General features: G+C 41.2%; 1 protein-coding gene across 2 annotated transcripts; it reads left to right on the plus strand.

The window, feature by feature from the left end:
- The first annotated feature begins 51418 nt into the window (after positions 1-51418).
- On the plus strand, positions 51419-114882 carry LOC147634677 (T-complex protein 1 subunit alpha-like). 2 transcript variants are annotated; one of them, XM_086803816.1, is made up of 17 exons: positions 51419-52496; positions 52584-52648; positions 75475-75564; positions 75647-75733; positions 75848-75907; positions 101385-101435; positions 101520-101615; positions 101704-101769; positions 101931-102148; positions 102404-102500; positions 102593-102679; positions 112563-112697; positions 113662-113766; positions 113841-113969; positions 114069-114172; positions 114305-114395; positions 114499-114882. In XM_086803816.1, exons 1-17 carry the CDS (start codon positions 52430-52432, stop codon positions 114583-114585), a joined length of 1635 nt encoding a protein of 544 aa, XP_086659942.1. In that variant the 5' UTR covers positions 51419-52429; the 3' UTR covers positions 114586-114882. The 2 variants fall into 2 exon arrangements, with proteins under 2 accessions (XP_086659942.1, XP_086659943.1); XM_086803817.1 differs by lacking the exons at positions 75475-75564; positions 75647-75733; positions 75848-75907 and having other exon boundaries at positions 51600-52496.
- Positions 114883-144179: the final 29297 nt, after the last annotated feature.

Below are 144179 nucleotides of genomic sequence, written 5' to 3' on the forward strand. Positions count from 1 at the left end.
CTTTTATAGTTCCAGGCCTTTTCCCACTAGGCCACTAGGAGTAAGTGACCCGGGGCGCCCAAAACATAGTTACAAGGCTTTTCTCTATGGTTTGGCCAACTGACCAAGATCCTCTTGTCTCTCCTTTGAAGCTCAATACTTGTTGGGAGCGTCTTTACGGAATTTCCCTCATCAAATGATGGGATTTACAATATAGCACAGGTGCCCATTACATAAGTGTGCGGACATAGTTGTCATAGGAATGTGTTAACCAATATGTGGTTAACACCAAAAAAGTGTGTATTGTAAGCAAGATCAATCCTTATAGGATGGTTATTGTGCTTTGTCTTATCATTCTAGGGTTCTTCTTCTTCCGATATCACATTTTAAACCCTTGCTAATGCCTATGGGATGTGGTTAATGTCCATTGTATGCAAGATTTGGTTTGATTTCTTGTGGATACTTAACCAGCTTCCTAAGTGATTTCTTATCAATCAGGACACTTACCTGGATGGTCTCTCCTTGCGATATGAGAGGGAAGGAGAGCCTTCACAACTGGCTGCAGTAGATGTCTTTATGAGTACAGTTCCCATGGTCATTTTGCCAACATTGTCCTTTCCATCCTTGTTGTAGACTATCCAGTGGACAAGGTTTCCTGTTATGTTTCAGATGACGGAGTGCCCACGGGCATTTGAAAGGATACAGGCAAGTCCATAAGTAATTATTCATGTGTGCGGAGCTACACATGAAGGGGGCATTGATAGGGTCATCGACATATGTGTCATGAGTGTATAGCCACCTGCAGCACCATTACTTCCATAGATGTCATGTGTGTGTGTGGCTATGCACTGCATAGGCATCGAGTTATCTTTGGAATCATGGGTGTGTAGCCACACACGATAGCAGTGGTATCATAGCAATCAACGCAACTCGTTTACTACAAAAGTTGCCATTATTTTTTGGGGATTGGAAAGTTTGATAGTTGTAATGTACACATGAACATTAGATTCCGTTACAAGTTTGGTCTCGTTCAACACTAGTTTTGATTTGTTGGGCTAAGGAAATGTGCTCCTTAGGTCTAATTTACGGTTCTTTTTAACCATACTTGTTTGGAGACAATTCTTTGACAAGTTTATCCATTTTGACTAGTTGGTTAAGATAGTGGTTGACACAACTAAAACCTGCTTTATATCTGTTTACAAAATTCATCGTAGTGTGATTGAGACCAAAGTTGGCCATGGTTCTTATCCCCAGTTAATAAGACAAACATCTTTGGGTACATTAAAAATAGTGTCATTGTGTAATTTAGTAGCTATAGTGTTGTGCTAATTGATAACCAGAGTGTTCTTTACTTGGTCAATAGAGATGCAAGCCCTCGTGCATGATGCCCTTGTGCATGGGTTCTCTTGGCAAGAATGCCATTTCTCCATTTGTACATGCTTTGGAGGTTCTTGATAGAACTCCATATATACCCAGCATGGTTGTGTGTATGCAGGGGTACATGCATTTAATTCTCATGTGAATATGCACAATGTGATGCAATTTGCAATTGCCGAGTATATATGGATGCTTGCAAATACATGTTTGCACATCACTTTGTGGGTATTCGTAGTGCTACTAAACACATGTGTACACTCTCAGATTGGATTCATGGCTATAAATGCCATAAACTTGGTGCCCGTAGTGGAATTGTGCTTGCTAGATATCTTATCTCTAGACAACAAATAAGCATCTTGGGAGTACGGCAACTACAATGTTTTATTGTTTAACAACCATAGTGTTGTGTTATTTAAGAACTAGAGTGTTGTGAACTTGGTCCTAGAGATGTAAGCGCTCGTGCGTGTGGTCCATAGAGACTCATGCCCTCCTGCATGGCTTCTCACATGCCAAACAATTTATGTTTCGTAAGAAACGTGAAATATGTTCAAAATTTGAATGGACCCAATGTCGAACAAATTTTTTGTTGTGCAAAGATGTCTGGGGGTCAAGTAGATTTAAAGATTCATGGTGGTGATCTTAAATTCAGGGGTTTATAGTACTCTTCCCAGGCTCAGAATTAGGGGATTTCAAGCATGTAAAACCCAAGTATAAGGACATTTACTATTTGGGGTTCACAGTGCTTAAGTTGAGTAGTAGTTTCTCTAGTTTAGGTGAAACAGGGTTAGATTCCATCTGTAAATTTGGGAAGTACATGACATCTGTAATGTCATCGTGGGAAATATCAGTGGTGGGGGGTGAATTTCCTCGTGTTCGTTTTGTAACTCCATAAAATTTGGAATCCAAGTGGTTGGAGTTACATGTAACCCAAGATTTATTGGATTAATCTATAAGTATACTCCTAATTAAGTATTGTAAATTTTGAGATTAGAATTTTAATCTCCTAAATGGTGAACACATGGTTTAAATTTTTGCCTTATACAAATGGTGATATTTTGCATCATTCTTGGGTTTTGGGGATGTAGAATCATCCCACCAAAAGAAAGAAGGCTCTTTTGGTGGGATGTAGAATCATCCCACCAAAAGAAAGAAGGTTCTTTTTTTTGTCACAATAGTTTTGATCATTTGGTGGTATGGGACATCAACTACTCTATGAAAAATTTTGTGACCTTGGTGGTATGGGACACCAAGACAAACACTAGAAATGGACTTTCCTAGATTTTCATTTTGTGGTACGTAGTCTCACTACATAGATTATGTCTGCACAATCTAAGTTATTTGATTGACCATTGGTGGTTGTCTACTATGTCAAGTAGGATGCTGATGTGGAGTGATCAGATGGGTCTCTTGACATGGATATTAAGTTTCAAGGTTGAACATGATGGTTCAAAGAAAACTCCAAGTTTGGAGCTTATCTGAAGAGATTAGAGGCAAACTACATTAGATTTGGTGATAATCCAAAGTGATTACACTGTGTAGATCTTGATCTTGATGCTAGCATATGGAGTGCTCAGCAGCTATCTTGATCATTTATTATACTTAGGCATGATATTGTTGTATGTGCGCACACTTTCCAATAATAATTACCTCCCTCGTTAGAAAAGTGTGCTGATCCGGAGAGATTAGAGGAGGTTTCTATGAGAAGAAGAGTGAGTGTTGATCTGGAGCGATCAGACAAGTCTCTTGGATTATGTATTGAGACAAAGTGCTCAAGGGTGGACCCTTCATGCCCACTTGACCTTGTGTCAAATGGGGGTGATAAAACTTATCGGGGGAAAAAGTGATAGTGTATTTTAACCGATATTAGGTGTTGACTTCCAATGAGCTTAAATTTTGTGGAAATTCACCTACCTTAGGTGCTTGATATTCTAGATAAAGCCCTAAACTTGTCAATTTGGTGTGGCCAAATTGACAATAGTGTTCAATGTGTAGTTGGGTAGGTGTGAAAGTGTTTTCACACTATGGTCAAGAATGGCAAAAGTAGCCATGGGGCGGATCAACAAAATATTTGGGGCAAGTTCTTGAAAGACTTTGCTATTTTATTCACACTAAAAGTTGAGTATATGGCTATTATCACTGCCTAGGAGGACTTATAGCTAGATATTAAATCGTAGAGTTCAGAGATTGACATAGCTATTGATTAGATATCATTGGATCAACAAGGATTGGGTGCTGGAATGCCCCTGATATTGTGCCATAACACCAAAGTTTTTACTTCAATTGAGGTGAGTACTTTACAGTAAGTAGCTCAGCCATCTTGTAAGAGGTAACTCTTTTGGATATTTTATCACAAAAGAATATATCCATGAGTACAAAGTTAATAGAAATGTATGGAGTTACTTGACCAAATCGAGAGATACATTTGGTGTTTTGATAGATAGGGTAAAGTGGATGTTGTTGAAACAAGAAGACCGAGACCTCGAGAAGCGTGCGCACAGAAAATACAGAAACGAGAAAGAAAACCAGATTGGGTCCCAACTACCCCCCAAGCGTTTGCTCAAAGCATCCCTGCTTGAGTATTTTTATAGTATTTTATTCCATCAAAAATAGATTACATGGCTATTTTTAGCCCAAGATTTCTCTACAAGCTTTCTTTTTACAAAAATTTGATAATAAAATATTTCAAGAATCTCACTCCCATGATAGTCCTCCCAGTTTAGGAGACAACCGTCCTCGGTTGACTATCAGCACACACGAGTGATAATCATACTCACATTGGATTCACTCACAATGTTATTACATATTTAAGTGGATTCACTCCCAAGTCCTCACACGTGTCGCACGTGTCGCAAGTATCTTAGATTTGATCGAATCCACTCATAATCAAACTCACAAAACCTTTTTATATGTTACGCGTGTCTTAGAGTTGATCGGATTCACTCACAATCAAACTCCTACTACATTGGATTCACTCACAATGTTTTCATATATCATACGTATTCACAGAGTATATGTTATATGCACATTATGTGTGCATATACTAGGAGGCTAACCCACATTAGGCTTGTGAGCATGAGAGCATGGGAACAAACTCTAGTGGAGCATGGGTTAGGACTAACCTTAAGGGTTAAGGTTAGGGTCAGGCATCCAAGGGTCACACATGGGAAATGGAAAGTCAAGAGTCACTTGAGAGCCATCCTAATAATAGGGGCATGGGGCACACTCAAGGGAGGCTTGGGGGCTTGGAGGCTTATGCTATAGTCTCTTGTGTAGAGGATTCATGTGTGCATCCCTTGGGCTCGGGGGGTGGTTGCGTTTATGCCTGATTTATGCATGTATTTTATTAATTTATGTTGATGAATTCCACGTGGATCATCGATATGGTGATTGGAATGCGTGTTACTACAATTCAATGGACGAATCGACGTTGCGGGGGAATTTCGTGAGTTTAATGCTATTTTTTATGGTTTAAAATAAGCATTAATGGAAATTTTTACAAAAATACCACATATTTTATTATAAAATATTTTTGCTAGAATGGATTTCGTAAATTCTTGGAAATTTTAGGAAATTTTTCCTAATTTTTTAGGAATTTTTTGAGCATTTTTATGATAAAAATATATTTTTTATACATTTTTGCGAGTTTTTCCGCAGGTTTGCGATCAAATTTCTGTCAATTTTCTACTAAAATGCAGTAGGGGACAGCATGAAATGCTCTCCCGTGTGCGTGGGGGTCTCTCCGCCTCTCAATTCTGATTTTTCCTTCTTTTTTTTGTGAGAAATTCTCTTAAAAAGGATTTTTTAAACATTAATCATAATTAATGTTAATTATGATTAAGAAATATTTAATTAAAAAATTTAATCAAATAATTAAAGTTAACCCCTTTGTTAGCAGAGAGGGGAGGAGAGAGAGAAATGGAAGGGAGAAGATGGGGAGGAAAGAAGGGAGGAGAGAGGGAATTTCTTACTCTCTCCCTCTCTCAGTCATCTGCGCGTAGAAGACCCGGGAGGGGGCGCTGTGCCAGCCTGCGAAAAATCGCCCCCCTTAAAAAAATCAAAGCCAATAAGCTTAATTAAGATTTTTTTAATTTAAAAAAATAAGTTTTTTATTATTTAAAAAAGGGCTTTTGATAATATCTCAAAAAAAAGCTTGATAAAAGCCTGAAAAATATGGGATTTGAGAAAAAAATCTCTGAAAAATTTCTAAAAATTTATTCTTGAAACTTTTTGGCTTTTCATCTTCCGGAAAACTTTTGGCTTTCCGTTTTCCCAAAACCTTTTGGCTTTCCGAATTCCGAAAAATCTTTTGACCTTCCGTATTCCGGAAACTTTTGACCTTCCGTATTCCGTATTCCGGAAACTTTTGACCTTTTACATTCCGATTTTTTTTGTCTTTTCATTTTCCCATGAAACTTTTGGCTTTCTGTATTCCGAGAAAACCATTGGAATTCCGAAATTTTTTGACCGTTCGTATTCTAATGCGTTCGGGGTTGATTAAAAATTTCAAAAAAAAATTGAAATTAGTGAAAAATTAGACAAAGGTTATTTTAAATTTCGAAAAAATGTGGGGTTGGTGTTTGGCATGTGGTGTGTCCATTCGAGCGCCCGTGACCATTCAAATTTCTTTAAAAATGTATTTTTTAACTCAAAAAATTAGAAAAATCCATTAAAATTGTAAATTTTCATTGGATTTGAGAATTGTCGGGCGGAATTGGAAATTTCGTGAACGATGAGATTCTCAGGAAAAATTAGGAATATTCTAGATATTATTTTTAGAAATCCTAAAATTGATATTTTTAAAATATCAATGGTATTTTGGTAAATTTAATTGCTAAATTTTTTTTGAAAAAAATATAGGTTTGGAATGCCATAAGATAGGTTTGGTGAAATTCAAAATTATCATATTTTGAGGCCCTATAAAATTAGGGAAAATTAGAAAAAAATCGTGATAATTCTTTTTCTTGAGAATTTAATATTTTCGAGGGTTATTTAATATTAAAGTATGTTTTCTCGTGCTGACATTAGATAGATGCGGGTTATTCGTATATTATTAATACAATTATATCTCGTATTAATTGATATTTATGTTTGGATTAATTCTAAACGATGTATTCATGATTTTTTACCATTGTTTAGCCATTCTTTTTGGACATGTTCCGTAATTTCTTTTGATGGCTATAATTTGCGTTCAAAGTGTGTTTCACCTTTGACACTTTTTCATGATAATTTATTTTGCACTTATTTAAGTGTGGATTGTGCTTAATTTCTTAAGCCTCTAAGACAAATTCTATCATGGGTTAGTTGATCGGTTTGTTTTGGTGGATTTTTTTTTTATGTTTTCCAAGTTTTATATGGACTCATCAGGTTCTGCCTAGATCACTTGTGTCTAGGGGTTTTTTATTGAGTGCTACACACATGTGTTTCACTTGATTACTTTGGAGTTTTGCTTGAACGACACAATGTTCATATACTCCGGATTGATGAGTTGGCCACCAATTTTAATGCTTCTTTTGGCATGATTAATGTCCATTAGATGGTATGCATTGATTTTTATGATCAACTATGGTCTCTATGGATTGGAGGAGCTTCTATGCTTTTATCCATGGTTTTATAAGGATCTTTTGATCTTTTAAATAATTACATGTGCTTTGAAGGTAGCATTTGCCTTCGTTTTTTGCACGTAATTTTGGAGTATATTTCTTGTACTCTTGTACATATTCCAACTCGGATACCTAGTTGCTTATATATCTAGGTATGTTATTCTTCTACCCTAACTTTATTGTGTTTTGGGTAGTTATCATTAGGAAAATGCCAATAATTCAATTTCTTTTTTAATGATGTACTCAGAAGGAGTTATTCCTTAATGTAGTCTCAAGTATATAGAGACAGGTTCAGTATGTGAAAGTCTGGATAAGGCCATCTTATTCCTTTTATACAAGATTTTATTCATATTTCCTAAACGGCATACTAGGGAGTTTCAAATTGTTAAGGTATGTATGGGTGGTATCATGGTGGTATGGGACGCTAGTGATCCCTCACATATATTATCTTATGGGATAATTTGGGCTCAAGATTGTTGCTTTGCTTACATCACTTAGCATGTTGTCTTCAACATTCAAAGACAATCTCATTTTCTAAATTCATTAGAAGTTATATTGTGGGTATTCTCTAGATAAATTTCTTTTATCTATAGCTTGATGTTTTGATGAGGGTAATCTCATCGACATTTTTACTTGTTGAAATCTCTTTCTTTAGAGTTCAAACAAGTTTATCTTGTTGTGTTCGGATATAAGGAAATTTTGATTGTTCCTTTGTTGGCATTTCTTTCTCTAGTTCCGTACTTTAGGTGATTTATATAGTCAACCTGATTGTTTACGAATGGACATATGTGACTCATCAAAGACGCTGATGACTCTGTATATTGATATGGGTAACTTGGGACGTCGATTATTCCATACATAGATGTGGATATGTCAAGGCACCGATGAATCCCTGGTTTTTGCGGTTATAATGCCATGTTTTTCTACTTTATTTCGAATGGTTTACAACAAGGAAGTTACTTTGAATGTGAATTGCTCTGATCATCCGCAGTAGTCTGATGGGCAAATAGAGTGTATGAATCAGATTGTAGAGTATATGCTTTGTGCATATGTCTCTAGGAAATCATCATATTGGAAAAAATATCTTCCAAAATGATGGAATTTGCCTATAGCAGTTTTAAATATACGGCTATTGGTTTTAGTCCGTGCATACTTATGTATGGGTATCAACCCAGTGCACCTATTGATGTCGGTCTTAAGGACATCGAGCATGATGCATCGAGGGATTTCTTGCATGATATGTAGGAAATGCTGACCAAAGCTTGGGATTCTATCAGGAGTGCTCATGATAGGGCACGGTTTTATGCTGATAGGGGATGCTCATCTCGGTCTTTTGAACCAGGAGCGTTGGTTTATTTTAATATTCCTAAAGATTCTCAGACTTTGTCAATGGGAAAATGCTCGAATTTATCTCCTAGATATTGTGGTCCATTTCGAGTTATACATCGGATTGGCACGGTTACATATGAACTAAAACTACCTCCAATTGTTAGAGTTCATCTAGTCTTTCATATCGATAGATTGAAAGGGAAACTGGGAGGTGAGGATAACATAGTTACTCCTCAAGAACTCATTGAAGTCAAAGAATTATCCTATGTTCCACATGAAAATGATAAGGTACTTGAATTCAAGGACTTGAATTAGGAGAGAGGAGAGATGAAATATCTCGATTTTTGGGAATTTAAAACTCCACCACACATGTGAAATAGGCACCTCCTTCATGAGGGGGAATCCCCTCTGAGGTGTCAAAATTTTATTTTTTTAGTATTTCCTTTGGTCCTTAGTCCACTCTTCATCTTATGTGAGTATTTACTCATTTTTGGAGGGATTTTATTTATTTCTTCTATTTATTTCCTCCACACATTTGGATGAATCTGATTGGCCCCTCAAAACCTTAATTTAAAATTTTCAAAAAATCTAGACCCCTATGATAAGGCCTTGTGAACAGATTATAATTGATTTCTAATGCACCTTCTGAAAATCTTTTTGAACTTTTGCTTCGGGGGAATTTATTTTAATAAGAAGAGATATTTTTCCATCTAAAAATATCTAAAATCTGAATAACCTCTCTCTAGAATATTTTCTCTCTCTAAGCCAAAATAGGTAAAAACAAGATCTTTTATATAACTGAAGAGGGATTTGATTACAGGGGAAGATACTGGACATCTTGAGAGGCTAGGGAGGAATCTTACATTCTCTCCCACTTGAAAAATGTGAGATGTCCTCATCTCGCAAACTGGGGGTAATCTCGTAACAGTTCGGCTTCTTTCTCCCAGCAGGTGGCATCTTCAAAAGGATAGAACTTCCATTTGACCAATAATTCTCTCAAAATTCTATTCTTGAGAACCTTTTCTCGAACATTAAGGATTTCTTCAGGTTGGAGTTCCATCTGCCCTTGGGTTGAAGAAGTTAAGATTTCATCATCAAGCACATGATTTGGGCTTGGTATATACTTTTTAAGAAGGTTGACATGAAATACATTATGTACTTTGAGATGAGGAGGCAGAAGAAGCTCGTAGGCTAAGTCACCTACTTTCTTTGTAGTCAGATATGGTCCACAATATCTGGGGGATAACTTCTTATACTTCCCAAGAGATAGAGAACTTCTTTTGGGGCGTACTCGAATGAAGACCATATTTGCTTCTTCGAATTTTCTGTCTGACCTCTTCTTATCTGCATACTGCTTTTGTCTATCCTGGGCAGCTTTTATATCTTTGCGAATTGACTGCATCTGCTGCTTCATGTCATCAAGCATCTGTCTGGACATCTCGACCCTAATCAATGGGTCAGACCAAGTTAATAGAGTTAAGCAATCTTGTCCATACAAAGCTTTGAAAGGGCTCATCCCAATACTTCTGTGATAAGAAGCATTGTAGGCGAACTCGACTAGGTGCAGATAGCTTAGCCACTTCTTGGGTTCCCTGCCATAGCATGACTGAAGTATATCTTTGATTACTTGGTTCACCCTTTCAGGTTTGACCATCGATCTCAGGGTGGTAAGCTGTGCTGAGATCCAAGAAAGTTCCTACTGCTCCAAAAAATGCAGTCCAGAATCTTGACGTGAATTTGGGATCTCGATCACTTACTATTCTCCTGGGTAGGCCATGCAATCTAAAGATTTCTTTGAGGAACACTCTGGCCACATCCATTGTAGTGTAGGTTTCTTTTACTGGAATCAGATGGGCAACTTTGGCTAGTCTATTAACTACCACGAAGGTGGAGTTGTAACCTGAATGCTTTGAAGGTAATCCAGTAATAAAATCCATACTGATACATTCCCACTTCATCTGGGGGATGTTTAATGGATGTAACTTCCCAGGCATTTTTACTCTCTCGGCCTTGACTTTCTGACAGGTCAGACATTGATGTACATGATTAAGCACATCCTTTTTTAGACCAGGCCAAAAGAAGCTTTTCTTCACAGACATGTAGGTTTTGATGAAACCTAGATGTCCTGCAATAAGGTTGTCATGGGCTTCATTCAGAATTTTACCCTTAGTTCCCTCATCATTGGGGAATGCATAACCTGCGATTATAATACGTAATTCCATCATCCAGTTGTACCCTTGAACTCGATTCAACTCCTATGGAGTTTTGCTTTCCTACATAAGTAGGGTAGCAATAGGGCCAAAGAATCTATCTTGCATGATCTTCTCTCTTGCTTCAATAACCAAAGTATTGGACACTACAGTAATTGCAAGCAAGGGGGCTTTTCTGCTAAGGGCATCTGCTACCACATTTTCTTTGCCTGGGCTGTACTTGATTTCAAAATCAAATTCCTGCAGGGTCTGCATCCACATTCTTTGGTGCATGTTGAGATCCTTTTGAGTGAAGATCCACTTTAAGCTCTGATGATCTGTCATCAAAGTGAATCTTTGACCCAGTAGGTAATGTCTCCACAACTTCAGGGCATACACTACTGAAAGTAGTTCCAGGTCGTGGTTGGATAGCATAATTTCTCTCATGCGTTCTGAGTTTTCGGGATTCATAGACCACTGCATGACCTTCCTACATGAGTGCACCTCCTAGGGCAAAACCATTACTACCTCAAAGGGTAGAGAGAAATCTGGCAGCTTTAGAACGGGATTGGTTACCAAGGCGGTCTTCAGCTTATCAAAAGCACTATGGCACCTAGCAAACCATTGAAACAAGATATTCTTCTTGAGAAGATTAGTCAGGGGGAAGCTATGAGAGCATATTGGTATAAAAATTCTATATACCAACCAGTCAATCCCAAGAATCCTCTGGCTTCTTTCACTGTCTTTGGTTCAGGCCAATCTATGGCTGCTTGGACTTTAGCGATATCTGGAGAAATTCCATCTTTGGATACCAGAAAGCCCAAGTATTCAACATGGTCAGTGCATTTGCTCTTTTTTTACAAAGAGTTGGTGTTCCTTAGAATCTCAAGAACTCTTCTGACATGAGCTTCATGGGTCAGCTACATTCTTTGAGTAAATCAGAATATCTTCCATCTTTCTTTTTCTGAAAGAGAACTGGTGCACCCCAAGGTGAAACACTGGGTCTTACAAACCCTTGCTCTAATAGCTGTTTAAGTTTTTGAGTTCAATGGCTTCAGGAACTGGCATTTTGTATGTGCACAGGGCTACTGGCTGAGCTTCGGGGGTCAATTCTATCACATGATCTACTTCCCGAAGTGGAGGCATCACTGTTAATTCTGCTGGGAATAAATCATCATATTCACTTAACCATTCAGGTTCTTTAGCTTTTAACTTTGAGTCTACTGGATTCATCTTGACAACATAAATGCGCTGCTTCTTTCTAAGTCCTTTTAGTAACTTAGAAGCCTTTACTAATTGCATACTTGGGGATCCTGAAATTCTGGTTCCTTGAACTTTATTTCCGTGAAGATACGGAAGGAAATGGTTCCATTATGACAGTGAATGTCAGCTTTATTTTTGTGGAGCCAATCCATTCCAAGGATCCCGTCGAAAACTCCCAAAGGTATAACTCTAAACTGACAGTCAGTTAAATTCCCATCTAGATTGAACTGAATACGATCTGTCTCAAGGTGAGTGAAAAGAATCTTCCCACTTGCCAATTCAACTTGCATAGGTTTCCCTGATTTTTGATCTGACTAGCTTACGCAAGCATCCAGGGGAAATGAAAGAATGAGTACTGCCTAAATCAATCAAAAGCTTAAAAGGCTTACCCTGATACTCAGCTGGAGTATGAATGACGAAGAATTGACGGTTTGGCCCTTGGTTTTTAATTGCTGCATAAATTTGTCCTCTTTCTTCTTCCACTACTTCTGCTATTGTGACTGCTCTGGCTGCTACTGCAGTCTGAGGCAGAACTCTTTCTCTTTGGTTGCCCTAGTTCTGGAAAGGAGTTTTGAGGCTACTCTGGATGATAGAGGCAGATGGCTGAGCTGGAGTTCTCCTGGGATTGCCCTGATTTTGATGAGATGTTTTGATAGGAAGGGGCTGGTCTCTGCACTCTCGATCCTTGACTTCCCTGTCCCCTTGACATGGAAGGAGTTGGGCAGTCTTTCAGCTCTGGTGACCAAAACCCTGGCATCCAAAACACCGGTTCTTACTTCTGAGCTCATCCCTCTAAATCCTTGAAATAGGTGGGGCTCCTGAGAAATTATTCTAGGGGAAGGGTCTTCCTTCACTTCTGAATCTTCCCGCATCCTGATTCTGAATTGGGCCTTGCTGCCTCTTTGGGGGAGGAAAGTTTGAAGTACTTCCCGGGGTTTGGAATCTTTTAAAGTTAGAGGGTGTAGAGCTTTGGCGAGACCTTAACAACAAAGGCTTTGGCAAAGTCCTTTGCCATTCTTACTGCTTCGGCCATTGAGACGATAGGTTTGGCATTCTTTACTAAGGTGTCCAATGGCTCGTTCATTCCTCGAATGAATCTGGCCACCATCAACTGCTCTTCATCCAATTGCGGGGAATATTTGAGGAGAAGGGCAAAAGCTTGATGGTACTCTTCAATTGTCCGGCTATCCTGCTTTAGTTCCAAGAACTCATTCATTTTAGTTTCAAGGAAGCCCAGAGGACAAAACCTCTTTTTGAGGTAAGCTTTAAGATCGGTCCAGGTCTAGGTATTCTGGTCGAGACGGTTAGTCTCGCAGTGATTCCTCCAAGCAACCCTGGCCGTTTCCACAATCTTTAACCTGGCGAGAGCCATCTTGCTTCTCTCATTGTAGCTAGTTACATCAAAGTATTCCTCCATTGCCTCAATCCACTTTTCCACTACTTCACCTAACTACTCCCCTTCACCCTTGAAGGGACCAAGTTGGATCTGTGTAGGGCTTTTCAAACATCCGGATCTAACTCTTCGTCATCGGTTAGAGGATTTGGTTGCCTAGCACGGGCCGCGTGCCTCATGACTCTGACAAAACGAGATTTTTATCAACTTAACTTTGACAACAGATTTATGATTATTTAATTTTTACGATTTATTCTTTAAATAGATAATTATTTCATCATACATCATGAAACGAGATTTACTTTGATAATTTTACTAACCATATTCACAATCATGAAAACAATTTAGATTTTTTTTATTTTATTTGCAAAACATCGTTTATTATCAAAAGTTTTTGATATATGCATAGAGCATCATGGCTCCCAAAATCACTGCCTCAATTGTATTCGCATAAAGAAGCGAAACTGCGAAGGAGACATGCCATGGTACACACGTAAAGAGGTGCTGTAATTCTACTTCTAGGGATAAAGCAGCTAAGAAGCCTAAAAACTCAGCATGAAATTCTTAAGTTCCTGGGTGAATGATCAAAGATTTGTACATGCTGAACAAGCCCTAGCCTTATCAGAATCATGGCTAAGGAAATATTTTGCCTAAGCCTCTGATGCTGACTCGTACTGACATTAATACATCATCCTCCACAAAACTACATATACCAACGTCGCTCAAGAGGATCAGGAAAGTAAAGACTCTCAAAATGATGTGCGAGTCTCACTCTGCTTACTCGGGTCGTAGCAGAGTTGATGAGGTGCTCGAATGCAAAGGCTATCATATCCTGACTCTGGGAGAGTTTAGGAATGCCAGATAGATTCGGGGTATCCATCTATAAGTTTCCAACTCAATTTATGAGTTTCAATTTTTGAAGTTCATTCAACATAAATTTAACAAGCAAAACATTATTTCCCAGATTTACTTTAAAATTTTAGGCAATTTCTAATGCTGTTACATAAATTTACAATAGCGCTCTGATACCAACTGTGGGATCCCACTGCCCCCTCTACGCACCGGATTCCCGGATGGTAGCAGCAACGAAAGTAGCTTCCTCATGCACGGGGCAAAATTTCCCACTCGTCGGGGCCTCGCCCTCGAATGTCCAGGCGCACGAGACTAAGCTGGTGGTCATTCTGAAAATCGAAACTGGGAGAATTTCCCATGCCCGAAAAACGGGGATGATTCCACCATTTTGAATTTCTTAACGAATTTTTCTAACGAAGTCAAGACTGATCCTAACCTTCATCTGAATAAACTAGATAGAAGGGAAACTATAACAGACTTAACTTGAAGGAATCAACGCTTTTTTCCTAATTGAATTAAGCACAGCCATTGATCTATTCATTTGAGAAGTCTTCAAGTTATTATTTAACTATTTGAGTTCTAAGCGTATTCATATTAATCAATTTTATTATTGAAACTCTACTGATTCCAGCCCATCCGGCCCATGGGTTAGCCACCGCCCAACCACTGGAATTGGTAGAACCAAACAAGTACTCACCCACCCATAATTGAATGCCTTTCTTAAATTTTGCTTTAGAATACAGATACGCACACACTCCTCTTTAAACTTTAACTTTTAAAACAATCCATTGAAAAACAATTATTGGTTACAGATGTCATAACTCAAAATTTCCATTCAATCCTTGTTTCTCACAAAACAGTATCACTCTGAACTCTCCGTTGAGACCAGCTGGTCAACAACGAGATCCAGTAATATATTACAATAATTTTCTCGCCCCATCAAACACATATATATCTTCCACGACATACGCATGGGTGTCCTAAGCACTGCGAGCCCGTGCATCCCCTGGTCAAACCCTCCAGGATCCTCCTTAGGTGTCCTGGCACTTCACTCAGGGACCGCTTCATCAGCCCTCGCCCATCGTACCGAAAGTACACCATTTTACACCATACCCAAGCTGGTCAAGACCTGGGCAGGTTTTTGCCACGTGAGCCATCCTTTGAACACTCCCCGCCAACTGTTGCAACCGAACTTCCCTTAGAAAAACACATATACCAAATGCTCCCTCCACCAGCATTCTGGCGTAAGACATTCCTTTAAGAAAACACGGTTTCTATGCAAGTTTTCAGTTTTGAGTTTCTTTTGAATACACTGAGTATATCTTAATTCCGTATCCCAAGACTTCTAGATCACAAGTCTAGATTTCCAAGCAGAATTCCTCGAATTCTGATTCTTGATCCTTAGATCAAAATCAAAGGTCTCAACTTAGTTTCAGATTCGGTGGGTGATTTGAGTGTAGATTATTGAACTGATCACATCGTCTTTTCTTGAAAAACTAACGAAGGAGTTATGTCTTGGTCATAGTCTGATTCTGGGTTTGAGTCTAATTCTGGGTTTGAGTCTGGAAAGGTTCTCCCTGAACTATCTTTCTCGAAGGGTAATATTTCAATTACTTCTTTACTGAATTTTATTCATTGAGTATTTTGCTTAACTAAATTCATTGAGTATTTTGCTTAACTAAATTCAAAACTAGTCACGAATTCCTATGAGGAATAAATTAATCATTTATCTAAAATTCCAACTTCGATAGTTTTTTTGAATTTTCTCATTACCATCATAGAGAATATGAAACGGTATAATCCTTCACTGAGTATTTACTTATTCATTTTCTAATATTCATGGGATTTAAACATAGGATTAAAGAGAACTCTTATTTTGATATAAAAATTCTGTATGCATCTATTTATGCATAAAATCCAACTTCTATGGAAATAACACTTTTATATAAAAGAAAAATCCTTTTATGCATCTATTTATGCATTAAAAAATCAATTTTGATGAAAGTAACACTTTTATAATTTAAAAAAAATCTTTTATGCATCTATTTATGCATAAAAATCAATATTGATGAAAGTAACACTTTTATAATTAAAAAATTTCTTTTATGCATAAAAATCAATATTGATGAAAGTAACACTTTTATAATTAAAAAAATTCTTTTATGCATTATTTTATGCATTAAAATCAATATTGATGAAACTAACACTTTTATGATAAAAAAATTTCTTTTATGCATAAAAATCAATATTGATGAAAGTAATACTTTTATAATTAAAAATTTTTCTTTTATGCATAAAAATCAATATTGATGAAAGTAATACTTTTATAATTAAAAAATTTCTTTTATGCTTCATTTTATGCATAAAAATCAATATTGATGAAAGTAATACTTTTATAATTAAAAAATTTCTTTTATGCTTCATTTTATGCATAAAAATCAATATTGATGAAAGTAACACTTTTATATTAATTTAAAAAATTCTTTTATGCATCTATTTATGTATAAAAATCAATATTGATGAAAGTAACACTTTTATAATTAAAAAAATCTTTTATGCATTTATTTATGCATAAAAATCAATATTGATGAAAGTAACACTTTTATAATTAAAAAATATCCAATATGCATCTTTCTATGCATAGAATTTAAATCTAATGAAAATCACACTTTTATTTAAAAAAAATCCAGATGCATCTTTCTATGCATAGAGTTTAAATCTAATGAAAATCACTCTTTTATAATAATAAAGAGTAACCAATATGCATCCTTCTATGTATAGAATTTAAATCTAATGAAAATCACTCTTTTATAATTTAAAAAAAATAACCAATATGCATCCTTCTATAGGCATAGAATTTAAATCTAATAGAAATCACTCTTTTATAATAAAAATATTTCTACTATACATTTTTCTATGCCTAAAATGGAAATAACACTTTTAGAATACACAAACGATGGGGATTACTCTTTTTGAAAAATAAAAGGTAATACTTATTTCACAAAATTTAAGAAAATTTTGCCATAACCTCCTTTGTATGGCTGACCATTTTTTAATTTTTCCTATACTTAATTTACTTAAGAAATTTTTCCAATTTGTTTAAAGCATTCTAAACTAATCAAATTCCACTTTTAAAAGAGAAACAATATGAAAAGTTTAATTCAAACAATTTGATTACTTAACTAGGATAAAGAAGGGCTGAATTTAAGAATGAGAGAGGGGGAAAGCCTTTCCAGCAAGGCATAGCATCAGATTATCATTTTAAAGATAACAAAAAAAAAATTTAAAAAAAACATTAAAAGAATAAGAAAAAGTAGGATTTCTAACTTACATGAAATTCTGGTAGCTTCCTTTGGCTTGATGTTTTGAGGGATCTACTCTTGTTTGCAACAAGAGTGGCCACCAATTCTTTAGAAGAGGGAATGGCCAAAAACTAATGAATTATTAATAAATTCATGGTTTTTGGCTCTAGGAAGGAGTAGAGTAACAGTGCATAAAACACTATTAAGCTTCAACAAAGGGGGAGGCTTCTATTTATAGGAAAAAGTGAGCTTCTAACCAAGCCAACTGATTCTAGAATTTTCCAGATCAGTTTGGTCAATTTTTAGGGTCAATTTAGCTTACTTTTTGGAACTAGACTTGAATTAGGAGAGAGGAGAGATGAAATATCTCGATTTTTGGGAATTTAAAAATCTACCACACATATGAAATAGGCACCTCCTTCATGAGGGGGAATCCCCACTCTGAGGTGTCAAAATTTTATTTTTTTAGTATTTCCTTTGGTCCTTAGTCCACTCTTCATCTTATGTGAGTATTTACTCATTTTTTGGGAGGATTTTCTTTATTTCTTCTATTTATCTCCTCCACACATTTGGATGAATCTGATTGGCCCCTCAAAACCTTAATTTAAAATTTTCAAAAAATCTGGACCCCTAGGATAAGGCCTTTTGAACAGATTACAATTGATTTCTAATGCACCTTCTGAAAATCTTTTTGAACTTCTGTTTTGGGGAAATTTATTTTAATAAGAAGAGATATTTTTCTATCTAAAAATATCTAAAATCTGAATAATCTCTCTCTAGAATATTTTCTCTCTCTAAGCCAAAATAGGTAGAAACAAGATCTTTTATATAACTGAAGAGGGATTTGATTACAGGGAAAGATATTGGACATCTTGAGAGGCTGGGGAGGAAGCTTATAGCTAGCTAGTCATAGTGTGGATAGGGGTGAGGGTACCTTGGTCGTCAGAGTGCTAGGAGTCTCACCACAGTGCGGATAGGGGTGAGGATACCTCGATCAGAGTGCTAGCTAGTCATAGAGCTAGTTGGTCGGGTGACCAGATGGCCAGACTAATGTGGATGGTAGGTCACATATTAGTGGGAGGTGTGTGTAACCACACCAATCTTATCCTCTACTAGAGCTGAAAGCCCTTCTCAGCTATGGTGACATAACATCAAGACCACATGCCTCTCACACATGGAGAGTGCTCAAGAGTGAGCAAGCCATGCCCAAAACAACACAACCTAGTTCTTTCATGATAAGTAATAAGAACACCTCACTCAATCCTAAGCAAACCCTTAAAAAAAAGAGATACCTCAACCTCTAAGATGAGAGAGGGGAGCACAAGAATTAATCCTAATCAAAGGGAAAGAACACAAGAACATAGACTCCACAAAGGGGAAGTGAGTTCTCCCTCACCCATGCTCTCTATATATAGTAGAATATAGGGCTATCCCGTATGTACAAGTGCCACATGACAAACATGGGTGAGTCCACAAAAGATATACAATGAGTGAAGGTCAATGTTACCCAAATATCCTATGGCAAAATATAGGATATATGCACCAAAGTGATATGCATATACATGTGCATGTGCACCATCATGTGGATAAGTATGTAGTGCTACCCTATGACGCACAAAAAGAGGTTAAGAATGACTACTATCAACATGGAAGCAATATTCTAAGGGATGTAGAAATATCACTTTATGTGTATAGAAGTGTAAACACATTTAGAAAAGTTCTTATCGAGAGAAAATTTACAACTCTTGGATTAAAAAATGATACATTTATCCTACTTTTATGATGCTAAACTAACCCTACTCTTAGTTTAAAATGCTACATAATGAATTAAAAATGTAAAACTTTTAATAAATAACAAATATTGATCGCTCGTGATTTTTATTATTTTTTCGAACATACATATAAAACACACAAATTGTAAAAATTTGACAAGCATCAAAATTTCCACATGGAATTGAGCATTTTTATCAGCTATATACCTTGCGTGACATCCTCCTTCATGTGGTTTTACAACACCAGAAACAAAAAAGTAAATATAAAGAATAATCTAGTAGCACCACCACTTATCACACAACACTACTTGCCTCATATATTCTCATGATGATAAAGAAGAGAAAGAGAAGCCCTCTACTACGTATGCATGCAACGAATCCCCCTCTCAACATGCACACATTCATGTAAGCGTGTAAGAAATCCCTCTCTCAATATTCACACATAGTACACACAAGACAGTCACACAACACAAGAAGAGAGCAAGAGAATATACTCTAGTTTGGGTAATGGGATTGTGTTCTTTCTCATTAACAAAAGTGTACTACATGACCGCCTTTTTACATGTGGCTACCCAAGACTACATATCTAAAGTGCTCGTGGTCCACAACTAGTATATATAAGGTGCTTTGTTTTGGCTCATATATTATGCATTAGAGCCCAAATATCTACCATTCTCTTCTTATCATTAAGCAGGGAAGCACACAAATGTACCATTGCACTTGTTACCTTTAAAGGTTACTATAAAGGTAACACAAAGCTATTTGGATTCCTAAGAAATCATCAGTAAAAGGTTATTATAAAGGTAACACAAAGCTATTTGGATTCCTAAGAAATCATTAGTAAAAGTTCAAAAGAGGAAGAAAATCAAGCATGAAATCCACCAAGCTGTAACTTTAGAGATGGATGGTATCCAAGGATATCTTAGAAGCATAAAGATATTATGAAGGTAATAGATGGATGTAGATGCCAAAAGTTCAAGGATGGTCTCCCAATTTAGGTACAAAGCACAACAAGGAAAAGTTGCTACAAGGAACTGCAACTACTCAAGCAAAAGATCAGCTTTAAAATAAACGAGCAATAATCAAAGCAAGGCAAGCTAATCAATTGACACCTTACTTAAACAATATATAAATTCTCCTCAAATGCTCAAACAAGAGAACCACGATGAAAAAATGCACCCATCAAGATTTTCCTTGAGAGTGATCCATTAATGATCGTAATCTTCCAAACAAGTTTGCTTCCACCACTTGTATAAAGACCAAATTAGATCAAGAACGATAAAAAATAGAGCCTAGAGTAAATTTTTTCTAACATCTCATAACATATAATGTATACCAATGGTTCGAGTGTCTTTCATCTGTATGTGTACACATAGTAACATGAGGACCAAGTGTATAATACAACCTAAGGACTAGTGTGTATAGTACCATAAAGACTAGTTTACAATACAACTTAGTATGTACATAGTGACCTAAGGACCATTGTACATGATGACATAATGACTAGTGTATAATAATAACATAATGATGACTAGTGTATAATAGTAACATAGTAAGTAGTGTATAAGAATAACATAGTAACTAGTATATAATAATAGCATAAGGAGTAGTATACAATACAACTTGGTATGCATATAATTTAGTATCATACGACGTGTATGATTCTGGATGTACAGCATATGTAATCACATGGTCCAGTTGGAAAATAAATTGCTCAATGTACATAGATGCATTAAATCATACATATATCATCCTATACGCAAATGCCCATGATTGATTCCAATCATTCATGTAGATAATAAAGTGTCTATTTGTGTTTGTTTATAGAAGAAAGAGCAAAACTCTTGCAATTTTTAAAATTTTCTACGAGTTTCTCATGAAAGCAAATCCACTTCCCTCATCACTAACAAATATCAAACCTTAATTTGCACATTCTCAAACAAACCCCTAACTTACCTTATTCTATTTATCTTGATTATTCCTTAATCACCATTGTAGAGGACTAATTTACACCAATGTAGAGGACTGAATTACACCAATGCTTTCTTGAGTTGTCCTCAACACCAACACTAATTTCAGCCCACAACCTACATCTACACACTAAATTGTAATTTTTATCCAACATTGATTTCAGCTTATAGCTTACATTTACACACCATAGGGTGCATTTTAGCCTCAGATTGTAGTTTTTACAATCTACAGAGTCGAGACGTCAGAGTAATACACTGACTTTGATGTTGAAAGAGAGTTGGAAAGTAATAATAAGAAAGGTGCTCTCCTAACTCTATCCAAAAAATAAGGACCCCAAAAAGGAATGTATGAATTGTTTCATGGTGGGTAATGAGCTCATGAAGGAACTAAAAGAAATGCATATCAAGACCCTTTTCTCTATAGGGGAAGGGAGAACATTTTTCATTGCCCACCGCACTCCTTAGTGCTTCCTAATTGTCAAGAAGATGGAGGTGGAAGCTACCTTAATAAGGATAGGTCTTGGCAACATGATCCAATCGATGCCATGGAGCATGGACTTGCAAAAGTATGTAGACACCTATAACCCATCTACCATGACTAGCTAGATCACAATTGAAGATGAGATATAAGTCAATATCTGCCTCAATGTAAAAATCATTTGCAATGTCTTGCTTCTAGTCATAGAGTGCCCAAAAAGTTCTAGAGAGACAAATTGTCAAAGAAGGACAAGTAAGCTTTGTGTAAGTCCCAGTGGCTGAAACAAAAGGATTTGAATATGAGGATCTATTGTCACCCCCATCAAAGAGCTCTATAGCTTATTATCATGGTAAAGCTAGTGGACCCCCCACTATAACATATGCAACACTAACATGGCACATTATTTGGCCTACAAGGGGTAATTAGCTAGACAAACTAGTACCTAAATGAAATCCACACTTGTAAAAAATACCCAAAATTTTCCAAAACTTGTAAGTGCTCACTAAGATTCTCTACCATTCCTTGGGTTGTCCTCCTCTGACAGAACCATTAATGCTATTAACTGAAGAAGAAGCTTTAAAGATAGTTGGATAATAAAAATAAGGTCCAAAGGAGACTTCCGACAAGTTGCCTATGAAGAGGTTGCTCATAACATGTTTTAATATTGAAAATGAACCACATCTAAGAGCAAGACCTTAGGGTACTCTCTACAAAAGCAACTCAATAATAGGAGACAAGGCCAACCAATGCTCCTAGCTACTCTTTAGGAGCAAGAGCTTAGGGGACTCTCTACAAGCAAATAAATAGTAGGAGAGCCAACTTTAATCAATTCTCCTACCTACACAACAACTAAGCACATCCACAATAGATAGCCCAGAGTATTACTTAGAATCTACATGAGATTATTTCAAGGGTATTATTACCAAAAATAGATTCCAGATCACTTACCCATAAGCTAAAAATGTACAAGAGACTCTCAAGAAGTATAATAGATGCTCAATGATTAGATGGACAAAGAAAGGGTTGAATGGAAAGCTAGAAGGTGATTTATTGAAGAGCAAAAGAAAGACAAGGCATCAACTAAGCAAGAAGTTGTTATAGGTATATATTTTATCAAATCTTTGATGAATTAATAATTGTACAAAAATATGTTTAATTTAATTTGTGCAGGATTCAACTTAATGGAATGTGCAAGTAAGCACAACATTATCATATGTGTAAATGTGCACAAAGATATCTTATGTAACAAGGCCCATTAGCAATTACATTTGGGCAAAGGTTTTCATATGTACAAACCTTAGGGATTTTGATATGATTAAAAATATGTAAAGCAATACCCCAAAAGTGGGAAGAGCAAGCCCAATTTATACGCTCATCTATTCTTAGCTCCTTGGCCTATTTTTATGAATAAAAATTCTCTAAATACTCATGTCATGGAAGTGGAGCTACATGACATGGGAGGGGAGGTTGCATACAATCTTGTCTTAATGGTGATGTTATTCTATTTCCCTTGCCTTATGTTATACTATGTTTAATTTCACTAATCCTCTTCATAATCTGTCTATATGGATAGAATCAACAAATTGAGGAGGTCGAATCCCTGATCTCAGAATTGCTAAGCAGGCATCATGTTCAAAATCCATAATGGAGGGTTCAAGATTTTTCTCTTCTCAATAAACAAGGCGGCAATTCTTCAATCAATTAATTGAAGATTAATCTATTGATTATTATATAACCTTAAAATAATTAGCAATCGTGGCATCAACGGGGCGACTGTTAACGAGTTCATCAAAGACAAGCGAGAAAAGGGTTCAAAATCAAAACTTATATATATATATATATATATATCCATCTCTCCTATTACTGCCTCTCTTCTCCAACAGACTCGGCAAACAAATTTTTTTAATCCATCTCTCTCTTCTCCACCACGGCAAACAGCGGGTTCCAGAGAAAAGGGTGTTTTTTGTCTACTCTTGGTGTTTTCATTTTGACCAAAGTATGAAGCAAAAACTTCTATTATGTGACCTTAGGACAAAAAGGTTATATTTTTGTAACTCCAAAAATTTTCATTAGTCCAAGGAAAAAATAAAAGAAAGATTTGTTGAAAACCTCAAAAAGCTTTAACTTTTGGGAGTAAGGCTTTCCTTCAAGGCTTAGGATATCTACAACAATGTGTGAAACTTCAAGAGTTTACATATTTTTATTGTTGTGATAATCGAACTCCACTTTTATTGTATTATCATCAACTCATCATACCTTGAGGTAATTTTTCTTATCTGGTGAATATTAGCTGCATTAGTCATATGTACATTTGTTTATCTACTAACACTTTGCCATGTAGATGTGTTTCCCCGACATCATATGAGTACGTATTCAACCCATTCATTACTTGCATTATGTGTTTAAAATTGACACTAATTAATTCAAATATGTGAATCCTAGAACTTAATTTAAATTGTTTGGTACCTTATAACATGAGCAATAATATTTCTTTTTCAGAATGATTCCAACACTCCCAAGTAAGTTCCTCTATTTTCCATAATTGAAACATCACATATACTTGCGATATTTGTGACCTTTTAATGATGTATTTTGTAGCAAAGTTGTTCGACACTTGGAAGTAAGTTGTTATCCTTTATAACTTAGTAAATAATTTTTTCAATGTTTTTATGAAAGTTTTATCTTCAAAACAATGATTCGAACACCTTCCAAGTAAGTTTCTCATTTCCATCTAAATTACAATAATGATCATGCTAAAGTAATTATGCATAGAATTTCAATTCATACTACTCTAAGTTCTATTTCTTATAAAGTTGTAATTAGTTAGGTTTGGAAGAATAATTATATTTCAACCCATTCGCACTGTTTCTCATTTTTCTCAATGTAGAACATCATTGCAATCGGATATATATATATATATATATATATATATATATATATATATATATATATATATATAAGGTACGACTCTCTTGCACGCTTCAGTTTCATGTTTATTATTTAAGTCTATTTCTACTACAAATGTAAGCGGGTCTTTCAACATCTAGACTTATTCACTTAATCAAGATGGTTAGAATCATTATTAGTTATTCATGTTTTATCAAATTTATCCATTTTTCATTTATAATCTCACATCCCCTCAAACAACCTTTTCAACTCAAGGTTAGCATTTTCCTATCCTTATATCCATGACCAATTTAACTTTTATTTTTATGATGATAAGTTTCTCAGAAGATTTTTATTAATAACTTTATATATACCCTATCCATAGAAGTAATAAGTGTTAATATTATTTTTGACATATTATTTCTATGACACTAACGATGGAGGTATATTTATGTATATACTCACTTTTATTTACAAGACTTTTTCATATGAGCCTTTTCAACTCAAGGTTAGTATTTTCCTATCCTTATATCCATGACCAATTTAACTTTTATTTTTATGATGATAAGTTTCTCATAAGATTTTTTTTTATAACTTTATATATACCCTATCCATAGAAGTAATAAGTGTTAATATTATTTTTGACATATTATTTCTATGACACCAATGATGGAGGTATATTTATGTATATACTCACTTACAAGACTTTTTCATATGAGTTTTTATAACATTTTTAAAACCTAAGAACCTAATTAATAAACCTTAGATTCAACATTAAGACTAGTTCAAGTCCAATAACTTAAATAAAATTTCTAGATAGAGAAAATTTATTTCGAAATTTAAGTTTTAGAGGGAACTAGCCACTCTACCTCAAACTTCTATTCTAAAGGAAGTGATGTATGGAATTAATCTGGTGCTATGGGACATCAGATTGGTTTCATATACTTACTCTGTCTTCTATCTTCTACCGTCCTATGCATGTATGTATAACGCGCCTAAGTGGTATGGGACACTTAGACTCGCCTTACATACATTCATTTGATTAGTTCGTTGTATATTTATTATGTGTAGAACCAATCATGGAGCCATCCTTTCATGCATTTATGCAACTGTATATCAGGGACACCCGTATATGGCATGCTTGTGGACCTCCACTGTTTGTTTCAATTGGTTTGTATGGAGGGGTGATTCCCGAGGTACTTACGCCTGCTGGCAAACATGTGGGTGGTTGTTATTTGAATATTATGGGTTGTCTATATCTCAAGAAGACATTGGGATTAATTAATGTGTTCAATTAATTGTTTAACTAACGTGGATAGCATCTGAGTATAGTAACGAGAAGTGTGAGGGTACCGATTGAGATGTCGCACTATATGACGATACTGATTGAGGTATCGTATGGCTAGTGGATTGAGAGGTGGTGTGAAGATGATGATCATTTTCTTTTGTGAATCATGAATTTTTGTACATGTTATTTTTTATTTGATAATCAGTGTGACGATGGTATTCCATGTCCATAAGAACCTCTGAGCTAACCTTTGTGCCTTTGAGCCATGTTCGGACCTTTGAGTTTGCCTTGCAGATTATGACATCAATAATCTTGTTCTCTCAACATTTTTCTTACACAACTGAGGACAATTGCTTCCTCAAATGAGAGGACTATTACAGGTATATATTTTATCATATTTTTTATGAATTAATAATTGTATAAAATATATTTAATTTAATTTGTGCAGGTTCAACTTAATGGAATGTGCAAGTGAGCACAACATTATCATATGTGCAAATGTGCACAAAGATATTTTATGTAACAAGGCCCATTAGCAATTACATTTGGATAAAGGTTTTTATATGTACAAACCTTAGGGATTTTGATATGATTAAAAATATGTAAAGCAATACCCCAAAAGTGGGAAGAGCAAGCCCAATTTTTACGCCAATCTATTCTTAGATCCTTGGGATATTTTTATGAATAAAAATTCTCTAAATACTCATGTCGTGGAAGTGGAGCTACACGACATGGGGGGGGAGATCGAACGCAATCTTGTCTTGATGTGATGTTATTCTATTTCCCTTGCCTTATGTTATACTACGTTATTTGATTTCAATTTAATATTTAAGTCTATTTTAATTTTTGATGTATTTGAAGAGTTTTAAATTATTTCTTCAAGAAGTACAAAAAGGGTCCCGTGATAAAAGTGGAGCTGACTAGAAGGTTTAAAGATGACATAAAAGCCAAGGAGAAAGAGCACGAAACAACTAAGCACCACCAACACCATGAGGTAGAAGATATGAGAAAATAACTTTCATAAATAAACAAGGAGCTTGAACAACAATGAGAGAAAGAAGTTAGGTACTTGTATGAATGTGCTTCAAGAGAGAAAGCAACTCAATGACAATCAAAGATAAATAGATAGCTCAATTAATGAAAGGAGTAGCTAGCTACTATCACACAACAACAATCTTAATATTGTGTGCACTAATGCACTCTTGTTTTTACTTGAACACATTTTAATAGCCCTCTTTCCCTCATGACACCACTACACAAAAACACCTACAAGGACTTGGATAAAGAAATTTGGAAAATAGTCTCAAACGATTAGCATTAAACCCTTAACTATGTGCCATTTATAACTGATCCATAATGTCATTTGACCTTGCTTGTCATTCAACATTGAATTGTATACAATTATTTTCAGCTCTAAACATGTCATTCATGCACGCACCATTCCAAACACGTAATTTGTGTATCATAATCAAACTACACACCATTTCACAATGATCACCGCACCATTCCATAGTAATCATCATGCCATTCCTTATCGAATCCTCCTCTCCAAGTGCATGCTCCTTGTGTAGTCATATCACATGCTCAAAGCACACATTACACTTCACAAAATTATACACCATTCCTATCAAATTGTTCTTAACCCATTTTAGGATTAACAGCTTTCACCACTAATATTATATATCAAAGAGATACACACAAAAAGGATGTATGATCAAGCTATGAAGCACTAAGATATGAAGCAAACGATGTCTAAATCTTTATCTTGGATGAGCACCTATAATGTTCCTATGGAATACTTATGTGGTGATTGCCACTCCAAGAGCAAGTAGTAAGCAAGGATAAATCCCTTATAATTGTACTTCATCCATATATTGTTAGATTCAACATTTTATAAGTAATAGGCTAGAGCCTTGGGTACCTAGCTAGCTATAGTTTAAGTGTGTGTGAACACTTACGGTCTTGTATATAAGTCAATTTCTTGCAGCATAAAACAACACTCTCTCCCATTGTATAAATTTTTGTTTACTTGTTGTTGTTTTTCCTACAATAGAGTAGATAAGCAATTTAGCAAGGCATAAGGAAAAACCAATCAATTAAAAAATCACAAGAAACTCTTGATTTTTACTACTTAGTTCTTAGGCTCGTCCTCTCAAGGATACAGATGATGAAAATAGAATATAGTGGGGTCAAGGGACCTTAGTCTAGTAGAGGTCATTAAAGTTTTTTATTCAAAGCCACATCTCCTCTTGGTGAGAGTTGTAGAGACAAAAATGTATGGGAAGTCATAGGCCTGCCCTTTTCCTTCCATGCACAAGAACTTGTGCCAAGAGCACCTCCTTTTGATTAGCATACTTGGGTCAAGCAAACTTTTGTGAGTACTGACATGTATTCTTGCACCACATTTGGTGAGGAGATAGGGCATACGCTAATCAAGTTGGACCCTTATGTGACTTATAGCTGGGTAATCTCTAGGATCGACAAAACACCAACCTCTTCTAGTGTGTCGTAGCTGGACGATCTTCCACTGCAAATAGTTGATACATGTGCAAAGAAGTCATACGGTTCAAACATATCACTTATGGAGAAGAGAGGAGTTTCCTCTCAAGTGGACTGGGGAATGGGGATGGTGGTTTTTCTACTGTGGGAGGTTGGGGTTATGGTTGCCAAGGCATGTGGATGGTTGAAGATCCTTCCATGGGGCTAGCCTTGGTGAAGAGACACATGGGTAATGGGATGTCTCATGTTTGTGTTTCTTTGGGGGAGGTTGGGGCTTAGGGTTGTCAGTGAGACATTGCTCCATAAGCTGGGAATGGGCTACATGTGGGTTGAAGCTCTATACCAATGACATGAAAAAGTATCTTTGTGAGCATATAGATGCAATGTACCTTTCTCGCCAAGTTCTTGCAAAAGCTTTGGAGTTTAGTGGTGGTAAAGGCTTCAACCCAATTTAATGGTTGGGTGGCCGAAAAGCAACTTTACGAGAATGGTAAGTGATGGTTCTGAGCCTTTTGGTGAGTGAGGAAGATGAGCATACTGACTAGTGGCACCCATTTGAGGACAATGATGTCATCAATATTTAACCTCATTAGAATTGAGATAGTCATTGGTGATCAAGTGTCGAATCTCAACCATGGCACCCTTTTGAGGACAATGATGTCATCAATATTTAACCTCATTAGAATTGAGATAGTCATTGGTGATCAAGTGTCGAATCTCAACCATGGCACCCTTGCCACTATGGAATTTGGATGTTGTGGGATTGGGAGTACGCGGCTCTTCATATAGGAGATCCTTGGTGAGAGAGATCCAACAAATTGATCCGTCTAGTTTGTCGACCTTCGCGTATTATGATAGGTCTCAATGTAGGGTGAGAGGGAGATTTGGGCTCCATGGTGATAGGTCTCAATGTAGTGTAGGGTGAGAGGGAGATCTGGCCCCCATGGCAATTAGTTGCAAAAGGCCATAAAGTTGACCTTATCGATGCAAGGGGCTATTCGGGTAAATGAAATACGACATGACATTTTGGCGATGGTGGGTAGGTAACCCTAAAGATGTTTCCAAGGGGGATTTTCAATTTGGGCATGAACGAGGCATCCTTGAAAGGTGTGGAGCATGTTGGGATCTAGGAATCCTCCCTAATGGTATGAGTGCCATTTTGGCAAATGGATCTAGGAGATCTAGAGGCTACTTTTGAGGCTCCCTATGATGTGAATGTGGTTCTATTAGCCATGGTGTGTGCATGGATGTTCCTTGTGCATGGATGTTCCTTGTGCAACGGGTTAAATCCTTACTTCTAAGTACCTGCACTATGAGCCATGGTGTGTGCATGGATGTTCCTTGTACAAGGGGTTAAATTCTTAGTTCTAAGTACCTGCACAATCATTGTTTGAGCAGGGCAGGGTTAGTACTAGGTTCATGTGAAGTGGTGTGGTGAGTTGGCTAGGTTCCGAATGGGGTTTGGACTTGCTAGGTGGAAGCTCTTGGACTTTCAAGGTATTCTTTTTGGACTTTTGGATACCTTCAAACAAACCCAACTATATCAGCTTTACCCTCCATTAGGGAGTGCTCTATCCATCAGGGGAGCCATAATAAGCACTGATGAGTGGGGCCATAATAAGCAATAAAAGGAGGCCTCAAAAATGTTTTACCTTTACCATAATGCTGAGAAATGTTTTACCTTTACCGAAATGCTGGTGGTTGTCCGGCTCAGTGGCAGTACGAATGCGAGGTATGGCCCGAGTTGTGGCAAAATAGAGAGGAGCTTAAGGCTGAAAGGTGGTAAGCATGCAAGTGTTGTGTGCTCGCGGTGGGTGGCAATAGACCCTGGGGCTTCAAACTCTCCGTGGCCTGCATGGCTGGGACCACAAGGCCATGTGGCCCTTGTAAGTCTGCGTGGTCACTTAGTATTTTAAAAATATTTTTTATGTAATTTTATTTTCTTAAAATTTTAAAAATATAGATTTTTAAAAAAATAAAAATGGGGGGAGGGAGAAATTAAAAAAGGGGGAAGGAGGGGGGGATTGATTTTTTTAGAGGAAAGGGGGTTTCTGTATGTGCATATGTGGGTGGACACGTGTGCATGTACACATGGAGATGTAGGGGTGTACATGATGTGCAACTATATGCACATGCATTGCACTCATGAGATATAGGTGTGGGTGCACCTACAATGCACATGTGTTGTGCAAGTGTGTGTACGTGCGTGGGGTGCATGCTATGCAGTGTGTGCTTGTGTGTGTTTTGAGTTTTTTTTTACGTTTCTAGTCTTGTTTGTTATTTTGTTATGTTTTTATTCATTCCCTATAAAGGTGAATGTGCATTTAAAGTGGGGCATTATGTTACATATAAACAACGAGGTTTTAGGGTTTATGGCTACATGCTCAAGATGAGGACAGAGAATCACTTACCCATCTACGATGAAAGCTTAGATGCCACCGCTATTGGCTTTATTGGTGTTCTTGTCTAAACTTTGGCCTTTCGAGTGGTGAGTTGATGTTATGGCATGGAAGAAAAGGATGTCATGGACAGTCTGGAAGGGCCATCTTGTAAGATTTCTTTGCAATTGGTTGGTGGGCTCCACAAATCAATTCTATCTCATGATCAACCTCATGCGTCACAGGCATTTAAGTTAAATCTTTAGGGAATACATCATCATACTCACTTAATCATTATGGTTCCCTTGTATCTAACTCTTTGCTTGCAGGATTGAGCTTCATAACATAAATTTATTGCTTCTTCTTGAGTCCGTATAATAACTTCAATGCCTTAACAAGTTGTAGGGTAGGAATTCTAGTTACTCCAATCCCTTGCACCTTGTTTTTGTGGAGATTTAAGAAGGAAATGGTTCCTTTGTATGACAATGAATATCCACTTAGTTTTACATGAGCCAATGTATTTCAAGAATTCCATCATACACACCTAAGGGTAAGACTCTAAACTTACCCTCATACACACCTAAGGATAAGACTAAACTTACATTTGGTTGCGTTTCTAATGAATGGTGCATGAAAAAAACTTTTCCACTTGCATTGGTTCACACTGCTTTTGGTTGATTACTAACTTATGCATACATCCTGGCAAAATAAAAGAATGAGTGCTGCTTGAATCAACCAAAAGCTTAATATCTTTACGTGGGAAATTGGCGGGAGCTTGAATCACTGAGTCTGCTAGTTTTTAACTTGGTGATGCTCAACTACCACGCATGAGTTTTGCCACTCTCTTCTGCTTCCTGTCAAAGCAACTACCACGACATTGAATCGGCTGACTGAGCTAGAACAAGCCTCCTCTGAGTTCTCCAGTTATAAGGAGGAGGTCTTTTATTACTTTGAATTGATACCACGGGCTTTTAGAATCAAGATCCTGGATCATAGGAACTATATAGGTGATAACAACTAGAGTATTAGGACAAGCATTCTTAAAATGTCATGGTTACTGGCACCTAAAGCATGTGCGCTCTTTCCTCACAGCTGGAACTGCAAATTTGTCTATCTTTAGGGGGGAATTTTTGTCTACATTTGGGGGGAAGATTCTAACCTCTAGGTCCACCAGCTTCAGACACTAGGCTTCAATCCCAACCTTAAGTCCTCTTTGACTTAGGCATATCAAAATTCAAAGGGGCTCTCCTCGAGGGAGAGGGAAATAAAGGCTTCTATTGGACTGTGTCTCTTTAGAAAAGGCTTGGGCAATAAAGGCTTCTATTGCACTATCTCTTTAGAGAAGGCTTGGGCAAAGTCTTCTACCATCCTGACTGCTTCATCTATACATGAAGGCTTGCATTCTTCCCCAATCTATCCAAAGGAGAGCCCAATCTTCTAACACATTGACGGAGAAGAGACTTGTCACCCAATCATGGGAGCGTATCTGACAAGGCTCACATAAGACTAGTGATTTGCTTCGATTGGATTGCAATTCTGGGAAAGCTCTAAGAATTCATTCATCTTTTCTTCTTGAAACCCAAGAGGGCGAAATCTTTGATGAAGGTAATTCTTCATGTCCTCCCATCTTTGTTGCTCCTGATTAAAATGGTTGGATTCAAGATAATTTCTCCAACTGCTTCTGGCCACACCACTAATCTTTAGCCTTCTAAGAGCCCTCTTACATGTGATATCAAAATACTTGTACATAGCGTCTGTCTAGCTTAACACTACCTCTCCAAGATTGTTGCCTTTGCCTCAAAAGTGACATGCTTGAGAACGCTTCTTTAATGTCATTATCCAAACACTTCAAGTATAATATTATGAGCTTACGCTTGTGCCTCATGATTTTTCTAAAATAAAAGACTTTTTTAATTTAATAATTTGGCAAATTTCATATAATAAGAAAAGATGTCCTTTATTTCCTTAAAAATATTATAACGAAGTTAAAAGGGGACTTAAGTCAATTTAGGCTCAAGACTAAGGGATCAAGGGTTTGTGAAAGGGGCCAAGGGTTAGGACTAGGGTTGGGCATGCCCATGGACACTCTTAAGTGTAGTGTGAAAGGGGTAGCCATGTATATAAATGAAAATAAGCCTAATTGGGCACTAATCACTTTACTAATGGAAAATTACTATTTCTCTCTCTAAACCTCAACTAATCTCTCTAAGCTTAAATTGAGATAAAAATTTATAGCCATCATTATGTCATTGGATAAATCCTCGAAAGAAACTCAGAGTGCTTGTTCTTTCAAGGAAGAAGGCAAGTTTTGGGCCATATTGCATTTTTTATTTTACACAACATTACTTAAAATTAAAGACAAGATTCAAACATAAAACAAGATTCAAACAAACATGCCATAATACACCCCATCAAAGGCTCAGCTAGCTTTCGAGATCCTATGTCAAGGAATATAGTGCCGCCTAACAGTTCTATACATAATTCTATGAACTCTGAGATCTCTCCAAAGATGTCCATAAAGAACTATGCCTCTTACGATATCTTGGTGAATAAGGTTCTATCTCATAATCCTGGTTATAGGTAGCCATGATTCATAATCTTGAGTATCACTTGTACCTCTAGTCACACTAGCTGAGAAATAAAGTCTCTTAAAAATTCAAGCCAAGGCAATTCGATCATAATGCAATAATGAGCCAAGGAGAAGAGATGCTCGAATGCAAAATCTATCATGTCGACCTCTTGAGATAGCTCAAGTACTACAAATAGAAAGAGAAACCTAGTAAAATACTATAAGTTTCAATTTTAGTCCATGCATGATACTACAACAATACATCTAAAAGTCGTAATTTCACATCTAAACCTCCATCTCAGCTTTGATACCAGTTGTGGGACCCCTACCCCTCTATCTAGTAATGGAATCACACTATGGGTAGAGTGACTCAATCCGGGCGGCCTCATATCATAATGTCCTAATGCTTGGCCATCTTGTCAGATCCTCCCAGTCTGACTACAATAATCCTAACATGTAGGAAAGGTGAACGATTCCTCTAGGTGTTTTCTCTTCATAATTCTCACAGGCAAGTCACATCAAGCAACGCTCAACAAGATAGATTGACTTCTCGATTATGAAGGCAATGCGTCTATCCTCATTCATGATTTGCCAACTAAACTACTTGTCCTAGACTTTTGCTCACTCTAAAAGATAAAAAAATATTTCTTTTGGAAAGTACCCACTTTTCTCGGGTCCACTTAGCCGTGTGCCGAAATAGGATGGGAAGACCCAAGAAACTGCAAGGGAGAGACCAGCTACCCCTAAGGGAATTAGAGAATATCTAAATGCTAAAGAAGAAATAAGGAAGCTGGATGAAGCTAAAGCCCTGGTTGAGGAATCTCAATGAAATCACGAAGCCAAGTTAAGGACTAACCGGACTAGGGATATAGTGTATCCAAGAGCCATGCCTACTCCAATACCAGAAGAGTCCGAGGAGGGGACTCACATTGACCTCATGACAAGAATGTTTGAGGAAGCAGATCGAGTTGTCAATCCATTCATTCCCTAGGATTGAATATGCAACAAACACGTGTAAGGAGCCCTCACTTGCCAGGGAACCTAGAGACATAGGCAGTCTCGTAGCCATACTGTCCACAATTATCAAAATGCCGCTTGAACCATTGCTATGCAACACATCGGCATTATGGGCAGATGTCAAGGATTGGATAGAAGGAAGATTGAACCCAATACCCACTACATAGGGTAGCCAGTCACCTCTGTTGGTAGAGAAAAACTTAGCGCACGAGGAAGAAGGAACACCAAGATTCATCAAAATACATGTCAACTAATTGGGCTAGTATTATGAGAGTGATGATACAAATGCCACAGTTACAATCCACCACAACAGGTACCAATGGCTATCCTGGATGGAGGAGTAGGTGTAAGCATTATTACCAAAAGATGTTAGGAGAACTAGGGAAACCAAAATTGGAAAGAGCAGATCTAATTGTCAAAATGGCATATGGACTTTCTCAAGATCAGTGGGGCTGTTGAAAAATGTTAGGCTTAAGGTCTTTTCATTTCATACCATCATACATTTGTTGAAATGTCTTTCTGCGTGCAAGCCAGATTCATATGACATCATCTTGGGCAGACCATTCATGAGGGAAGCTAAATTGGTGCATGATTGGGCATTAGATCATGTGTATGTTCGAAAGGATTCGTAGATTCTGAAAATTGATCTACATACATGGAAGGCACACCCCATGGAAGGGAAATTGTTTGGAAATTATTTGGTCACCATAGAACAAACTACATCCTTATAAGTCTACCAACTAGTTAAGGAGAATTCACAAGAAGAGGAAGAGGCTGCAATGTATGCGTCGCTTCTACCTCTGAATTTTAGTATGTTGAATTGGGAAACATTCCTACCACCTCAGTGTGCATGGTAGATGTGCAACCAAGAGAAGAGGAAACAGAGAATAAAGCCTCCACCACCAAAGGGTATGGCTTGTAAGGCTGCAAAAGCACCCAACACCTCAGGAGATAGTGAAAACAAAAGAGGTATATCGCTCGACCAAATGCCCTATTATAAAGTAAACCCACAGACGCCTAGTGGCTAAGATATCTCAAGGTCACTAAGGTGCACAAGGAGTTTTCTAAGAACTGGGGTGAGGAGTTGAGTAAGATAACCCTGGAAGGAGAACGAGGGGAAAAGGCTATGTCACAAGAGCCGAAAATGCCTAAACTCATTAAGGCTAGGCGTAGAAAACAAAATAAGGCTCTAGCTGAAGTCAAGTGCAAGGCAAAAAAGGCAATGGCTCAGACGAACGATGAGGAGGAGGACAAGCTAGACCTACTCTCAATGCCAAAACATTTCAAAACATACACCATTGGAAGAATAAAAGGTGGTCCAATTATGGAAGAATAAAAGGTGGTCCAATTAACAGCTAAGAGAGTAAAGGAAGATGGCCAATCCACATCTTACAACGGCCCAGCTGAAATTAAGGAGGTTGATATTGTAGAGCCACGGGAGGACACCAAACCTATCTATATTAATAAAGACTTAACTATTGCTAAAGAAGAAGAGCTCATAGCTCTCTTAAAAGAATTCAAGGACTGTTTTGCTTGGAAATACATGAAAATGAAGGGTGTACCGCCCCAAGAGGTTCAACACACCATTCCAATCATGGAAGAATCGAAACCATCCAGGTAAAAATAGTATTAGATGAATCCGAAATATGCAACGATTGTAAAGGAGGAAATCGCCATTGCTTGGATTTCATCTATGAAATCAAGCACACAGATTGGCTTTCACAAATCGTGATTGTGACAAAGAAAACTAGGAAATTGAGGGTCTGCATTGATCTCAAAAAGGTCAATGCAGCCACCAGGAAGGACCACTACCCACCACTGCCATATACAGAACATGTATTAGAATGGATAGTAGGTGAAGAATCCTACAGCTTCTTAGAGGGTTTTCGGGCTATAATCAGGTGTCCATAGCATAAGACGGCCTTCAATATGATGTGGGAAACATATGCTTATAAGGTTATGTCTTTTGGCCTCACCAATTCCCCAACAACTTTCCAACTACTCATGTGCATTACCTTCAAGGATTACTTACAAAAGTGGTTGGAGGTATTCATTGATGATCTATGTGCACACTCACGCTAAACTGAGCACTTGGCTTGCTTAAGGAAGGTATTTGAGAGATGTCAATTATATCGTATATTCCTAAACCCTTTAAAGTGTCAATTCTGGCTTAACCACAGTGTAATCTTAGGGCACATTGTGTTTAAAAATGGCATTTCCACTCATGAGAGCAAGGTAAAATTGATCTTGGAATTACCCCCGCCAACCAACTACAAAGGTATACAATAGTTTATGGACCATGTTGGGTATTAACGATGCTTCATCATATTCTATGCTAAAATTGCCAGGCCACTGTATAAACTACTCATTGTCTTTGAATGGACTAAGGAATGCCAAGAGGCCTATGACAAATTGAAGAATGGACTACGGAATGCCAAGAGGCCTATGACAAATTGAAGAATGCACTAGCTCATGCACCAATCCTAAGGCCACCCAACTGGAATCTTGTATTCCACGTGCACATTGATGCATCAAACTTCACTATAGGATGCGTATTGGCGGAACCTGGGCAATTCAAATTAGATTACATAGTTTGCTTTGCCAGTCGTTCACAACTGAATGATGCAGAGATCAACTACACCACCACAGAGCATGAAGGGTTGGCCATAGTGTATGTTGTAAAGAAATACAGACATCACCTCATGGCCAGCAAATTTGTATTCTTTGTGGACCATGAGGCCCTATTATATCTGGTGAACAAGCCTTGCACCATAGGAAGAATCACGTGATAGTTGCTTCTACTCCTGGAATTCGACTTTACAATCACGGTTAGAAAAGGAACACAACATGTGTTGGCAGACCATATGTCTAGAATTCCTAATGGAGAACTGGCAATAGGCATCGATCATGACCTTCTAGATGCTTATCTGTTCAAACTTGACATGGTACCTAAGTGGAGTGAGGAAATATCCGACTATCTAGCTCATGGTTTTCCACCAAGATCAACCTTTGAACAAGGATAAAATGCGTCGTTATTTCAGTAAAGTGAGCAAAGGCAAGAGCCTCTAAATGAGTTGATGTGCAAACTATGGCCAAGTTCCTAACATATCATTTCCAAATTTGGCTACCCACTTGAATTAGTCATTTCTAAATTTGGCTACCCACTTGAATTAGCCAGTACCAGGGTTCACATTTCATCAATGCGGTGATTTAACACTTACTTACAGGATTCCTTGTAGTACACCACAAATCATCACCTTATTACCCATAGGCAAATGATTAAGCAGAGAGCACAAAGAAGATCTTGTGTGCTATCTTGACTAAAACTTTAGAAGCCAGTCGCCGCACAAATTGGGAACACAAGCTGACTTTAGTACTATGGGCCTATCGTACATCATATAAGGTAGAGATGGGATACACTCCCTTTTACCTGGCTTATGGCATTGATGTAGTAATGTGTAAGATTCCTCCTCAGCCTAAATATCAAATAAGCCTCTACTTCAATCCCTTGTAATCATTCTATGTTTTTTAATACAAGAAAATATCATTTTTCCTTGTTTTGCCTAGTGAGATAAAAATTTCTAGAGAGGAGTGGTAAATCAAAACTGGGATATTTTTGGATAAATAAATTCTACAAATATCAAAAAAAAATCCCTAAAATAGAAAATCAAAATAGATTTTTCAAGGTGCAATTGGAATTAATTAAAATTGATTCAGAAGATCTTAGCCTAAGGGTCTAGATTTTGAAATTTTTTTTTATTATGGTCCAATTAAGTTTCCTATGGACTAATAAGATTAATCCACGTGTTGGGACAAGATAAATCCAAAGAATAAAAGAAAATACCCAAAAATGAGTAAATGCACACATAAGATGAAGAGTTGACCAAGTACTAGGTTTATTAGTTAAAAATTACGAAGTATTAATAAAAAAATAAGATATTTTAGAGTAATCATTCATTTTTGACACATGTGTAAGGAAAAGGGAGACCTTCAAGGAGGCGCCTACTTCACATGCTTGGATGAGTTTACACTTGACCTTATGTCAAATAGGGGTGATAAATTTATCAAAAGAAAGTGATAGATTCATTTAACCAATATAGGTGTTGACTTCCAACGATCTCAAATTTTCTTGAAAGTCACAAACCTTACGTGCTTGTTATTCTAGATAAAGTCCTAACATTGTCAATTTGGTGCTAAACCAAATTGGTAAGAGTGTTCGATGTGTAGTTAAGTATGTGTGAAATTGTTTTCATGCTATGCTCAGGCATGGAAAATGGCCATGAGGGGGTACCATAAAGTTTTGAGCAACTTCTTTAGGAACTTTGCTATTTATATTCACACTGAAAGTTGAAGTCTAAGGCTACTATCACGGCCTAATGGGACTCATAGCTAAATATTGAACCATAGACTTCAGAGATTGGCATAGTTGTTGATTATATGTTGGATTAACAATAATTTGGTGTTGGAATGCCCTAAACTTTGTGCCGTAGTGCCAAAGGTTTTAAGTCAATGTAGATGAGTACTTTGTAGTAAGTGGCTCGAGCATTATTCTAACTCAAGAAGAGTATATCCTTGAGTACGTAGTTACTAATAAAAATGTATAGAATTTCTTGTCCAAATCGAGAGAGAGAGAGAGAGAGATTTAGTGTTTTGATATACACAGTAAAGTGGATGTTGGTTCTCTTTACTTCGCTAGAAAAAAGAATAATTATACACATTTGTGTTTTGCAATATGTTTATAAAGTGAGTACAAGGACCCGTATATTTTTGCTGTCATCGGTTACAGTTGGATAGTATATTGCCACCTATAGGGATAGGTAGTTCATGGCCACTGTCATGGGGAGGCAATAAAGATCTGTTATATGCCAGACTTCATATCGGTATTGAACACAAATTGGATGTTGTGTTATTCATGTCAAAGTAGTCTCAAAGTATAGAGAATGATTTTGTTTGTCTATCATCAATGTAAGGTGTGTTGGAGGCATACCTAATCCACATATCGTAGCATATGTATATACAAATGAGGTAAGCGATAAAGAATCTCATTTATTGCTTTATGGAAAATCATTTTCCATAATTGAAATGTTTACAATATTATTTCACATAGAAGAGGTGTCTAGTGAGACCGCACTTGTAGAGGTGTGTTTGGATAGTGCTATTAGCTTTTGAATATGACCACAGATAGCCCATAAACATGTTTGTAGAGACATGGTTGGCAGTAGAGACACATATATATATTGCCAAGAGACCAAAGTGGTTGTAGGAGTAGACATGTGGATAGGCATGTATCTACTTGTGGGCTGAGAGTGGCACTCTCATTGGTGCATGTCTCTTGATTTTATAGTGGTGCGTAGACACTATACATCACATAGACATCTGTGTGGAAATCATCTTCGTTGCAAGATGTGTAACTATTCTTGGAAGAATGCAATAACTGTTAGAGACAGGAAAGTGTAGCTTTCCCTAGACTATGTGTAAGGTCAATTGAACTTTACCACATTATAGAACAATTTGCTAAAGACTTGTAACAGTTGTGCAAATTTGTTGAATTAAAATCCATGTGGTTTCTAACCACAAGAGAAAACCAACTTCAATGTCGTAGAACATGCAAAGGAATTCCTTGAATATCAGAGCACATTTATTATGAAGTTCTTGAGGATTTGAGAACTTATGGCCTATACTAAAGACATGATGCTATTCGATGCCTTAGTAGCAATTTGTGTTTTATTGACATCTTTGATAGTCATAAGTGGCAACTATGGTTTGGTGTTCCAGATGAAACACGAGTGTTGCATGTTTCCTTGGTCATAGTACTTAAGGAAAATATGTGTTGTGTGTCATGCTTTCCTTGTCATAGTACTTAGGGAAGTTATAGACGTAGATGACCATATGGTCTACACACAAACACTTGTTTACAATTTTCTGAACCATTTTTGTGCGAACGAAAACTCTTCTTAAAGGGAAAAGTAAAAAGATCAACATTTGACCAACTAATAAGATGTGAAAACATCCAAGTTTGAAAGGCTCTTTATCAAACATCTCTGCAAACCATATGGCCTACCCATAGATATAGTGTTGGGTAGAGATAGAAAGTTTGATAGTCGTCTTTGAAGGAAAATCTTCAAAGGTTAAATATCACTCTAAGTAAGAGTGAAATCAACCATCCGTAGATTGATGGTGGTCAAACTAGAAACCCAACGAGGTTCTAGAGCATATGCTTGTGCAATAAATAATCTAGTGGAGAGAAGTATCTCTCACCTTCGGAATCTATTTTTTATTGTTCATGATTAGATTTGCTCCATTTACGTTGTTTTATGGACTCTAGTCTAGATCTCTTATGGCCGTAGAGCTATGCAAGGAGACGAGTCAACAAGTTGGTAGCATAGTCTACAAATATTTAGTAGCGTAGTCTACAAATGGTTGGCAGCATAGTCTACAAACTTGAGTTGCTGGAAACTCTCGATTACACCTAGTTTTTCATGTCAATGGCACGTGGAAACAATGTATTACCAAGGCAACGTAGTTTTTCTTAAAGTTGTAGTTGAGTCCTTAGAGTTACCGCACTTCCACATGAACCAAGGAGAATTCTTAGGTTCAAAGATTGAAACACAAGGTGTAGTGTACCGATGAGAAATTGTTAAGTGGAAAGATAGGTCAGAAAAGGTCTTAAGTGAGAACAACTATACATGCTTATCAACAACTTTCCCCAATTTGTTTGTGGCAAATAAAACCTCTTTAGAAGAGGGGGGTATGTCACGTAGCCTGTAAATAGCATGCGTGAGTCGTTTGTAAGCAATGGAGCTTGACGAGACATGGAGTTCACACGTCGGAGTGCATGTGGTGAGTGTGTCCAGGGTTGAGGGGTGAGGCACCTAGGTCGGAGGACTGTGGGTGGCCGGGCTAGTGTGGGTAGGCATGCTACTACATAAGCTGGCAATGTGGACACTTATCCACATTCCTCTATGGTTGGGTGGTGACTAGGGCTCTTGGCCCTCTTTGGCTATGGCGACGACTACCGCGCCGTAACACCCTCATAATTCTAGAGCAAACTTTTCTCTATTTATTGAGATTTTACCCTTGACTAGGTTTTTAGTCTAAGGTCTAAGTAAATAATTAATCATAAGGTCACTTCTAAAGTCATTAGGTTTTTAGTCTAAGATCTAAGGTCTAAGGGTCTAATAAAAATCCCAAAGAATATTCCCTCTCTCAAATGACTAATTAATCCCTTATTCAAGGTCTATTCTAGGCTTTAAAATTTGTAAGATACTCATTTAATTAAATTTATCAAAACTAAGCATATAGACATGTGAAAAAACTTAGACTTTGATAAAATACTATGATTCTTATATATTTATTTATGCATAAACATATAATTTAACTTAATTCCAATTAGACCAATCAAAAGCAAGAAAGTGCTAGAAAAGGTAAATTTTGGATGAACTGTACCTCTTTAGGCTTGAATGTGCTTAAAGTAGATGCAAAATTTGAATACTCCAAATGATAAGATTTTTGGAACTTTGGAAGAGGTTTAATGGCTAGAAAGGGGGTTGTACTAATCAAGATGATGTACTTGGCACAGAAAGCCAAAAAAAAAAAGTACTCTAATGCGTCAAATAAAAACTCGTGGATTTCTCTTAAGAGAAGGGGGCTATTTATACAAGATTTTGATGCCGGGAGCCTCCACGTGCTATCACTTCACTAGAGTATTTTTGGTCTTGCCAAAACCTAGTGTTACCCCCTCTTTTTGGGGGGTTAAAGGCATTTTGGTCAACATTGCTATCTTTTGTTTTGATAGGTGTATGCAATATGGATCCTTCTAAAGTTTATAAACAAAATCAGTGAGATCTTGAACTAAAATACATGACTAACATGCTTGATTTAGATTATTATTTAAACATGGACCATTCTCTTCATTAGCCAAAGGAATCATCTCCTTTAACTCCTCCTTTAATTATGTATAACCTTTTCTACCCATGTTTCTCTACCATGGTTGTCTAGGACCACATGCACATGCCCATGGCATGTCAACTTATTTAATATAGTAAATGGAGCTAGCTAAGCCATGAAGTGTCAATACTCATTATTGTGAGTCATTGTAGACAACATGCCAACTGTTGGAATTAGGGTTGCAGGAAAGCACACAAAGCTTGGAGAAGAAGAAGCAAGAATGCACACAACACAAAGTGTATTAGATTGTGTCAATGTACAAAAGATAAGTTAGCCCTAGAATGATCGGCGTATATACAAGCTGGGGAAAAAACCTCCTAAAGAGGGAAAAAGTATCCCGGCGGTCCTAAGTGTGAACGAGAGCTGGCACTCATGTATAGGGGAGTGCCATGCCCGAAGTAGATCAATCCACAAAGGGGAGCAAGCCCAAAGCTTTGCGGAAAGCTTCAAACTTCTCACGAGGAAGCGCCTTTGTGAAAAGATCGGCGAGGTTGTCCTGTGTTGGCACATAGGCCAAGCTGATCTCTCCTGCTGAGAGTCTCTCCCTGACATAGTGATAATGCACCTTAATGTGCTTTGTGCGAGCATGAAAAACTGGGTTTCTCGCAACTGCCAATGCGCTCTGACTGTCAGTGTAGATAGAGGTGGCAGACTCCTGTCCAACACCCAAATCAGCCATAAGCCGTCTGAGCCACATACACTCAACCGTAGCTGTGAAAGCTGCCCTGTACTCAGCTTCACAACTAGAAGTGGCCACAGTAGGTTGCTTCTTGCTCAACCAAGATATGCATGAGCTACCGAGCATGAAACAAAAACCACTTGTGGACACTCTTGTGTCATAGCAACCAGCCCAATCTGAGTTTGAAAAAGCATGCAAATCTGGCGGCAACGATCCCCCCTTGGGATAAAACAACCCAAGATGTATGGTGCCACTCAAGTAGCGAAAGATGCGTTTAACTGCCTTCCAATGCTGAGACCCTGGGCTATGCATAAATCTGCTCACCTGTGAGACTGCAAACTGAATGTCCGGCCTCGTAATGCATACATAAATGAGGCAGCCAACAGCTGTCTGATAGAGTGTGACATCAAAGTGATCTCCAGCATCATGAAGACTCAACTTCAAACCTGTCTCCATTGGAGTAGCAATAGGCTTGCAGTCTTCAAGGCCAAATCTCCGCAACAATGTCTCAATATACTTTGTTTGATACAAAACAATACCTCCATCACACTGCTTAAATTGTATCCCCAAATAATGATGCAAATGCCCCAAATCTGACATCTCAAAAGAGGCATTCAAATCAGCCTTAAAATCAGCAATATGACTCTCATTTGGTCTTGTGAGCAGCATGTCATCGACATAGAGAGCAATGATTAGATGTACACCATCCACACGTTTAACATACAAAGTGCTTTCTGTTGGACTATTCTGAAAACCATATGCAGTCAAATATGCATGTATCTTTTCATACCAAGCGCGTGGAGCTTTCTTTAAACCATATAAAGCCTTTTTCAGCCTGCACACTTTGTTTTCCTGCCCTCTTTGAACAAAACCACGAGGCTGCGATACATACACCTCCTCATGCAAATCTCCATTCAAGAATGCAGTCTTTATGTCCAGCTGATGTACATTCCAACCATTATGAGCTGCCAATGCACAAATGCTACGAATGGTAATCATACAACAAGTGGGAGCAAAGGTCTCATCAAAATCAATGCCCTTTTCTTGAGCATAACCCTTTGCAACAAGTCTAGCCTTATAGCGATCAACACTGCCATCTGGCTTTCGTTTCAACTTAAAAACCCACTTACATCCAATGGCCTTTTTACCAATAGGCAAATCACACAAAGACCATGTACCATTCTTCATTATAGCATCATATTCACTTTGCATTGCAGCCAACCAATTTTCTGAATTTTGTGCCTCATCAAATGAAAGAGGTTCTTCCTCTTCACACATACTAGACACAGCCAAAGCATAACAATCTGATGTATAAGAGGCATGCTGAAAACCTAAACGAGTACGACTAGTCATAGGTGCATCAATCTTACTATCACGCAAGGTTTGCACCAGCCATTTTGGCAGCCTGCTCATTTTCAGCCCTATCCTCATGAATTACATCCTGTAAATCTGCATCAGAAATAGGCTGATCTATGATGTCGTTTGAAATCTGCATAGGCTGAATATTTGCCTCATTAGGACTTACATTTGAATTCCCACCTGTAAATAGAGGCAACAATGTATCAAATACATCCCGTGAGCTCACACCTGTCTCTTTGGTACATGATAACAAAGGCTGCACAGCATCTTCCACAAAAACAACATCTCGATCAAGATACGCTTTGACTGTGGATGATACAATCTGTAACCCTTGCTCTCAGCACTGTAACCAACAAAAATGCATTTGACAGCCTTATCATCCAATTTTCTGCGTTGTTGCACAGGCACTAAAGCATAGGCCAAGCAACCAAAGACACGTAAGTGACTAATAGAAGGCTTCCTGCCATGCCAAGCTTCGTATGGAGTAATAGACTGCAAGGCCTTAGTGGGACACCTGTTGAGTACATATGCAGCACACATGACAGCCTCAAGCCAAAACGCATGTGGCAAAGCTTGGCTCTTGACCATACATCGTGCCATCTCCATAAGTGACCTGTTCTTCCTCTTAGCAACACCATTTTGCTGAGGGGTATACGGCACTGTACATTGGTGTTTTATCCCACGACTAGCCAGAAATGCATCAAACTCTTTAGACATGTACTCCCCCCCTCGATCAGAACGGAGGGTGCCCACATTACAATTGGATACATTTTCAACCATAAGCAAAAACTGTTTGAAGCACAAAAACACTTCGGACTTTGCCTTCATCAGTGGATATACCCATGCATGCCTTGAGTAATCATCAATGAAAGTCACGAAGTACAAGTGTTTACCAAATGACGGAGTTTGCATAGGCCCACATACATCACTATGTACAAGTTGCAATTTGCGATTGGCCCGCACAAAACCATCCTTTGGAAACGCAGAACGGTGCATTTTGCCCAAAATACAACCTTCACAAACATGTTTCAATGGTGCCTCAAGAGGGGGCAATGAAGCAACCATATCAAATTTCTGCAAACGCAGTAAACTAGCAAAGTTCAGATGACCAAAACGAGCATGCCATAGTTTTGCATCTGAAACTGCCTTTTCATCAGAAACTGCATTTGCTGAATCTTCCACACACTTGTCATAAGAATTGAGCCTATACAGCCCACGAAACAAGGTGCCAGATGTAATAATCGTATCACCAGAAGTCAAATCATGAACAGTACATCTGTCATCCACAAATTTGACTACAAATCCAAGTCTAGCAAGCGCAGAGACAGACAATAGATTCTTCTTTATCCCTGGCACATACAAAGCATCTGAAAGTGTGAAAGCGCTGCCATTTGCAGCAGTAAGCATAATTTTACCAATGCCCTTCACTGGGTAAGAAGCATTATTGGCACACGTGACAGTATTCCCATTAGAGACAGCCTTAAGACAAGTGAACATATCACGATGTGAGGTAATGTGCTTTGTAGCACCACTGTCAAAATACCAAACATGAGAGTCAACAGAAACTGCCAAACATGCATCATGTACAGATGGGTCATACTGGCAATACACGCTAAATGCCCATTCTGTATCCTGCACAACATTTGCAGAATCTGCATTTGTAGAAGCATCCGCTATTGTGGCTGCATTTGACTCTTTCTTCTTTGCCTCTTTAGCCTTTAGCTTAGGGCAATTCTTAATGACATGATCATTTGCCTTACAATAGTTGCACCTGGTCTTTTTCTTGCCTTTATCAAGAGCCTTCTCGGACTTATTGTTGCTACCTGTGGAAGGAGAAGAAGTTGCAGACCTACTAATAGGAGAAGAAACAGTGGAAGGGGCTGTCTTACCACTTCTTCTCTGCTGCTCTGTTGGGCAGCAATAAATGCTTGATCAACTGCACGCTGCCTGGCCCTGTTTTTCCTGGACTGCTCTTCTTGCAAGAGCTTGTTGACTAAAGTATCATACTTGACAGCATCAGGTCTGTCCTCATTAAGAAGTCTCCACGTGGAAGCAAAAGTCTGATATGTCTCAGGTAAAGCATCAAGAACAGTCTGCACAAGAGAATGATCAGGAATAATCTCACCTGCAGAAATCAATTGTTCTTTGAGATCTTTAATCTCAGCAAGAAAAACATTCATGTCATCATCTTCCTGCATAATCTTCAATTCTAGCTCTTTACGCAGGTAAGCGATTTTTGCCTCGTTACAACCTGCATACAAACCAGCTAGAATATCCCAAGCCTGTTTTGCTGTTTTAGCTGAACGAATATGTGGGGTGATGTTACGTTTGATAGAAAGTGCAATCAAGGCATAAGCCTGCGCATCTTTACCATCCCAACGAGCTTGTTCAGCAGTGGGTAAAACAGCAGCAACAGTAGAGCTGCTAGAACCTGCAACATCCTCAACAGATCCTACATCCACAGAACCTGGACGTACATCCATACCCTGCACAATGTTCCACACTCCTTTTGCAACCAAAACATGCTGCATCATGTATGCCCAAAGTGGGTAGTTGCTGTCTCCATCCAGTTTGTCTTCAGCAGACAACATGCGAAATACATCATTGCTGTTATCAGCCATGGCCACTGACTGAAACTGATGCAAAAGCTACCTGTAATGAAGCAAAGACTGAACAGAAAACAACTTGTGCTATGTAGCACGGTCCACAATAGAATACGTATGCCTGTTTTGCAGAAAACTACACTGTCGAAATTTTTGCAGAAAATGATGAAAACACCTGTGCAGAACTTGAAATGCAAAAACAGCGCCCGAAACGACCTCAGATGCAAATTCTGAGAACGCAAAGCCCTGCGGGTCTATTTGCAGAATATAGGGATCTGCAAGCGCTCGTGAAAACTCACCTCAATCGGAGAACGTGAGTCGGAGGGTGCTGGCGGCGTAGCCCTGGGAGCCGATGCCTGCTTTGATACCAATTGTTGGAATTAGGGTTGCAGGAAAGCACACAAAGCTTGGAGAAGAAGAAGCAAGAATGCACACAACACAAAGTGTATTAGATTCTGTCAATGTACAAAAGATAAGTTAGCCCTAGAATGATGGGCGTATATACAAGCCGGGGAAAAAAACCTCCTAAAGAGGGAAAAAGTGCCCCGGCGGTCCTAAGTGTGTTCACACACATCACTGCCTATGTATATGGCAACAAATGCCAACATGAAGATTTTTTAGGACCCATTGTTGAAATATACACCAAAATATACATTAGTGACATTGGGGCTAAGGGCATCATGATTACAAGGTCTAATAGCCATCATCTATATGGTGTAGTGTGGTCAAAGTGGGATCTAGTGGTGCTAGTGAAAGCACATGAAAAACTAGGCAAAGAGAGCTCAAATCTAGGGAGGTTTAGGGTTATGCTTAGCACTTAACCTTGCTCATTTGTACTCTAACCTCTTTAAAGGCAACCATCTAATGCAAGAGTACATGTTTATTCTCCATATTGTCATTATGATGTCCATGTGATTAAGTCATGTGATTAGTGTTAATCTCATTATAGCTTAGCTTGTCTTCAAGCTACAATCATGGAGATAAGGGCTTTTCTTACATACAAAACTAGCTTAGCTTGGAAAAGCCCTTGTGGATTAGCAAAGATGAAAAAGCATTGGCAATCATTACTTTGGAATTTAGTGATATATACATCCATTACATAAATGGAAAGGATTTATCTCATGAGGCATGGAATATGCTTGACACTTTATTTGGGGCACAATCTAAGAATTCTAAAATCAACCTTTTAATCAAGTTTTTTGAGATTAAATTGAACCTCAGAGAGTCACTTTCGACTCATCTCATGAAAAGTATTCTCACCCAGCTTGCAAGGATAAAAAAAACCCAATAAAGAAGATGTGATCATAGCAGTGCTCTTGAAGAGCTTACCCTAGGAGGAGTTTAGTAACATTGTTACACTCACAAACTTGCTGGCACCAAAATTAATGAATGTGGAAGCATCCCTTCTTTATAAAGACAACAAGGTCAAGCAAAGCAAGGCAATATGAAAGGGGCTCTCTTCAACAAAGAAGGCTTCAAGAATTTCGGTTCAAAAGCACTCTTGAAGGGTTCAAATAAAAAAAAAGATTTTCTTAAGAAATTGTTAAAATCCCATAGATCTCTCTAACTAATCATTATGTATAAACGCGCATAATCTAGGCATATACTTATCCACTCGACCACCCCCGAGCCCAAGGGTGCACACTCCTAGATATTGTGGCCCATTCCGAGTTATACGTCGGATTCGCACAGTTGCGTATGAGCTAAAACTACCTCCACATGTTAGAGTTCATCCAGTCTTTCATGTCAGCAGACTGAAAGAGAAGCTGGGAGGTGAGGATAACACAATTACTCCTCAAGCACTCGTTGAAGTCAAGGATTTATCCTATGTTCTACATCAACCTGAAAAGGTACTTGAATTCAGGGAAACGAAACTTTGTAATCGCTTAATCCCTAAAGTTAAAATTGGGTGAAAATATAGGGAAATCAAGGATTCGACTTGGGAGTCAGTTGAGAACGTTCAATGTAGGTTTCCTTCTTTTCATTGCAAGAGTGCAATGTTTTGAGAGAGGATAAGTATGTTATGTGCACATCATGTGCATATACTAGGAGGCTAACCCACAATAGGCATGTGAGCATGGAAACATGCTCTAGTGGGACTAGGGTTAAGCCTAACCTTGGGTTGAGGTTAGGGTCAGGAAACCAAGGGTTACACATGGAAATGGAAGGTTAAGAGTCACTCTAAAAATGGAAGGTCAAGAGTCACTCTAGAAATAGAAGGCCAAGAGTCACTCTGAAGCTCTCCTATAAATAGGAGCATGAGGTAATGTGTAAATACATCTCTACACATATAAGACATATAGTGGACACCTAATCACCATTGCCTGGTAGAATGACAAAAGCGAGAAACACCTCAAACTATCCACCAAAGATAAAGGTGGCCTCTTTTGGTGAAATATAAGCAAAGTAAAATGGATTTTTTAAAACCTTAGGCCTCTCGACGAGGGTTTGACCATGAGGGTTGCTGGGAGGCCTCTCGACAACAAAAGCCTAGCCGATGCCTTGGCTGGTCCCTACATAGAGTTGAAGGGGGGTAAGCATAAGCTCTGGCTTCAACCCATCGTCAACATGAAATACAAGCATGATGCCAGTCAACACGCATGCGAGATTTCTGTAAGAAACTCCTAAAAAAGCCTAATTTACCATTTCTATGGCCAAAAAATGTCTTCAAATTTAAGGAATTTTTTTCTAAAATTTCACGAGATGTAAGGGGAACCTTTCTACCAGAATTATTTGCAATATCATGTGCGAAAATTCGATTAAAAAAATTCACGAAATGCTTATTTTACCCATGAAAAGAGAGAAAAAAAACATTTACACTCACGAAATTCCCCGCATCGTCGATACGTCTGTCCAAGTCGAGAAGCACATTCCCAACGTGTCAAACACCAAAATAAACCAACAAAATAACATTGTTTTGCTTAGTAAATGTTATAATTTACTTTAAAAATGCTAAAATTTTGATATAATGAGAAAATGTAAAGGAGAAAAATTAACTAAAGATTGCTCTGATACCACTTTTAAAATCCCATAGATCTCTCTAGCTAATCATTATACATAAACACGCATAATCCAGGCATATACTCATCCACCCGACCACCCTCGAGCCCAAGGGTGCACACATGGAAATAATGAAGAACCACATACCTAACCATGATATCCCATACCACCAAGAGGTATCTCTTCAGTTGAGCAGCACATAGCTGTAGTATGAAATGGCAAAAGAGTAGACACTATGCTCTACACAAGAGAATATCCTTGTTGAGAGTGCCTCATGGTCCTATTTATAGGAGAGCTCCAGAGTGACTCTTGGCCTTCCATTTCCAGAGTGACTCTTGGCCTTTCATTCTAGAGTGACTCTTTTGGTTGCCTGACCTTAACCTCAACCTAAGGTTAGGCCTAACCTTAGTCCCACTAGAGCATGTTCCCATGCTCCCATGCCTAAGGTGGGTTAGCCTCCTAGTATATGCACATGATGTGCACATAACAGAAGTCTTGCACCATTCTTAAGAAAAAGATTTTTCTTAAGAAGTCTTGTACCCTCCTTAAGAAAAAGGATTTTCTTAAGAAGTCTTGCAGCTTCTATGGAAAACTAGGTCATAAAGAGAGATATCGTTTCTTTAGAAATAAAGCACAAAAGGCACTTCTTATTTTGCACGTGAGGACGAATTAAGTGAAGAGAAAGTAGAAGATAAAGAACAATGGGCCTCAGCCGAGGCCATCGATCATTGGCCTTTTTAGATAAGCTAGAACATGCCCGACATGTTAGTCATTCCTCTATCCTAAGCAAGTTGTCATCATAACTAGAGTCTAGCATCTGTCTCATCATAACTAGAGTCTAGCATTTGTCATCATAATTAGCATTGTAAAAACCACCTTGAGTAAGACCTACATGCACTAAGATGGGCATGGATATTTTGTTGAGGGAGGGTGTTGAAATAATACACCAAAATATACATTAGTGACATCATCATAGCCATGGATATTTTATTAAGGGACGGTGTTTAAATAATACACCAAAATATACATTAGTGATATTGGGGCTAAGGGCAACATGATTCAAAAATTTGTTTGCTCATGCAAAAGTAGTGATTGAACTAGAATTTATAGATCATGCATTGCCTCCATTGAATGGTGGATGCGAAGATTAGAACAAGAATACATATGAGCAAGAACAATAAGAGTGGCAAGAACACCAGAACACAAAAATAGATGAGACTAGTATTGCTAGAATGATCCCCATCACACAATCTCATATCCCTTTCTACAATGCTGCTTGGCCTTTGGACTGTCCAAGGGTGACCATCAAGTGGCCCTGCCGAGGAGCGTGGTGTTCATTAAGTGAGCACAAGAGACAAGTGGTGCATCATTATAGTGTCAGTGGTGCAAGTAGTGCGGTGGCCCAGGTGTCAATGCAATGGCCTGGACTGGTCCAAGCAGTTGGCACTTTTGTCTGGTCCAAAAGTGAAGGACCAAGGTGGACGCAAGAGTGAGCAACCAGGGTGGCTACAAATCGCCCACCACTAATCGATTCACGGTCTTCGGTGAATGGCAGAGAAAAGCCGATGTATAGGATGGAGAGGCGACCAAGACATTGGGTGATATTTATGAGTTCAAAATAGAGATTACAATAGAGATAATTTGATCAACATGTTCAGTGATATATACAATGAAATGAAATAAAATCCTACATACTAAACTTTGAATGTAGCAATGACTAAAAGTGAACTAGAGGTTTTAGGTGTGAAGAGGAGTGGTAGAGCCATTCTGCCCTATAATATGAGGGTCCACTAGTAGCTCCACTCTGACTCTAGGTGGGACCGGCAACATCAGGTGTGGCCATGAGGCCTAAAAGCAAACTGCAGAGTTTGCCGCACAGCCTGAAACTGGGTGGCCTACTCCCCAAGAGAGGCAAGCTATGTAAGATCCATATCAACCGTAAAAAGGTGTGACCTAGCAGACTGAAGCTCTACCTCCAGTGTGGCGGCATGGATGCTGGGATGCTGTAAGAGAAGATCTAAGAGTAGCAACTTCTGCACGAAGTTACGTAATAGTAGTAGTAGCATGTTGCAGCTCCTTCTGAAAAATGGGTTATTTCTTGAGAGAGTAGTTACTGGACGGTGTTGTTGGCGCGGCCTAGCTCTCCATGAAACAATGACTGTTCCTCTGATAGTAGGATGAAATAATCTATCAGGTACTCAAAGTAGATGCATGCCTCAAGGGACACACTGTCAATATCACACACCAGACGTTGAGCACGGTGGCACGCGAAGGATCCAAGGTGTGCAGAAGCTTGGTGAAGGGAAGCTCATCCCATAAAGAATTAGGAGTGGCATCTGTGAAAGGAGATTCTTGAGCACGGTGGCACGCGAAGGATCCAAGGAATGCAGAAGCTTGGTGAAGGGAAGCTCATCCCATAAAGGATTAGGAGTGGCATCTGTGAAAGGAGATTCTTGGGGATCCCGAGCTGAACAAGGTTGCATGTTACCATGACATGTCCTCTCATGATCTGTTCTAACTTCGAAGTTCTAACCGCATGTCCAGTTCACAAACGGGCTCCAACTTCTTACTTTTTATAACCCAGTGTGTATTACTTTGGCGCCCGAAAGAGCTTCAACTAAAACCTCTCGATTTTCTTGCTCTCTAGAATCTCTCTCTCTCTCTCTCTCTCTCTCTCTCTCTCACCACACACACACACTCATGGCAATCCAAGCTCTGGATATCGGCGGCGAGCGCCAAACTGGACAGGATGTGCGAACTCAGAACGGTTAGTGCTGTTCCCTTTTTTTTTTGGAGTTTGCTTTTTCCATTTTTTTGGTCTGCTGCATGCTCAAAGCCATTTCCTGCTTTGCAGTTATGGCTTGCCAAGCTCTGTCTAACATCGTCAAAACTTCGCTGGGCCCCGTAGGCCTCGATAAGGTACGCGCGATCGCACTTCATAGTAGCAGATATAGGAACAAACTGCATGTTTTCTTCATTTTTTGAGAGCATTTATGTCAAACATTAATTGATATCATTCAGGGAATCTAGCATTCAGAGCCTGTGTTTACGTTCTTTATTCCCACTATCAGTGTACAATGTACACACACGGGACACATTGTTTTGATCTTAGACTTTGTAGAGGGATTGCAGAGACATTTGGATGCATTGCAGAGGTTTTTTGACAAGAGAGACCGCATGGTCAATCTCGTATTGGTCCTGGCTTGGAAAAGCAGGTGGATTGTTCCTGAAATAAATTCCTGAAGAGCGGGTGGGGCTTGTTCCCCAGTCAGTGCGGTGTACTGTGTGAAACTCTTATTTCTCATCTCTCTCCCCTCTCTTTCTCTCTCTATCTTTTGTACACGTGGTTTAATTTGTCACTGCACGCTCCGTTGGGCTTACTCAATTTCCAAGAAATATGTGCGTTGCGAGGACATACCCATAGGCATATCATGACAAATCTAGTGATATATCCTCCCGTGGTGAGATGTACTAGCCCTGAATCTCAAGTAGCCAACACTAAGGCCAAAGATTCTCCACCTATTGCAGACTACAAGTGTGAAGACTCTCCCTTAGAGACCTAGTTGAAAATTTCCTATGTTCGGGCTTGTGGCATGCTGCAATCAAGCCTCTTGAGTGTGTGCTCAACCCAAGAAATGAAAAAAGTTTAGACACACACACATGCATCTTCTTCATGCCCATCCTTTGGTTGATGAAGTCTTCTCCATGCACTGTTGATCCTCTGTTGAAAAAGCTTCTCTTCAGATCGCTCTTCCAAGGTCCTTGGACAATCCTTCGCGACGTGCTTGGTGGAGTCACACTTGAAACATGAATAGCTAGTTGCTTGGCTTGGAACTCCTCTTGAGAGAGTTGTGTTAGTGACACTTTTCCACTCGAATGTTGTCATCCTTCATGCCCTTAACAACTCCTTCTATAGGAATCTTCTTGCCTTTTATTTTTGTTGAATCCCAAGCTTGGGACTCTTGCGTGTCTTGAGGGTGGTAGCAAGACGAATTGCACCCGAAACATCATGAAGTCGATGTGCATGAACATTTGCCTACAAGGACGGTTTCAAACCATCCAAGAAACATTTAACCTGCTTTGTTCGTCGAATGGTCCTCGAGCGCATGAGCAGACGCTTCCAAAAAAGTGAGGTAGTTGTTGCTTTTGAGCAAAGTGTTCCCATTGTCGCTAAAGCTCACGGTAATAGTCCACGGGAACAAGCTACTTTAGAAATGCCTTGCAGCAATCATTCTAGTAAGAAATGGAGTGTTGCCTAAGGTGGTCCAAGAGGGTAGCACCTATTGAAGCTAGATGCATCAAATGGAGTTTAAAAATATTATGCCAACATGGTCGCCATCTCATGGGTCTAATTGGTGATGGCTTCTCCGTCCATCTTTCAGTTGGACTTAGGAGGCTTCAAACGCTTCAATAACTTGGTTCTTTCAGTTGGACTTAGGAGGCTTCAAACGCTTCAATAACTTGGTTTTTTTCTCACAAGCCATGGAGAGAGAACTAGGCAAACCGGTAGGAGACTGTTTGTAACTTGAACGACGTCTCTCTTACTGGCTACTCGCAAGCTTAGAATGACAATTGTTGGACTGGGGCAAGCTCGTCTTTGGTGCATCCTTTCCTGCATCCAAAGGAGAAAAACACTCTTTGGAAAGTTTGGCCACTTTGTCCTTCAAATACTCGTGGCCTTATTGAGAAGCATGAGCTTGGGCAGACTCCAAATTTGCAGCTAGATGGTCAAGATGTGAGTTCCACTCTATCCAAACAAGAGGACACACTTGCCAAAAGAGCCTTCCTTCATGGAAGTCTTCATGCTAAGAAGCAAATCAATGATCTTTGAATCCATGATGAGCAGCCTGAATCTACTAATAAAGAATGATGGAGAGGGTTGCATCCCTTCACATTGAGAAAGGGTGGGTGTCGTAAGGAGGTGTCAGAATATGCAGTGGAGATGATGACCAAATCTGGGAACACAAGAGCAAAAAACGTAGGCAGAAAAACAGCACAAGAGAGAGACAGATGTAGGCGTGTAACTCTGCTCTATATACACAAGAAGATCCCGAGGAATGATACAAATGAGGTATGGGGGCTGAGGACCTATATATACCCCCCTAGAGGGCAGTCGGCCAGCATAAGGAAAAGCCCACGACTGATAAAAAGGTCCACGACTGCATAAATGCAGTCGGCCAGCAATCTGGTGCCCAAAACTGATCAAAAACAGTCGGCCAGCAGCAAGAGTGCCCACGACTGATAAACATCCAGTCGGCCAGCACTGTACTGCTCTTGGCACCCTCTGGCAGTCTTCCCAAGCCTCAAAAAAAATGGAAAAAAATAGGGGAAAAATACGGAGAGTGGGGAAAAATGGGAAAACACCTCATAAGGGCGGGCACACCCACAACAAAGGCCCTGGTGTGTAAATCTAGACAGGAGATGACTTCTAACACCCCCTCTCAGCTCCTGGCTGTGTAACCAACCACTGGGAGCTGGGGTGCCGCCTGAGCAAATCCTGAGAGAGCGACTTCGTGAAGAGGTCCACCGTACTGTCCTTCGTCGAACAGAACTCCAGCAAGATGTCATCAGCAACGATCTGTTCACGAACAAAGTGCCTCTGGATGACCATGGGTTCCTCCAATGGAAGCCCAAACCTGCAATGTAACCTCTTCCTGCTCCGTAAAACTGCTCCTGGGCCATAAGTAGATCTCCTCGTGTCCGGATCTCCTCCCCAAACCGAGTCACTCCAACCGCGGAGTCGGACTCCATCCAGCAATCCCCCTCCTGTGTACAAGAGTCCATGATCCTTCGCATGCTGCAGAAACCACAGGAAACGCAATCCTGCCTCGCAAAGAGACATCTGCAACCAAGAGCTCAACTGCTTCATCAGGAAGCTACCGTCCAATCCGGTGTCCATCAACCAGATCAATGAACCATACAGCTTTTGAGTCACAGAGACATCACACTGCTCACAAGGATCAACACCTGTTACGGTGCACAAGCAAGTCCTGGAAACCTGATGAAACCTGTCAACCACCCCCTCTGAATCCGGAACCACAAAGCCTGGAGAAACCACCTCCTTCTGCAAGTAAGCACCTGCCACCTGCCTGGCTTTCCGAAAGGTCCCCGTGGAAAGAACATCCTTAACTACTGGAAGTTCTATGTCCCGAACACGACGAGACATCAGAGCATAAGTGACCTGTTCAGTTTCCTCTGACTCACGAACACAAGAACTACCAACCTCAGTACTGGAAAGTTCCTGCCAACTGCTGCCATCTACTGGTAAGCTATCCACCACCTGGTCTCGGAAAGCCCGCACCTGCAGCGTATCCACACTTGAGTAGCCATTACCAGACTGCCACTCATCACAATCCTGAGGACCTGGGAGAGAGAGTGCTGAAAGCTTGTAAACTCCATTCTCCACTCCATCTTCCCAAACCACTTGGCCTGTTGCTTTGTCCCGGAGAGCAACAAAATGCTCATCAAACTCCACCCGTACGCCAGTCTTGCAAACCTGATGCACTGACAACAGATGAAAACCAAGTGCCGGAACATACAACACCTGGGAGGAATGCTTCCCCCCTCTGCCATCGGGAACTATCTCCATCCTGCCCTCACTGTGAACTGGGATAGTGGACGTATCCCCAGTAAGAATATGACCAGAACACCTGCAGAGATCCTGTAAACTGGAACGGGAAGGAGTCATGTGCCTGGAAGCACCACTATCTAGAATCCACTCCCGAGTATCCGTTGCGGAGAGTCCTCCAATCTCCTCCCTGCCTGAAGAAAATGAAACATCGGTGTCCATCACCTCCAGGTGCACAAAAGCCGGAGTCTTCATGATTGCTGAGGAGTCTTCACCCTTCTCGGTCTTCCGCTCGGGACACGGCCTCCAGTAGTGGCCTTTCTCGCCACAATCATTACAGGTCCTCTCTGCCTTCAGTTTCTCGCGGTCAGCGTCGGACTTCTTCTCAGAAGACTTCTCCGATGAAGCCTTCCCTTTGCCCGAGTTACGGCCTTTCGACCGTTGGCCAGTAAAGGCCTCCGAACCTCCACCCTGAGGAGGGTTCGTGAATCGTTCCTCCTGGTCCAAGACCATGGGCACAAGCTCCTTCCACGTGATGGTGCTGAGCCTGCCACCACTGGTAATCAAAGTCGAGTAAAATGCTGAGTACAAAGAGGGCAAGTGTGACAGCAACGTTATGGCCATGTCCTCCGACGATATCTCCTTCCCAGCCTGAAGAACCTCCTGCTGAAGAGCCTGCAGCTTGTTAATATGCTCCCGCATCGTCGACGACTTTGCAGGGCTCATAACCCGCATCTGTACTTCCAAGGAAATCCTCTTCATGGGCGATGCCCTGTTGTAAAGTGAGGCCAAATGCTGCCATATACCTCTGGCCAGCGTCATGTGCTTGACATGATTGATTACCTGCGGTGTGCAGTTGAGGAAAATAAACGAACGGACCCTGGCGTTGACGTGATTCCACATCTGCGTCTGGGCCTCCCGGTCCTTTCGGGTTGACGGTAACTCCCGTTCCTCTACTTCCGGCCGTGGAACACCAACAACGACGAAATCGGCGAGGTCGTAAGACTCCAAAACGGATTCCATCATCACCTTCCATATGCCGTAGTTGCTCCCGTCCAACTGACGGTCCACCGGGAACGTGGGGAGTGTGGGGATCTTCACATGTCTCTCGGCCATCTCATACAAATCTGCCATCGCGGGGATGTACTCTGAAAAGGGTGGGTGGGTGGGAACAAAGAAGAACTGATACCTGCAAGTGGCTGTCCAGCAAATCAGCCCGCCTTCCTCTTGCTTCTCCCCTTCCCGAACAGTCCAGAACAGTCCACCAATCAGCCACAAAACAGCCCCCTCTTGCTCACACAAATCCCAAGACCTATCTAGAGCCTAGGCTCTGATACCATGTCAGAATATGCAGCGGAGATGATGACCAAATCTGGGAACACAAGAGCAAAAAACGCAGGTAGAAAAACAGCACAAGAGAGAGACAGATGTAGGCGTGTAACTCTGCTCTATATACACAAGAAGATCCCGAGGAATGATACAAATGAGGTATGGGGGCTGAGGACCTATATATACCCCCCTAGAGGGCAGTCGGCCAGCATAAGGAAAAGCCCACGACTGATAAAAAGGTCCACGACTGCATAAATGCAGTCGGCCAGCAATCTGGTGCCCAAAACTGATCAAAAACAGTCGGCCAGCAGCAAGAGTGCCCACGACTGATAAACATCCAGTCGGCCAGCACTGTACTGCTCTTGGCACCCTCTGGCAGCCTTCCCAAGCCTCAAAAAAAATGGGAAAAAATAGGGGAAAAATACGGAGAGTGGGGAAAAATGGGAAAACACCTGAAGACTCAACGTTGACGTGAATGCAAATGGTTTTGACGAAAATCACCATGCATGTGTATATATGATACACTTATGTTGGTCGGCCATCTTATATTGTTGTTAGCCTATTATTATGACCCACGACATCTTGTCCAATTTGTGTTTTCCACACACACCCTTGCTCATCTTTGCTAGACATGTAACATCTTGGCCAACTTTGTTATTGCTTGCGCACACCTTGCTTGTCTTTGCCAGACATGTACCATGTAAGCCCTAAGGTAAGAGGTAAGGTGTGCCTCTGTCAGAGGGCAACAGAAAGAGATGCACAAAAGAAGTGAAATGTTGGAACTGAGAGAGCGAGAAAACGCTGATGAATAACTTTAGAAGTTGAATACCAACTGCCTGAGGCAGGGAGCGGGCTCTGTGTGCAGAAGGCAGGGGTGGAAAACACTCAAAACTGATCTATCAGAATGATGGGGACAACCCCTATAAATAGGCTAGGTGGAAGCTCAAGAGTCAGAAGCCAAAGAGTTGGGAAGCCGAAGAGTCGGCCATCTTCCTACTCTCACAACATAGGAGATGAAAATGATGAAAGTCATGCTAACACCCCCTCTTAGATCTTGGGTGGGAAACAAGGGCTAAGGAGTGGGAGTGTGAGGCAATAGAAGAGTGAGGAAGAGGCTTGGTGAACAAGTCCGCAGCATTTTCTGTTGCCGAATAGTAGGTTAGGTCGATCTTCTCCGGTGCAATCTTCTCTCGTACAAAATGGTACTAGATCTCAATGTGCTTGGTCCTTGCATGAAAAACGGGATTTCGTGCAATCGCCAAACAGCTTTGGTTGTCGTTTTTGATGATGGTAGGATTCTTTAGAAGAAACCCTATTTCCCCAAGTAAATGCCGCAACCCACTGGTAGCCGAACAAGCTGCTCTATACTCCACCTCTGTAGAAGACAGCGCAACAGTAGGCTGCTTCTTACTACTCCATTAAATAGCTCCGGATCCAAGAGTGGAACACCATCTTGTTGTAGACCTCCTGGTGTCTTGATCACTTGCCCAATCAGAATCACTAAATCCCTGTAAACTGATTTGATTTTGTTCTCTATCATCAACCTAGCCAAAGAAGATTCCGCGATCCGGAGTACCTTGAAGATATCTCAAGATGCGAAGGGCACCATACCACAATGGGATTTCATAGGTGCCTGCATGAAGGAATGTAATAAACCAACTGGAAAGTTGAGATCTAGGCAGGTATTCAACAACTAGATTAAGGAACCCACAAGCTACCTGTACAAAGAAGCATCAACCAGGTCTGTACCATCATTGAGAGTAAGTCGAGATCTTGCATCCATGGGTGTTGACACAGGCTTGCAAGTGCTCATGTGAAAAGACTCTGAAAGTTCTTGGACATACCTTTGCTGAGAGATAAAGATACCTGTCTCGGTCTGAAAAGTCCAAGGAAGAAATGGAGTAGCCCATGCCAGCCATCTCGAAAGTGGATGAGAGAGCATCCTTGGCCTTTGGGATGTGCTCAACGTGACTCCCTGTGATGATGTAATCATCCACAGACGATTACCAACGTAACCAATCCCTTCTCCTTGAAGATGTACAAGTTAGGATTAGAAGCTAACTGTGTGAACCCCCTTCTGTTTGAAGAAAGAGTCAATCTTTTGGTTCCATGCACGAGGAGCTTGCGTGAGACCATACAAAGCCTTCCGCAGTCTGAAAACCTTTCTAGCAGTGCCATGATGTTGGAAACTGGGTGGTTGTTCAACATAGACTTCTTCTTGAAGATCTCTGTTGAGGAAGGCTGATTTTACATCCATTTGAAAAATCTTCCACTGTTTCTGAGCAGCCATTGAGAGAATGGTGCGGATGGTAGACACCCGAGCTATTGGAGCAAGAGTGTCATCATAATCCAAGCTAGCTTTCTGAGAATAACCCTTGGCCACAAGTCTGGCCTTGTGCTTATCTAGAGGTATTTGGTTTTGTAAACCCACTTCGTCCCAATGACCTTCCAATGGGTAGGCCGTGGCACCAATTCCCATGTATTGTTGGGCTCAATAGCGTCCAACTTTGCCTCTATGGTGTGCTTCCAGGGTTCTTGTGAGAGAGCCTCTTTGATGGTGGTAGGCTCCCGATCTTTGACAATCCCTGACAAGAGCATAGTTCACACATAGATTGTCCTCGTCGCCAGTTTGCTCCTGCAGTTGGAAAGACCGGCCAGGGCCCCCCTTTGAAGGGGGAGGCAACTCTTTCAATCCCTGAAGAGTGGACAGTGTCAATGTACCATCTAGGAATCCATCTGGTAGAGGTCGGAGTCTGTGCGGTAGGAGGCTGTTGTTCTAAATCCTCGCCATCGTCTACCTAAACCACCTCGGGAAGCTCATGAGAGGGCAGAGGAGAGGATGTGTCAGAAGGAGGAAGAAACCCCTCTAAAGATGATCCCTTAAAAAATACATCATCACGGTTGAGAAGGATCTTTTCAGCAATAGGATCATAAAGGCGGTAGCTTCTGGAAGTGGTGTTGTACCCCACAAAGATGAGAGTATGGGATTCGGAATCCAGCTTACCCCTATGGTCTTTTGGAACCTGCATGTGAGTCGGACAACCAAATACTTGAAAATGAGACATTTGGCTTCCGTCCAAAGTAAGCCTCGTATGGAGTCATAGAAGGAACAACAACAGTAGGGGACTGGGTGAGGATATGAACTGTCGTGGCACAAGCCTCGACTCATAACAGATGAGGGAGAGACTAGTGTTCCATCATTGTCCGTGCCATCTCAATAATAATCTTGTTCTTTTGCTCTACTACCCCATTCTCTGAAGGGGTGTCGGTGTTGGAGAACTCCCGCTTGATGCCGTGCTCTAGACAATAGTGATCAAACTCATGAGAAGTAAATTGGCCACCTTTGTCAGCTCTCAAAGTGTGAACAGAAAGACGGCTTTCCTTCTCCACCATAGTACGCCATTGCCGAAATTTGGAGAAGGCCTCGCTCTTGTACTGCAGATAAGCCCAAGTGAAGTTGCTAAAATCATCTATAAGAAGCATGACAAAGTGAGAACCTCCAAGAGATGTAGTCTGCATGGGTCTGCATAAATCTGTGTATCAACTCAAGGGGAATGGTGGCCCTCCTGGCCCCCTTCTTTGGAAAAGGTGCTCGATGTTGCCCCCCCCCCCCCCCCCCCCCCCCCCCCCCCCCCCCCGAGACAAGAGACACGTTGCCCCTCTATAGGCTCGATATCAGGCAAGCCCTCGATCGGCTCGCTGCGGAAGGCTCGCTGCAAGGCCTTATCTGCCACGTGCACGCCCATGCCATGGCTTAATCTTCAGCATGAATTGTCTAATTCCTGATTAGTGTAGCAGTGGCAGAAGCAGTAGCATCAGCATCAGCATCAGCATCAGCATCAGCATCAGCATCAGAAGCATTTTCATCAACATTGACATCATCATCAGCATGGTCATCAACTTGATCATCATCAGTAGTGTCACATCAGCATTAGCATCATCATGATAACCAGCATGGAGGGTTTAGGAACCTTGTCAGCAGCCATCCAGAGCTTTACAGCATCAGTGGCAGTCCATGGGGGGATCAGACTTGCAGTCGGCTAGGCCCAGAAGGTCGGGTAGCAGCCTAGACAAGGCATCGAGGTAGTACAATATTTAAAGACTTGAAAAGGCATTAATTGCTTGTCCTTTGTTGGCCGACAGCAACACAACTGGCCGATCGGCACTCTACCCACATATATAAGCATTGCATCATTTTCAGCAAGTCTCAAGTCATTATTCAGTCATCATTTAGTCTAGCATTCAATAGAATATCATGTAGAAGGGCTAGGGTCAACCCCTATGAGGTTGACCACAAGCCGCAACCATGTACAAGGATAAGCCACCTTTTGGACCATATGAATAAAGAAAACCCGACACTGAATCTCTCTCTTCTTTCTCCTCTCTGTCTTAATCTCTTGTTAACTAGCATCAATGTTCTTAAGTATGCTTAGGGCTGTGGATCAGTATAGCAAGGCTTCCGCGCATGCCACATTGGTATCAGAGCATCAATGTTCTTAAGTATGCTTAGGGCTGTGGATCAGTATAGCAAGGCTTCCGCGCATGCAACATTGGTATCAGAGCATTTAGGCTCAGCCCACTAAGCTATGTCTGAAGGAAGGTGCACAATTCCATCATGAAGGATGCAGCAGGGTAGTAGATGGAGTGGTCTGCAAGAGGCGAAGCTAGAGGATGCAGTCCTTGAGGGTAGGTTCGCAGACCCAGTACCTCAGCAAGCTCTCAGATCAATTCCAAAGGCCTGGCAACAGGCATGATCAGTTCTGGCAAGTGACCCACCGTTGTGTCAAGGTTAAGGGAAAGCAAGCATGGGGAGACAGTGAACAGATTCTCAGTTCTTTATCAAAGACTTGGAATTGGAGATCAGGAGTGAAGGTGTTCAGTCCAAAAATATAAGTCAGTAAGCAATAGAAGTCAAAGTCAGAAAGTAGTAGTAGTTCAAGGTCAAGTCTAGGGAGGAAGGATGACAGAGCTCCATCCCGTCATCAAGTTTAGTAGAAGGGAATGTCACGTGCACGCCTGTGCCATGGCTTAATCTTCAGCATGAACTGTCTAATCCCTGATTAGTGTAGCAATGGTAGTAGCAAAAGCATCAGCATGAGAAGCATCTTCATCAACATTGACATCATCATTAGCATGGTCATCAACTTGATCATCATGAGCAATGTCAACATCAGCATTAGCATCATCATGATAACCAGCATGGAGGTTTTGGGAACCCTGTCGGCAGCCATCCAGAGCTTTACAGCATCAGTGGGGGATAAGACTTGCAATCGGCTAGGCCCAGAAGGTCGGGTAGCAGCCTAGACAAGGCATCAAGGTAGTACAATATTTAAGAGTAGATAAGGCATTTAATGCTTGTCCTTTGCTGGTCGACAGCAGTACAGCTGGCCGACCAGAGTCTACCCACATATATAAGCATTGTATCATTTCAGCAAGTCTCCAAGTCATTATTCAGTCATCATTCAGTCTAGCATTCAGTAGAATATCATGTAGAAGGGCTAGGGTCAACCCCTATGGGGCTGACCACAAGCCTCAGCCATGTACAAGCATAAGCCGCCTTTTGTACCATATGAATAAAGAAAACCTGACACTGAATCTCTCTGTTCTCTCCCCTATCTTAATCTCATGTTAATTAGCATCAATGTTCTTAAGTATGCTTAGGGTTGTGGATTAGTATAGCAAGGCTTCTGCGCATGCAACATCACGATCAAGATGTCCAAATCTAGCATGCCAGAGATCACTTGTGGGAGTGGAGGGAAGAGAAGAGAGAGCACGAAGCATGTAGAGACCGTGGTCTGCATATTTTTCCCAAAGAACAATGCCCATCTTTTGATGAAGGATAGTAAATGAATCTGTGGTGAACTCGACTTTTGTGCCAAGACTGCACAATTCCTGCATAGAAAGAAGGTGAAATCCAAGATTTGGAACATAAAGAATAGAAGAAGTAAACTTTCCTCCATGCTTGTCAGGAACCAAGGACATGGTGCCTTCACCACAAATAGGGATGATGGATTTGTCACCGATGGTGACATTCTTGAGTCGTTTCTTTAGATCATTGAGCAAGTCCTATCGAGAAGTCATGTGCTTTGTAGCACCAGTGACCACTATCCACAATCCACTCCATAGTTGTAGAAGGTGAGAGAGAAATCTTTGGAGCAGTAGTAGAAGGAAGCTCCTCAAGATGTACCCAAGCAGCTTTGTTGGTGGGGGAGGTTGAGGTGCTAGAACTTTGGCCTTTCTTCTTGTTGTTTGCTGCCCTCTTTCTGCACTCTTGATAGAGATGTCCATCCTTTTGACAGTAGTTGCACTTCTTAGGCGACGAAGAGGTGGACTTGCTTTGTCCTTGGACTCAGGCTGAGAGTGATTAACTTTACTTTTAGCCTTCTTGTTTTTGTTATTATGGCCTGTGAAAGCTTAATTGCTTTGCCGGACTGGGTGGAGGTATTCCGGCTCTCCTGGTCAAGTACCATAGAGACGACCTCTTGCCACTTGAGTTCTGTCATCCGTCTGGAAGTGATCAAAGAGGAGTAGAAGTTGTCGAAGGATGCAGGAAGCTGATTGAGAAGTAGCAGTGCCATATCCTCTGAGTCGATTTCTTTTCCACAAGAGTGAATCTCGTCCCAAAGAGCTTGCATTTTGTTGATGTGCTCCCTCATGGTCTTGGATTTTGAAGAGTCAATTTGTTGAGTTGTACGGCAATAGAAGCTCGCTTCATGGGAGTCAGATGGTCATAGAGATCTGTGAGACGTGTCCGAATGGAAGAGGCTGACGTCTCGTGTTTGATGTGAGAGAGGATTGCATTTTTGCGGTTGAGAAAGAGGAAAGAACGAGCCCGAGCATTGACCTTGTTGATAAAGTTGCATGATGCGGAAGCAAAACAAGGAGAGAGGGAGAGCAAAGGAGAGAGAGAGACATTAGATAATGAACATCACATTATGTAGCAAGAGGCTTTTACAATGGCAATATCAGCCAGCAAATGGTGTAGAACATCTGCCTGTCACATAGGCTAGATGATGAACAAGTGAATATGGGAGGGCCCCTTTTATAGTGATGCTAGGAAGTTGGCCGACTACCCCTAGGAGTTGGTTGACAGCCCACGACCTTCTAAAAAAGGAGAAAAATAGGATAAAACCCATAAATAGGCATTCCCCAAAATACACTGAGATGCACAATTTCTAACACCCCCTCTGTAGCTAATAGTGTGCAAGAGTTTGAAGAAGATAAGTTGATGAAGATGCAACCATGGGCACTTACTCTAGTATTGCGCAGTACTGGATACACCTCGGAAAGAGCACATGATAACTTGTTTCCTCCAAACAAAATGACACCACGAATAGCAAGGAACTTTGCTTAGCTCCGAATTCCCACACAAGTATGGGGAGAAAGAGCTGCTGCCACCACAAAAACACAGCCACCAAAACTGAAGCAGAGCACCCTAGAAGAAAATGCAGCCACCAATGTGAAAAACGCAGCCTTCAGGTTGAAAATGCAGCAGCTAGAGGAAATCGCAGCCACTAAGTGGTGTGGAAAACGCAGCCGCTTGGAAATTTGCACAAAACGTAGCACTTTGTTGCATATGTAGCAAAAACGCAAGCCTTCTTCTGCTCCCAAAAACGCTGAACTTCTTGCAGAAAGGAAACTCACCGCCGCGGCCTTGAAGTGCCGGTCACCTTAGCGATTGATACCATTATAAAGTTGTACAATGCGGAAGCAAAACATAGGAGAGAGGGAGAGCAAAGGAGAGAGAGACATCAGATAATGAACATCATGTTATGTAGCAAGAGGCTTTTACAATGGCAATATCAGCCAGAAAATGGTGTAGAACATGTGCCTGTCACATAGGTTAGATGATGAACAATTGAATATAGTGATGCTGGGAAGTTGGCCGACTGCCCCTATGAGCTGGCCGACAGCCCACGACCTACTAAAAAAGGAGAAAAATAGGATAAACCCATAAATAGGCATTCCCCAAAATACACTGAGATGCATAATTTCTAACACTTGTCCCATGTGAGGGCTTCCTCTTTCATTCTTCCTCCTCGTCGTCGTTGAGATCTGCTTCAGCCAGATTCGGTTGAGGAGTTGTGAGAATCTCTGCCAAATCATAAGTCTTGAGAATAGACTCAATCTTCACCTTCAAAACATCGAAGTTTGTTCTATCCAGATGATGTCATTCAGGGAAAATGGGTAAAGATGGCAGCTTAAACTCTAGAGAAGACATTGTCCCCCATATGAAGTGATTGTTTGCTGAAAATTCAGAGGTTTTTGACCCAAAGATGGCTGAAAAACAGCAGTATAGGGCTGAAAATCAGCAATGCAACTGTGAAAATCAGCGATCAAATATCTGCAAATCGGGAAGGACCTCCCGAGCAATTGCAAGTCAGAAAAATGCCAATGTTGAAGGCTCCTCGCTGAAAACAGGCCCTGAACAGCAGCAAAACAGGCTGAAAATTGAAGGTGTGAAGCTTCTCTAGGATCTAATGCATCAGCTCTGATACCATGTTAGAGGGCAGCAGAAACAGATGCACAAAAAAGTGAAACGCTGGATCTGAGAGAGAGAGAGAGAGAGAGAGAGAGAGAGAGAGAGAGAGAGAAAATGCTGATGAATAACTTCAGAAGCTGAATACAACTGCTTGATGCAGGGAGTGGGCTCTGTGTGCAGAAGGCAAGGGTGGAAAACTCTCAAAACTGATCTATTAGAATGATGGGGGGCAGTGCCTAAAAATAGGCTAGGTGGAAGCTCAAGAGTTGGAAGCCGAAGAGTCGGCCATCTTCCTACTCTCACAACATAGGAGATGAAAATGATGAAAGTCAAGTTAACAGTCACAACATATGTGTTGCCAAAAATGTGTAGCAAAAGATGCCACTTAGGGATTGGAGTTATACAGTTTTTTTCATGACTGTTGGAGTAGCTGCCATGTGTCATTGCGTGATTTAATCTTGGGCTAGTTATGATAAGTCCTAACTTTGATGTAACTAGATGCTTCTTTGCAATAGAACATATTGTGGAGTTGTCTCTCCTGCTTGTCTGTTTCTGCACATTCTGTATTTGCGCTTGTTCTTGTAGGTCACTCCACATCAACATTTAGTATCAGAGAAAGTCAAGGATCATGTCGTTTTGCCCTATTTTAGGGTGTATGTGCTCTAGGGTTTTTGCTTTGTTAGCACAATTGCTACAGCCCTAAAACAACCCATACAACTCTACACATACTACAATAATAGTCCTAAATCATCCTGAATATCAGCTCGTATGGTTGCCATGAGCTTGTACATCAGCAATACAATTTGTATAGCATCGATCGTACAATGGCTTGTTTTCATTGGTGAATCTACTCGACTAGTTTTGCTGCTTATTTGGTTCTTGCTTTTGAACGTTTTAACTTTTAACCACCTGCAGTTATGGATAAGTATCTTCTGGTGACTTTCATCCTAATATCCTATACAATTGTTCCATATATTTATGTTGGAATCTTGGTTCTCATGGCAAGAGAAGCAGTTGAAAGTTTGGGTACTTTGTTCTAAGAGGACAAATTGGATGGTATCAAATATTCATTATGGAGTTCTATGTTGCGTGATATGTTGGTTGCCAAAGGCCTTTGGGAAAATAGTCTCAGGAGATGATGTGAGGCTTGTGGCTATACAACCAGCTACTCCTTGGAGAGTTGTAGTTGCTACAACACTTGTGCTTTAGCCTACCGTAGAGAGCAAAGACGGTGGGATACCAAGTATACTTAGGCAATGTTTGTTATTGCTTTGTTTGTCAAGTGGGCAATCATACCATAGAGCAGGTCTTGCAGGACAACAAAGAATGCCTAGGATATCTTGGAAAAGGATTTATCAAGTCAGAAATGAAGCTAGGGTTATGTATTTGAAAAGGCAACTATTTATTTTGTCAATGGATGGAGGTGATTCTATGACAAATCATCTAACTAAAGTTGAGGATTTGAGAGAACAATTTCTTGGGATTGATGAGGTTATAGATGACCGACAATTGGTGACTACCACCTCGATTGCTTGGTTACCATCTCAATTTTGTTACCTCTCTCAATCTCTCTTTGAGAGGAGGTGCACCCATCACTTTTGATGAGCTTGTGGGATTATTGCTTCAGGAGGAGCAAACAAGGACCAATTTTGCAATCTCTCGTGGTTCATAATAGGCGTTTGTGACAAAGGACAAAGGCAAAGGAAAAGGTAGAAATTCAGCTTCCGCTTCTAGTGGCAAGAAGACCGCTCAAGTCGATTCTAAGGAAAAGGGTGATGGATCAAAAGCATCCAAGAAGAAAGGCAAGTGTAACTTTTGTCACAAACTTGGACGCTACATTTGAATATTGTTATGTTGCATGCACGGAAGCCTTGATGTACTGATCCACAGCCCTAAGCTTGATTAAGAACAAGAAGTTGAATGAACATGATTAAGACAGAGGAGAGGAGAGAGAGAGAGAGTTGGTGTGAGGATTTTATTGTATTATGGTACAAAAAGGTGACTCAAAAAAGGCCCTTGGTCTACCCCAAAGGGTGACCTTTGGCCTTCTATAGGCTTCTACTGACTTCTAACTTCTTCAAAAGGTCATTGATGCAATGCAAAATGATGACTTGTGCTTATATAGGACTGAAGATGCAAGTTGGTTCATATTGCTGCTGTCGGTCTACTGCGAACAAAAATATTACATAAAATGCTATTATAAATGTTGTGTTGAATCCCTTACTGATCCACACTGTTGGTCGATTGGCCGCCTGCTTACCTGGGCCTCATGTGGTTGCCGACTACAGTATGAGAGCCTTTGTGGTTGCCGATTGTTGGGTACCCATGCATCTCGAGGATGCTTATGATGCTGTCCTAAACATGGATTATGTTGTTTGTGCTGAGGTTTATGCCATGGCACGGACGTGCATGTGACATCCCCTCTTGCTAAACTTGATGATGGGGTGGATACTTTGTCATCCTTCCTTCCTCCTTGGACTTCTTACTTTGATCTTCTACTTTGACTTTGACACTTTGCGTGAACACCTTCCACTTCAGATCTCCACTTCTAAGTCTTGCTGAAGAATTGAGAATCTGTTTCACTGTTGTTTCGACTCCCCATGCTTGCTATCCCTTTCCTTAACAAAGCACGCCGGGTCACTTGTCGGAACTGATCATGCTTGTTGCTAGGCCTTTGGAATTGATTTGAGAGCTAATGATGTACTGGCTATAAGTACATATCCCGGAGAATGTTTTCCTCTAGCTTCGCTTGTTTGCAGATCACTCCATATGCTACCTTGGTTGCATTCTTTTGATGGATTTGTGCACCTCCTTGGGACTATGCGTAGTGGTTGAGCGTGAATGCTCTCATACCAATGTTGCATGTGCGGAAGCCTTGTTGTACTGATCCCCAGTCCTAAGCATGATTAAGAACAAGATGTTGAATGAACATGATTAAGATAGAGGAGAGAAGAGAGAGAGAGTTTTAGTGTTAGTGTGTTCTTGTATTATGGTACAAAAAGGTGACTCAAAAGTCTGTTCATCTTCTAGGCCCTTGGTCTACCCGCAAGGGTCATTCTGGCCGTCTACATGCTTCTATTGACTTCTAACTTCTTCAAAAGGTGATTGATGCAATGCAAAATGATGACTTGTGCTTATATAGGATTGAAGATGCAAGTTGGTTCATATTGTTGTTGTTGGCTTATTGTGGACAAAAATATTACAAAAAATGCTATTATAAATGCCACATTGAATCCCTTATTGATCCACATTGTTGGCCGACTGCCCAATGATTGCTTTTGGGCCTCATGTGGTTGTTGACTATTGTATATGAGAGCCTTTGTGGGTATCCATGCTCTCCAGGATGATTATGATGCTGTCTTAAACAAGGATTATGCTCTTCAAGCTGGGGTTTATGCCATGCATGTTATTGTACAATCTTGCTCTTCCTTAGTCATAACATGTCAAGAAGATGGCTCTGCAAAATTCATCATCCACCTCCATCATAATAAAGAATGTACAATCTTGCTCTTCCTTAGTCATAACATGTCAAGTGCCACGTTCCTAAAAGGTGAATTTGGGCATGTTCCTAGATTCATCTAGGCATATTCTTGATTATGGAGGAGGTGGATGATGAACTTTGCAGTGCCATCTTAGCTTCTAATCATGTTGCTACATGCCATGAATGTTTGTCAGTGCTTTCGATACAAAGCACATGGTTTGGTATATTGATAGTGGTGCCACCGGTACATTACTTCCAAGAGATGTATTCAAGAATTTTGAGCTCATTGCAAGTGGCAAGTTGGTTACTTGCGCACCTTGCCTTTGGGTAAAGCGCTCCCATTGCTATTGGTAATTTACGGGTGCAAGTCACCTTGTGGCAATCATTTGAGCAATTGAGGGAGTGTTGTTGTAGGTGGTCTTCCCACCACAAGAGGGCAATATTGAGTGAAGGTTGTGCTAACCAAATGAAGGTGAAACACGTAGAAATCATTGGCCGCCAAAGTGGCAATCATCTTGAGGGTACAATCGGTGATGATTTCATATCTTTTTGTTGAATGGCTTTAGAAGTTCATTCCTCATAGGGCATGGAGGAGAAACTCAACAATCCAATAATTCTGGGGGGAACTATCCAGCGAGTTCGGTAGAGGAGGGCTTTGTGAAGGAGACCGTTAGCAACGCGAATGACGTTTCTCTTGGCAATTGGGAGAATGCTCGGAGTGACGGTTGTCACTGTGAGAGATGTCTTTCCTAGTGCTCAATGAGCGGTACAACAGGAAGTGATTGCTCTACCCCAAGTGCACAGTCCTCGCGCTATTGCGAATGATGAGGCTGAAGATCTGTGGTGGCAGATTATTGGGGTGCCATGTCCATCCGGTTGAGGTGGTTGGATATGGCTGTAAGTTGCTTTGCCATGCGGGCCATCATAGTTACAAGTTTTGCACTATGATGATTGTTGGGATCAAGGTATTGCTTGTGTGTTGAACCACCTCCTAGAGAGTGGTAGTGTTTGTGTGTGACCCACCTCTTAGAGGTATCAAATAATATCTAGATATTTGTGTGCGCTTAACATAAGTAGTGATTTCATTGGGGCAACCTTTGTAATATATAAAGGTGCATGCACTTCATTGAAAAAATCAATCAATAGTCACATCATTGAGTTGTGTACTTCTCTCTCTCTCTCTCTCTCTCTCTCTCTCTCTCTCTCCAATAGCTTTGTTCTCTCTCTTACCTTCTCTCCTTCAGTGTGTTGCTTTCACTCCATAGTCATGTATTTCTTCGACTCTTTATAGCTACAACTCTATCATGAAATTCAACATGGTATTAGAGCCCTAGGTTGATACTATCTCCTATCTGTACAACCACCAGCAATCCGTATCTGTCCATACTGTAGTACAATTGTACTATTGTGCAGGAGCTCCTGCACTTCAGTCCAACCAAGTGCCACGTTGTCGCCTCACTGTCTGTTGAAGTTTTTCTGGCCGTCGTGAGCTGCCACAAGTCGCCGCCATTCTCTTCGTTGACTAGCAGCTTCTCTGTTTGTTGTCGCCTTTGAGCTGCCACAAGTCGCCGCCATTGTCTTCATTGACCAACAGCTTCTCTGTTCGCTGTCGCCTCTAAGCTGCCCGCCACAATTGCCCAACTTGTTGCACATGCCACATACACTTTAGTACCTGAATGAACAAGGGGAGAATCTATGCCTCTACAAAATATCGTCTCAATTCAATTTGAGGCTTTTTAAATTTTTTAAAAATCTTGCTTAATTAGAGCATTAATTTAAAAATCTTGCTTAATTAGAGCATTAATTAGAGCATTAATTTAAAATTCCCCATCATTCTCAAAATTAAGGACATATATCAAGCATTAAAGGTTGCTATAACGTGCTACATCATCAAATCTGAAAACCCCTATGTTTGGAACCCCTAATTTTAGAAAATCGTAAATTCCGAGAAAAATGAGTCTTTTACCTCTTGAGCAACTATGAGCTCTCACATGTTCATAGACAAGTTTAATGGCCAAGGTTTCCACACTTGGCAAATGAAAATAAAGTTTCCAGTTGATATTGTGCTTATTCTTTCTATCTTTAGTGGTGCATTTGCCCTATCAACTACTTATTTGCTGAACTAATTCTTTCTATTTGCTACTTCCCTTAGTGCTAGGCTTCATTATGGCTGAGTTTGCCCTGTATCTCCGAAGGTTTGATAGAAACTTAGTACGAAGAGCTTTGTGTGAATATATGCTCTTATGTGTGTGTGTGTGTGTGGAGTGCGTGTGTGAGAGCATATCTTGATACAGTGTTCTACACCCACTATTGGGCACTGATGACATTAGTGGGGATGTCGTAGTATCTAGTCCATACTATGCATAATGGAGTTGATAGTTATATAGTCTTGTGGGTTGACTACCATGAGTATATAACATGCACGTTTCTAAAAGGTGAATTTGGGCATGTTCCTGGATTCATCTAGGTATATATATATATTTCATTTAATGAAAGAGAACCTGTGGAGTTCGGTGAAGAGCACTACCAGTGCAACCTTCTCCTCTGATGTTGATGCAACCAATGAAGAAGATCCATTAACACAACAGGATCTATTTAGAGCAAAGAGGGCATATGCCATCATTGCTCTTGGCTTGGGTGATGATTATTTGCATCACATTTCTGATCTAGAAGCATCGGTTGAAGCTTGGGTAAAACTTGATTTGTACTTCGGTGCTAGTGCTAGAAACTCAAAGCTATCTTTGAAAATCACTTTCTTTGAGTTGTAACTGAAGATAGGAGAATCTCTTGTTGCACATGTCAACAAAATGAGGAGTCTCATGACTCAGTTGGTTGCAGTTTAGTCTCTAGTAACTGAAGATAATGCCATGGTAGTGCTTCTCAAAAGCATGCCTGAGGAGTATGACAACTTGGTGACCACTCGAAGAACATTCGAATTTCGTAATTCTACCTTGGAGGGAATCATTATTTCTTTACAGGAAGAAGAAAGAAAGAAGAAGCAAAGGTCAACAGAAGCGTCACATAACAAGGTTTTGCTGTAAAGTCCAAGGGCTCATACAGAGGACAAGCCAAATGTAAAGCTTACAAATTATGTGGGAAAAGCAATCACTTGGAAAAGGATTGTTTTAGCCTAAATCCTTGTGATATATGTGGGAAAAGTAATCAACTTAAAAAAGATTGCTATTCAAAGAAAAACACTGCTAATATTGTTGAAGAGTCTTTCATAAAAGAGACCAATTACTGTAATGATAATTGGGCTTTTTAAGTCCATTGTGTTTGTTGTTTCTTTTGTGTGATATGATCTTTTGTATGTTCATGTGAAACTAGAGTCATGTGATTTATCCTTGATTAGGAAAACTGGCATGAGAAACCATTAGCCTAGATTTATCCTTGACACCGTATGAGGCAATCCCTTGAGGGGGGTTTGTTGGGATCAAGGTATTGATTGTGTGTGAACCACCTCGTAGAGAGTGGCAATGTGTAAGTGACTTCTCTGTGTGTGAACTACCTCTCAGAGGGGTATCAAATAAAATCTAGATAGTTGTGTGCTTGACATAAGCATTTCCATTCCATGATGAGATATGCCATGGACATTATTGTATCACTTTGGCCTCATAGGCCCATTGGGTCTTTAGTAGACGCTTAATATATCTTTCTTTCTTTCTTTTTTTCTTTTCTCTCTCTCTTCTCCAAGAGCTTTGTTCTCTTTCTAACCTTCTCTCCTTCACTGTATAGCCATTTATTTCTTCGACCCTCCATAGCTAGAGCTCTACCATGAAATTCAACAATGATATCTAGGGACCACAAATCAGATCAATGAGAGAATCCAAATAAAAACTTTCCCAAACCTGTCCCTATGCACTCTTGGAATCTAGGGGCTCTACCCTATCCAAGTAGTCAATGCACATGGGTGCTAGAGAAGAAAAAAATTGTATGTTTCCTAGGCTAGCCATGCAGAATGCCTTAGATAGGGTAGCTTACTTCATCCACCAGAGATACCAGAGACCAAGTGGTTGAGTATCTCAATGGATTTTATCGTTGGGTTGCCTCACACATATCATGGGCATGATGCGATTTGGGTGGTAGGAACCAAGATAGCTAGATTTCTCCCAATACGATCTTTCTATGATTAATAGTCATGAGTTGGCTTCTTTATTCAAAGCTTTGAAGGTGAATTGAGAGTGGTGCCCAACTGTTGAACAAGCTCACGTAGGAGTTGCTAGAGGACATTTTGGAAGTGAAATCACCGTTTCATAATACCACAATAGAGAGATAGAATGCCCTTACAACCAATCATGTCTATTATGAGAAGAATGTGGGGGAGAGGGTGAGCTTGAGCTCCTTGCAAGCACACACACTCACACACACAAGGGTAGACAAGCACGCAAGAGAGATGGATGGTTGAATTTTCTTCTATTCTCTTCTTTTCTTTACAACTATAACATAAAGGTAAGAGTGCATACTATAAAGGGAAAGTACTCTCCTACTAAAGAATACAAAGGTTGGTCCATAGTGTAAATCCGATTGCATGCATTGGCACTAAAACTATGCCAGAACTCTAGTAAACCAAAATGGTTGTGACAGTCTATAAACCACTAGCAGCATCACCCATAATCTCACCAACCATGCTAGTGGCATAAGTGCGGAGCTATCATCTTGGCACGCCATCCATATCCGCAACAATTTCTTGCTTGTTTAGTTTTCACTCAATTTTAGAGTCCAGGGAATAATAAGCTTTGGTGTTAAAAGTGAAGGAAATTAGTGTGAGTAGCTACATGAAAGGTTGTAAGAAGAGATCAAAGGAGATGATATGTACGGATTTAGAAATCTGTACTTGTGACACCCCCCACTTTGGGCTACTTGGGATAGTAGGTGTGTGGACAGGCCCACACGGGAGTGGACAGCAGGCTGATGGGCAGACAGCATCACCTGTGGGCGGTGGGCAGGGCATGTTGTCCATTGGGAGGCAAGATGGGCAGCATATGTGTGAGAAAGATGGGCAAAGCTTCAATTCTCAACCTTAGTATGTGTAGACAATTCAACATGAGTAAAAGCAAGTCGCAAAGCGTTTGACCTGCAGCCCGATCATTATTGAAGCATGGCTTGCATGCTTGGGGCTTATAAGAGCTGTCCCCAGTCCAAATCTTTTTCATTCTTGCCATTGAAGCCTTAGCACTAACATCTCCTCTCCTTCAGATTGTGGGCAGCCAAAGTGCGTGCGTGCAACTAATTATCAGCAGCAAGTTTCCTGCCCTGCTTAGCCAACATTTTCCTGCAGATGGAGGTTCTGGTGCAGTTTGGCTTGACTCTGGAGACTTTGTTTAGTAGAGATCTGAGTTTCTCTGAGTTTTGGCCTTGAGCCATTTGCCAGGCCTTGTAAATAAAGATTCTACTTAGCAATGTAGTAGAGCACAGTAGTTTAGATATCTGTCTTGCTTGTGTTTCTTGTCCAAATCTTCCGATGTTCTTTAATCTCTCGTAAGTTTCATTTGAGATAGATAGCCCTGACAGTAGTGGAATCAGGACTAAACTAAAAGTCAAAGTATAACCAACAAAAGAAAAGAAGGAAAAATTATTTGTAAAAAGGCATCACAAGAAGCATGTCCTTTAACGAAGTAAAAACACTTTCATTAGTTTGAGATCCAATGAGAATCTGAGGCTTGTATATACATGAGCTCTTATATAGTTAGTAAAATCTTTCGAGCATGCATTCCCCTCAGAGAAGACTCAAGAGAGAAGCTTATGTTATTTTTTTTCCCAAAAGGGTGTTGAGGTTTGAACTCACCGCCTTTTTACTAGGATGGCTCTTAAGCTATCCACAAGCCTGCTGACAAGGTATAGGTTTTAAACCTTTGGTGACTAAGAATCAAAATTTCTTGTTCCAGATGCTTGTGGATGATATAGGTGATGTGACTGTTACAAATGATGGAGCTACAATTCTTAGGTTGCTGGAAGTGGAACACCCGGCTGCAAAGGTGGTATACCTTTCAAATGTTCTTCTACAGGGTAATGAAAATTTGCCTTCGTTGTAATATGTTAACATGTTTTCATGTGTAGGTTCTTGTGGAACTAGCAGAACTTCAAGATCGGGAGGTTGGAGATGGAACAACCTCTGTGGTCATAATAGCGGCAGAGCTATTAAAGGTTTATTATTGAGTTCTCTGCCTAACATGAGTGCCTAGGTTGCTTTGTCCTATTAATCTTATCAATGTAAAACTGCTCAATGGTCTCTTATATAAGATTTTTCTTTTCTTCCAGAGAGCAAATGTCCTAGTTCAAAACAAGATACATCCAACATCTATTATTAGTGGATATAGAGTAAGCATTACCACCCTTCGCCAAAACATGTGATTTCCAGAGTAAATGAGAGAGAAAAAGAGAGTTCACATGCTTGCTTATGCAGTCAAGTCAGGTGGGAGGGTATGGGGACTATCTAGTGCATTTTTTGTAGAGTTTGACAGAATAGTGGTTGATGGTTAGATAGAAGAGTGGTGTATGTGTTGACAATGTTCTTCCATGTTACATGGCTTGTAATGACGGGATTTGCCTATGGCCTAAGGTAGTTATGTAAGGTGAGACCTAGAGGGCTTGCCGATGTGTGAGCAATTGGCCAGGTTTTGGGTGCTAGGCCCAATTAAATGTGAAATTGCCTAGGGGTTAGGCCAAGGCATTTATTAAGAGGTTCCTTGGAGTGGTGGAAAGACTAAGCGAGTGCCATGCTCCTCCCTATGTAGGCCACCATGGTATTCTACCCACCATGGAGATGATTGAGAGATACTTCTTTTGGCCTTCCATGAGGCGAGATATTAGACAGTGTCACACCTGTCAGAAGGTGAAGTTTGATCGGCAAAAGGCTTCTGGCTTACTTCAGCCTTTGCCTATTCCTAGTGAGCCATGGGAAAGCATTACAATGGACTTTACCATGGATTTGCCTAGGACATCCTATGGGAATGATGCTTTATGGACGATTGTCGACTGGTTTAGTAAGCAAGCTCACTTTATTCTAGTGAGGAAGACCATTAAAGCTGAACATATGGTTTGTGCCTTTCTTGCACATGTCTTTAAGCATCATGGAATGCCGAAGTCTATTGTTGGGGATAGAGATCCTAGGACGACGAGCTTATTTTGGGGAGCTCTTTTCGACAATATGAGAACTAAGCTGAATTTCTCTTTGGCCTATCATCCTAAAATTGATGGGCAAAGCGAAGTAGTGCATGCAGGCTTGCAACTGTGTTTGATTTGCTTAAAAGTTACGTAGCATATCAAGAGACTTTATGGGAAAAGTATTTGTCCCTGGTAGAGTTTGCATACGATAACACGGTGCATTCCTCCTACTGGCAAAGCCCCTTTTGACATCATTTACGGTAAGGTGGTTGTACCACCCATTCTCAGGTTGTAAAGATGAGATCTTTGTTGCGGATGAGTATGTTTGAGATTTGGAAGATGCTTACATGAAGGTGCGGACATCCATTGCTAAGTCTTAGAAAAACATAAGAAGGCTACTAGCAAACATAGAAAACATCTAGATCTTTAGGAAGGTGATTGGGTTTTGCTTTGTTTTGAAAAAGCGAGACATAGGAAGAGACCTCGCAAAGAGAGAGCTTGCCCAAAGCTTTCTAGCAGGTATTATGGACCATTCACAATCACTGAGAAGATCAATGAGGTCTCTTTTCGTTTGGCATTACTGGATCATTGGAGGATCCATAATGCGTTTCATGGTAGTCTCTTGAAGAAACATGTGGGATTGGAGCCAAGGGAACCGGATATGGAAGATCCGCCTGAGGTGGATAAGCTCCAAGAGATTTACAACCTAAGCATATAGTATTTCACAAAGAGAAGCAGCTTCTAGGAGGACGTATGCAGAGACGATCTCTTGTGAAGTTTCAAAATTATCCCGCTATCGATGCAAAATGGTTGGATGAGGTTTACTTCAAGGATTATCTAGAGATTCTTGAAGCATGCTTGGAGGATTTTCAGTTGAGGACAATTGTTTAGTGTCAGAATGCACAACGGAAATGAAGACAACTGCTGTAGAGAGCAAAACCTAGATGAGAGAGGGAGAGAGAAGCTGTGTAACTTTGCTCTATATACAAAAGAAAATCCCAAATATGATACAAGACAGTGTGGGAGGGCCAGGGCCATTTTATTGTTAGAAGTCATCTCCTGTCTATTTTTATACACCAGGGCCTTTGTTGTGGGTGTGCCTGCCCTTATGAGGTGTTTTCTCATTTTTCCCCACTCTCCGTATTTTTTCCCCTTTTTTCCATGGTGCGGATGGATGCCACATGTTGGCAGGAGCCCCTGGTGCTGGCCGACTGCACCTCATGTGCTCCTGGTGGCTGGCCGACTGCCTATGATGTAGTCATGGAGGTTTTGATCCTGGCCGACCTGTTTTGTACAGTTGTGGAGATATTTTCTGCCAGCCAACTTACTTTATGCAATTGTGGAGAGCCCTCAAGCGCTGGCCGACTGCATCCATGGGGCATATAAATAGGCCCCATGTTCCTCACCATTTTCTCATTCAGTTTTGTACGGGATCTTGTGTATAGAGAAGAGTTTACACGCCTATCACTCAGTGTTTCTTGTGCTGTCTATTTTCTGCACTCTACTTGCTCTTGTGGACCCAAGTTTGGTTATCATTTCCGTTGTGTATTTTGACATGGTATCAGAGCCCTAGGCTCTTGATAGATCTTGGGAGTTTTCTGAGCAAGAGGGGGATAGTTAAGTTGTTGATTGGTGGACTGTTTTGGACTGTTCGGGAAGAGAAATTGCAAGAGTAAGGCAGGCTAAGGTGCTAGACAGCCACTTGCAGGTTTAGAGTTTTTTTTCCCACCCACCCATCCTTTTTGAGTTTAATCCCCGCGACGGCAGATTTGTTAGAGATGGCTGAGAAGCACGTGAAGATCCCGACTCTCCCCACGTTCCCTGTGGACCTTCAGTTGGACGGGAACACTTACGGCATCTGGACGGTTATGATGGAGTCTGTACTGGAGTCATATGACCTTGCTGATTTCATCGTCATCGGGGTTCCACAGCCTGAAGCAGAGGAAGGGAAGGTACTGTCGATCCGAAAGGACCGGGAGGCTCAGACACAGATGTGGGATCATGTCAACGCCAGGGTCCGTTCGTTTATCTTTCTCAACTGCACACTGCAGGTAATCAATCATGTAAAGCATATGATGCTGGCCAGAGGTATATGGCAGCATTTGGCCTCTCTTTACAACAGGGTATCGCCCATGAAGAGGATTTCCTTGGAAGTACATGTAGAAAATATGAAAGCAAGAGCAAAACTAGAAATGAAACAAGAACAAATGAAAGACAAAGAGTTACCTTGAGATGAGTGTAGACAAGACACAAGATTGATACATTCATTGATGTGACACCTACAATTTATAGGTGAGAAGTACAAGATTGAGTAGACTCACTTATGGGATAAATGTAGAGGTGCCACATGGCACTAGACTCAAGACACAAAGACTGAACTGAAACTAGACTAGAGAAATAGTACACCTAGTGTGCACTTATTTCCAACACCCTCCTTAAGTGGACACTAGGAGGAAGACAAAAAGACAAGACTATAACATGACAAAAGATAAGACCAAGACAGAGAGACTAGACAAGGATTGAGAGACAAGCTAGAAGACAAGATGGACAAGACTAGAAGACAGACATAAAGACTGATAGACTGAGAGACAAGGCATGAGAGACAAAAGATCCTGAGACACCCCTCCTCAAGTGATATCCTCATATGGGTCCACAAGGATAGGGACAAGATGGATCTAAAACAAGACACAGTCAGATTGATAGACAGATAGACAGACAACAGATAAACAGACAGACAAGACTAGATAGACAGAAGACTGACTGTAGACAAACAGATGGACCTTGAAGACATCCCCTCCTCAAGGGCAATCTCTGCCTCTTGGGTAGGGACAAGAGAGAGGTCAAAAAGCATAATGAGTAAGACACTAGAACCCCTTGACCTACATCATCGGTGGTCAAAGTGGTAGACAAGAAAGGTGAAGTAATTAGAAAGCCCATTCCTCATCATGTGAGGAATGAACAGCAAGATCTGCTGATGTAGATGCTGCAGCCACATGGGCTGAGGTAGATGTAGGGGCTGATGTAGAGGTTTTAGAGTAGCAGTCCTTTTCCCGGTGATTATCACGGCCACAAATGGTGCATGGATGAGCCTTGAAGCAGTCCTTCTCCATATGATTAGTTTTTCCACAATGGGTGCAAGGCTTTCTTACCTTAGAACCTCCTTTCTTTGCTAAAAATGCAGTGTCAGTTACCTTTTGTTGTTTTGTTCTTTCCTCTTCTTGGAGAGCATTGATGATACCTTCAAGAGTAGGATTATTGTGATACTTGAAGGTAGTGACAAGAGTAGCATAGGTGTCAGGTAAGCTTTTGAGAAGCACAACAATAGCAATATCTTCGGAGATGAGGGACTTCACTGATGCAAGCTGAACCATAAGACTGCGAAAATAATTGACATGAGAGGCTATAGTAGCTCCCTCCTGCATATATAGATCAAAGAATGAGATCATAAGTGCAATCTTAGAATTTTTAGAGCGGGGTCCAAAAAGGGTATCCAAAGTGATCCATGCTCGAGAAGCAGACTGTATGTCGGAGATGTGATGAATGTAATCATCTCCAAGACCGAGCAAGATGATAGCATAGGCTTTGTCATTCTTGGCAGTGGGAGCATAAGTGATAACTTGCTCAATGTCGGAATCTTCGGGAGCAGCATGGTGAACAACATCCCAAAGACTTTCTTTCATAAGATGGCACTTGATTTTGATTTGCCAAGTATGAAAGTTGGACCCATTGAATTTGTCGATAGACATGAGAGAATGAGTAGAAGAGGCCATGTGGGAAGGTCTTACCTCTTGCTAAAATGCAAGGGCAGTGTCTATTCCCTTACAAGATTGCAGAAATGAATGAAAGAAGAGATCCAAACTGTTTTTAGAAGCCGGCTCTCTCACCACTTGTCAAGGCCATAGCATTTGACAGCCCATCAAAGCATGAGGAACTAGCAGTTTGCAGATATGAGGATAAGAAAAGGACTGACCAGCAAACTGAAGGAGACAATGCACAGTACCTTGTAGACTCTTCAAGAGGAAGCGATGGCAGAACTGAATGCAGCAAATAGCTCGTTAGGAGGAAAGTCGATCTGCAGCTGCCTTGAGATGATGCGCACCCTTGAGTCGATGAAGAAGGCAGCCAAAGGAGAGCTGCAACAGTACGACGGGCAGCAGCAGCTCCAAGCGAGAGAGCAGTAGCAGCTTCACGAAAACGAGAGGAGTACGCAGCAGCTACTGGAAATCAGAGTGGCGCAGGGCGGACAGCAAAAAACTGGCGGACAGAAGGTTCAGGCCGGCGCAGTCTGGGCAGAATGTGAATGGGCTGGTCCTACAAGCTGAGCACAGCCAGGGAGATGGTGGCCTGAAGCTATGGCGGGCAATATAGGGCAGGAGCAGCCTGCTCTGATACCATGTAGAAAATATGAAAGCAAGAGCAAAACTAGAAATGAAACAAGAACAAATGAAAGACAAAGAGGTACCTTGAGATGAGTGTAGACAAGACACAAGATTGATACATTCATTGATGTGACACCTACAATTTATAGGTGAGAAGTACAAGATTGAGTAGACTCACTTATGGGATAAATGTAGAGGTGCCACATGGCACTAGACTCAAGACACAAAGACTGAACTGAAACTAGACTAGAGAAATAGTACACCTAGTGTGCACTTATTTCCAACAGTACAGATGCGGGTTATGAGCCCTGCAAAGTCGTCGACGATGCGAGAGCATATTAACAAGCTGCAGGAAGTTCTTTAGGTTGGGAAGGAGATATCGTCAGAGGACATGACCATAATGTTGCTGTCACACTTGCCCTCTCAGTACTCAGCATTTTACTCATCTTTGATTACCAGTGGCATGCTCAGCACCATCACGTGGGAGGAGCTTGTGGCCATGGTCCTGGACCAGGAGGAACGATTCACGAACCCTTCTCAGGGTGGAGGTTCGGAGGCCTTAACTGGCCAACGGTCGAAAGGCCGTAACACGGGCAAAGGGAAGGCTTCGTCGGAGAAGTCTTCTGAGAAGAAGTCCGTTACTGACGGCGAGAAACTAAAGGCAGAGAGGACCTGTAATGATTGTGGCGAGAAAGGCCACTATTGGAGGCAGTGTCCCAAGTGAAAGACCGAGAAGGGCAAAGATTCCTCAGCAGCAATCATGAAGACTCTGGCTTTTGTGCACCTGGAGGTGGTGGACACCGATGTTTTATTTTCTTCAAGTAGGGAGGAGATTGGAGGACTCTCCGCAACGGATACTCGGGAGTGGATTCTAGATAGTGGTGCTTCCAGGCACATGACTCCTTCCCGTTCCAGTTTACAGGATCTTTGTAGGTTTTCTGGTCACATTCTTACTGGGGATACATCCACTATCCCAGTTCATAGTGAGGGCAGGATGGAGATAGTTCCCGATGGCAGAGGGGGAAGCATTCCCTCCCAGGTGTTGTATGTTCCGTCACTTGGTTTTCATTTGTTGTCAGTGCATCAGGTTTGCAAGACTGGCGTACGGGTGGAGTTTGATGAGCACTTTGTTGCTCTCCCGGACAAAGCAACAGGCCAGGTAGTTTGGGAAGGCGGAGTGGAGAATGGAGTTTACAAGCTTTCAGCACTCTCTCTCCCAGGTCCTCAGGTTTGTGATGAGTGGCAGTCTGCTACTAATGGCCACTTAAGTGTGGATACGCTGCAGGTGCAGGCTTTCCGTGACCAGATGGTGGATAGCTTGCCAGTAGAAGGCAGTAGTTGGCAGGAACTCTCTAGTACTGATGTTGGTAGTTCTTGTGTTCGTCAGTCAGAGGAAATTGAACAGGTAACTTATGCTCTGATGTCTCGTAGTATTCGGGACAAAGAAACTCTTGTAGATGAGGATATTCTTGCCACGGGGACCTTTCGGAAAGCCAAGCAGGTGGTAGTTGATTACTTGGAGAAGGAGGTGGTTTCTCCAGGCTTTGTGGTTTCGGATTCAGAGGAGGTGGTTGACAGGTTTCAGAAGGCCTTGCGTGGTCTTCAGGAGGTTTCCAGGACTTGGTTTTGCACCGTAACAGTTGTTGATCCTTGTGAGGAGTGTGATGCCTCTTTGACTCAGAAGCAGAATGGTTCATTGATCTGGTTGATGGACACCAGATTGGACGGGAGCTTACTGATGAGGCAGTTGAGCTCATGGTTGCGGATGACTCTTTGGGAGGCAAGATTGCGTTTCCTGTGGTTTCTGCGGCATGCAAAGGATCATGGACTCTTTTACACAGGAGGGGGATTGTTGGATGGAGTCCGACTTCACGGTTGGAGTGACTCAGTTTGGGGAGGAGATCCGGACACGAGGAGATCTACTTCAGGCCCAGGAGCAGTTTTACGGAGCAGTAAGAGGCAGTCATCTTTTGCCTTGTCGAGGACACAGGCAGAGTACCGGGCTGCTTGTGATGCTGCTTGTGAGGTGGTGAGGATACAGAGGTTGCATTGCAGGTTTGGGCTTCCACTGGAGGAACCCATGGTCATCCAGAGGCACTTTGTTCGTGAACAGATCGTTGCTGATGACATCTTGCTAGAGTTCTGTTCGACGGAGGACAGTACGGTGGATATCTTCACGAAGTCGCTATCCCAGGATTTGCTCAGGCGCGGCACCCCAGCTCCCTGTGGTTGGTTTCACAGCCAGGAGCTAAGAGGGGTTGTTAGAAGTCATCTCCTGTCTATTTTTGTACACCAGGGCCTTTGTTGTGGGTGTGCCCGCCCTTATGAGGTGTTTTCTCATTTTTCCCCACTCTTCGTATTTTTTCCCTTTTTTCCCCATTTTTCCATGGTGCGGATGGATGCCACATGTTGGCAGGAGCCCCTGGTGGTGCTGGCCGACTGCACCTCATGTGCTCCTGGTGGTTGGCCGACTGCCTATGATGCAATCATGGAGGTTTTGATGCTGGCCGACCTGTTTTGTACAGTCGTGGAGATATTTTTTGCTAGCCGACTTGCTTTATGCAGTCGTGGAGAGCCCTCAAGCGCTGGCTGACTGCATCCATGGGGCATATAAATAGGCCCCATGTTCCTCACCATTTTCTCATTCAGTTTTGTACGGGATCTTGTGTATAGAGAAGAGTTTACACGCCTATCACTCAGTGTTTCTTGTGCTGTCTATTTTCTGCAGTCTACTTGCTCTTGTGGACCCAAGTTTGGTTATCATTTCCGTTGTGTATTTTGACATTTATATGGCCCCAGGCTGCTGGTTGGCCAACCCAAAAACAGCCGACAGCAACATAGATGCTCACGACCAACAACAGATGCTCACGACTAGGTAAAGAACCAGTCGGCTAGGTAAACATCAGAATAGGTCGGGTACATAAAATCAGTCGGCCAGCATTTGATACAGCCGACAGCCAGGAGCAGTCCTCCCACACCCAAAAAAAAAAGGGAAAATACTATGGAGAATGAGGAAAAATGGGGGAACACCTAAAATGGGTGGGCACACCCAATAGAGGCCCTAGTGTAAGGTATAGATAGGAGATGATTGCTAACACCCCCTCTCAGCTCTTGGATGTTGAATCAACCTCGGTGAGCTAGAGTGCTGTCGGAGCATAGTCTGAGGTAGAGACTTCGTGAAGAGGTCCACCGCATTGTCCTCCGTCGAATAATAAACAAGCAAGATGTCACCTGTTAAAATCTTCTCATGAACAAAGTGATATTGTATCCCTATGTGCTTGGTCCGGACATGGAAGACCAAGTTCCGAGCAATAGCAATACAGCTCTGGTTATTGCACTGGATGACTGTGGGCTCCTTCTGTGGAAACCCAATCTAGCCAAGCAACCTCCGTAGCCACACAACCTCGCAAGCAACACCACAAGCAGCCCGGTACTCTGCCTCTGTAGACGACAAGGCAATAGTTGGTTGCCTCTTGCTGCTCCATGAAACAACTCTTGAGCCGAGGATAAATCTGTAGCCTGATGTAGATCTCCTCGTGTCTGGATCTCCTCCCCAATTTGAGTCACTTCAGCCTTGGAGTCAGACTCCGTCCTTCGTTTCCCCTCCAGTGTCGTAGAAGAGTTCAAGATCCTTCGTACCCTACAGATACTGCAAGATTCGCAATCCTGCGTCCTAGTGAGTCTTCAAAGGCATTTGCATGAACGAGCTCAACAGTCCCACAGGAAAGCTCAAGTCCAATTTGGTGTTCAGCAACCAGATCATTGAACCAACCAACTTCCGATACAGAGAGGCATCAACCGGCTCACAAGGATCATTCATTGTAAGCTTTGTGTTTGGATCCATCGGTGACGTGGACAGGCTTGCAATGGTCCATCCCAAAGGTCTCAAGCAACTCATGAACATACCGCTGTTGAGAGACAAAGAACCCCCTTTGGGTCTGCCAGATCTCCAATCCCAAGAAGAAGTGGAGTAAGCCTAAGTCGGTCACAAACTCCTTTGACAAGGCAGCTTTCGTCATTGCTGTGTGCTCCACATGACCACCAGTGAGAATGAGGTCATCCATATAAAGGATGATCAACGTGACCAAACCGCGTTCCCGAAAGAGATACAAGTTGGGATCTGCAACTGATTTCTGAAATCCAGTCCATAGAAAGAAGGAATCAATCTTCTGATTCCAAGCCTTGGGAGCCGGCTTAAGACCATACAAGGCCTTCCGCAACCTGTAAACCATCCCCTTCGATCCTGGAACCTCAAAGCTTGGAGGTTGCTCAACGTACACCTCCTCCTGCAAGTCATCATTAAGGAACGCGGATTTTACATCCATCTGATATATATAGGCCATCGCTGAGAAGAGGCAAGGGCAAGAACGGTCCAAATCGTGGTCATCCTCGTTGTCGTTGCAAAGGTATCCTCGCAGTTGATGCCAGGCCACTGAGCATAACCCTTAGCCACAAGCCTGTTTTTGTGTTTGTTCGATGAAGACTTCCCTTTGCCCCTATTGTTGTTGTTGTTACGGCCTTTCGACCGCTGGCTAGTCAAGGTCTCAGAACCTCCGCCCTGTGGAGGGTTCGTAAAATGCTCTTCCATAGGCACAAGCTCCTCCCATGTGATGGTGTTGAGCTTGCCATTGGTGATCAAAGAGGAGTAAAATGCTGAGTATTGAGAGGGCAAATGAGACAACATGATGATGGCCATGTCCTCTTAAGATATCTCCTTCCCAGCGTGAAGAACCTCTTGCTGAAGAGCCTGCAACTTGTTGATGTGCTCCCGCATCGTCGAAGACTTTGTAGGATTCATCACTTGCATCTGCACTTCCAAGGAGATCTGCTTCATGGGTGATACCCTCCTGCCTTACAGAGAAGCCAAATGTTGCCAAATCAAGGTCACCGCGAAACGTTTCACTATCGAAACGAAACGATTTATTTTGGAACAAAACGTTTCAACACCAAGTAGGTGGACAATGAAACGTTGGACCGAAACGATCATAACATAAAATGTGAAGGTACTGGCCAATAGTTATACGATGATATTAGCATATTTATCATCATTAAACAAAGAAGACATACAAAAGAGAAGAGAAAAGAACAAATAGGATGAAAGAAGGAAAGAGGAAGAGTTATAAAAGCTAAAAAGCACACAAAATCACGACCTTTTTTCCAAAATGAAACGATATGGTTTCAATGTGCATATGAAACGTTTCAACACTGAAACGTGAAACGAGTTTCAAAGCCACCGAAACGAGTTTCATGGTGACCATGTGCCAAATCCCTCTGGCCAACGTCATATGCTTTATATGATTAATCACTTGTGGTGTGCAATTAAAGAAGATGAAAGAACGCACATGGGCATTGACACGATCCCACAACTGTGCCTGAGCCTCCTGTTCTTTCCTAGTAGAGGGTAACAACTCCCCGTCCTCCAACTCCGGCCGTGGAACACTAACCACAATGAAATCAGCCAAGTCATAAGACTCTAAGACAGACTCCATCATTACCTTCCATATGCTGTAGTTGTTCCCATCTGACTGTTGATCCACTGGGAATGTGGGGAGTGTAGGGATCTTCACGTGCTTCTCAGCCATCTCAAGCAAGTCAGCCATTTCAAGGGTTCACAAGGTCTTGTGAAGGGAGGGTGAAGAAGAGGCTGCAAATAGTATGCAAGGTGGCTGTCCGACGGTGATGGCCGCCTTCTACCTGATCTCCAATCAGCACCACAAATTAACAAACCCTCGAGGTCCCACTGTCTCCAAGCTTCCCACCTGGGGCTTTGATACCATGTAAGAATGCACAGTGGAAATGAAGACAACTGCAGTAGAGAGCAAAACATAGATGAGAGAGGGAGAGAGAAGCTGTGTAACTCTGCTCTATATACGCAAGAAAATCCCAAATATGATACAAGACAGTGTGGGAGGGCTAGGGCCATTTTATATGTCCCCAGGCTGCTGGTCGGCCAGCCCATAAACAGCTGACAGCAGCATAGATGCTCACGACCAGCAACAGATGCTCACGACCAGGTAAAGAACCAGTCGGCCAGGTAAACATCAGTCTGCCAGAATTGCAGAATAGGTCGGGTAGCATAAAATCAGTCGGCCAGCATCTGATACAGCTGACAGCCAGGAGCAGTCCTCCCACACCCAGGAAAAATGGGAAAATACTATGGAGAATGAGGAAAAATGGGGGAACACCTAAAATGGGTGGGCACACCCACAACAGAGGCCCTGGTGTAATGTACAGATAGGAGATGACTGCTAACATTTAGAAGCCTGGGGGATGTCACCATTTTGGTTTAGCCCTTGATTATGTGGAATGATTTTGATTATGATAATAAAAGTTATTTACTGGCCAATTACTTTCTATTGGCATGTGTACACTAGTGGACTTAGATGGTGTCTTCACACGAGTGTAGGTGTGTTAACACTAGTAGGCTGAGACGGTGTGTTCACTGGAGCCTAAGTGTTTGTTTACACTAGTGGGTTCAGACACTGTTTGCACCAGAACCTAGGTGTAGCACTGTAGTTGTTGGCAAGGCAGATCAAGCTGCAGAGTCTACAGGATTTGTGCCAAGTATTTGTACAAGTGTTGTGAACGGTGATTCCTTGCATGTGTGTCTCGCACTTGTATGTGTTCGTGACATTGGATATATGTGTGTGTGCATGCGTATGTTTTTGGTGCTTGCTTGACATGTGTATATGTCATCTTTAGGAGCCGGGGATGCCTGGAACTATGCAACCTCAGGGTGTGTGCGTATGAACTGTCTTTTGACGTAGCTATGTGTTGTCTTGGACAGGGAAACCCTCTTTACTTATGTATAAATAGTAGAAAAAGCCTTGTATTCCCACTTTCCGGGCAACACAGGTGGGCACTTAAATCTAAAAGGCCGCCCATGTCGGTCCCATAGAGCATGGGCACCCATCTAGGTATTTTTAAAGATTAAAACCTTAGTTTTGTGAAGGCTTAAGGGGGGAGGCTATTTCTAATAAAAGAAAAGCATTCAATAGCTTTTATCTCCCTAAAAGATCTAGGTTACTTTTATTTTTCTAATTAAAGCACTTCATGGAGGCCCCTTTTTAATAAAAGCACTTCATATATATTTGGAGGCCCTTTTTTGGGAAGAAGCATGAGCGCCCATATATTTCTCTCTCTCTTCTCTCTGTCTCTGTCTCTGTCTCTCTTCATCGTGAACATAAAAAGGGAAGGGCTCAGCTTTCAGCAGGCGGTACAGCACCCAGCCGTTGTCATCATCATCCCTATGCTACTGTACTTTGCTGGCATCATCTTTTAGCGCATGTGAGCCGGTTTGCTGCCCCGAAGTACTGCTGGACTGTGCCCCTCTGTTGCCCCCTTTACTAGTGCTAAACCAGGCTGTACAGCCATGTCACCAGCTATACAGCACAAACATCATCTACATCATCGGCTGAGTTAGTGGGTGCATGGAGACTTTTCCGAGAGTTTTTGATTCGTGTGAAGATTTCAGGGTTTAGCTTTAATACTTGGCTGTCCCTTGGCTGCTGAGGAATGTGTTGGAACTTGGAACTTTGGAGATTTAGAAGGCTTGAAAGTCGACGTGGCTCGTTGGTTTTCAGGTATGTTTTATCACATAGTCCCATGAGCCTCTTTGCTTGGTATGATGATGCAAGTGCGTGATCCAGTAAGGCCACTATGGATGGGCTGCGTGTGGCACAAGGGTGGAATGGACCACCTTGCTTGACATCGAGAGCTTGGGCATGGACATGACATCATCTACTCCATGGAGAGATGGGGAGTGTGATCAGGAAAGTGTAGACTTCCCGGAGCCACTGTTTGATATCTTCTTTTCACCGTTATGTGAAAATTTGGCCATCTCTTAAGGATGCCCCAACGCTTGTACTGTATTCTCTCGTGTAATAGATATTACCAAAGGGAGGGGCCGGCCGTTTTGGCTCAGTGTGGTGTCTTATGTTTCATTTCTGAGGCCGTTCTGGCTCAGTGTGGTGTCTTATGTTTCAGTGTGGTTGTCATGTGAAGGAATGAATGATGATAGAAGATGTGTGAAAGCTTGATTGGGTGAGCAACAATTTCTCTGTAGTCTCTAGAATGGTGAAGTTTGTCACCAAGAGGCCCAAAGTTTTGAGTATGTTTAGAGCCAATAGTGATCTTGAGCTCTTAGAGCCATCCAAAATCCACTTTGCCTACATGTTCATTGTGGTGGACATAGTTGTTTGTGTTTGTCGCATTCGCGCATTCGCGCATTCGCATATGAGTTTGCAAAGTTTGCTAAAGAATGCTTCAACCTCGGAAAGAGTTGCATTCGTGACGCTATAATGTATGCATAAAATCATGAAACTTATGATTAGATTACTAGTGAATGAGGAACAAAGAGGTACCATTGCACAAATTGAGATCTACAACTTTGAGTCTTCACCAATACAAGAAACTTGAAAGTTGAAAGTTGAAACAAGCGAACATCTTAGGCTGCAGCTTGGGTGCAATAGATAGTAGAAACAAAAAACATCTACGATGGAAACAAATGGAGCATCTGAACAATTAGCTGAAAGCATAAAAGAGTGAAAAAAGGTAGAGGCCAGTGGCCACTAAAAAAGACAGAGACTATCAATGATCATTCTTCATCCTCCTCGTTAGAGGAAGATGAATTGTCCTCGTCATTGGTCTCTTGTTGCTCTTCAATGGAAGATCCTTCTGCATGCCATCACCTCAAGTTTCTCATAGCCTCTAGCCTTGAGTTTGCATATGAAACGAAGATTAGTGTGTATGTACACCAACTTCTGAGTGTTTGAGGGCTTCAACCTGTTCCTTTTTTTGGTATGTATGAGAGAAGGTGCTCGAGTTTCTCTCACATGGTGAAGCTGTACTCCCTTGAGAAAGTATGCGAATGGCAAGTTGCTGCAATTTAGGTGTGCTTGCACCATGGGACTCCCACCACTTCACTCCTTCATGCATTCTAGTCTCATCCAATGCAAGAGGCCGAGAAAAAGTACCGTTTTTTGATCTGTAATCATCCAACTCATCAGTCAAGTCTCCTTGTGCTTTTACGTCTCCACCTCTACAACGCTCTATAACAGTCATCCAACCATTGTGCACCTCTGCATCCGACTCTTGTCCCTTTCCTCTCCAAATAGGATGCAATACATAACCTGCAACATGTAAAGGAGAATGCATCATATCCCAACGACCAACACAAAGCTGTTTGACCTCTTTCAATATTTTATCATCAACACCATCCATACTCTCTAATTTCTCCACCATGCGATTTGTGAGCTCATAAACCAGTCCCATGGTTGCTCCCTCCCTATCAGCCATGCGAAGAATCTTTAAAATGGGAGCCATCTGCTTCACAATGAGCTTTGCATTTTGCCAGAAAGTAGCATTATATATAGTGTTTGTAATCTCGTGGCCTCTATCAGTTTTTATAGGCTTTGCATTAATCCACTCATCAGACACTGCCATCTTTCTCAAGCCATTGTACACCCTCTCATCAAGAAGGTTTGCAAGTACTATGAATGTGTATGCAAATCGTGTATCTGCTGGCTTCAAAAGCTCCTTCTTGCGATAGGTTCGGAACATAGCCAAAAGTGTTGGCTTTCTAGTTATGAACTTCAGAATCTTTTTTCTTGCTTCTAGCACAAGAGCAATCCAACTCAAGCTTCCAATATCCTCAAACAACAAATCCAAGCAATGACATGTGCAACGAGTATAGAATATGTGGGGCCAGTCTGCTTCTATGAGCTCTCTAGCACGCACACAGTTGGAGGCATTATCCATGCACACCTGGACAACACGTGCATGTCCAACATCAAGAATTGTATCTTTAAGAATACCAAAGATGAATTCACGTGACTTGTATTCACCACTTGCATCAATAGCTTTCAAACACACACTGCCATAGATAGAAGATGCAAGCACATTAATTATTGGCCTCTTCTTGACATCAAACCATCCATCACACACAATTGTACATCCATATCTTGACCATTTCTCTCTCACCCCAAGCAAATCTTTGTCAATGCATTTGCCTTCATCTCTGAGCTCCTTCACGCGTAGAGCGTTATATGTAGGTGGCATGTAAGTTGGTTCTACTTTCCCAATGGCTTTAACCATATCAATAAAGTAAGGACTTTGCACCTTGCAAAAAGGAATATCCTCAGCATAAAAAAATCGTCTCACAACAACTGTTGCATTCTTTCTTGCTTGAATTTGCCATGATTCAGCAAGCTTTCCTTGCAGTTGAGTAGGTTTGGAGACCCTCGGTCTCTTAGTTGATACATTTACAGCACTGCTTGCATTGGAAGAGCCACATATGTTTGAAGGAGAACTTGCAGATGCGGTTGCTTCTCCCAAATCCCCCACTTGTGCATCAATGTCAGTAAACCCATCTTTAGGCATTGCACCCACATGCAACTTCTTTCATACATCTTTTGCACTCTGCGGAGAACTTGGGCATTTATCAACACCATGACCAGCAATGCATAAGATGTGTGCTGGAGGATGAGCTACTCATATATCGGAACAACAACCACATGTTTGGACGGGCAACAACAAAACTAAGAGACACACGGTTGGAGTGTGTGTCTTGGTGGGAGAAATATGGCATTGGTACTCCAAACTTGGTAGGTTAGTAGTAATAAGTACCAAGAATATTGACAGTCCAATGTGAATTGTGAATGGTGATCATAGCTTTTATAGTTCTATTCAATGATGAAACTTGTTGATTTTTATTTGCAGAGATGCATTGCCATGAGTGTTCTCTTACAAGGCTATAGTTAATGACCTTGTGAGGGAAACTGGAGTACATGGGTACTTTTCCACACAAAGAAGAGGAACAAGCTCTCAATTGCATAATTAGAGAGGCTTGTATTCTGCCATTGCAACTTGCAATCGATAGAGCAGAAAGGCAACTCCTTCGAGCCTTCCCAAGTCAATACATTGATATCACAAAGTGCAAGGAGATTCTCGACATCCCTGAGGAGGAGAGAGCCATCTATTCCATGTTGTATGAGGAGATGACAACTCCATCTCATGGTACACGATCCTAGACACAAGATGGTACCAATGCGACATTGGCAGATCATGAGGGTGAGGCTTTTGAGGACTCAGCCAGTGGTACTGAGAGTGAGGATATTCATATGAAGAGGATGTTGAGGATGATGAGTCTTGAACTCTCTAGTTATTTAGCTATATAGTAAAGCCATGTGGTATGTACTTTTTTGAGATTATCTGGATTCAGTCACTAGTGAAACTTTGTTTTATGAGTAATGAGTCATCATTGTCTATTTATATTAGGATGTTTTTTGGCCTTTTTGTTAAGTGAAGTATAAGACTCTTGGTTCCCTATGGATGCTAGAGATTGAAATCTATATGATGATTGATAATTGATTATTGATGAATATGGGTGTTTTTTAGCATTGTATCGTCTTTTACATTGAATTCTCATGTTTTCAAGTATTGTGCCTCCAAGAATGGACCAAGGCCTAAATACACAATTTTATGTAAATTCTATATTAAAAAAAATATATTTTTTGTAATTTTTATATGGAATATTTTTTTGGCGCTTCAAAAACATATGAAAATCCTAAAACATTTCTCAAACTCGTTTTAAATAAGGCGTCTGGTAACTATGCCCATGCCATCCGCATGTCATACTCTACCACTTGCACTCCGTGTTGATACTTTAACCACACAACTTGGAGGAGAGGTAGGCTCAAGTCCACTCTATCTCTTGCACTCTGTGTTGGTACTCTAACCACACACCTTGGAGGAGAGGTGGACTCAAGTGTGTAACATAATGTGAGAATCACTCACATGTATAGATATCTTGGTGCTCCATAAACATTTCTGCCACATTTTGACCATAAATAGTTTTTTAGGTGTTTCGGCCGCCAATAGAAATCCATAGAAAAATCCTTGATGCATTCCATGAATCCATTAAAGGGAGCCATAAATCCATATGATAATCATGTATTATTGTATACTATAGATGCCAGGCTTTTCAACCTTTGAAAATGTTTTCGTGAAACAACTCAAGGCAAACAATTCACCCTTCTCCTTGTGTACACATACAAGGGTAAGCACGTATCCAAAATGCATATTTGCTAAACACAAAACAAACAAGAATGGAAAAGTACCGATCTCTTGTTTGTCAAGTTCATCATGAGTCCAGAAGAGATTGCTGTGGGCTTCGATAGAATAACCCAAATACTAGTAAATAGGTCTAGGCACAAAAGTGAAGGCTGCGCCTCCAAAATAGATTACACGAACTCATATATCCATAAGCCAGTCATTCTTTTGCGCATGCTCATGATGCATGTTTGCTTCCATAAGTGGACAGGCTTGCAGTGTTTAACTACACTAATAGCCAATGTGTATACCCCGATAGGATCGTCTTCACATGAGCGTGAAAGAGGCAAAGCTTTGATACCAATGTAACTCCATGTTGGGAGGCATGGGTTTCATAAAACACTTGACCGTGAATGCAATTAAACACTGGAATTGGCCACAACCTTTAACATATGCCACTTAATTCCACAAAAATTGTAAAAAAGAGATGTGCACATCTAACACCACATAGAGGCCGGAATGGACCGACCACCCCCTTGGAGTATTTTATTACCCAAGGAGAAAAATATCGTGTACAAGCTTTGAGAGCCTTTCTCGCCCCATATAAGATGCTAGATTTTCTATATACATCCATCATTCGACCATACACACGAGCTCAAAAAAAGAAGCCCCAAAATATGAATGTGCGTAAACCACCTCTTCCCATGAGGTACTGATCTTCCACATGACCACGGGTCTTCAAGATGCCATTTGTCACTATGTGATAGAAAACCCAGTTGAAGTATATAATACTTCCACACATAAATCCAAAACACCAATGCAATACAACTCGGGCAATTGTAAAACCGGTAAAGAACAATCTAGGCAGCTTTAGGCACTATCCCAGGCACTATGAACAAGTCGGACAGGTTGCAGTAGCACCACTGGCAACCAAAACATGTCGAGGCAGCACCATAGGAACATAAAAACCCGTTTTGTTCTCTCGAGAAACGACACGAAACGTTTCTGGCACGAAATGTTTCAAAACAAAACGAAACCTGCCCATCGAAAGGGTGTTTCGCCCAAATGTAAAGTGAGGTTAAAAAAAAAGGGCGGAAGGTTTTTTTTTGCAAATGCGTTTTTTGCCGTCATTTCTGTCCTTGTTTGCTGCCCATTTGCAACTTCACGCATCCGATGCTTCTTCTCGGCCGCAACCTGTTGCTCCGCCTCTTCTCCTCGTCCACTCCTCCTTTTCGCTTCTTCACTTCTTCTCCTGCATGCCTCCTCTTTCCTCCTTCTCTTTTCCTCTTTCTCTCTTCTCCTCCACGGTCCACCCCTCCTCTTTCCTCCTCCTCTTTTCTCCTTCTCTTTCTCTCCTTTTCTTGTCTTCCAAGTTTCTCTCCTTTTCTTCTCACCTCCTTCCCTTTTCTTCTCACCTCCCTCTTCCCTTCCAACTTGTTTCTTTCGTCCTCTCTTCCTCTCCTTTCTTGCCCAAATTTTGAAAATACCAAAAAACCTACTCCCAAAATCATGAATTTCATATCCACTAGTCCCAAAAAATGTATCTTCATCTTTCTGTTGGCTATGTTATAAATTTGGTATGTGTATATAAGAAGTGTCATTTCGAAACCTTTGCGTTTCGTCCAAAACAGACGAAACGAAACCTTCAAAACGATGAAACGACGAAACGTTTCATGTTACTATGGGCAACACCAATACAATTGGTATAGTAGGTACAGAATCTGGAACAATAGGTACTTGGGTTGCTTCAACAATTGGTACAGTAGGTACAATGGCGGTACACTAGGTACAAAGGTTGGTAAAGTATAATGGTTGGTATAGCAAGTATAGTTGCTTGTACAGTGGGTAAAGTGGCAGTACAATAAGTGCAATGGTTGGTATGATAGGTACAATGGTAGTACAAAAGATACATTGGTTGGTATAGCAAGTACAATGGCTAGTACAATAGGTAGATTGATTGGTACATCAATTACAATGGTTGGTACATCAAATACATTGGCAAATACAATTGAAATAGCAAGAATACTGCCTTAGAAAAGTTAGAGAGGTAGAGTATTATTTTTCAGAGGAAAGTGAAGTAGTGTAGAGACTCTCCAAAGAGTGTTGTAGACAAGAATGCGAGCAACCAACATGGCAGAGACTTGTTTGCAGTAAGATAGCTTGCGCAAAGAAAGAGGGAGGGCTCCAGTTTATAGATTTGGGTTCTCCTGAGCTAGAATGGCAATATAAAGCTATAATGATAAGTGTGGAGGTGAGGTGACAAGTGTGAGGCCACTTGTCTCACTTTGACTCACTGTTGTGCCACATGTCCCAATTTAACAGATGACTTCCATCCATAAAGTTCATCTTTAAGAATATCTCAATTCTTACAGCTTTTATCAAAGGTACTTTGGCAAGTCCCCCCATATGGATGTAATGACGCGAACAAAATTTCGATTGGGGGTTGTCCCAAAATAGTAACCCTTGTAGATTTTAGGAGTCTGCTCCTTTGAATTCCACCTTATTAGAAATGTATGTGAGCACCATGTAGAAACTGTTAGAAGTCATCTCCTGTCTTTCTGTAGACACCAGGGCCTTTGTTGTGGGTGTGCCCGCCCTTGTAGGTGTTTTCTCATTTTTTCTCACTTCCCGTATTTTTTTTTTCGTATTTTTTCCTATTTTCTTGTGGCTTGGGTGGCAGCCCCGTGGTGGAAGGACACCTGAAGCTGGCCGACTGCATTTGGACATGCTGGTGATGGCTGGTTTTGTTGCTTCAGGTCCACGACCTCCCCGATGAGCTGGCCGACACCGTGCTGTGCTGGCCGACTGGTGCTCATGGCTGGTCGTGGAGGTTCAGGCCCTGTTGCGGCTGCCCTACAGCAGGCCGACTGCTATTTGGGGGCCATATAAAATGGCCCCACAGCCCCTTGTCACAGTTGTATCATTCCGGGATCTTCTTTGTGTATATAGAGCAGAGTTGCACGTCTCTATCTCTCTCCCAGCCCCTACACGGCAGGGAATTACTCTCCAGAGAGCAGAGACACTTAGAGCCCGCAGGAGACAGAGGACACCTGGCTTTCGGACACCACGCCTATACCAGAGAGAGATGACAGAGATCAGAGCTCAGTTTCACAGAGAGGGTGCGGAGCGACTGGCTCGCTTCAGAGCACACCCAGGCATGTTCTTCAGGGAGCTGTGGACACCCCCTTCATTGATGTATACCATTTTATACCCCCAGTATGGTACAGGATGGAGCTAGCTAGGTTGCATATCATGATTGTATACTCCATGCATATAGCTTTGCATTTCTCCTAGTAGTAGAGCTCCATCCCCTGCACACCCAGATTCAGCTTTTTTTTGTTCAGTACTTTTTCATTTTGTTGGGATGACAGAGGATACCCCATACAGGTACTCCGATTTGTCTCATAGGCCGAGTTCGGTCTTTTGGAAGACGTTAATAAAATCTTTCTTTCTTTCTTTCTTTCTCTCTCTCTCTCTTGTGCTGTTGTTTTCTGCATTGCGTTTGCTCATGTTCCCAGATCTGGTCATCATCTCTGCTGCGCATTCTGACATGGTATCAGAGCCATAGGCTCTTGATAGTTCTTGGGATTTGTGTGAGCAAGAGGGGGACTGTTGTGTTGCTGATTGGTGGACCGTTAGGGACTATTTGGGAAGAGGAGAAGCAAGAGGACGGCGGGCTGATTTGCTGGACAGCCACTTGCAGGTGTAAGTTCTTCTTTGTTCCCACCCACCCACATTTTTTTCAAAGTACATCCCTGCAATGGCAGATCTGTTAGAGATGGCCGAGAGGCATGTGAAGATCCCGACACTCCCCACGTTCCCGGTAGACTGTTTATTGGATGGGAACAACTACGGCATATGGAAGGTTATGATGGAATCTGTTCTGGAGTCTTACGACCTCGCTGATTTCGTCGTTGTGGGGTTCCACGGCCGGAAGTAGAGGAAGGGGAGTTACCGTCGATCCGAAAGGACCGGGAGGCACAGGCACAGATGTGGGATCATGTCAACGCCAGGGTCCGTTCGTTTATCTTCCTCAATTGCACACCGCAGGTAATCAATCATGTAAAGCATATGACGCTGGCCAGAGGTATATGGCAGCATTTGGCTTCTCTTTACAACAGGGTATCGCCCATGAAGAGGATTTCCTTGGAAGTACAGATGCGGGTTATGAGCCCTGCAAAGTCGTGGACGATGCAAGAGCATATTAACAAGCTGCAGGCTCTTTAGCAGGAAGTTCTTCAGGCTGGGAAGGAGATATCGTCAGAGGACATGTCCATAACGTTGCTGTCACACTTGCCCTCTCAGTACTCAGCATTTTACATGTCTTTGATTACCAGTGGCAGGCTCAGCACCATCACGTGGGAGGAGCTTGTGCCCATGGTCTTGGACCAGGAGGAACAATTCACGAACCCTCCTCAGGGTGGAGGTTTGGAGGCCTTAACTGGCCAACGGTCAAAAGGCCGTAACACGGGTGAAGGGAAGGCTTCATCGGAGAAGTCTTCTGAGAAGAAGTCCGTTACTGACCTCGAGAAACTAAAGGCAGAGAGGACCTGTAATGATTGTGGCGAGAAGGGCTACTATTGGAGGCAGTGTCCCAAGCGGAAGACCGAGAAAGGTGAAGATTCCTCAGCATTAATCATGAAGACTTCGGCTTTTGTGCACTTGGAGGTGATGGACACCGATGTTTCATTTTCTTCAAGTAGGGAGGAGGTTGGAGGATTCTCCGCAACGGATTCTCGGGAGTGGATTCTAGACAGTGGTGCTTCCAGGCACATGACTCCTTCTTGTTCAGATTTACAGGATCTCTGCAGGTATTCTGGTCAAATTCTTACTGGGGATACATCCACTATCCGAGTTCACAGTGAGGGCAGGATGGAGATAGTTCCCGATGGTAGAGGGGGGAAACATTCCTCCCAGGTGTTGTATGTTCTGTCACTTGGTTTTTATCTGTTGTCAGTGCATCAGGTTTGCAAGACTGGCATATGGGTGGAGTTTGATGAGCATTTTGTTGCTCTCCGGGACAAAGCAACAGGCCAGGTGGTTTGGGAAGGCAGAGTGGAGAATGGAGTTTACAAGCTTTCAGCACTTTCTCTCCCAGGTCCTCAGGTTTGTGATGAGTGGCAGTCTGGTAATGGCCACTTAAGAGTGGATATGCTGCAGGTGCAGGCTTTCCGGGACCAGATGGTGGATAGCTTGCCAGTTGATGGTAGCAGTTGGCAGGAACTTTCCAGTACTGATGTTGGTAGTTCTTGTGTTCATCAGTCAGAGGAAATTGAACAGGTAACTTATGCTCTGCTGTCTCATAGTATTCGGGACAAAGAAACTCCTATAGATGAGGATGTTCTTTCCACGGGGACCTTTCGAAAAGCCAGGCAGGTGGTAGTTGATTACTTGCAGAAGGAGGTGCATTCTCTAGGCTTTGTGGTTCCGGATTCAAAGGGGTGGTTGACAGGTTTCAAAAGGCCTTGTGTGGTCTTCAGCAGGTTTCCAGGACTAGGCTTTGCACCGAACATGTGTTGATCCTTGTGAGCAGTGTGATGCCTCTTTGACTCGGAAGCAGAATGGTTCATTGATCTGGTTGATGGACACCAGATTGGACGGGAGCTTTTTGATGAGGCAGTTGAGCTCATGGTTGCAGATGACTCTTTGGGAGGCAGGATTGCGTATCTTGTGGTTTCTGCGGCACACGAAGGATCATGGGCTCTTTTACAGGGGAGGGGGATTGATTGATGGAGTCCGACTCCACGGATGGAGTGACTCAATTTGGGGAGGAGATCCGGACACGAGGAGATCTACTTGAGGCCCAGGAGTAGTTTTATGGAGCAGTAAGAGGCAGTCATCTTTTGCCTTGTCGTTGACAGAGGTAGAGTCCCGGGCTGCTTGTGATGCTGCTTGTGAGGTGGTGAGGATGCAGAGGTTGCATTGCAGGATTGGGCTTCCACTGGAGGAACCCATGGTCTTCCAGAGGCACTTTGTTTGTGAATAGATCGTTGCTGATGACATCCTGCTAGAGTTCTGTTCGACGGAGGACAGTACGGTGGACCTCTTCACAAAGTCGCTATCTCAGGATTTGCTCAGGTGGCACCCCAGCTCCCTGTGGTTGGTTTCACAGCCAGGAGCTGAGAGGGGGTGTTAGAAGTCATCTCATGTCTTTCTGTAGACACTAGGGCCTTTGTTGTGGGTGTGCCCGCCCTTGTAGGTGTTTTCTCATTTTTCCTCACTCCCAGTATTTTTTCCCCCCATTTTTCCCTATTTTTCGGTGGCTTGGGTGGCTTCCCCGTGGTGGAAGGAGGACACTTGAAGCTGGTCGACTGCATTTGGACATGCTGGTCATGGCTGGTTTTGTTGCTTCAGGTCCACGACCTCCCAGATGAGCTGGCCGACACCCTGCTGCTGGGCGAGTGGTGCTCATGGCTGGTCGTGGAGGTTCAGGCCCTGTCGGCTGCCCTACAGCAGGCCGACTGCTGTTTGGGGGCCATATAAAATGGCCCCACAGCCCCTTGTCACAGTTGTATCATTCCGGGATCTTCTTTGTGTATATAGAGCAAAGTTACACGCTTCTATCTCTCTCTCTCTCTCTCTCTCTTTTGTGCTGTTGTTTTCTGCATTGCGTTTGCTCTTGTGTTCCCAGATCTGGTCATCATCTCCGCTGTGCATTCTGATAGAAACATGTTTCAAATGTTAGATCTCTCCCAAATCCTTGGGAGCTCGCCATACATGCTTTCCAATGCCCATTTCTGTGTCCAAGACACCATCTCGGGCACCTAGACTAAGCTTTAGGCGCTCGATTTTTTGTACCCATTCTCAAAGCTTGTACAATAATGCATATTTGGGCGTCCCTAAATCCACTAGACCCCTTTTTACATTGGATTTTGGAAATGTCCAAGCTAATGAGAGAGAGAGAGAGAGAGAGAGAGAGAGAGAGAGAGAGAGAGATTATTAATGCCTATTAAAGACCTGAAGGGTCTATGAGACCAAAAGGATGTTATATATTATCCATGTGTAGACGGGATGTCAGAACAAAAAAAAGGAAAAGACAAGGCCTACATAGTAGGTTCCTTTGTGTACACTGTAATAGTAAACATGGATAGCTCAAATGTCCATAACAGAGTAGAGCGTTGAAATGTCCACCTCTTGTGGTGGTGCCTCCCTATGGCGTAGGAGGTCTCGAATATGGGGACATAATCAAAATCCTTGCGGAAATCCAAAGCTTAGTTACAGAGGTTGCTAGGAGGTGGGCTTAAAAGGGCTTGCTGAGCTATAGAGGGATATCACGGAGAGCCTCCACTCAGAGAGTTAGCTACTACTTCTAGGCATATAGGAGGGTGTTGGGGGTTTTATATAGGGTCAAAGAGGGCTATCGGGAAGAGCCTCCATTCAAAGAGTCAGCTCTACTGCTAGGCATATAGGAGGGTGTTGGGGACAGGTACGGGTAAGGAGAGAACAAAGAGGGGTGGAAAGGACAGGTACGGGTAAGGAGAGAACAAAGAGGGTGTTGGGGACAGGTACGGGTAAGGAGAGAACAAAGAGGGGTGGAAAGGACAATGTACGTGAAAGTACACTAGTCTATGGTTACATGAGCCTATGGAAAGGGTGGTGCCTCTACGCAAGCTAGCAACAATAAACCTGTGTTGCGATTGTGCCCTAGCTGCCTCAATCACAGCCCTCAGAGTAAAGATATGATTTAATATGGAATAATTCCTCCTAAAGTGTTCCTGTCCTAGTGCTCTCAGAGTACCAATCTCTCTTCCTCCAATATAACCCTGTACTACGTAGATCTTGGCCAAGGTATGGCCAATCATGATAGTTCGGTAGTTATTGGGGTCCATAGAGTCTCATCCTTCATGGATAGGAACAATGGTGTTTGTGTTCCAAGAGTGGGAAGACCTTTACACAGCTCTATTGAAAATCTGAGCAAGCATAGGAGCTAAAATGGTGAATCCATGTGCAAAGTTCTCCGTGCGGAATAGGCTGGTGAAGGTGGGCGGGAGATGTGATTTGGGATGTGGGTTGCTGGGGGGGGGATTTGGGTTGTTGTATAGGTGAGGTGTAGAAGTCTCTCATATGAGAGGGTCTGTGATTTTGTGTGCATAGATCTGTCCTATCTCCTTCACGGAGGAGGTGAAGTCGTGTGACTCTGCACTCATACCACCTGTTTTGAGGCTGAGAGCCTACCGGGGGTTTGGTGGTGGAGAGAGAGAGAGAGAGAGAGAGAGAGAGAGAGAGAGAGAGGAATGCTGACTTATTGTGATTTTTGTAAGCTTGCAATGCGTGAAGCCTGCAAATACATAGATGAGAAGCTCTCAATCAAGGTATTTATTTTCCATAAGGTTCTTCATTAGCTATGAAAATTTCTAGGCAATGATAACTGGATAAAATGCTGAAGTGTATTACAGGTTGATAAACTTGGAAAGGATTCTCTCATAAACTGTGCCAAGACCAGCATGTCTTCAAAAATAATTGGCACCGACAGTGACTTCTTTTCAAAAATGGTATTGTGATTCTGATTACCCTCCTTGCATTGTAATTGGGTTTTAAAAGCATACATTCAAAATTTCTTTATTAATAGAGGTTGTTCAGGTTGTAGATGCGGTGCAAGCAGTGAAAACTATAAATGAAAAAGGAGAAACAAAGTATCCTATAAAGGTGGGACAACCTTTTCTTCTATTTCTACTATTTAAGGACTGCTAATATGTGTGTGCGTGCATGCATGCACATATATGCTCTATGCATACATGCCTGTGTGTATGTATGTTTGTATGTGTATTTTGATTGTGTCCCAATCTGACGGCCTGCTGGGTACACAGGCAATTAATATACTTAAGGCACATGGGAAAAGTGCTCGTGATAGCTATCTTTTGAATGGCTATGCACTGAACACGGGACGCGCTGCACAAGGCATGCCCATGAGAGTCTCCCCTGCTCGGATTGCATGTCTGGACGTCAACCTGCAAAAATCTAAGATGCAAATGGGTGTTCAAGTACTTGTTTCTGACCCCAAAGAGCTCGAGAAGATCCGTGAAAGGTAATTATGGGTCACCAACTGGAGTATTTCTTGGTCGAATGTTTTGTGGAAAAATCAGAGGCTTTACACTATATTCCTCTCCCGTGGAAAGGAGAAACGTCACCTGCCCATCCTTCATGGACGGGGGATCTCTGAGCGGGGGAGACGGATGTAAAGATTCTCAGGAAAACACTGCCTTTTATTCATTAGGATCTGGTAAGTCAGTGATCTAAGAAAGTGAATCCTGGCTCTATTTTGCATTCATGTTTTATACAGGGAAGCAGACATAACAAAGGAAAGGATCACGAAGATACTAAAGGCTGGGGCTAATGTAATTCTTACAAGCAAAGGCATAGATGACATGGCTCTGAAGGTCATTCATGCTTTACTTACCCCATGCAATAGTGTGGTACTTTTTCTGATGCATTTCACTGTTAATCTGACGGGCTTTCAACATGATATCAGTACTTTGTAGAAGCTGGAGCTATAGCTGTTCGGCGTGTCAAAAAGGAAGATTTACGCCATGTGGCTAAAGCTACAGGTGCAACTCCGGTGAGTAATGTGTAGCAGAACACCATGTGTGCAAATTGACTTTGGTGGGTGGATAAGGTGGCACCCTTTCTCCTCCTGGATACAGGTTCCGACCCCTCCTCCTCACTCCACAAAGGGGTGAAAACAATAGTGTGTGCTGTACTCCTCACAAAAAAGAAGTTTTGTTTTGTTTATACGCAAGCTGGCATTGGATTTAACGTATTATTTGGTGCTTTCATGGTGTGATGGTGCTTAGGAAGTCGTGGTTTTGCTGAAAGATACGCATAGCTGAAAAGTAGTCCATCCTGTGTATTCTATGTGTGCGTGCTCGTGCACACACATGTTCCCCACATTCTTTGGCCTATACATAGAAGCGTTAGGTGGTGTTATTGATAAATCAGTCTCACACCCTATTTAGATTTGCATGTTTTGTTAGGGGTCATTGACCCTTAACAAAATCAGTTTCACACCCTATTTAGATTTGCACGTTTTGTTAGGAGTCATTGATCCCTCGGTGGCTGCACTGGTAATCACTTTCTGCACCTTGCCACACATCAAGAGATGCCTCCATGTAATGAGAGAGAGCCACCTTTGATTGATTGTGGTGACCTTCAAAAGGTTTTGGCTCTTGAGCTTTCATTTTGCATCCGTGCAGTGTGCCATTAAGGGACTACTGTCATTTATTAGATCTGATGGACAAAAAGAGACGGGAGTTCCAATACTGAATCACCTCTGAACAATAGAAGTTCGGGCTTCTTGTGGCCTCTTAATATCACTCTGTATTTCAATCCTGAAGTGGCTAGCGGCACGGAGACTCTCCGATATTCGGAACAAGAGCCCATTTTGAATAGGCTATGGATCTCTTATTTCTTTTCCCTTGGAATGTGAACCAGAAGGCTCCTGCGGGCATGCCCAAACTTGGGCCTTTTTTTCCTGAAGTAGCTTTATATAGAAGTGAAAACCTCATGCCTACAGAATAACCTTCTCTTTACGATACCACTTGATTCCATGCACACGCATCCCCTCTTGACATCAACAATAGCAGCTCACAAATTAAGAGAGTATAGGTTATATATACAGTTAATTAAAGCCTACCCACCTAAACAGCAGCAATATACATAAGTACCCCCAAAAGAAAGCCAGATACACTAATTACACTTGCCACAAAATAGAAAGCTCAATACTCCAAGCGTACTGAATCTTCAACTGTCTGCAGACAGCTTCCAGAGAAGAACAGGCCACATTTTATGAGAACATATACATGCGCTCACTGTACGGAGATGTTTTCACCGTTATACCCACTTCTCCTTTTGGGTTGTATCAAAGTGGCACCTAAATGTTCTCCATTAGATTCTCCCATTCTGGTACAAGCACCACACAGTCTTGGTCCCTAATCAAGAACAAAACATCTGTTCACATTTTACCCAAGAGTAAGGTATATGCAGTTGAGGTCCAGCCATTAAGAACTCCAAATTAGCTTTACATTGAATTCTGAGCTGATTAGAGTGCATTCCTTGGTTGATATTTTTATAAGATAATATAGAATCCATAGTAGACCAGATCTATTCTATGCGGGAATATTTAACCATACCAAAGAGGATTTTACTCTCCTCTTGAGGACCAAGAGGTTTGCCCAATAGCCAATGAGACCATGTGAGCTTGCAATCAAAAAGATTCATCGCCCATCTATTCCAATAATCCACATACTCATGATGGCAGGACATCCCTAGAATGCATGCCAACTCTGGTTTTGCACCTTGGACATTTCCTAGAGGTCATATTTCTTTTTCCCAATTTGAATCCCAAGGGTAAGGCCCCTAGACTTTTATTTTTGGGGTAGAGAATTTTCCACTCAAACCTCCTTAAACCATTTCAATTTCCAGATTTTATTCATAATTCAAGTAAGCATGTATTTCCCTTTCTTAACCATACTCATGGAAAGGTCCTTTGTGGGAGGTTGGCTAATAGGAGCCCCTCCTACCCACTGCCAGACATCCAGAAGTGTTTACAGAGAGGTTTTGTACATTTTCAAGTACAAATCTCACCAGCTTCAAATGTCCTCTAACCATAGAAAACATCACCTTTATGTGTTGTTCCTCTCTCTAGCCTAGCAAGGGGTCATCCCGTAGATCCCTTAAGTGAGTGATTTGCTTATTGTTCGATCTCCCAGCCTTTTTTGGATCAGCTAAAGCCAAATATAGAAAGTTGAAACACCTAAGCGTTAGATATTAATGCTAAACAAAGTGCTAAGTGGTTGTGTAAACTAGCACTGTAATGTGTGCATTTAAGATATTTAAATAAAGCGGTTCTAGTGTGTGTGAACAACGGCTAGTGTGTGGATTCTCTTGTAGATGAGAACAGCCCCTCAGAAGGATTATGTAATCAATGATGTATGTAGGTGACACGCCATAGCATCTCTCCTTGTTGCATCACCATGCTCACGAGAGTACTCTTCGGTATGAGTATGATGAGATGAATTGTCGTCATGAGCATCACCTGTGTAATGGGAAAATGTCTGCCGGACACTTGGCATCTTGATGTGACACGTGGCATGTGTGGTGGCATTATATGCATGCACCTTGTAAAGGTTGCCTCTCATATAAAGAGGATCAAATCTAATAATCAACCATGCTTGCCCACAACTCCTTGTTGATCCCCTTAATCTCCCAATTAATCTTGTGCTAATCGTGCTAATCTCATCTAAGCTGGTCATCATCTTGTCTGTCCCTCTCTCTCTACTTGTGCCTCTCCTTTTTGCTGTACGGGACCTGCACTAGCTCCTACACTAAGATCACGAGATATGCTGGCTTAGCAGCCAGAGAGTTGCCAGTCCATTCAGTCAGGAGTATTTCTTAAAGAGAAAGCCACATAAGGGAGATCCACAACATCTTAAAGGGGCTAAAGAAGATTTTTTTTTTTCAAGAAAGAGACTTCTATCAAGTATGAAAAAAACATACAAAAATCACGGCTGTAGGCCGGAAAAGAATAGAATCACCCCAATATGTAAGGTGATTTCAACCACTAAGGAGCATCATGATGCCATGAGAGACCTGTGGGACTAGAGGAAAAGAAAATGCTATGGTTCCATTCCCTCATAAATTAACGCGCTTTGCTTGCGCAGAACGAGAGGACCCCTGAATATGAGCCTAAGTAGCCATGAGAGTATGGATGATGTCACCCCATATAGTACTAATGCACTGAGACCCGAAAATCTGGACACCCACAATTTAGCTCTCCAAATCTGCCATGCTGTAATACTGGCAACAAACTGGTGTCAATCCTCTGTCTAGGGGTATATAATTAGAGTGAGGGACATCTTGCAATAAACCATGCTAGGCAATACCTCTACGAATGAAAATAGCAGAGTCTGTACCACTGCCCTCGTAAAAAAGTTGCAGACTGGACTTGGAGAGCCAAGCAACTGCCCCCCAAGTCACGTGCATGGCATGGCCACTCAATTTGCCTATAAGTTGGGCTATAGAAACCATAGTAACATGAAACGTTTCGTCCGTTTCGTCGTTTCGTCGTTTCGAAGGTTTCGTTTCGTTTCGTCTGTATTGGACGAAATGCAAAGGTTTCGAAATGACCTTCCTCTAACAGTTGCATCACTCAACCATGGATGTCATGGATGGGAGTTCTTCGGTGAGGCGGAAACTAAACCATGATAACCATGGTAGCCGCTCCTGCTCCAATGAATTTCGCACCTTCTGGCCTTCGGTCCGTGGTTGGTTTTTTCCCCTTCCTTCATTCTCGTAATGGTCGTCTCTATCGAGAACCCCATCTAGCACATCCACAAAGCGGAAGCGAGAATGTCGGCTTGAGTAACGCAAACATTGGTTATATACACATACCAAATTTATAACATAGCCAACAGAAAGATGAAGATGCATGTTTTGGAACTAGTAGGTATGAAATTCATGATTTTGGGAGTAGGTTTTTTGGTATTTTCAAAATTTGGACAAGAAAAGGAGAGAAAGAGAGGAGGAAATAAACAAGTTGGAGGGAGGTGAGAAGAAAAGGGAAGGAGGTGAGAAGAAAAGGAGAGAAAGTTGGAAGACAAGAAAAGGAGAGAGAGGAGGAGGCAAGCGGAGGGGTGGACCGTGGAGGAGAAGAGAGAAAGAGGAAAAGGGAAGAGGAAGAGGAGGCATGGAGGAGAGGAGTGAAGGAGCGAAAAGGAGGAGTGGACAAGGAGAAGAGGCAGAGCAACATGTTGTAGCCGAGAAGAAGTGTCGGATGCGTCAAGTGGCAAATGGGCAGCAAACAAGGACGGAAATGACGGCAAAAATCGCATTTGCAAAAAAAAAAACCTCCCGCCCATTTTTTTGACCTTACTTTACATTTGGGCGAAACACCATTTCGATGGGCAGGTTTCGTTTTGTTTCAAAACGTTTCGTGCTAGAAACGTTTCGTATCGTTTTGAGAGGGCAAAACGGGTTTTTATGTTACTATGATAGAAACCCAAATTTGTTGTGCAATGCTGCATCCACATAAACAATGCTGTACAGTCTTAGAATCTGCCGCACATCTAGGGCAGGTAGGTACTACACCGAAAACCGATCTCCACTGATTGGTGGGGAGACCACCATGTAAAAATAACCAAAAGAAATGAGAGATATGGCTCCTTTTGTATGAATGCCAAAGCTATGCCAATATCTGTGCTGTATCACTGGAGAGATATCATAACTCTCCAAATAAGGCCTGAGAGTAGGGATCCTATGCATTTGTCGAGTGAGGAGAAGTGTGGCATCCCGGACCGTGAAACTGAAAAAGGGAAGGCTAAAGAAGACTTTGTCTATCCAAGGCATGCCTTTTTATCTTCCTTTTAGGTAAAACCTGGGATTGTTCTGCTATAGGTTTCAGCATGAGAGTCCATTGTTGCTCCTGTAGAAAAAAAAAAAAAACCAACCCCATTTCTTTAGCCACCCTTGCTTTAGCATGGGTCTGGATGCCAATTATCCCCAATCCTCCTGAAGGCTTAGGAATACAAATCTTCTTCTAAGATAGCATTGTGAGGGTTTCATTTGTGCATGATTTCTCCAAAGAAAGACAGGGTAAAACAACTTGAGCCAATGTCTTCTTTTAAAATCAATCAAGGGGCAGAAGAAGTGCAAGTAAGACAGCTGGATGGAATCAACCTCCACCACTCTAGCATTGAAAGGAAGAAAATTCTTTAGTTTGACATCCACCTTAGTTAACACCCAATCTACCAAGTGTTTTTTGGTAATTTCAACCCCCGTTGGACAACCTTGATGTTTGAATACAGAGCCTACATCCCCACCTTGAAATATTGAAACTGTCCTCCTTTGTCAAATTCACAATCTTGGTCTTATACAAATTGCATCTAGGCGTTGATGCCTCAACAAAGCATTTTATTATAGTCAGAGCTCTTCTCATTTTTTCATCATGGGCTTGTGAGAATAGTATGGAGTCATCCGCAAAACATTGGATCACGAGATGCTTGACCCCTTCTAGTTTGAGACCCATAATCTGCCCTTCCTTAGCATCCAGCTCCATAGCTAGAATCAAGGGATGTGTGATGTATGCAAGTAATAAAGGGTCCAAAGGGCACCCTTCCCTAACAAATCTTTTAAGGGAAAACTTTCCAAGCAGTAAACCATTCAAGAGCAAATTGGATTATGCTTCAAGCCAAGGACAAAGATAAGATTTGATATCAAGTTTTCAAAGCCCATCTTGTGAAGTATCTTGCTTAAAAAAGACCAATGGGCTATGTCATATACCTTCTCCAAATACAATTGCAGCTTGACACATTTCTGATTTGAGCGCTACATTTCACTTTGGCTATATAATGATGCATAATTCCCGTGCTGAAATCTGTCATTCCTAATGTCATCCTCTTTCTTTCGACATTTATGAGCATAGTGACACAATAAAAGAAACCATTAATTTGCCTGCCTTGTGGATTCCATGATCCATGATCTCTAGATTTCCCCCTACCTCTAGAAGAGGGTGTTCCATAAGTGTTACGTAGCTATCCTAGCTCTCGATAACTGTTATTGGATGTGTTTTGGTTGTCAAGAAAGAAACAAAATCTGAAATTAATGTCTCTATTTTTCTCTCAGTCCATGTATCTTGATCAAGATTTGTCTTAGGTATGATCTCCAAATACGAGCTTCAGCTTTAAACCTCTCTAGAAACTTCTTTTGTATTACCCAAGAATTGGACCCAGGTGATGCTCTCTCTTAAGGATTGTGATAACCTCTCGTAGGATCATCCCTACAACATAGGCTTAACACAAGATCAGTACAAACAACATAGAAAGGTACAGGAAAACTCACCACTCAACCACATTCTACATTCGTAGATGTCTCCTGAGCCAGGGGCTAAGGCTCATTCCCACAGATCCATGCCTGTTAGCCTTAGCCTTGGCGCCCCATACCACCAGTGCTTGCCCGCATAGGCCCTCGGTAAGACTGTGTGATCCGTTATGTCCATGTCAAGGGTATGACAACTCTTGTTTCAGCCACATACCGACTGTCAAGCCATAATGATAATAACCCATAAATCACTTATATAGTGATTATTGTTGCTATAAATAACCATCGAGTCATAAATAGCCAATATCTATGAATTTAGTAGTCATAGTGAACTCTAGCTATTTGTATTAACTTGCTTTTCTTAATACCAGAGCTCTCTTGATCTTGCTAGATTAGGTCCTAATTCTAAGGATTAGTACTAGGTATGTAACATGCTTTTCCTCCTCGGAGATTTACTTTTAAATGAAGTCGGGGCACTGATGTTTCAAACTAGTCTCTGTCTCCCAAGTTGAGTCTTGCTCCGCCTTCTCTTTCCACTTGATTTTATATTCAAGGATCACCTTATAAAGTCAATATTGAGCTTCGACTCATATGGAACAGAGGGTAAGTCCCAACCTCTACAAGTTTTTGAAGAGTAACAACATTATCCTCATCCCCTAGTTTCTCCTTGAGTCTACTCACATGGAGAACTTGGATGAACTTGCAATTTACGAGGCACTTCTAGTGCATAGGCCACTTTACCAATACTTTTCAGAATCCGGTAAGGTCCATAGTACCTAGGGAATAATTTTCCAACCTTCCTCGTGCGTAATGTCTAAGAACTCTTGTGTACTCTCAGATATACTAGCATTTCCTCCGATAAACTCTCTTTGTCAGTATTTGGGTATTCTCTATGCTTCCGGACGTATGGAAGGGCTCCATAGTGTGGACATGACACGGCATGGAATGGGACTTACATCTATGCCAAGTGTCATGTGGATTGGCACCTCACAGTAGTGGATTGATAGGAGTTCTATGACCAAATAGATCAGAAGGAGAAGCTTCCATGTTTTCTACCAAACAATTTCGAAAGTTTAGTTTTGGATTTGTGTAAATTTTCTTCCTTTAACCAAGAAAACCAAACAAAGTGTTAGCTTTCTTCTCTATTTTTCCAAAATTTCATGCATGAATTTTTGGGAAAATTTTCACATAACTTTCCTAGATTTCGAAGCATGGCAAACCTTTCAATAAATTAACCAAATCCCATGTGTTTCTCATGCACATGCCACAAACCAAATAAAATTTTGAAATATTGACAATACAATTATGCATATACAAATGCATAATTCTTTCCCGCATAAACATAAATAAAAAATATTAAATTCAAATATGTTTGATAGTGGCAAATCACTTGCCTCCATCACACAATTCAACAAAAAATATGTAGGAAAAAATACACATTTTCACCCTCCCATAGAAAAGGTTGAAAGATGTATTTTTGTTGGATATTTATAAATAGTTTGGTTTATTGTTGGGATTTAGTTGGTTTTTTTGACATCAATTTTTTAGAAATTTGAAAAGAAGAAAAAATAGTCTGAAAACTCCGCTGCTTCCCTGGAATTTGAATAGCATCGTGCGTTGGTTTAAAGGAGACAGGAGGTTTGTTGATGACTTCCGGTTTCACACGGAAGGCTGAGAGTTTTCCTCATTTGAGGACCTTGCCTTTGTAAAACTTGAGAGAAGAGGAGCATTTTTTTGTTTTAAAGAGAGAGCCTCTATTAAACAAAATGGAGATTGCTTTGTGCAGGCTAAAACCACGTAAGATATTATATATAAATTAATATTCTTAGGCGGCCAAAGCTTTACACATGTCAAAAGCTTTTAATTAGCATTGAAACTTGGAGCATTTAATGGTTCGCAGATGACACACGTAGCCAGATGGCATCGACCAACAGGTTTGCGCTGAACAGCACATGTTAGGTGTGTGTTAGATACTAACAATTTTGTCAAAACGGTGGTCGACAGCATGGCATTAAGCATTGGTGATGACACACACGCATTGGTTGACGTCAAGGCAAAGAATCAACTGCTGGTGTCTACGATAAAGAAATAGTCGACGTTAGCTAAACGTGCGTTGGCCAAGACGACGACTGAAGCACAAAACAACCACCGCTATTGCCAGCGATGACCACATGCACTAATGCTTGCAAGAGTTAGGTGGTACACAAGCGAAGAGAACAAAGTCAACAAAAGGTTTTGGTCACCGCCAATTAGAGAAACAGGCAAATAAAAATAAAGCTTAAATCTCTGATAACTGGCAAGGTCAAACTATGCCCAATCTTCTTGCCAACTAAGCATATATCATAATGAATACTCATTCTCTCCTCAGATTGGTCATTCTCTCCTCAAATTGGTTACTCGATCAACATTTCTGGTAAAAGGATAACCATTTCTCTCACATACAACTCAAACAAACCTCTACCATTTAGCAGACAAGTACATGAAACACACCAACAGAAGGTTCCACACGTACATAAGGTTCCACTTGTGTGCTCGTCGCCCAAGACCGACTCTTACTGTTTACCATCCTAGAAGCTCGTCCAATGCTCGGAATTGCTACATATCATCATAAGTTCACAAAACAACAAAGGGAAAATATAAGGGTTTGGCTAGTACTCGCCACCCATAGTCACATGAAACGGCCGTTTGAGTCCCTATAAACGCGTTTCTCCGTTTTAAGACCCCATCTGTTTCCATGGCCATTTCTCGTTTCCCAAGTGATATTGTCACAGGAAACGGCCGTTTCCACCCCCAAAACTCATTTCCTTGTTTCCATCCCTCCAACGTTTTCGTTCTTGTTTCTCATTTCTGGTGACTAGGTTTCCACCCAACCTTAGGCTTCAAATCACACGTAGTGGTAAGCATAGTAGTTAGGGGATTGTTTGAAACGGGTTTCCTAAAAGTTTCAAATGCGTTTCAAACGGGTTTCGTAAAATCAGCCCAAAGTTTCCTACAAGTTTCCTACCTATAGGTTTTTGCATGTACAAAATTTCAAATATATACTGTATAGAATATGTAAAAATAATACTAAATGCATAGAATACATGGAAACATCAATTTGAAGCCTACAGTCTTTTAATCACAAATAACAAAAGAGTCGCACAGATTTTGACGTTAGATTTGGGACAAAAAAAAGAGTCAAAAAATTTGCTTGAAAAAAATGCGTTTCCTAGGAAACACGTTTCCTAACTACTATGGTGGTAAGCCACCCACCGAGCTAGGCACCCGCACAACCCTAGCAAGCACGTGTCACAAAGCATATCATGCACCCCTTGCCATCTCGGTTGTCATTGGCACTGCTCACAAGTGGGCTAACCACTAGATCTTCACCCATTTTTATGGCTATGATTGGGCCAGTTACCTTGAAAGTTGATACTGGGGGCTTTGTTTAAAGGTACTATTTTCTCACAAGATACACGTTCTTGCACACTAGCTGACTGTAAGCCTAATTCTTCAGTAGATGTGTTGTCTAAGAGGTTTTTTTGGGGGTCTTTGCTTTATTTTAGTACAAACATATAAAATAATTTTATTGTTGCCATGAATGGAAAATCGCTGGGCATCTCCTGAATCCTGATCTAGTTGTCTTGCAGGTGCTTACATTTGCAGACATGGAAGGAGGTGAGTCCTTTGATCCATCATCTCTTGGAATGGCAGATGAAGTTGTTGAAGATCGTGTGGCTGATGATGATGTTATATTGATCAAAGTAACAAAAAGTTCAAGAGCGGTAAGCTCAACGATCAATAATTTTTGTGCAAGCTCTATTTTCTGCTATCCTCATGCCTTTGCTTTCAAGATATTACTATGAGGGCTAGGTATCTTTTTATCCGGTCATTTTTTCTCTGCATGGGTTTTTTAATGGAACTTTATTGTCCAGAATGTATAAACAAAATTGACAAGAGGAGTAATTAAACAAGATCTGTTAGGAGTGTACCAGCATGGATATTGTAACATACTTCTCAGCAGGGAGCATGAATGAGTTTGAACCTTGAAACCATTTATGTGTGCTTGTTTAAAGTCTGGGTGCTTTTTGAAAGTATGGATACACTATTGACATTCATGAGAGTCTTTTCAGAAAAATGTAGGTATAAGTTTTACAAGTACATATCCATTTTAGTCCTTGTGTGTACTATCTGGATATTGATATCCCAAGTTCATAAATGCTTCTCAAATTGTGTGTGTATATTCACTGATAACATGTAAGTGAAAGCTAGGTGAGCCATACAGTAGCATGCATAAATAGGTGGATTGAAGAAGTGGCATATTGAAATAATGCAATCGTTTAAAAACACCATGCCTATAACATGCCGCTAAGGTTTATGGTTTTCTTATTTTGTGTAGATAGGAGGTCCATGGTTTTGCACACACTGTCTGAAAAAAGGGCTGATTTTTGTAGATGGGGACTCTTTTTCCAATCGATTAGAGAAATCAATCCCCGTCATTCAATTTGTGGGACATTATGTACATCCCACTTGTAGGATTAATCACATCTCTAGGACTAAACATGGGTTGGCATGGTCATTGACATTGTCTGATTTCATTATCTACATTCTTACATGTAGGGTGAGTATGCGAGAGATTCAATTAAGGTGATATATCAACTTCAATTGGCAGTTAACCATGGGCTATCTTCTAACCACTGCTGGTGCAAGAACTTCAAACCTTTATAATTAAATGTTTGTTTTTTTCAGGTTTCTATTATCCTTCGTGGTGCTAATGACTATTTGCTGGATGAGATGGAACGCTCACTGCATGACGCACTCAGTATTGTAAAAAGGACACTGGAGTCAAACACGGTATGGGCCTTATCTCAAATTGTGTTAGATGATTTTGGTTAATGGGCAAGTCTAAGTGGTGGGCTACTTGCCAGATTGTAGCAGGCGGTGGTGCTGTGGAGGCTGCTTTGTCTGTCTATTTGGAAAATTTGGCAACGACATTAGGATCTCGGGAGCAGCTTGCAATCGCCGAATTCGCGGAGGCACTTCTTATAATCCCCAGGGTATGCTTGGCGTCTTAAGCTTTGAATTCCATAACATGTATGTTCACCATGGTTCTCTCAAGATCTAATTTGAAACTTTGAATGCACTACTTTGTTCAGGTTTTGGCTGTTAATGCGGCCAAAGATTCGATAGAGCTTGTAGCTAAGCTCAGGGCATACCACCATAATTCCCAAACCAAAGCCGACAAACAGCACCTTTCTGGGTATGAAGGCTTGTGTTTGAATTTTTTTTACATTCAAAACAGGAACCATAGATTTTTCTGTTTGTTTGAGTCCAGATAATTTTTCTTTGCTTCTTCCTGATAAAAAACTGAGTGTTGATTTGTGAGGTGCAGTACTGGGCTGGATCTTGTGAAAGGAACTGTCAGGAACAATGTGGAGGCGGGAGTGTTGGAGCCAGCAATGAGTAAAGTGAAGATTATTCAGGTTCACGTTGTGTGTGTGCATGTGTGACAGTATTGGTGAGCTCATTATATGCATTGATCATGTTTCTCTTCTTCTGTGACCATGATTTTTTGCATCTTGGCAGTTTGCAACTGAGGCGGCTATTACTATCCTTCGCATTGATGATATGATCAAATTGGACAAGGAAAACCCTCAAAATGAGGATGATTAAGAGGTTTGCCTCCACAAGGAATTTTGTAGACGTGAAGGGGTGTGCAGGAAGTTGAAGATGTAAGTGCTATTTGTTGTTGCCAAGGCAAGCAATATTTTAGAATTGATTAGCTTAGCAAGACATGCAGCTTTTCATGTTTGGCGATTTTACCTCCAAAGCTTCTATAAAAGTGGAAGTCCAAAAGCACAGACCGAAAGGAGACTTAAGGAATGTACACACTTCGTTGAAAATGGGTGACCATATTTTTACCAGTAGTGGAAGATATTCTCCAGAGGGAACTGGGAATTTCCTTGGGAATCACAGCTCTTTCATGTAGTCTTTAGCATGCTCTTTCAGTTGTGTGTTTTGTTCTCATTGAGTCGGCTTTGTGTATCTATGCTCAGAGTTGTCGATATTACATTCGCAATGTTTGAGCTGCTCTTATAGAAGTTTAGATGCAGTGGGGTACTGTGTTTAAGGTGACTACTATATATGGCACTTTGTGGTATAGTGTATGCGGCCTTTGAGTTGCTTCAGATGCAGCGATTGGCCACGTACTTTCTTCGATGCTTGCTGCTGCTTAAACACTTAGCCGGGCATGGCATCACTTGACATGCCCTCTGGATGCTTGCAGAGCTGCTGCATTTGTAGTTGCAGGGAAGCTTGGGACAAAGCCTGACCGCATGCGGAAGAGGCGGGAAGCTTTCTTGAGACTATGGAAGCCTCAAGAAAGATAGAGGTGGTGATCCCACTTGGCATTACAGACCACCACTGTGTTTGTCCCCCCTCTCCCGCACAACCCCCCCCCAAGACACCCCCCCCCCCCCTCCCCTTCTTCCCCCTCCCACATGCCCCCATGTATGAGATAGCCTTCTCCTCACAAAGCAGCCGGACGGAGGAGAAGCGTCTCTTCCCCTTTTGATCATTTGATTCCCGCCCTTAAATGAGGCGAGTTTGTATTTAGCCCTTCGTGGTTGTATCTAGCCCTTTGTGGCTGTTTTTTCATTAACTAATAGAAGGATCGTAGGAAAAAAAGGGGCAGAATTTAGCTTCCCCCACTGACCGTAGAGGTTGTGAATGATATCAAGCCATATGCTTGTGATGGACTCAGCCGGCGGAGTGTGGGTGCTCTCCATGGCCTTGGCGCATCTAGCTCGCCAAATGTGCCAGACTGCTATGCTACTGCAAATCTCCCATCTCTGGCATGAGCCTGGTCGCTAGTCGCCTGTAGGTGGGGCTGTGATTGGTACTGCTGCAATACGATGGTGAAAGACCTAAAGGGCTAGCCCTCCCCCATCCTGCTCATAAGCCCTGACCACTCTAGTCTCTGTGCCCCAAGCAACAGTGCCCCATGTAATGATCCGGCTTGGTGCCTTGTCCATAGTGAAGATGCGAAGAATCCGTTGCCAAATTTGCTGAGCCTTCGGGCAATCCCAAAGACAATGTCGTTGAGACTCCTGAGGGTGGCCGTACCGTGGGCAAGCTGTTGGCCGACTTCCAACAGCTAGCCAAGACCGACCGCTAGACTCCTGTGTGCCATCAGCCAAGGAAAGAGGGTGATCTTTCTAGGCTGAAAGCGGTCCCAAAGCCTCTTCCAGAAATCTGAAAGGAAGTGTTGTGAGAGGCCGTGTGACGACCAATGTGTTGTTGTTGTCGGTGTGCCATCTATCTCTGGCATCTTGATCTTGCGGCCTAGCCACGCTGTGCATGCAAAAAAGGGGGCATCCAGAGTCTCCTCCCGATCTGCGAGGTAATGCCAAGTCCCAAGCGCGTGAGAGGTTGGCACTTCCCTATCCATAGCCGCCAAGATCTCTCCCTGGCTACCTTGGGCGGTGCTGGGTCAATGTGCCACTCTCGTGCCCGAAAACCAATCATCCTCACCCTCTGCAAGGTGTAGCCACTGAAATCCTCTAAGGGTAGCTCGGATCTCTCTAGTTTGCCATGGGATCCAATAGAAAAAGTGAGCAGACCATTGCCCTCATTTGCTCCGTGGACTGCCACGAGAATATCATGTCTGGTAAACATGCCTAGCCATACGTGGAGGGGGGGGGGTCGGGTGTGGGATAGGAGTCAGCTCCTCTTGAGGGATAGCTGAGTTGATGTCGACGTTGAGCCTATCTCTACCCTAGACCCCTGTCAGACCTCTCTCTTGCACCTCCGGGGGTAACTGCTTGTGTGCGATCCAATCTCCTAGAGACCTGGTTGGTCCCATGCTCAAGGCGCCCCATGATACATGCTGTCAGGCTCCCAACATGTGGCCATTGGGTAAAGTGATCAAGGGGTTCAGACCAAAGGTTGCCAAAGCCGCTCCTCTGAGGTTGCTGTTGTGATCCGTCTAAGGGCCGGCCTAAGATGATCCCAAGCTCGAAGTAAGTTGGCTGCAAATCTGTTCTCAAAAGCTGGACTAAAACCGCGGGCCCTCATCTTGTAAAAATCCATCTGGTGCTTTGCGGCCAAGGGCCTCCAAGACTCGAGGTGCGGGCTGAAATATGGGCCAATAAGAAATCCTTCCAAGGCTCGCCACCAAGAAGGAAACTCTGAGTCAAGCAGCTCCTCTTGCGTGCGAAGGGGAAGACTCAATCCCTGGAGCCCAGTCTCCTGGACTGAGAGAAAACTACTCATGGCCTTGGCGACGAATAAGAAGAGGTAAGGTGCCAAACGACAACCCTGTTGAATCGAGTGGAAAAGGGGGAATCTGTCAACATGGGCTCCTTGGATGAGAACCTGGTTGTGTGATGCTGAGTAAAGACCTGAGACTCCACGAATCCACTCCATGGGGAATCCCATCCGGCTCATCGTGCCCTTCAGAAAGCTCCTATCCACCCTATCATAAGCTTTCTCAAAGTCTAGGAGTAGCACTATGAGGTTCTGCTGTCGCATCCTGGCCGAAGCTGTTGCCTCCTAGAAGGTGAAATTGTTGTCCAGAATGCTCCGATCCTGAACAAAATCGGCCTGAGTGTTGTGAATCAAATCCGGGAGAAAGGGCTGAAGTCTCTTGCTGATGGCCTTCGCCAAGATCTTATAGGCGGTCTCTAGAAGAGTGATGGGTCTCCATTGCCGGATCGCCAATTTGTCACCCCCCTCCTTGGGGATCAAGTGAATCAAACCCTCTAAGAGCCTCTCTGGCATGACACCTGTGATCATAATCGCATTGAAGGCAGCTCGAAGGCCGCCTTCCATGAGATCCTAGTGACGCAGAAAGAAAGAGGCTGGAAGATTGTCCGCCCTCGGGAATTTGCCTCTGGATAACGCCGTCATCGCCTCCGCCAACTCCCGTGCTGTGAATGGAGTCAGTAAGTGGGACTAAAGAGGGGGGAACCACCTCTCTCGTGTGTCGCTAGACCCTCTCGTGCGCATCCATCACCTGTGGGGATAATGGGGCACCTGTGAGGAGGGAACGGAAGAAATTAGTGGCGATGGCTCTCACATGAGGGAGGTTAGAAACAATAGCTCCATCCTGGCCATGCAGCCTTGCGAATACCATCTCTCCTCCTGTGGGGGCCGGCTATCTCGAAGAAGTCTCCTATATGACTTTGTCCTCAGCTTGGGTCCAGAATGAAGCTCTGGCATGGTATCTGTACTCCACCCTCCTCTCCTCTATGGATCTAATCTCTGTGCAGGTGGCGGCAAGCTGACTCTCAATCCATGGGCTATCTAGGGAACACTCTTGAAGCCGCTGTAAAGAGGCTAGGCCCCTGCTTAGACTCCACTCCTACTCCCGAAATCCCTCCAATCTACTCTGGCTGCCTCCTGCAAGAAACCGCTGATCTCCCCTAGCTAACATCCAGAGTGCGTGTAGCAGAGCCTGAGGTAAAGTCCAGTCCTGTCCAAATCTGCTCTATTTTGCTGCAGATCTTGGAATCTTGAATGAGGCTATCCAGAATCCTAGAGCTCACATGCTTGTCATGCCTCTAGGGGTCCTCAAGGGATAGAATAACCGGGGCATGATGTGAAAAGGAAGTGCCTGCCAAGATACCAATCATGCCCCCACGGTTGCAAGCCCACTCATCAACATAGAACCTGTCAAGTCTAGAAAGGTTGGGGCCGATATCAGCTCCTCCGAGGCAAAGTACTCTGCTCTTGAGACTCTGGCCATACCGCCTCCAAGTTTGTCTTCTCTTGCGTCTGTCATGTTGAAATCGCCACCCATGCACCAAAAGTCAGCTTGGGGAAGGGCTTGTCGAACTGTGCTCCAAAAGAGGGCTCTACCTGCAGCGGCATTCGGGCATAAACATTGAGGAAGCCAACGCTATCCTCTCCAATCAGAATGGTGACCCATTGCACTCGCCAAGTGGGGGGGGCAAGCTATGGCTAGATGACCCATCTGCTTGCAAATGAAACATTGGCCTGGGAGGCCTGAATACTCCACTCACTGAAGGATGGGGTCTCCCCAGAGGCACGGAATAGAAATAACGTGGGGTTTGTCTTCTCTTGCGTCTGTCATGTTGAAATCGCCACCCATGCACCAAAAGTCAGCTTGGGGAAGGGCTTGTCGAACTGTGCTCCAAAAGAGGGCTCTACCTGCAGCGGCATTCGGGCATAAACATTGAGGAAGCCAACGCTATCCTCTCCAATCAGAATGGTGACCCATTGCACTCGCCAAGTGGGGGGGGCAAGCTATGGCTAGATGACCCATCTGCTTGCAAATGAAACATTGGCCTGGGAGGCCTGAATACTCCACTCACTGAAGGATGGGGTCTCCCCAGAGGCACGGAATAGAAATAACGTGGGGCACTGAATCCGGCGAGGCGACACATGCGGAGGGATGGAATCCCGGTTGCCCATGCAAGGGCTGAGGTAGCTCGGGGGGGGGGGGGGGGGGGGGGGGGGGGGGAATTCCATCACTCTCCCAATGGCACCACCAATCACTGGGAGAGGCGGAAGGTATTTCTTTTGTAAGGCCTGGGAAGCAAACTGTCATCGGGAAGCCCGACACGCCAGCTAGTGGGTTAGACGCAGGGTCGAAGCTGTGCTGCCACCTCGCAAAGAAGGCCTCCGCCGTACGCAATGCAAGGGGGCTCAGCTGCATGACTCAGTTTGACGCCTCTGACGAGTCGAACTGCACCTGGTAGTAACCGTGCCCCAAAGGGTGAATGTTTGTGATCTTTGTAGGTGCGCCAATGAAGCTCGCCTGTAGAAGATCCCTGAGTTGTCCGCGCGTGGGATGGTTACCAACAATTTTGCAAACCAGGGTGGAGGCCTCTAGTGCCACAACAGTCGTGGTGAGAGGACTTGAAGGTCCACTTCGGAGAAAGATAAACAAGCGAAGGCGGCCTCTGCCATGGAGTCGTCCTGGTTGGGGGAATAAACCAGAAATAGCTGAGGCTTGTCGAAACTGAAGAAACACCCCAAGGAACCTGACAAAGAACCTGGGGGAGGACGGAGAGGGAGGATAAAAGAAAGCAAGGGAAAAAAAAGGGGGGGGGGAGCGGGAGAGTGAAGGGGGAAGGGACAGGCATAGAGGAAAGGGGGGCGGGCCAGCCACTGGAGGGGGGGAGCGGGGGGGAGTAGCTGGCAGGGGCAGGGGCGCAACTGCACAGGGGGAGGGGGGAGGCGGCAAATGCTGGAAAAGGCAGAGAGGGAGGGGCGCAGGCAGCTCAGGTCCTCTAAAAGAACAGTTGGAATATGCATCAATTTAAGACCATTTTTAATCGTGTGAAGGGTATAAAATTTAAGGATTCAAGTGCCATCACATGTAAGCTCAGATCATTCATGATGATTTTGGTCATAGTTGTCTCGAGCATTCTGATGTCTTGTGCAGTTTGGTTAATTGATGTCAACTGGAGGAGGTTTTCTCATAAGGGCATATGCTTGTGGAGATTTATTATATGTAGTTTCATAGCTTAATGCAACAGACTATAGTAGAGTTCCCTTAGTCTATTTGCTACTTCCCTTAGTGCTAGGCTTCATTATGGCTGAGTCTGCCCTGCATCTCCGGAGGTTTGACAGAAACTCAGTACGAAGGGGATTTGTGTGAATATATGCTCTCGTGTGTGTGTGTGTGTGTGGAGTGCGTGTGTGAGAGCATATCCTGATACAAAGTTCTACACCCACTATTGGGCACTGATGACGTTAGTGGGGATGTCGTAGTATCTAGTCCATACTATGCATAATGGAGTTGATAGTTATATAGTCTTGTGGGTTGACTGCCATGAGTATATAACATGCACGTTTCTAAAAGGTGAATTTGGGTGTGTTCCTGGATTCATCTAGGTATATATATAGTAGAGTTTCTGGAGTTTTTCAATAACACGTTACTAGATTAACAACCAAGTACTAAATACAATGCAATGTGTGTACTTAAGCATAGAATGCCACCTTAATAAATGTATCATTTTACTTGTTTGTGAATACAATGTGAAGCAGGCTACTAGAGGAAGATGCCAATGTTTTCTAAAAGAATTTGTCTATAATGCCTCCACCTGGGCCATTATACCATGACATAGAGCTAGTGCCTGAAGAAACACCATTTGTGAAGGCTCCATATCAATTCAGTCTGCAATAATACTTTTAATTGAAGTAACAGCTCGATGATTGAAGCTCGATAACTTACTGAAAAGCGGATTTATTAAACCAATCCTATTACTTGCGGTGCTTCTATCCTTTTTCAAAAGAATTGGCACCTCTCATGGTCGTTGGTTATGAGGGGTTAAACAAGCAAACCTGTAAGTGTAAGTATCCCCTGCCACACATAGATGACTAGATGACTAATATGTTTCTATTATTGGCCAGATGTTATAGTAAGTTTTTTTTACTTATGATTGTTTAACATGACATTTTTGAGACCAAGTGTAAGTGGGAGGTTTGGGAGCTTGGTCTTGTCTAATTTCACATGCAGTTTGGGTTTGAGATCCATGAATGGATAGTTTGATTCTTAGGAGCTATGAACACGCATAATATGTTGGGAGGAACCTTGAAATGTGATAGTATGTTTACGAGTGCAAGATGATTGTGAGTGCACTCTCCTCTTGTGTGGCTGTACACTTTCAAAGGGTGAAATTAGAACAAAAGAGAATGCTTGGAACCCATTGCTAACAGCATATTGAGTTGTTCTCGAATCGTTATGGACGCACCACTTGGATGGGTACGTCTATATTTATTTCATAAATAATCTACTAATTCAAGGAAAGCCTTAAAAGTATAAATAATCAAGAGTTTTGTGTGCCTCTAAAAGTACGTGTGTATGTGTGTTATCACGTGTGCAAGGTTTTCTATATGTATGTACTGTTTGTCTCTCTAAGTGAATGTGTGTCTTCTTCTCGAAGTGTGCTTGGGAAACACGTTTTTATCACATCAGAAGTCTAAGGCTGTGGACATCCAGTTTTGAGATAGTGGACTACTTGTGTCTTTGTATAGCCGAGTATTATAGAGTGTATGTGAGCCCAACAATTATGTAGACATTGTAGGTTTGTAGTATGCATCTATACTAACGGCAAGGAATATGTTGTATCCATATCAAACAGGAAAGGTTGCAAAATACATTTTAGATAAACTATTCATGGCATTTTGTGTATATTTGTGCACATGTGTATATGTACTTGGGTGCATACACGTGTTTGCACATTGGTCATTCGTAAAAGTACTATTTTTTTAAAAGTAAAGCCAAGATATAAGGCACCATAAACATCCCTCGTAATCTACCTAGTTTTTGATTATCTGTGAGTATATGTATCATCGTGTGCTCTAAGTACATGTGTGCATGGGCATGTGGTTCTCGCATGAGCACACCAACATGCATGCCTAGGGTTTTCAAAAGTGGTGAGCGCAATTATTGCATGTCTAAATTTGTGTCCTTTCTTCCATCTCAAGGCATGTTTGTGTTTTGAGTTTGAACTCTTTTAGTCTAGCAAATGTATAAATGCACGTACATGTGCGTGTATGCCTATGTGTGGTATGTGGCAGTTATCTATTTGCGTTAAGTTAATCTGTGCACATATGCTTGTGGGCTTGTGTCTGTGTGACTAGGTCATGTGTGAGTGCTCTACTCTTCTTTCCGAATACGATTCATTTATTATGAGATATCTTAAGTGTCTCTACCTTACAAACTATGAGCTGACTGTTTGTGAAGGTTTGCTTAACATATTGTGTAGGGTAGGGTTGTTGAAGTATGAATATGTGGAGTAGACTAGAAGGGATGAGACTTGATATGCATTAGGTTTGTGTTTAGAGTTTTGCTAGGACACCTCATCCATACTTTTTGAGCCATTAGGTTTGTGTTCAAAGTCACGTATTGCAAGATGTGAGCAAATTTGGCTCCCAAGTGATCCACAAGCGGCCCAAAGGACAAATCACTGCAAACCATTAAACATAATCGGAATGGGGCGAGGCCTTGATCCATCTATTTAGTGTTTAGATATTCGGAGATCAATTTACTTCACATACGCTGGACAAATAGCTAAGTAGTAGACCAAAATCGCAAAAACTGTAGTCATTTATATGTTAGTGATGTGTAGATGTAGGCTAATAATGGGTCGAGGCACTTTTTTCCTCCATACAAAGTTTTTTTTCCCTCAAGCATGTGTACACACTCTTATGAGTGTATAAGTGTCATTATCTCACTTTACTTGTACTTCACTCGTTCACATCAATTTGCTTTGAGTGTTGTGCTTCTGTCTATCTCTCCTTGCTTGCTGCATTTCTCTGTGTGTTGTTACCTTTGTATCCATTCCAACAATTAGTATCACATCAGGTTCTCTTGGTCCTCACCCCTTTGTCATCTCCTCTTGATGGTCTTAGAATGAGCTATTCTCTTAGGTGGAGAAGGTATAATTTATAGTGTGATGTTAACAATGTTATTAATGTCTGTGTTTTGTGGCATTTTGGACGCATTCTGAGGCTCGTTCACATGTAAGGTTTTTGCAAACACCTTGGGAGAGTGTTAGTTCGAACTGTCTTTATTTGATTTTGGATTTTTTGCACTGTAGAGCAGTGTTCGGTGTGTAGACAGGGTCATAGTTATCATCAACATCTCATCATTGACCTCATCAACAACTTCGATAGCTTCATCATTATTGTTATCGATTTTTATATCTACACTCTACACTCTAACATTTTGCATACACTTTGTAGGTGTCTTTCGTCACAGCAGTGATGGTAGTCTCTTATTGCATTGACAATACTGATATGTAGTTGAAATATTTGCATTTTGTGTTAGCGATTTGTATTTGTAGATTAAAATGTCAGCCAATGATGTATTTGTGATGCTTTCCATTGAGGGTAAGCGTAACGGGATCAACTACGCATTGTGGTTCTATATGATAGTAGCTACCAAAGGACTTTGAAATGTTGTTTTTGGCATTGATGCACGCTTTGTCTTGCCAACACATGAAAGTACATGTATGTTTTGAATGGTGATTCTAGTTTCAGATGTAACTAAGGTATCTACCACCGCACCTCCCACAACGGAACAAGCTAGGCAGTTTTGACCCTTCTGTATACGATGTATATATGTTAGTGATAGATCTTCATGTCTAGTATTCTGATAGAGGTGCTAGTAAGCACATACTTCTTAGTGTGATTTAAGGAGGTACACTCATATGCGCAAACAACTCCTCATATCCAGTGAAAGGAGTTGGTAAGGTTGTGCTCACTATTGTAAATAGTGGGATAATCACTCTCTCATAAGTCTTGTTTTCAGGCATTAAAAAGAACTTGTTGTCAGTCTCTGCCATTGTTAGAGTAGGTCTAGCGGTCATATTTGTTGATGATAGGTGTACAGTTCATGACTGCAGTTGATGGAGAAGTCACTGTGGTGTCTGGAACACTAAGCCATGGGCTTTACAGGTTAGATAGGTATGACAACGTGTCACATAATGCTTGTTTAGGTTACTATCACACACGTGCTATGAGTATCACACACGTGCTATGAGTAACGTAGAGCTATGGCATGCCCACTTTGGTCACTTAAATTTTAAAAGTTTGTTGCGCCTTAAAACGCAATAGATGGTGTTAGAGTTGCCAAAGCTTAAAGTCCCTATCAAATATGTATGTGAGGGGTTAAGATGCAACATGCATCATTCTCAAAAGATGGATCAATTAGGGTTATACGAAAATTGCAGCCTATACATAGTGATGTATGTGGTCCTATATGAGAATACCATCGATCGGGGGATATCTCTACTTTATGACTTTTACTGATAACTACTTCGGACATACCTGGAAGTATCCGTCAAAAGAGAATTCAAAGGTTTTTACATACTTTGGACACTTTGTTTCTATAGCTAAAATGTGTCTACATGTGAAGTTGGCACCCTTGGTATAGGTCGAGGGGAGGAGTATGTGTCAAAGGAGTTTTATGCATATATGGTTGAAAAAGGCATAAATTATCAATACACGATGTCTTGCATGCCTAAGAAAAATGGTGTGGCTCTGAGAGGAAGAACATCTCTCATGGAAATGACACATTGCATTGTTAAAGGGTAGGATTTGTCTCATGTTTTTCACTTGGAGATAGTAATGTGCCACATATGTGCTAAATAGATGCCCCACCAAGGCCTTATAGAAAATTATCCCCTGTAAAGCTTGGAATGGGAGCAAGCTTTATGTGGCTTATTTGTGTGTTTTTAGTTATCTTAGTTATGCTCCTATGCCTTGGCAATAACATAATAAGCTAGATTATAAGGTAGTAAAATGCATTTTTGTGGGATACAACTCAGAAAGAACAAGGTATAGACTCTTACCATCCAATCAAAAGCTGGATTTTAAGGAGCAGAGATGTTGTCATAAATAGATTTTAGGGTTAGGGTTGGCAAGAATAGTGCTGAGCTATGGTGGCTCAAAGATCTCCTTGATTTAAAAGACAGAGAGAGATTAAAGCTCTAGAGAGAAAATATGTTGCATGACTCAATGAGATACTTGACTTGATTGATAATAAACCTTGTATCAAGTGCATGCTTTTATAAGCTAGAAATTCTTATCTTTAACACATTAAATGAAAGGGAGCAATGACACATGGCTAGGCCAATGACATTAGTATTTATCACCACACAAAATGGCTATAAGAGGGTTGTTCACATACATACTCACTTACTCACATAAGTGAGTGTTTACACACATATAAGGGTTCTTCACACACATACATAAGAGGGTACACAAATAGGGATACACATATACGATGGATACACACACAGACTCCAAAATATCCAACAAATCTCCCTTTAGAGTCAAAGTGGTGTCTTATGAAGTGGCCTTCATATTTATGGTGATTTGGATCCTTGCCTTCAACACGTGATACAAAAGAACACAATGTGCCTATAATACCAAATTTTTCTTTTTTGATGCTTTTTTATTGCAATGTGCTATATATATGTGTGGTGATTATTCCATGTGGGACCTAGCATTTGGTATGCCAATAATGTTTATTGAGAAGGGGCTTGCATAAGAAGCTAAGATTATCTAAATACTTTCTCACGAGGTTTCGATGGCAACTTTGGAAGCTCGTACGAGAAGTTAGCGGCTCGGCCGGTGACTTGTAACTTATTTTCAATGGCGTTATGATGATTCGGCTGCATATATTTGGTTTCACATGGAAGATTCCAAGGATTTCTATGTAATATTATGTATTGGGTGTGAGAACGAGTGGAGTGTTTATTGTAAATACTATGTGTAATAATGATTTATAAATACATTGGTATGGGTTATAGTGCTAAATGTATATAGAATGGGTGATGAGTCATAAAATAGGAGTGGGCCCTATGTCTACATGGAATGGTAATTCTAGTAAAATAAGATGCATAACACATGCCAAGCGTATGGAGGCATGTGAATAGAATGTGGAGGAGTGTGGAAGTATGCATATTAGAGAAGAATCCTTCGTGTCTCCTCATTACCTCTTCTAGTATGTGCCTAATTGAGTTATACTTCGACAATTGTACACCCGAAAAGGTCAACAAATGAGGAGCCCTAACATTAAGATTGGTGAGAGTGTATATATTTTGGTCCATTGCTAGGACCTCTCATCAAATTCAAGGGAGAAAGAGAGGAGCTTTACCTCAAAGTCATCAATTTTGGGTTCCTCACTGGACGATCGATTGAAGAAGACTTCTTCCAAATTGGTATGCGTAATTTAAAGGCACCCCAAAAGCTAAATCATAGTAAACCAAGATCATTCTTAACAAGGGGGTATGATGTGAGTAATCTTCTTCATATGTAAAAGGGAAAAGTTTTTATTTCACTTGTTAATTTTGGTACACCCAGCTATAAGATTTTTATCATCTCTCTCAAACTATGAACAATTCTAAGGTGCTTCAAAAAGCAAAGTCGTAGTACTCTTTGAGATCTATCCAATGAGTTTATGGATTCCACTTTTTGAGTTTATATGTACAATATATTGAGCTTTGAGTCAGACTGTTATGGTGAAAAGGTCTGAAGATATCTCAAAATATCACTTTTTGGGCTATGTAATTGAGCACTACCAAAGGAGGTATTTTCAAATTGAAAGATGTAATTTGAAATTCTAAAAAATTTCTTTATTTATCACCTTGGATATTTGGTAAATCTCAACCTTTACAGGTATAAGTGGGCATTTCTAATTCATGTGGAAGGGCTTCTCAAAATTGCTGTTTTTGGGCACCTAGCATCATAATTTTGGCTATAACTTTTGCAAATGAAGGATGTTTTAAGTGCTTCAAAAAGAAAAGTTATAGTACTCTTTAAGATATTTACAATGAGATATTGGGAATCATACTTTGATCTGTATGCAGTAGATATTTAACTCTAAGATAGATTGAGTAGAAGGAGTCGCCATAGAAGGAGTACAAATTACCTTGCTTGGTATCCTTTATATAAAGATGAGATATAGTGGGGCTTATTTGTGAAAGTAAAGCTAATGAAAAGTCTATTAAGCTAATGAAAAGTCTATCGAAGGCTTCAACATCCATATTATTTGGCTCAAGAGTGTTCATGTTTGAAGGGAGATCAATCTTATAAAAAGGGGAGGTGAAAATCCATTTCATGTGCTAATGTTTTGTCTAAATCTTCCCATTTAACCTAATCGACCCTTCCAACCGTCCCCTACCCTTGTATGTGAATATTATAGTGAGTTAAATTATTTTTCCATCAACAATGCATTGTTTTTAATTTTGATGCCGAGAGATTAAGGGAAACCTTGCAATCACCTCAACCCTTTATCCTTCCTATACTTGAATATGAGATGTGTAGATTTTGATCTTGTTGTGAAACTTAATCTAGAAGAAAGAAAGATATGTGTTGTTATCCTCTATGCATCAATTACCTCTTATGCCCAATGTACATGGTAGGCCTGTTCTTGAGAGGAGTGGGGATTCTTCCTTATGGTTGCGACTTATGGATATAATATATAGTATGCCTGATATGCGAAATAGATTTGCAAGGGGTGTATTATGTCCTTGCCATATATATAGAAGGAGATAAATCATTTTAGGGATCTTGTTGCTTCCTTTTTTCTCTTCTTTTTATTGTTTTACACCATCCAAGTCATAATGGAAAAAATACCCATCTTTCATAGAAGTCATGGGGAGAGGATCCAAAAGATTATCTTTGTGATTTTAAAAGAGCTTGCATTGGGTATGGATATAGGAAGTCTATAGAATGGGAAACATTATTACCATGATTTTTAGAGGGAAGGGCATTTAAGTGGGTGGAAGAGCAAGAAGAAGAAGTGTTGAGTGACTGGGATAAACTAAAGTGCATCCTTGTTGGGTGAATTCTTACCTACGGAGAAGTACGATCAACTTCTAATTAAGGTCTCACATCTTTCTCAAAGCAATGATTTTGTGAAGGGTTATGGTGAACGGACTACTAAGCTAAGAGAGCACATTGAACGTCATTTGCATAGAGATGGGGTCAAGGAAGCCTCATTAATCATGGTGGGGATTGACGGGTTGACCTTGTAGCAATTTATCTCTAGGTTGAAGTTGAGGATATGGAAAATGGTCAAGTAAGAAGGTCTTAAAGACTTATCTCGGGTTGTCGACTCAGGCCCCTTCCCTTCTGTTAATTCAAGCACTTCCAGTCTTGAGGAGGAGGATGCAAATCAACCACAGCCTCAGGTATTGCTGCTTTTGCCTACACCAATGGTTACATCTTCTTCTAATGCTCTTAAAGTAGTCTCCTTTAATGAACAACAATAAAGTATGGCTACCTCCAATGCACTTGATGCGGTGGTGTCTCAACTCACAGCAAAGATGGATTAGTTAATGGCTTGATCTTCTACAAGCTTATGAAAGAAGGCCTCCCCTAGGGCAAGAATATGTAGGAAACATGGTAAGAAATTGTGGCTCTCGTGATCTTTCTTGCATTACTTACTATGGATGCCAACAAAAGGTGCACTATTAATGGCCCCAGAAGAGATTCTTCTTCAATTTCTATAAACCTAATTGATGCTACTTTAAGGAAGAAAATGGAAAGGGTATTGTGGATATTTAGGATGATAATGGATGTGATGTCATGTCATTGGATTTTTAAAGGGAAACATGTAATAGTAAAGTGGATGGAAATGTTATGGATTTCTTGGTTGTTGGTTTTATTAATGTGGTTTGATAAAAGAAGAAGGTGCTCACAATGAATGTGGTTCTCCTACTACTAGAGGAGAATGTTGAGAGGCGGTTCAAGAATCTCAAGTACAAGATGTTGAAGTAGTAGCACGTGAAGCTATTTAAGACATCGTGTTTCATGGAGATCATGGTGGTATGATTCTAATGTAAGCGATTTTGACATGTGGTGATGAATGCTTGACTACAACCATCTCTTGTGAATGCTTTTCCTTCCATTGTGGTAGGTTTATCATTTTCAGATATAATAATGACTTTCCACAAATCTTTCTTTTGAAGGATAAAGGAGGTATGCTTGGAAAAATAATTGGCACAACATGTGTGTTGATTATGAGAATGTTTCTTGTGATCTCTTTGAAATCAATGGTCATGTTGTGGAAAGGCTACTCTATGGTAGTAATGACAAGATATTGCAAGTGACAAAGGTTTTGAGGGTGATGCTAGCTTTATTGGTGTTTTTGAATCTTCCCTTTTCACAAGTAAGAAAGGTATCATAAGGATGATGATGTTGATGATTTGTGCTTGTGACAATGCTATGGGAAAAGAACCTGTAGACCTACACATGCATACCTCATTATGGAAGAACAAACGGGCATGCATCTATGGGGAGATTTTGACAAATACAAGGAGTAAGATGATGTTTGTTTTTATGATTTTGTGACAAGCACTCACTATGGAAGTTGTGATGCAATATCGGATAATGCATTCTCCCATGACATGTCTAGAACTAATGATGAATACTCTTGAGATGGTATGTATATTGATGAAGATCACACGGTATGTTATTGTGTAGATGTGTATTACAGATGTGTAGATGTGTATTACAGATGTGATAACCTTTCAAGGTTGGTGTAATGAATGGAAGCTTAGAGATGAGCAACGGTCTACTGAATAGAGAACTTATGCTATATCAACGGGTTTTGGAGATTCTTAATTCAATAATGTGCTTCAAAGGACCTAGGGTATACTTCAAAAAGGCAATAGCTTACATGAGGGATCTTAAAGTTGATTGGAAAAGGATTCAATGCATTGTCTTGCATAGTTGAACTCTGAAGACATAGTTCCATTTTGGTCTCAGGGAGATGTAATACCAAATTTTTTCCTTTTTAGAGGCTTATTTATTGTAATGTGTAATTTATAGGTGTGGTGATTATCCATGTGGGACTTGGCACTTGGTATGCCAATAATGCTTATTGAGAAGGGGCTTGCATAAGAAGCTAAGCTTATGTAAATATTTTGTCACAAAGTTTTGATGGCAACTTGGGAAGCTTGTAGGAGAAGTTGGTAGCTTGGCAGCGACTTGCGACTCATCTTCAACTGCTTTATGATGTTTCGGCTCCAAATATTTGGTTTCACATGGAAGCTTCCAAGGATTTCTATGTAATATTATGTATTGGGCATGAGAATGAGTGGAGTGTTTATTGTAAATCCCATATGTATGCTTTATAAATACATTGGTAAGGGTTATAGTCCTAAAATTATATAGAATGGATGATGAGTCATAAAATAGGAGTGGGCCTCATGTCTACATATAATGGTAACTCTAGTAAAACAAGATGCATAACATATGCCAAGCTTGTGGAGGCATGTGGGGAGTATGTGGAGGAGGAGTGTGGAAGTATACATAATAGAGAAGAATCGTGAACTAGAAGTTCTATGTGGACACAAAAAGTGAAGACCATTCAATTTTGGCTTAGGAGGCCAATTTGAGCAAAACCCCCAAATTTTGAGCTTTTGTAGGTTTCAATTTCTGATGTAGATGGCATTTTTTTTTAATAAAATCCCCAAATTTTCTCTGATGTTGTAGCTTCAAGTTGATGCAAGAATGGGAAAATTGAAAACCCAACAAAATTTTTTTTAACCACAAATGGATTTTTTTTTTTATGTGCAGAAACAGGAGGTGCGATGAACGAGCTTTGATTGATGATGGTGGTATGTCGAGTAGAAGCAGCAGCAGCGCTGTGGCTCAAGAGTTTAGGCACAAAGGTTTGGCAATGACATCAAAAAAGAGCATGGACATGAGTGAGTGAGAGGTTGGCAATGACACACCGGACTAGCGTGAGGGAAGTCCATGCATGCAAAGGTCGGAGTAGTAGTTGGGTAGAGCGCTTAGCAGTGAACATTTTTTGTCTTTTTTGGATACTGTGGATTGAAAACCATAATACTAAGGTGGGTGACTTATCGGTGAGCTAATGGAAACGATGGGACAGCGACTATAGATTTGATGGCGACAATAGGCTTGATGGATGGTAGTTTGTTAGTATCATATGTTAGTAGGTTGGGAGAAGGCTGACAAATATGGAATAGTATATAGATGAAATCATTGAGTGCCCAACATTATGTTAGAAGGTTAGAGGCACTCATTGATACCATTTGATAGATTTTAGGGTTAGGATTAGCAAGAATAGTGCTAAGCTATGGTGGCTCAAAGATCTCCATAATTTTGCTATGTATGTAGAAATATATATATATATAGAGAGATATATATTAACGCTGTAGATAAAGAATACGTTACAGGACTCAATGAGACACTTGACTAGATTGATTCTAAACCTTGTATCAAGTGCATGCTTTTATAGGTTAGAAGGCCTTATCTTGGACACATCAAATGAAAGGGGGCAATGACACATGGCTAAGCTAATAACATCATTTCTTATCACATTTACACACAAATTGGCTATAAGAGGTTGTTCACAACACATACTCACTCACTAACATAAGTGAGTGTTCACACACACATACAAGGAATGTTCACACACACGCAAGTGGGTACACAAATAGGGGTACACGTATATGATGGATACACAAAGAGACTCCAAAATACCCAACAATAGCTCATAAATTTTTTGCTTCTTCTTGAGTCCCTTCAATAGCTTAGATGCCTTTGTAGGGTATAAGCTAGGAGCTCCAATGCAACATTTTGAGCTTGACCACCACATCTCATGGTTTCTTTCTGAAAGAAAAAACTCTTTCACGTCAAAATTTTCAACGATCAAGCAACAAAATACTTTTTTTATTTCTTCATTACATTGCTTGGGGAAATCTCAACCCCTTGAACTAAAAATTTTAAAATGTTAGTACCGGGCTAGTACTACAAACTCTCTATGTGGAAGATACATACTAAGATGATTAAGCTTAGCTAGGTACTTTTTTAAGGTCAATAAACTTCTACATGAATCCTATATAATTTTACAAAATTTAGGTTTTTCATAATCATGGCTAGATTCAAATCCCCTTGCTTCCTCTACCTCTGTTAGAAGGCATGTTCACCTGCACACGCATGACTAGGTCCTTTCAATTTTATCTCCTCACTAATGAGAAGACCCACCAACTCAGCAAAATCTGGATAATTGTCTCAAAAACACTTATGGAAGTCTCAAAAGGTTTGTACTCCTTCTTAAGACCTATTAATGTAACCATACGTAAGTCATCATCATATACTGTAGAACCTATAGTACCCAAGCATCCACCACACTTTTGATCTTTAGCATATAATCATTTATGGATAGAGAGTTTTTCTTAATTCTTTCTTCTTAAGCCCATGCAATTCCTGCTTTTCTTGCATCTTCCTGGCTTTTGTGTTAGTCTCATAGAGACCCATAAGAGTATCCATGCAATCTTTGGGTTATTCGCATCTTCTTGGCTTTTTTGTTTTCTCTTAGAGTGCCATAAGAATATTCATGCGGCCTTTGGGTTTTCGCCTATATGTACACAATCATATGGTCACTAATACTCAAAGAGATCTAATGAAGCACATTCCATGCTCTCTCTTTTCATACCTTATGGTCCACTACACATGCCTTCTCACCTAGCTCATTGTCATCATCACTTGTAATTAAATCCCACATTCCTTTAGCCATAAGTAAGTTCTGTATTCAAAACTTTTAAGCTTGAAAATTATTCTTCTCAAGTTTCTCACGAGTAATTTGAGACAAGCTAGAGTCTCCCATGTTTGCCAAAACACATGTATAAAGTACTTGCAATATGTAGTTATTAACACATAAATATCCTATTGAGCTCGCTTTAAGTGAATTCCTACAACCAAATGACCTTTGCAAATAAGGTCCAAAACACTCTTTCAAGATTCAAAGATAATCCATAAATGACCGATGTCATTTAGAAGTCTAATACCAACACAAAGGCAACCATACATTCACCTTGGCAAACTTGTCCACTATGTAGTTGTGTTCCCATTTCAAGGAACCAATACATATGCAATCCCAAAAGATTTTATAACATCTATAACTCTCTTATGATGTGAACAAATTTACAAGCTCACATACATTGTCACTATTCATCATCACATACATGGAATGGTCAAGAGTTGGTTGCAATTTGTTTTTTGCGCCAACTTTGAGCAAGGATTAATCACACACACTTGAACCTTTTACTAAGTTTTCATCACATTCATTTAGCCTATCCAAAAGCTAAATTCGTATAGAGGGCTCTTAAAAAGACCTTTAGTAAGGCCTTTAAAACACAACCTCAAAAGGGCAACATAAAATTAGAATAGCCTATTTTTAGCATAAAACTATTGATTCTTCTTAGCTTGATTTCTCCTCAATTTGAGTACCAATCTATGGATTTCTTGCTCAAGATTTAGCTTAACATATTGCTAAACATATATCCAAGAGCCTTGGCATCAAAAAGAGCTATGTAGTACTGACTGATTAATTTGATTTGCAGGTCCCCCTTCTAGTGGAATTTGTTGGGTACTTTGGGAGTGTTGGAAACATGGATCCTCCCACTTCCTGGGAGGTCACCCATCCCAGTTGTGTTCTAGCACAAGCGCGCTTAACTGAGGTGTTCCACAAATTGGTCTAGCCATCTAGGCCCCAAAACCTTAAGGTGTTGGGTGACCTCTGATAATCCAATTTGTAGAAACCTCAACTTGCCAAGATTCAAACCCAGTCTCACCACGTGAGCTGGTTCTCTCTAGAAGTGTGGATTGCATCTCCAACACCCCCCTCAAGCCACACTTTGGTTGAGGTCATAGCTTCCAACATCACACCCTGGGCTCTAATACCATGTTGGAAACATGGATCCTGCCACTTCCTGCGAGGTAACCCATCCCAGTTGTGTTCCTGCGCAAGCGCGCTTAACTAAGGTGTTCTCAAAATTGGTCTAGCCATCGAGACCCCAAAACCTTAAGGTGTTAGGTGACCTCCAGTAATCCAATTTGTAGAAACCTCAACTTGCCAAGATTCAAACCCAGTCTCACCACGTAAGCTGGTTCTCTCTAGAAGTGGATTACATCTCCAAAAAGGAGCTCTCGCAAAGCTTTGCTTACTTCACATATAGCACATTGATGGGATAGGTTATGAGAAATACATGTACCAAGTCTTGGGTTGAATGAAGCTCCCAAACCTCAACTCTGATACACCAAGATTAAAGTTTAATTTGTAGCTTCCATGGTAGCTTTACAAATAGTGATTTACCTCACATTGATGGGATAGGTTATGAGCAATACATGTACCAAGTCTTGGGTTGAATGAAGCTCCCAAACCTCCGCTCCTCATCTATGATGCCAAGTTTAAAGTTCAATTTTCAGCTTCCATGGTAGATTTATAAATAATGATTTATACCTTGCTTGATTAACTTAATTATCTCTCCTTTTTAACTCAATTAACTTGGCAAATATATTAGGAACACACTATGGCATGGGCTAAATCTTTCCTTCACTTTATTTTGTGTAATGACCTCTCTTATTAGCTCCATAATTATTTTTTTTTCCATCTTTCTAGATCCTATTTTTGCCCCAAGCATAATTGACTACAAGACCTCATTCACATGTGGCTTCACACCTACTCATATTCATTCACACTCTAGCCATGTGGTGGCCTTTTATTTGTTCTACATGTGTGTATATCTACCAAACACAACTTGCATCTATCAATGCCTCATGAGACAGCGATTGTCATCCCGTTACCTGCTACTTAGTCAACCATGATCCCCATTGAGCTTACATTATCTCAACACTAGACTCTCAACATCAACCCCACTAGCCACTATTCAGCATCATGCACAAGCTTACTGAGGCACCTAATTGCCATACCCACCTCCAGTACTCTACCACCTCAATCACTTCCTCCAAGAACCACACTAGTACAATAGTACTTGGTGATTGCTCATAGAGACAAAAAACAAGGAACAAGAGAGCTACAAGAGTTTTATGAACAATAAGACCCATATGAGTTGTAGTATGATCCTTGTGGGTACTCTAAATAGGCTTCACCCATAGACTATGCCTCTCTGTTTGAAGCCATGGTGCAACAAAGAGCAAGAGACCTCAATGATATGTAGGCCGTTAATGCAAGGCTTTCTGATGCAAAGGTCAAAAAAGTATTGTGGAGTGGCCTCACAAAGACCTCGACACCAATTCCCCGTAGACACATGCTATATTGGACCATGCCTAGAAGGATTGTCCCAATAGAGTGACAATCCCCCCATGGCAGAAGCATCTTGCTAACTTCAACAGCCTTAACTTGTTAAGTATTCATGAAGGACTTATTTGTATAGTCCCCCTTGTATACTTAACAAAATACGCTAACATGAAGAGAATTTCTTCAGAAGTGGTGAAACACCCCAGACCTCTCCAGAAGGCACAAAATCATCCAAATAGAGAGCATATCATGAATCCCAAGTACAAACAAATAGTCAAAGAAGAGCTAGACAATCTCATCGATGCAGTATTTCTGCATGAGATGAAGCACAGTAATTGGGTGTCTCCCAATAAAGATCATTCCAACCCCACTGATTACTTCACAAAATGAGCCGAGGCCATGTAAAAGACTGATGCGAGATCTACTACCAAGTTCCTCTACGAGAATGTGATTACTCATTTTGGTTTCCCATTAGTAATAGTGATGAGTAATTGCGGTACTCATTTTATAAATCAAGTGGTGGAGTTCTTGCTCAATATGTTCCTTGTGGTTGGTGCACAGAAAGTCAACACCGTACTACCCACAAGTGAATGAACATTGAAAGCATAAACAAGATGTACTCACTATTCTCACCAAGCCAATAGAGACATTTAGGAGAAATTAGAAACACAAGCTGTACTCTGCTCTGTACGGGCACCATACAAGAAGGTGGATGTCAACAACATGCCGTTTTAGCTTACATTCGGACTTGACATGTAGTCATGCGAATGGAACACTTGGTTCTAAGACTCTTTTGAATTGTAGCAAGGCATAGCCTCTAGGGAAACCTTATCTCACAGAGATTTTAGTTGCCTTAGAGAAAGTGAGAAAAGATTATGATTTGTTTATAGAAAATGATGGTTGAAAAAATATGGCACAATAGTGGTTGGTTGATGATGACCAACTCAGGGAAAAGTCCATGCAAGTAGGAGACATGGTTCGTATGTCAAGAACACAAAACCAAAACTTAAGTATAGAGGCCAAGATCCCTATTGAGTACATAAATTTCTCCTTAAGGTGTAGGAAAGATAGAGACCCTAAATGGGGTTTGAGATGGAAGGATATTTTAATGGTAGCAAGCTGAAGTGCTACTAGATCTCTCACCCAGGACATGCTCTTCTAAATCCATAAGAAAAAACATAAGAAACGAGAGGCTATTAAGAAAACATAGGGTGGGCATCCCTCAAGGCGAACTAAAAAAGGATGAACTAAAGAGGTCATAGACCCCCAAAACATATACATCACTGTGTATGTAGCCAATCTCCATCAACAAAAAAAAAACACCTATGGATCCTGCTTGCCTTGAGCTAGAGTTCCCAAAACATGGTTTGTATGTCAAGAACACAAAACCAAAACTTAAGTATAGAGGCCAAGATCCCTATTGAGTCACATAAATTTCTCCTTAAGGTGTAGGAAAGATAGAGACCCTAAATGGGGTTTGAGATGGAAGGATATTTTAATGGTAGCAAGCTGAAGTGCTACTAGATCTCTCACCCAGGACATGCTCTTCTAAATCCATAAGAAAAAACATAAGAAATGAGAGGCTATTAAGAAAACATAGGGCGGGCATCCCTCAAGGCGAACTAACAAAGGATGAACTAAAGAGATCATAGACTCCCAAAACATATACATCACTGTGTATGTAGCCAATCTCCATCAACAAAAAAAAAATATATACATCACTATGTATGTAGCCAATCTCCATCAACAAAAAACATCTATGGATCCTGCTTGCCTTGAACTAGAGTTCCCTTGAAAAGACCACATGCATGGACAACCTTGGTTGACATCGGGGGACGTGGACCATGTTAGGCCACCCACTCCTCTCACCATCCACAGAGTGACCATCACTGTGGTAAAAATAATTTCCAATCCATGATAGGATTAGTTTTTCTAAAGTGAAGTTTTTCGTTAGATATAAACCTACATCTTATGGAACTCCCACAAAGGTACAATGAGAGAAAGGATCATCCTAGAGGACGAGGAGTAGAAGAATGCAACCACATCACACTTGGAAATTATTTGGTATGAGTAGAGGACGAGGAGTAGAAGAATGCAACCACATCACACTTGGAAATTATTTTGCATGAGCACATTTGTAAGAGGTGTAACCTCCTCATATAAAAGGGGCATTTTCACAAGAAATGAACACAAGTAGCTCTCAAGCCTCTCTATGAGTACAAGTTTCCATCTTGTAACCTAGTTGTGCTTGAGTCAAGCTTGATTAAGTCATTAAGATCATCATTATGTTGTTAATTAGGCTACACCTATCATAGAATTAGTGTTCTTTAATCATAATAATTAGGGTTAAGCACACGATAGCTATGCATGCTTGAGGATTCATGTTCAATCATGAGCTTCATCATTAGCTGCCTCAGCCCACATTAATCCTTTCTCACCACTAATGACATGTTCATTAACCCTAATCTCAATTTTCAGCATCTTATCCATAGCTCCCACTTGTGGCCAAAATTTTCTTAGCTTGATTCTCCACACCCTCATTGGCAAATCCCTCTTAGAGACATCTTGATGACTCCATTGCTAAGTCACAACTCTAAGCGTTTTATTCAATTTCATAGAAATCACTTGATTTTTACGATTTTCTACCGATTGTACTTTCACTCCATTCATCACTTGTGGTCCACATTGACTCAAGCCCTTCTAGGGCTGGTTAGCACCTATAATACAAGGACTATAGAGCCCACATTGACTCACGCCCTTATAGGGCTGGTTAGCACCTATAATACAAGGACTATAGAGCCCAAGCCTCAAAGCATTTGATGCACCACATGAGCCAGGAGACACAGAAGTTTAGATGCAAATCTATCGATTTCTAGAGATTTTGAGTTGAATCTCCTACTTGGGATATTGATTCTCATCAAGGAAAATAATCTTGTGCAATATCCCCCTTTAATGTTGAAATCCATGGACATCATGTGCATAAATAAGATGATTAGTACTAATCCTACACTAATATAATGTGATTAGAATGAATTAATCTAAGGTGGGTGTAATCTAAGCTTACTCATGATTATGATGAGAGTGTGATTAGAATGAATTAATCTAAGGTGGGTGTAATCTAAGCTTACTCATGATTATGATGAGAGTGTGTAATAAACTCATGAATTAATCTAAGGTGGGTATAATCTAAGCTTACTCATGATGATGAGTGTGTGAAATAGACTCAAGCACAATTAGGTTACAAGATAATCATAGAGAGGCTTGAGATGTGTGCAAGTGAAATGATTTCATTGCTTGAAATGGCCCCCTTTTATATGAGGAGGTATACCCTTGGGCTTGTACATCAATTTGGGATATATCCATTTTATATGAGGAGGTATATACTTGGGCTTGTACGTCAATGTGGGATATATCCCTTTGCTCATGTGGCTTCATGCTATGCTTTGCACTTTCTTGGCTAGTCATCTCACTCCTTACCTCTTCCTTCTGCTCTTTGGCACCACATTTCTCAACACCCCCCCTTGGTGCCAAATCTTTGGACTACTCAAGGTGGTCAAATGTGAGGTTTACAACATGTCATCACCCCCCCTCATTTCTAACTTGGCTGGGTAACTCATAGGCTCTTTGGCTTGGTTACTCTCTAGCTCAGAGGTTACTTTAAGAGGTGGTCAGGTGTGAGTTACAACAATCATTACTCCCCCTAGGTGCTGAACTAGATACTCTCAGGTGGTTGGGTATAAGTTACAATGATCATTACCCCCCTTGGGTGCTCGACTAACTACTCTCAGGTGGTCAGGTAGTAGTATGATACACACAACAAACAAGATGATAAGATGGGTGTCTACTCATATGGTGACCCCTCTTTTACAATAGATGGCTAGGGTAGTGGTGGTAGTTCAATGTTGCTTAGTGCTCTTGCTGGCTTGAGATCTCCTTGCTTTTGCTTGATGAAGATCCCTTGTTGCTTCCTTTGTTCTTTATGTCGATGTCGTGTTCTTCTTTACCTTGTTGACTGCTTCTTGGCTCTTGGTCTTTGCTCTTTGGCTTGACTCTTGGCTCTTTTACAACTTCTTTGGTGTGGACGTCATTCTTCTTGTTACCACTTGATGGTTTGTGCTTTGATGCTTTTAATGTAGATGCCATTCTATGTGTTATGGTCATCTCATGCACTTGTGCTTTGAGCATGCTCATGATAGTGTTCAATGCACCTTTCCTTTGCTTTTTATGTTTATGCATATGTATTTTTCCATGATAAGTTTCCTAAGGATTTAAACCTTCCCAATGAACTTCCCAAACTTTTAATGCCATGAGAGGGTCTTACCATGAGCTTGTGACAAGTCTCTATGGCAGTGTATATACTCTCTTACAAGATTAAGCTTTTATTTTTTCATGCAATGACTGATTTCAAGCTGATAAAGATGATTTAGTTGCAAACTATGCACTAAAAATGAACTGAATTCATACAATGAAAAATGCTCAAATTGAGCAATAAAAATGAATGAGATGGACTTGGATGCAAGAGAGGGATTCCCACTATAGATTCACACGCTAATTTTTTAAATTTGAATCCTAATCAGCCTAATTTTTGTTAATAATATACTAATGATAATGATTAGTGCTTAATTTGAGTGATTAAGAGGGACAAAATTTGGAGGACTTCATTGAGCTCATGGGAAGAGATATTGATGGGGGATTTTGCATATGACACTTATCCTTGATGAGATGCAAGGGATTAAGTTAAAAAAACCTAGCTCAAAAACCCAAAATTAGGCGTAAATAGGCAATTTTTGAATTCTGTTTCTGTTTCTCTCGGTGCTACCACTAAGCCAAATGACTCAATAATTGATATGTGTGGAGCTTGTGGGGTAGCCAAGGCTTGGATATAAGGGCTTAGCCCAATTTGGAGCATGCGTGGCCAACGGTGGAAAAAGCCAATTGAAAAAACGGTGCAGTGTGCAGGCAGCGCGACGACGAATTTTCCAAATCCCTGTGGTGGAGTTGGGCGCCTAAGTAAGAGCAATGTGTGGCTTGAAAGGCTTGAGAAATGGCTAAGGGAATGAGGAGAATGGGGCTTGGCAAATCTAGGCCACAAAAGGGGCAAAAGGATGAGATGATGATTAGTGAGACTAATTACTTAATTAGGGAATGAGGAGAATGGGGCTTGGCAAATCTAGGCCACAAAAGGGGCAAAAGGATGAGATGATGATTAGTGAGACTAATTACTTAATTAGTGAGGTATTTAAGCTAGTGTGAGCTGAGATTAGTGATGTGGGGATAGGGAAGTCTCTGATACCATGTTGAAATCCATGGACATCATCTCCTTGAGATAGCCATTCAAAAATGTTGACTTTACATTAATTTGTAATACTGGCCACTTCCCTTAGTTGGCCAAGTCTAGTACTGGTTAATCTAGTCGTGGGGGTGAATTTATCCTAAAGATCTGTGCAAAACCCTTGCCTTGTATTATCAAATGTACCATTATGTTGGATATGCTCCATCACATGCACCCATGAACATCCTCGTGGTCGAGTTCAATCTGAAAGGTTATTGAGGCATTAGTCTTGGCCCTTTTACTCTTGTAATAGGCTCATAGATCTACCACAAAAGACACACCTATGTCCACTTGCATTGGATATATTCTTGGCTCACTAATCAAGCAAGAGGCGGAGATAATCAAGGAGAGGATTGTGGAAGATATTAGTACCTAATCACATCATTAGCTATTAAATAGGTTGAGATACATGGGATTAGCTCTAAGCTAATCCCATGTATCTCAGCCTATTTAAGAGGCATCGAATCAATGCAACGACACACTCTATTTTTCTCATTTGCATTGTTATTATGTTGACATTAAGTGCTAATAAAGATTATGAGCCCCCATGATCAATAATTGGTATTAGAGCTACTTCGACTGAGCCTCATCTTTCTTTGCTTACATTTGAGCCTGCGCATTCTCTTGCTAATCCCATGTATCTCAGCCTATTTGAGAGGCATCGAATCAATTCAACGACACACTCTATTTTTCTCATTTGTATTGTTATTATGTTGACATTAAGTGCTAATCAAGATTATGAGCCCCCATGATCAATAATTGGTATCAGAGCTACTTCGACTGAGCCTCATCTTTATGTGCTTACATTTTACCCTGTGCATTCTCTTCTTCCTCCACTTGGCTCTCATGGTGTGGCGATGGCGGAACCCAAACTATTGTTTCTTTTTGCAGCTTCCGATTCGTGTGACTGTCAACAACCTTTGAGTTCGCCCTGTTGGCTAGTTTTCTAATTTTTTGGTTGCCCCCAATTAAGGCTTTGTGTAAAGCCTTTACATAAGGCTTATTAACAATTATTAAAATTTTCATTAGCTTATCTCAGCTCCGCCGCGCCTTGCTCAGCACTGCCCATCTCAGCTCAGCTCTGTTGTGCCTCGCTCAGCTCCGCCTTGCTTAGCTAGATCTGTAAAAACAAAACTAAAGGTTCGAAACTTGAATTCCATTGGAGGGAAAGTCTTTGAATACTCTTTGAATTACTATTGATATCACTAGCTTTAGAAAATTCTAAAGAAATCATACACATTTCATCTGACTTAGAAGCTTTTGTAAATTATGCAGCTAAGTCACAGAAAATAGAATTTGTAAACAAAATCTTAAGCCTAGGAAAAGAGTGGTTTCCCAAGAAAGACAACTTTGGATTAAAAAATCAAAATTAAGGCTCGATGGAAAACTATGGTATTTTGACTATGCCAAATATATTGGTTTAGGTGATTTCCTTGCAAACAAATATGCATTTTTATGGAATTGGAGTGGATAACTAATCCTTTTTTGCATCCTCCTCTAACTCAGTTTCCTTGTACAAGGCATTAGACACTTCTTGTGAAGAGAGTATCTCAAGTAAAATCTTGCCATCATGTCTAAAACCTCACAGCTAGAGATATTTAGTGGGGGAAATTTTCATACTTAGTAGACTAGGCACAAGTTTATCCTTCAAAAGAAAGATTTGTGGAAAGTAATTATTATATCTGAAAATGATAAACCTACCACAAGGGAAGGAAAAGCACAATGGGAAATCTGTGACACTAAGGCATGAGCTATTTTAGCACTTAGGCTTGGTGATCAATATGTGCATCATATTTCAAACATAGAGTTAGCTAAAGTAGCATGGGAAACTCTTAATAGACTCTTTGTTGGTGCTACTGGAAAGAATTCAAAGATAAATTTGAAGTTACAAATCTTTAGGCTCACTATGAAGACTAGAGACTCATTTCCCAATCATCTCAATAAGATGAAAAGTCTTGTTGCACAACTAGCAAACATCAAGGCACCTGTCAATAATGAAGATACAATAGGTTTATTACTAAATAGTATGCCTGAAGAATATGATAATATTGTATCTACACTTTTGAATGTTCCGAATCTAAAAATTAAAGATGTGGAATCCTCTCTTATGGGATATTATAATAATTACTGTTGTATTTACTTAGATAGATGCATGCCTGTAGTAATTTGGCTATGAATCTGGAAGGTTTAGGACCAAATCTTCAAATTTTGATTTTTAAAATCTCTTGTTTCATCATTTTGATTGAATATAATCAAAATTTGATCATATGCCCATTGTGATTCATCATAGATAATCTCTCTCTCTCTCTCTCTCTCTCTCACACACACACACACACACACACACACACACACACACACACACAAAGCTCTTCTTTATTTATCACTCAATGTGTGTGTGTGTGTGTGTGTGTGAGAGAGAGAGAGAGAGAGAGAGAGAGAGAGAGAGAGAGAGAGAGAAAGGTTTCAAATATCTTTTTCTTTGATCAATAACTTAGTATTTTTAGTAAGAGAAGTTCTAGGATATTGGATCATCATACCAAGAGCCTATGTTTCTCACTAGGTCCAATGGGGGACATGGACACTACAAGAAATAAAAAAGGGCAAAGGTGCATATTTTCAAAAGAATGTGTTCTATTCCCAATGCAAACAGGAAGGTCACCTCAAGGAGGAATGCTCTATATCTCCAACTTGCTCTATTTGTAACATACACAACCATAGTATATGGAACTGTAGATACAACATGAAGAATAGAGCTCCTATGGTGAACAACATAGAGGGAGCGGAAAGAAGACCCCCTAGAATGGGAAGGTATGGGAATAGAGGTCGCGGAAATTTTTCAAGGATAAGAGGCCAAGGTCGTGCCGGAGGAATCACGAACTTCACATGCTACTATTGTCAACAGCCTAGATATACCAAAGCAGAATGTGCCATGAAGAAAAAGCATGATGAAGAAAGACAAGCAGAATTGATGCAGCTCAAGGAGAATCCACCAAGTGCCAACGTGATACAGGAAGAGGACACACCAGTTAGAAGTTCATGACATCCTTGCAACAATGACAAGGGATAAGGCAAGTGAATCGAGTGTGGTGATTACTCCGCTTGGTGATCAAAACTCACCCAAAGGCCGCAAAAAGGCAGCTATGGATTGGGAACAGCAAGAGAAGGTGAGAATTCAAACTGCTAGGGAAATAGAAAGAAGGCAAGGCAAGCAAAAGGAGGATGACTTGAGAGAAATCACTGAAGATTTTCCCGGAAGCAAGTGGAAGCAAGCATCCGAAGCACTTCGACAAGGAATTCCTAGAAGAAAACCAGAAAAATGCTGACTGGTTTGCAAACAAATGTGATGTTAATGCTGCTGTGGATAAACAGGTT

This window comes from Cibotium barometz, chromosome 10, assembly GCF_041138505.1.
Source record: "Cibotium barometz isolate CiBa-2024 chromosome 10, ASM4113850v1, whole genome shotgun sequence".
Lineage (NCBI taxonomy): Eukaryota > Viridiplantae > Streptophyta > Polypodiopsida > Cyatheales > Cibotiaceae > Cibotium > Cibotium barometz.

Bases quoted from the DNA above. Each gene is read 5' to 3' on its own strand.
- LOC147634677 (XM_086803816.1), top strand. From the start codon at position 52,430: ATGGCAATCCAAGCTCTGGATATCGGCGGCGAGCGCCAAACTGGACAG. The intron at 102,680-112,562 runs GTGAGTAATGTG...GTTGTCTTGCAG, and splicing joins AAGCTACAGGTGCAACTCCG to GTGCTTACATTTGCAGACAT. The intron at 114,396-114,498 runs GTTCACGTTGTG...GCATCTTGGCAG, and splicing joins GTAAAGTGAAGATTATTCAG to TTTGCAACTGAGGCGGCTAT.